The following is a 144,179-nucleotide window of genomic DNA, read 5'->3' on the forward strand; positions in this document are numbered from 1 at the left end:
TCTTACTGTTCTTCCCCAAATATTATGTTTTTTCAGCTATGAACGAATTTCACGATAACGGTAACAATCAGCTGTCACTTTAAACACAGGCTCACAACATTCTGGAAATGATAATAATATAGAGTGTGATTAGTGACTCAGTGTGTAAAACTTAGGGTCTCCTTGCTTTCCATACACACAAACGCATGTATGCGTGCACGCAAACTCATACATAGATAGACAGATGCTCCCAGCTGTCACTTTTGCTTCAGTCCTGGTACTGCACCTGCTTTACAGACATAATATGATGAATGGTACCTTTTCCCTTTCTGTTGAGTGATGGGCAATTTCATTCAGCATCACACACCTTACTACTTTCTGCAGTTTAACTTGGTGCATTGTGTCAATACTCTAAATAAAACATTTGGTTGAGTGACTGATTTTTCACCTTTTCTCCTCTCTTTCTCTCCTTGCAGGATAATAAAAGTTTCACACAGAAGACACATTAGCAGGCACATAGCCCAACTGATGAATTGATAAAATCAATTCTGGCTCGCCCTGTCATACCAGCCAAATTGTAATGCCTACTTCCAGCTTTTAAACAGGCTTAATGTTTTTTACTGGAATTGCTTATTGAGCTTTACATTTGGAAGAGTTGTAGCATGAAACAGCAACTGCACAAGCTATGCCTCTCTTACTTGGCTCTAGATGAAAAGTGCATTTGATTTCAGCGTATTGCTAACAGTCTGAACTGCTGCTCAATTGCCTTTTCTATAGGGATGTGTTTTATATGTAATTTTTGTTTTCCAGAATATATTACCCGCATCTCATGGTCCAATCCAACATTTCTCTTGGTGAATTCTTACCCTATACCAAATTTGATTCCATTTTGATTCCTCAGATTTGGGAAAAATAATCTGCTAATGGACACAGAGTTGAGTTCAAAATTTTGTTGGGTTAGCATCCCAGAAAAAGATAACTGAAATCCATCTCTAAATTACTGGCAAAAAAAATCCAACATGAATGTATCTATGAAGTATCAAGAGCTAAACTTAGCTTTGAAGGAGAGCTCACTGTTGATATTTCATGAATGTAAATGCTATAAAATTATAGTGCAGGAGCTATGTTGATTTTAATATGGAAATTGAAGGAAGAACATGCTCTTATAAGCCTAGGGCTGATGGTTTAGTTTCCACTTAAGAGATAATTCAATGTCTGAGGTTGTACCTTTTAAGGTTCTAGGTAGTGACTGACACACATTTCCTATGACTGAATTCTTCTTTTTTAAAATTGGGAAAAACTAGGCAATGTGGTCCTTAGAAAATGGGAACCTAGAGGAACAACTGTGGCACCAATCTTTATTCACCACTGCAGCAAATAACTACTCTTTAATTATCAAGTATTGATCTGCAGAACTGATTGTGTTCAGGACAATTGTGTTTACTGATATTATATAACAGCATTGCCCATTTCATAAACTGTGTGGGCTCATGGCAAGGTAGGTACATAACCATAGGGGCAAAATTGAACAAAGTGAAGAAATTGTAGAAGGTAATTTCTATTATATATACTGAAGGTCCATGTCCATCATTGACCATCAATCCAATAGAGACATTGCCATCAGTCCAAAATTGGAGATTTCAGCTATCAAAAATATGATGTTCCAGATTCTTGTGTCATTAATCTCAGATTTTGGGGAGAACAGGAACAGCTAAGGTTCTCTATTCTTAAGCATTAGCAAGAGGTCAAAATGGTACCAAGCCTGTCTCTGTTATGGGACAAGCCTGCTATCTTCTCAGTAAACTTTTGCATAGTGGTTTTAGTGTCACCGTCAAAGAGCAGATGGTCTGTAACAATATGCCAATTAATAAAGAATCCCAAACTATTCAAGCAAGCAACTCACCATACAATATTTGTCTATCACCTGTCCATCTTACACTTTTATTTAAGTAAATGTTAATGATATAATCACACAGGATGAGTAACAAAATGGGGAAGTGGGGGAAATTTTATCAGTTACTGTAATATTTTAAGGTTCATCTCTCTAATCACTTATACTGACAGATAACTATAGTTGAATAGATGTATAGAGAAGTACAGCTGAGATATGCAAATCTTTTGCATATCAAGAGCCAAGGTGGCGCAGTGGTTAAATGCAGCACTGCAGGCTACTGCTAGATCAGCAGGTCAGCGGTTCAAATCTCACCGGCTCAGGGTTGACTCAGCCTTCCATCCTTCCGAGGTGGGTAAAATGAGGACCCAGATTGTTGGGGGCAATATGCTGACTCTCTGTAAACCGCTTAGAGAGGCCTGAAAGGCCTATGAAGCGGTATATAAGTCTACTGCTATTGCTATTGCTATTGCTGCTATTTTGAAAAAGGTGCTTCACAAGTAGCCCTCAACTTACAACTGTAATTCAACCTGGAATTACAGTCATAAGTTGTTGTGGTTGTTGTGACATCTGGCCAGAACTGATTTTATGAGGGTTTTTTTTTAACCACACTTGGTCAGTGAATCCATTTTACCTAATGGGTGTGTTTGCCCGGAACTGGACATAAATGCTGGAAATTGGGGGGCGGGGAGTCAAAAATTGCAGGACATGGCAAACAGCCATAAGGTTAATCCAGTTGTAACCATTCAAAATGTAATCACATGATTATGGGACATGTACAACTACTGCGGAATTTGGTTCATAAGTAGCTTTTGGGACCATCATAACTTTGAATGGTCCCTTAATATGCAACCAGTTTTAAATTAAGGACTACCTGTATCAACATACTTTCATTAGAATCATTAAAGTAGCTGCATCACTTTTTTCCCCTGCAGTGAAGTTACTGTGCCTATGTACACAGCCTATATATAACTGGGAGCACTTGCAAGAATCTGACATGGTGAAAAACATAGCTGCTTTCATGATTTGCTCATATCTTGGGAAGTCTCCTTTATGAAGAATTTATACAGCTCTATTATATAATTTGTTTTAAAGAAAAGCTTAGGCCAGGGGTGTCAGACTTGCGGCCCACAGGCTGGATGCATCACACACTGGCCGCTCCCACAAATGAAGGGGAAAAAGTTGTGATATGTCACGTGAAAAGAAACTTTCAACTTTCACCAGCAAGAAACCACAATCCTATTGCTAATGTTGCTTCCTTACAGATAATATTTTCAGCGATAGCCATTTTGTGAAATATGTGTCTTTTTAGACCATGTGGTATAAGGCTAACTCTTCAAGGACTGTTAACCCAGTCAGAAGGGCTAGTTAGACATTACTAAAAAGAGGAAATGCATTATAGATGCACATTTAAACATAGAGGATAAAGCATCTCCCCAGAGGTAGAAAACGTATTACCAGATGATGTATGAGCCTGTCTGCTCAATCTTCCCATCCAGGGTGTATATTGTATTGTGTGGTAGTAAAGAGAAGGACCAAGAAAATATTTTCCTTTTATAGTTTAAACATTACTCGCCTCTTGTTAATTCATGCTGAAAAAACTTTCATAATTTCTAGAACCACAGGGTTTTTGTAGCAGATAAATGTATGTTCAAAGCCCTTAGACTATTGGAGCAAGATTTACAGCGCTTGCTCAAGATTATCTCAATAGATCTCCACTAGTGCTTGGCTGCCTATCTGTGGACATGTCTGCTGAGCTGTCTTTAATGTGTAGTCAGGAAATATGTGATTAAAAAAAAAAAGATATGGCATCTGTTTAAGAATATAGCAGGATGGCTGGCACACTCGGGAAAGCTCCAGGCTTAATTTTTTTACTTATTCATCCATAAACTGATAGTGAGCAGGATTGTGATTTAATTTTAAGTTTGTTTTTAAAATACAGTAATTGAAAATTCTCTCATTTTCTCTCCCTCAAATGATCTCCATCATGTAAATTTGCTTCAGAATGATTTGGGTTACCCACTGCTGTAGCATTGATCAAAAACAGAGATTACACTTGCAAATGCAGATTGATAGGCAGCAAGGGGAATTTTTCCCCAGGATGCAATCCCTGCCTAAATACAGATGCCTAAATTTGCTTTTCAGGAGTAGAAGATGCTTGCAAATGTGCATACATAGACATACATAAACCCAGGCATAGGATATAATCTTCTCAAGGATATAGGATATAATCTTGCAAGTATCTAAGATTACAGTTTAGATTCTAGTTTCCTCTGAATAGATAGATGGAGATGTGGCTTTAAGAGATCTCCAAGCTCCAGGCTAATAGGCCTAGTCTGCAACAGCACATCTCTTAAATCAGTCAATGGTTTAATGTTAGATTTCAGCATACTTAACTTGTTTTGGTACAATTAGTAGCAAGACTAAAATTACTTCACAGACTGTTTGGATTTAATAACTGTAAACAAGCTATTTACGTATAATTCCATGAGCCAAGTAAAAAAAAAAACTCTGGCCATACAGCAGGATTTGACCTTTGAGAAGGGTGCAAAATAAAATATATCTAAAAAACAAAAATTGTGTCATTGTGCATAATTATGATTTTTCTCTTATCCCGGAATACCTTCCATTGGCTTGTTTTCTAATGCAAAGCAATCTCACATAATAATGTAATTTCCTTGACATCCAATCTTCTCAAATAGATATGTTTGTTAATATCCGAAGGGTTTTAGTATCTAGATTCACTATTTATTTTTTTTAAATAATTTAACCTTTCAGGGTAAATTCTGTCATGGCAGCACATATATTTTCACACGTGAAAATCTTTTATTCCAATTAATCAAATCATTGAATCTCCATTTTAAAACCTTTCCTAGCCATGCTGCATGTTTACAAAATCTGTCTTAAGCTATTTAACTGAAAAAATATAATAATCATCCATAATATAAAATTGTGTGCAGAGCAATCTCATAAGTGTTTACTTGGATATAAGTTACTTTCCAAGTCCTCAAGAAAATAGCTTAGTCTAGCCCGATTCCCAGATTATGAGCAGATATTTGAACTGATAACTGATCTGAATTGATCATAATTGATGATCATATCATACTTTAAAGCTAAAGGTTCCCCTCACATATATGTGCTAATTGTTCCCGTCTCTAGGGTATGGTAATCATCTCCATTTCAAAGCCGAAGAGCCAGCGCTGTCTGAAGACATCTCCATGGTCATGTGGCTGGCATGACTAAACACTGAAGATGCACAGAATGCTGTTACCTTTCCATCAAAGGTGGTTCTTATTTTTCTATTTGCACTTTTACAGGCTTTCGAACTGCTAGGTTGGCAGAAGCTGGGACAAGTAATGGGAGTTCACTCTGTTACGCAGCACTAGAGATTCGAACCGCCAAACTGCTGACCTTTTTGATTGACAAGCTCAGCATCTTACCCAATGAGTCATCACATCCATCCATTTTAAATGTATGTAATTTACACTCTAGATCAAGACTAGTTTAAATAATTAAACTTTAAATGTGTGTAGTTTAGACTCTAGACCAAGACTAGTTCAAATAATTAAACTTTTAGCCTATTTTCTCAATTAAAAGCAAACAAAAATTCCTGACAGAAAACAGGAAGGGATGCCCAATGATGACGGATGGGAGAGTTTAGTTCAGTTTCAACAGGCGAGCTACACATTCTCCATTCCTAGTTGAAAAAGGGCCACCCCAAAGAAGAGATACCACAAAGATGGCTGGATTCTTATGCCTGATAATCTAAAAGATTGAAAACATGAGATGACAAGCTAGGAAAGGCAATCTTTCAGATATTATTTACATTCCAACCTCCTGCTATGAGTTCATCATGCGGGGTAATTAACAATTAACATGTATATGAAAGTTAAATGCTTTTAAAAGAATAACAAAGCCAGGCCATTAAGAAAACTCCATTAAGAGGAGACATACTCAACAGAGAATATGTTCAAGTAAAGTTTTCCCCAACTTCTTGAAAGAATGCTTTCCTAATTAAGTCTTAATTAGTCTGCAAAAGACCTCCAGAGAATGAGATTCACTGGCATCTTAAAAAGGATTCCCACTTAGTTTGAATGCAGAGCAGTTATACAATATCAGCTTTCCCCAAAACAATACAGTATCCTCTACAATACATTGCATTGAAACTCCTATTATTCTCAACCAGCATGATATTCAGATTGGTCTACAGGATCAGCAGTCCAACATAACTAAAGGCACCAGATAGGACAAACCAGAGGTGGTATTGTGCCCTGATTTGGGCAAACCGGTAGTGGTGGTGGTGGGAGGCTCCACCCACCCATCCAGACGTCATCACAGATGTTCTGTGCATGTGCAGAAGTGCCACATGCGAGTGCTCCCAGTTCTGAACTGGTAGTGAAAGCAAGAGAAAACCATTAGTGGGAAAAATCTGTTTAAACTGAGGGCTGTGAAGTTTTAACGTCATTGCTTTATTTCTGAGATGCCCCATGTCTGACCTTAATCTGTGATAGGAAGTTTGTCCAGAGCCTTTCATCTATTCACATTTATCATAAGACATAAAGTTTGCTTATATAAAGTTCTACCTGCATCACCTCCTTGTGAACCAGGATACTATATTATCAAGACTTGGTTCACATGGAAACAGCATGTCTTCCACAGTGGAGGGGTCAGTATGCTTGCTTCATGAGCTCTCTGGATTCATAACCTCTACATAAAATATTAGATCTTAAGATGTTTCAAGCTGGTTATGTGTTTTATGCTACAGAATCTAATCATCATCAGGGCAACTATACCAAGCCATTTAAAACTGAACAAGGTGCAAGGATATTGAAGGCTGGATTTTCGCAGCCCAGAGTTAATGGAGACATCTGTGTAACCAATCAAGGGGAAAATTCACAGTCTGAAATGGTCTGAAAGTTCACACTTCCACATGTAAGATGGTGTGAGTTTGGAGACAATAATGAGAAACACAGAAGCTCAGTTGCAAGTGCTGTAAATGGACCTTGCTCCATTTAAAGCACAGGGGAAAGAAAGGAAAATGTACCTACAAAATTTCATGGGGAGCACCTTGAAAAACCCTGAAACTATGATCTTTATTTTTTGTTTCGATAGTGTGGTGAGATTGTTAGGTAACTTCAGCAGCAAAATCTTGTCCTACTGGAGTATTGTCTTTCAAGTTGACATTATTTTCTCCTCCTTATCATAATTCATAGGAAAGAAAACCACATGGATTGTTGCATCATGTTTCAGTCCTAAAAATTGTACAACATCTTCTATTGCATTTGATATCTCGAACTATCATACATTCGGTTGCAAGCAAGCTGAATGACATACATGCACAGCTTTATTATTATACAATTGTATCACAGCGGCCAGTTGTTTCGCCAGATTTGGCATTGATTACTAGTCGGGCCCCACCCAGGGGCCTAGGACATTGTAACGTATTTTCGTAATATGCGTGCAGATCCAAGCAGTGCGGCTTTTTGCATTTGACTGATGGTGATTTTGTCAATTTTTAACTGTTTTAAATGTAATTCCAGTGCTTTCGGAATAGCACCCAGTGTGCCAATTACCACTGGAATTACCACTGCTGGTTTGTCTTTGAATTTCAATTTTTAAGTCCTGGTATTTTGCGATTTTTTCATGTTCCTTCTCGGCGACCCTGCTATCCCCTGGTATTGCGATGTCTATGATTGTGACCTTATTTTTCTCAACCAGTGTAAGGTCTGGTGTATTATGCGCCAGTATTTTGTCGGTTTGTATACGGAAATCCCACAAGATCTTGACCATCTGATTTTCAGTGACTTTTTCAGGCTGATGTTCCCACCAGTTTGTTGCTGTTTTAATATTATAATTTTTGCACAAATTCCAGTGGATCATTTGTGCTACTGAATTGTGCCGCAATTTATAATCAGTCTGCGTGATTTTTTTACAGCAGCTGAGTATGTGATCAACAGTTTCATCAGATTCTTTGCAAAGTCTGCATTTGGCATCATCAGAGGATTTTTCGATTTTGGCCTTAATGGCATTTGTGTGGATAGCTTGTTCTTGCGCAGCCAGGATTAGTGACTCTGTTTCTTTCTTTTTTTTCTTTTCTTTTTTTTTTTAAATATATTTTATTCATTTTTCACATTCCATTTGCAATCACTTATATACAGGGTATTTACTATAAGAAAAGAAGAAAAAGGGAATAAAACGAACAAATAAAAAGGAAACACAACTCATCATTCACAACCCCACCTGACCCTTCCATCCTCCATACACCCCATCTACCCCCTCCAACTTTCCTTTCTCCCTCTAACACTCCCCTCCTACTTCCCTTTCCCCTCAAACCTTCCTTCTCCCCTTACTCCCCGGACACCCTCCTTACATTCCCCTTACTCCTTCCTTACTCCTCCCTCTTCTTTCCCTCTACCTCCCTCCTTGGTGTATGCCTTTATTCGAGTGTTGTTTGATCTGATAAAAGTAAAATGAACCAAGGGGAAAAAAAAAAAGAAAAAAGAAAAAAAAGAACCACCGTATATAAATACATTCTTGTTCTTATTAAGACTATGTTAACACCCCCCCCACCCCACCCCCCACAAATCCCCATCCCTAATCCTCCCGACTTCCCAGGGCCCACACCTGGCACTACCTTCTGTCTAAAATATCTTGTATACATATGGATTAAAAAATAAAAGTAATATATCGAAAGAAAAAAAAAACAGAGAAAAAAAAAGAGAGAGAAAAGAAAAGAGAAAAGAAAAAAAGAAAAAAAAGAAAAAAAAGAAACCACTCTTTGTGTTGATCTCAGCCCCCCATCTTTATCTATGCTTAAATAGTATAAATCATTCTATCTATATTTTATTCTCGTCTCTTACTTCTTTGCTATTTACCCCAACCTTCTGTAGATTCTCCCGTTCCTCTTCCTAAACCTCATGATCCCTTCCGATAAAATTTAAGCAACGTGGTTCATGCCATATATTCAAATATAACTTTACAGACAAGTAATCAAACTTTCCCTTCTAGTAAAATTTAAACAGCGTAAATGATCTTTCTTAACCCCCTTTTCAAACAGTAATTCAAAATAATCTAGCCAAGCTTCCCCTTCTTAGTAAAATTAAGCAGCGTAGATCAAATATTACTTTACACAGGAATCAATTTCTATCTTAAGATAATTCCAACCGACTTCCTCTTCTAATAGGATTTAAATAACGTAGTTCATTCCACATGCATTTTACCCTCATCCCTTACTTGTCTGATATTTACCACTATCAAATTTATACTAGCATTTGTTTAAAATGTAACTCAGAGCGATTTCAACCAACTTTCCCTTCAAATAAAAGTTAAATAGCATGGATCATTCCACATATTCAAATAATACTTTCAGCAAGAGTCAGTTAACCTTCTATTTTAAAGTAGTCCCTTCTAACAAAGTTTAAACAACATAAATCATTCCGCATTCTTTTTACACTTATCTTAAGATAATCCCAACCGGCTTTCTGTTCTAATAAGCTTTAAACAACGTAAATTTTACCCTCATCCCTTGCTTGTCTGATGTTTACCACTATCAAATTTATGCTAACGTTAATTTAGAATCTAGCTCAAAGTAGTTTCACCCAGCTTTCCCTTCTGATAGAAATTAGTCCGCTTTTTCTACCGGAGAGAGGTCTCAAACCCCCATTCAGTCCTCAACTTTAGCAAGCATTTTGAAATGTCTAAATTCTCGATCTCTGTTTTTCTGCTTCTCCGAGGGAGGAGGGGCTACCCCCTCCATCTTGCAGCCACATGGCCGGCCGCTTGCCTTCTCCTTCCGCTTGTCTCTCCTCTCTTCCAAGCACATCAGGAAGTCCCGCTTTCAGAGTCCTACAATAGAAATCTTGAGCCTCCGAAACAGAGTTAAGACGAAATCTTTGATTCTCAAATGTAACCGTGATACCGGCAGGGGCCTCCCATCTGTATCGAATCTGTTGACTCCTAAGATCCTTAGTTAAAAAGGTGTAGTCCCTTCTTGCTTTCAGCATCTGAAAAGGAATATCTTTGAAAACAATCAGGTCCTGGCCGTCAACTCGGAGACTGTTATTATGAAACTTTTGCACAATCGCATTTCTAGATTCTTTTGTAGAGAAATGTATAATTATGTCCCTCGGGAGCTGTCGCTGTTCCGCTATCAATGAGTTCTGGCGATAGATTTTCCGAATCTGCCAATCAAAGTTAAGTCCCGGGCTTCCCAGCGCATGGCTGAAGGCTTCAACAAAGGTCTGTTTCAAATTCTCTTGCTCCTTTTCACGGAATCCTCTGACTCTTATTGCAAATGCCTTCCTATTAAAATTTATCATCATAAGCTGTTCTTCGTTGACTCTAATTTTTTGTTATAAAATTTGAATATTGGTAGTCAAATTAAAATTAGCCTTCTCCAGACTTTCCAATTTGTTCTCTATTTCAGCAGAGTAATCTGACAGGGCAGACACGGCTGCAAACGTATTCGCCTTCATCTGATTAACTTTAGACTTTAAATCATCATATAGTTCCAATACAAATTCCTTAATTTCTTGTTTAAAGGCATTAAACATTTTAAAGAGATATTCCTGTGTTAAAAATTCTCCAGTAGAGGGCATAGGAGACAAAGGCTGTGTTTCCAGTAAAAATTCTTTAAATTCTTTAGACACATTTGTAGCAAGACGCTTCTTTGACCTGGGTGCCATAATAAATAAACAAGTAAGCAGCGCTTCGCTCCCCTCTATTTCCAAAGAAGAAGAGTTTATTTTGTTAAGGAGCGGTCTGCAGGAAGATAAAACCGGCTAAGTACATCCAGTATCAATCATCCACGGAGAGAAATCGCCATTTTGAGGTCTATTTAGACAAAGACGTCTCTAAGACAAATGGTGCTGGTATTTAAGATAGTAATAAAAGCATAAATCTCACAGGGGTGGGACCCGCCCGTATCAATTCTAGCTTGAAAAAACTTTGTTTTGTCCTGGGGGGGGGGCTAGCCTGTCTGGGGCTGCCAAAAAAAAAAGGCAGCTGAGAAGAACTGGCTGGAGATAAAAGCTCCGCTCCGGCTGGATCTAATCTCTTTCCACAGCCAAAAAAAAGAAAAAGGCTGTGGCTTACGAATAGACCCTAGTCTACGGAGCTACTCCCTGCCCCTTTCTTAGCCAAAAAGGGGTGCTATCTATGATCTTATTTAGATATACAGACCAGATCTCTGAGGAGCTCGGTGGAGCCCTCCTCGGCAACAGGCCACGCCCCCAGGAAGTCCACTCTGTTTCTTTCTTTAATGTACCTGTTGTTAACCATAACCAAGTTTGTTCACTGTCCACTTTATCTTTTATTTTTTCCAGAAATTGGCCATGCAGTGCTTTGTTCTGCCAACTCTCCATTCTTGATTTTATCACATCTTTTCTGTATTCTTGTTTCGTCTGTTGGGCCTTCAGTAGATTTTTGTTCTTTACTTCTATTAATAGATGTTCTTGACTTTCTTTTAAATAATCAGCGAGTGCATGTTTTTCTTCTTCAACTGTTAGCTTCACTTGTAATAATCCTCTGCCACCTGATTTTCGGGGCAGGTATAATCTATCAGTATCACCACGTGGATGCAAACTGTAGTGCATTGTCATTAGTTTCCTGGTTTTTCGGTCCAAAATGTCCAAATCAGCTTGTGTCCAGTTAACTATACCAGCTGTGTATCTTATAACTGGTATTGCCCAGGTATTTATGGCCTTGATTGTATTTCCACAATTCAATTTAGATTTCAAAATTTTCCTAACTCTGTTGGTGTACTCTCGCCTGACAATAGTTTTTACTTCTCCATGCTTGATGTTATCCACTGCAGAATGCCTAAGTATTTGTAGGCTTCATTTTCATTGCATTTAATTAGTTGGCCATTGGGTATTTCAATTCCCTCACATGCAGTGATTTTGCCTCTTTTTATGGATACAGTGGCGCATTTTTCCATGCCAAACTGCATTGAAATATCGGTGCTGAATACTCAGACTGTGTTTGTCAATGATTGGATTTCTATTTCTGACTTTCCATAGTCTCAAATCATCCATATATAGTAAATGCGAAATTTTCTTCAGCTTCTTTGGCTGCTTGGTAGCCTAATTTCATTTTTTTAAAGATTACTGATAGTGGGATCATTGCAATGATGAAGAGAAGAGGTGAAAGTGAATCACCCTGGAAAATTCCTCGCTTGATATTAACCATTCCATAGATCTCATTCCCTACTGCCAACTCAGTTCTCCATTATTTCATCGCCTTTTCAGTAAAGGATGCAATATTTTTGCTAATGCCAGTTGTTTCTAAGCATTTTATGATCCAACTATGTGGCAGTGAGTCAAATGCCCTTTTGTAATCAATCCAGACCATATTCAAGTTCGTTTTTCTGTTCTTACAATTTTCTAATATCATTTTATCAATTAGGAGCTGATCTTTTGTGCCCCTGCTCCTTCTTTTGTTGCCTTTTTGCTCTACTGGCAAGATGTTGTTTGTTTCCAAATAATCTATCATGTTATCTGCAATAATGCCTGCGAGTAATTTGAAGGTTGTTGGCAAGCATGTTATTGGTCTGTAGTTTTCAGGTGTTGTTCCTTTAGTTGCATCTTTCTGAATCAAGTATGTTTTTCCAGTTGTCAACCATTCATCAATTTGGCCCTTTTGTAAAATTTCATTCAGTTGCCTGGCCAATATTGCATGTAAACTGGTCAGATATTTGAGCCAGAAACCATGTAATTGGTCCTTTCCAGGTGATGTCCAATTCTTTACCTTTTTAACTCGATTTTTGACCATCTCAGTTGTTATTTCTAATACTTGCATTTGTTTGTTGCCAATGCTTTTCTCAAAGTCATGTATCCACTTTGCTTCCTTGTTGTAGTCCTTTGCATTTTCCCACAATTCTTTCCAGAATTCAACTGTGGCCTGTTTTTTGGTTTTTCACTTTTGGTGTCACCATTCACATTAAGACTTTGATAAAAACGCCGTTGGTCTGATCGAAATTGCTGATTTTGTTTATATTGGATGATTCGTGCCTCATATCTTTCAATTTTTCTAGCTGTTGCTGTTATCTGCTGTTTTACAATCTCTAGAGCTTCATTGATGTTTCTTGTATCCAATCTATATCTTCTGATTAGCCGATCTATAATTTTGTTGTTTTTAAGCTCATGCATGTTCTTTAAGTTACTAGCATCTGCCCTTAATTTTTTGATTTTTTGTTCTAAACGGATTTTCCACTTTGGCTTTGATGCTTTTTCTGTTGTGTGACTAGGTACTTTGATTTTAATGCCTAGTTCATTTGTGACTATTACAGCTGCGCTGTACATTAACTGGTTTGTTTCCAAGATGGATCCCGGTTCAATTGTTGAAAACACTGCATTAACCATTTTCATGATAGGTGCCAAAATTTTCTTAGGCACAGTTTTTAGTGATGGTAAATGTTGCCTTTCTTCATTAAGCAGAAAATGCTCCATGATCTTATCCTTCAATTCTTTTTGTTTTTGAGTTAGTTCATCAGTTGGTTCAGTGATAACTAGTTCTAGTGGTGGTGATGTTATTTCCTCCCCGAGAGCTTCTTCTGGGAGTTCTACTATAATGTCTTTAGTTGTGTCTTGAATATCAGTTATTTCCGCTTGTGATATTGTTTTTTGGGTTTTGCAATTTGCCTGAATTTCCTCATGTTCAACTTCACTAAACACTTTATTCCATATAATAAATCGCCTTTGATCTGCTAGTCTTTGTTCACTAACATTTGAATCTGGATATTGTTGTTTCCATAATTCATACATTCGCTTTAAATAGCCTCTTTTTTCTAGCTCTGAGTTGTAGTAACAGGCCATTATGGCACGGTTTTCATCTGCACTATATTTTTGTCGTTTTGTTGGCTGGTCCACTTGTAGCCCACTTGTCGACGGATGTCCAGGGACCCCAACATCCGCCGCGGCCCTTGTTAACCCGTGCGACGACCGATGCAGTATGGAATTCTTATTTGTTTTTTTCACCATATTGTATGGGTTGGCGGGTTTTTTTTTTTTACAGGACCAGATGCCAACCTGACCCCAACCCTCCTCCTTTCTCATCCGGGCTTGGGACCGGCAACGGCGGCAACGGCGGAGTTGTTGTTGTTGTTGTTGGTGTTGTTATTATTATTATACTTTATTCATTAAACATGAAACTCAGCCAACTGAATATTCAAAAATGCATTACAAATACCATTGACTGGTACTAATGGTTGATACGGTTTGTTGCCAGTGTCCTAGTTATCAACTAAGTACCTAAGTAACTAAGTACCTTGTTAAAATATAAGATGTTCCGAGTAGCACAGTTTTTTGCAGTTCCGCTGGTGTTATTGCAGGAAGCTGCAATTTGTTTATATATCTTATAAAATTCTTGGACATGGTGCCAAGTGTCCCAATGACAATGGGTATCACTGTTACATGCTTCATCCATAGCCATGTAGTTTCGATGGCCAGGTCGCAATATTTCATTATTTTTTCTAGTTCTTTTTCATCGACTCTTGCATCTCCTGGAACAATATCAATAAACTGTACACTTCGACCCTCTACAACCATGATATCTGGCATGTTGTGCTCCAAATGATGATCTGTTTGTATTCGAAAGTCCCACAAGATCTTCACCTTCTCATTTTCAATAACTTTTTCCACTTTATGTTTCCATGACTTTCTGGATACAGGTAAACCATATTTTTTACATAGTGGATTAATTTAGCAACTCAGTCGTTTCTAGCTTTATAATCAGTTTGTGCAATTTTGCTGCATTCACATATTAAATTGAAACAGTTTCGACTTTGTTATTGCAAAGTCAGCAGTTTGGGTTGTCAGTGGATTTTTGTATCTTTGCTTTCATGGCATTAGTTTGTAGTGCTTGTTCTTGAGCAGCCAGTATTAAACCTTCCGTTTCTTTCTTGATAATCTCCATCTTCAGCCATGTCCATGTCAAGTTGTCATCACATTTTTCTTCAATGTTTTTCAAGTGCTGTCCATGCAAAGCTTTGGTTTTCCATCTATTTTATCTGTCATCCAGCTGTTTTTCATCATCATCATCATCATCGTCATCGTCATTGTCATCGTTATCGTTATTGTTATTATTGTTATTATTCCATTAGATGAGTTGCAGATTAGTGCATCTGTATGCTAGATAGATAAAGTTTCTCTGTAGTTAGATCTCCTGGTGATTGAGTAAGTGCACTTTTTTTCTTGGCAGCCTGGTAGTGATTTTTTAATGTTTTATGCTGAGATTTCTTTTTGTTTTATTTCCAGTCAGGCCAAAACACTCCCAGAGAGACCTCATCTTCATATCATGCTAACTGTGATACTTCATGTCCTACTAACCTTGGTAAAAAGCTCAACTGACATTTTTAAAGTATAAATTAGCTTCGTTACCTCCTCACACTATTCTGAAGGTACCTTAAATCCATCTTTAGCTGTTACAGTTAAAAAGAACACTCTTGCCTTTTCCTGAGGTAAAAACGATCTTATTGACAATTCTGAGAATGAAGATTTTCCATATTCCTCTCAGATATCTGAAGCTGCCACTCTAGCTTGGACTTGCTTCAGTGGGTTCAGACCAGTTGGGGCGAACCGGTAGTTGTTTGGTGGCCTGGGTCACTGGAACCGTCAGCGACCCAGGCCTGCCATGCCCCTGAACCAGTTCTCTTGTTTTTTGCTTCTGCGCATGTGCAGAACAATTTTCATTGCACTGTGCATGCCCAAGCTCCACACGCAGCGCACTAAGGGCGAACCAGCAGTAGTGCCTAACATAACCCATGCCTGACTTGCTTATCTGTCTTCTACAAATGGATCTGCTTATAATGCCTGACCTGTCCATTTTGAAGTGCTCATGAGGTCTTAAGCAGACTCATTACATACATTGGTACATTGCTTTTTGAAAGAGTCCTGTTTCTTGAAGACAGGGTTAGAAGTCTTCTGAATGGCCACTAGATGATGATTTTAAAAAGTGAACTAGTATTCCCTGAAGACAAAATGATCCCACTAGGTCAATTTCGTCAGGGAAAGAACTAAGCTCTGTTAGCTGTATGCTGCTGGTTCTTTTCAAAATATTAGAGTATTCCAGGATCCTTACTGATTCTACCAAGGAAGAGATCCATGTGGCCCTACTTTATTTTTATGTTTTGATTAATTTCTTAAGGAAGATGGCACAAATGTTCCCACAATTGTTCCCACAAACTACTCCTGGGTGTCCTTTCAAACTTGCATGATTCTGCTATTGTAACTTTTCAATAAAATAGAATTGGTTTATCAGTTTCCTACCTCATCTACCTTGTAAGGCCCGACAGATCTTTTCTTATATGTTTTCTTGCTATGTTCCTTTTTAGCACAAGTGATAAATCACTTAAATAATAGGGAAACCCAGGATGAAGCAAGGGAGAGTTGCCAATCCTTCTGTTCACTCTTCCACCAAGCCTGTGAGCTGCTTCTTGGGCTGTTTCTGAACATTGGGCCTAAGGCTGATTTAGAAGACCTTCAACTCTGCTATTTTGATATTATGTTAGAAGGTTATTGCATCTTTGTGCAAAATAAATGTGTTTTACATATCTAGGGAAGAAGGAAAGAGACTGCATGACTTGCTCAGAAAGTCATGCAACTGCACCTCCCAAGAGCCATGGTGACACAGTGGTTAGGCTGTAGTATTGCAGGCTAATTCTGTCAACTGCAAAAAGTTCGATCCTGACCGGCTCAATGTTGACTTGGCCTTTCATCATTCCGAGGTCAAGAAAATAAGAACCTAGATTGTTGGGGGCAATATGCTGACATTGTAAACCGCTTAAAGAGGGCTATAAAACACTATGGAACCGTATATAAATCTAAGTGCTATTGCTAATCTGCACTCCAGCAACTCACCAACTTATTTTGCTGCACAGTTTAGTGCTCTTTGAGAATCATGGTAGACGCAAATGTAGCCCAAGTGAAGATTATCAACCCAGAGATGTCCACTACAACTACCTGTACAAAGACACCTTTAAAGATAGGTAACACATCCCTCCCAAGCACTCACCTACATTAGTCCAAGCCTCTCCCATTACACATTAAGAAAATCAATTGGTAATTATTTTTCTTTTGGTAGGTGATGCTGATGGGAAGGAAAACTCACCAAGTATTGCTGTTCAATTGTTCAGCATTAAAATTCCAAGGACAGCACTAGTTGCCAGTCTAGGGACTGACGTAGAATGGGATTCATGGGGGCAGAACAACTTATTTTACCATACTTTTTGCCAGCTCAAGGACCAGAGAAATCAGAAGAACAGTCCTATCATATTACCTATGTCTGCTGTTGGAGAAGGTTTGGCTAGATCCCTGAAGATTGTTATAATATAATAATTTATTGGGGATATAGCAATGAAAGAAATCTGAAATTGAACCATCATGGTTGGCAATCAAATGACCATATCAGGAATGTTGAAAACAGTATTGTTGACAATATATTTTAAAATGCAATATTTTGACTAAAGGCAGAAGAAGTTGTGAATTCCTACATCAAAGTTCCTGCCTGCAACATAGGATCAACACTGGTTCAAATGTTTCTCTTTTCTACAAAGGAATAAAATCTTGCTTCTGTCATCACTTCAAGAAGGCAAATTTCCCCCACCCGCCAGAGCCAACATTTTTGAAAACTTGCAAGTAGGAGAGGAAAGATGGAGGGGGCTAAGAAGAAGTCAGGAATCTTTTCAGGAAAACCAAACAGCGCAGACACTTATTTTTCTGAGCAAGGCAGGACTTTTTTTCCCCAAAGCTAAAGAAAAAGAAAAGACATAAATTTCAAATTAATGTGACGTAATTAGCCCACAGAGGAAGAGCCAAGCAGGTTTAGTATGGCCTGCACGTACTTTAGATGATTTTCAGAAATCCCTGCATTGTCAGCAAAAATGAGAGTTTATTGCTGGATCTAAAGGTTTCGTTTTTCTTTCTTTTTATTAATGACAAATCACCGACTGGTAAGGCCAACAAAAACGTTCAAGTTAATAAAGTCTGTCAGTGCAATAATAAAAAAAAAGCTGAAATGCCCTGGGTTCTCAAAAGTTCAGACTGGCGCACAACTCTGCTGTTCTCACATTCATGCCTACTATCAAAAGTGTGAATGTGTGTCAAGAATGCTGTAAAGCTGAATGCCTAACAATAAGAGCACTTCCTAGCTTTCTAGGTAAAATTAAAGCTGCATCCATATGGCCACCTGGACACAGAATGTTACACAGTTTTGCATAGACTCCCAGTGGAAAAGTTTAGAATCTGTTTCTTAAATCCATTATGCATCTGGGGAACAAAACAAAACAGATATGAAACACAGAAGCCTTGCCTGTGCTGTGAAAATACAAGTTGTTTTCTTGGCAAGATATGTGGGAAAAGATCTTGACCCTTTCGTGCTTATAGAGTCTCGATAGCAAAAGTACAGACAATTAAAATGCATTTAAAATTTGAATTCAATTTCATTTAAGAATAATTTAAGATGCATGCTGGCCGGGGAATTTTGGCAGTTAAAGTTCACTCCTCTTAAAGTTGCCAAGCTTGAAAATCATTGAGCTAGAGGGCAAGTGCATTCTTAGCTGACTGTAGCTCCCAGTATCTGCAGGGGATAGGTAGGTCATATTGTAGAAGCCCAGAGGTGAGTTGCTCCCGGTTCAGGCGGGATCGGACGAGCCGGTAGTAGCAGTGACGGGAGGCTCCACCCACCCGCCCAGATGCTTCTGCGCATGTGCGGAAGCTTCTGTGCATGTGCAGAATTATCACACGCATGCACGGGGGAGCGAACCCGAACTAGTAGTAAAAAAATTGGCAACCCACCACTGTAGAAGCCTAACAGTGAATTAGACATTTTGGATAGTTTCAGATTTGTCTTCCAAACAGTGAAAGCAAACATGCTGATATCATCATGCATTTGTATTTGCAGCTGCTAAACAATGAAGCTAGTGTGACAATGGCACAAATTAGATGTTGTTTTCCTCACCCATTCCAATCCCATTGACTTTGCATGCTGTAATTACTTAGTTTTGCCTACAGGTGGCACTATCTTCTGCCCCACTGGTCACAGTCATCACCTCTTCCCCATTGGAGCACAAAAGTGGATAAGGAGCATGTGCATTTGTCTGCTGTATAAATTATTGAGGCTAAACAATGTGAAAATTGAATAATTGTAGACGTGCTAATTGTCCTGTGTGTTCTACACTGAGAATCATTATGTCTTCAAGAATCAAAGCAATACTTGAGAATAGAATTGCTAAGTGTTTGACACTTAGTGATTATAGTTCAAGCAACAGAATGTAAGTGTGGAATCCATACACAAACTGTTTATAGAATCGATATCTCCTCTTTTTCCCTGAATGAGCCATCCCAGTGGCCTAAGACGGAAATATATCCCAGTACACATTTTCTACCTTTGCAGATGCACAAACCAAAGTCCCAGGATGTTCACTGGATTTTTAAAAAATAATGAACATTAATGTTACTCTCTATCACTTTCTCAACATTATTTATTTATTTATTTAAAATGTCCACTCTTGTGAAATTCAACCATTTTATTCCAAATAGATAATTTTGCATTTCATCTTTCTCGGCATTGATATGACACTGATGTGCATCAATAAATTCATCAAAATGTGTGCACGCTTGCACACACAGAGACACTCTCTCTCTCTCTCTCTCTCTCTCTCTCTCTCTCTCTCTCTCTCTCTCTCACACACACACACACACACACACAATCGTGGTATAATGTCAATTATACCCAGAGAAACAAAGAAGAACCCATGGCTACATTCTAAACTATTGTTCAGAAATGTGGACCAAACTCATACTCAGCGCAAGTGTATACTCAGTCTCTTCGGGTTAATTATTTGTTATATCCTGTTAGTGAGGTGTAAACAAGTAAACAAGTTATGATTTAATGTACCAGCCAGGTTTAATAAATGTAAATTTCTTGCTACAGCAGTTATACAGATTTAATACAGATGCATACTAATTTGAAGTGGCATTGAAGGAAATAATAAGCTATATGCTCAAACAATAGCAACTTTACACAAAAGCATCAAAACTTTATAAACACAATATAAAGAATGCCTTTTATCTAAAAATAGACAAGGGAGAAAATGATACAATTCAGATGGTAAATCAGTGTTGAAATGAGCCAATCAATTAACTCAGTTCATTTAATTTTGATCATTGGATCAAGAACAGATCATAGTTTTATTTAAGACTTTAAACAGTCAACTGTTTAACTGCATGACTTGTATGATGCCTGGGGAAGATGTGACTTCTTTTAAGAGTGACTGCCAGATGTTTTGTTCTTGCCTCCAGATCTTGAAATCATAACCTTAGGATTGCACAGTCTTAATACATAGAACTAATAATCCAGTGTGCTTGCTGTGCAGAAACACATAAGCACAGTATATTATTACAATCTGGTAACCCCCAAAATAAAGTCTATTACAAACATCTTGAGTATTATTTTAGGATGGGCATGGTAGCTAAATTTAAGTGTGTTTGAGGGGTTTATTAGGACTGCAAGCAATGAGTTAACTAGAAGAAGAAGAAAAACCCTAGTTTTTTTTTTCCCAAGAAGAAGATGTCATCAAGTGGGCTGTCAAACTGATACTTGTTTGACTACTTACTGTCCTTGTTTAGACTCTTCCTTCAGTGGTCCTATGGTAACTCATTATTTCGGACAGCAATGCACTTAAAAATGATACTGTCACTGAATGGTAAACTCACTAATTAGCCATCACTGTCAACTGGATTCCGCTAAGTGTCATTTGGCCAAGGTTGCGTGTTACTGGAAGCTACAACAAATTACACTGGCCATTATGTTGGCAGGTTGGAAAAATACAGACTCATGACTTTGTGCCACTAGTCAGGTTCTGATTGCTTTATTTTGGGCCAACTCTTTTTTTTAAAATATTTTTTTTATTTTCAAACAAACACAAAGACACAAAACATACAACATAAAAACCTCTTCAACTGCATACAGTGTGTTGATTGGTTACGAGGTCTTTCTGCGTACTTTCCATAATCATCATTTAAGCTTTATCAAAAATCACACATTGTCAATCAAATATTTTTGTATACATTATTATTATATTTCATTTGTTTGATTATCACTATTATTTCTCTATTTTAAACACGGTATTCTAAATATGTATCCATTTATATTAATGATTCATTATATCATCTTCAACATATCCAATAATAAAGATATTTTATATCTTATTCTAAATCATTCTATTATTTTAGCATTGATAACATTGTCTAATAATTTTCAATTTCATGTTTTTACCATTATTAGTATCATCAATCTAATATACATTTATACAAATTGTTATAATGGTTAAACATCCATTAAGCATAGCTATCATTACATCCTTTTTATATGAGGCATATTAAATTTGAAGTAAATTTATATTATGTCATTTCATTACATCATCCTGAAATCATCCAATGATATTACATCTTTATAGTCTATTCTATATAGAATTATTTATCTTTTATAAAAAGGTTTTTCAACATCATCTCCATTATCCTCACTTACAGTTTGTATAAAATTTCATATTATAAATCTAGCATATATAAATGCTTTATTATCATTATTGATCATTTGTCTATAGCTATTATTACTTTGTCTTATACATAGTACTCAAAGTTTAACTACACTTAACTACATTTTATTGTGAAATTTCATTTCATCATCCTGTATCCTTCCAGAAATAGTGAAATCCAATATCTCTTGCCATTTGTAGAATCTGTATTCTAAGTGTTTTCTTGATAAGTCTTATTGTGGACTTCTCTTGACAATTTGTTGTTCATTGTATATCTTATAAGGATTCAAAACTGCCATCTGTTCCTTTCATCAGCTTGACTTTTGTTATCATTGGTGCTTTTGCCGAAATTACTCTAATTGTTTCTGCCAAATTTAGCCTCTAGATGGCAGTGTTACATCTTTTCCCTCTGTTTTTGCCTCTCTTTTCTAAGCTCCGAACTCTGGAAGTGAAAAAAAATTGTTTAAAGCTTACGATCCGGCTGAGCCTTGCGAGGAAAGAGGCTTTTAATCCACGAATACAAAAAATGGGAAAGTAAAAAGGAAGAAGGAAAAAAAAGACAAGTCCAGTTTAAAAGTAAGAGGCATTTGTAAAAAGTCCATCCATAGAAAACAAACAAAATTAAACTGGAAATGATAACACAATAGTTTTAAACCAGGTTTAATTCACCACTTGCTTCCTTCTGTCTTCAATTTTATTTTAACTCTGAGTCTTTTGGGTTTTTTCTTCTCTAATAATAAAGATTTTTCTCACCATTTCAACACACTGTCTCTCCTATTCTGCTTCCATTTCAGTGGCTTGTCCCAACCTTCTCTAGCCATTTTGGCTGCTTCTCTTGTAGCCGGCAAAAAGAGCTTTCCCTGGATCGATCAGAGGCTTTGCAATGTCCCTGAGATCAGCAGGACATGCCCTTCTCTATCACCGTTCCTTCAGAATGGTTTAGATCCAAAAAGGATCGTCCAGCAACAGAGATATCGACAGCAATCCTGGAGCCTCAAGATTGCATGTCGTGTCATAGCAACATCAAGTCCTGCCTTCCTTGGACCAACTCTTGATTGCTTCAGAGGAGGAAGTCGACTTACTAGAGCCCTATCAGTTTTGCTGATTCATTCTGGTAGACAAAATGTGATTTCTGAACTTTAATCAAGTATGAGGGATAAGATAAGTTTTACAGGACCTACAAAAAAGGTAGTATGGAGAAGCCAAGTCTTATCTACTTCTGCCTAACTGATCTAACTGATATTTAATGGATAGCATTGGGGATTTTTTTGCAGATGTTGTGGCCCACCAGCAGCCGGCAGAGCTGGCAGCAGAGTCGCACAATGAGGAGGTTGGGGAGGAACATGGGCCAGTTCTGGATGCTGGAGAAGGCTTGGACAAGGGCTCTGTGTTGGAGGCAGAGATGGGGCCAAGGCCGTCTGGCAGTTCTCAACTGCCTTCGGAGCTAGACAGAAGTGAGACAGAGCCTGTTCCCAGTGAGCACATGCACAGAGCTGCCAGAAGAAAAAACAGCTCAGAAATCAGGATCAACATGGGAGTAAGGCCACAGGTGGATGGTGAACAGCCCCTCCCATAGGAAATAAAAGAGGAGCGAAAGAGGAGTGGACTTTTGCAGGAAACAATTCATTTGTTCATTCGTTCATTTCAGGAGTGTGAAGATCTGTCCGTGAATCTCAGAGACTCTGGGCTAAGTCTTTCCTTGCACAGCATTGTGTTTGAAAAATATTAGCATGGCAGCTTTTCAAACTAGATAAGGTCTATGGTCATAAATTCACTTTGAAAGACTGTTTACCATGCCTTTGCTGAATGTGAATGAGAGGAATTCACATTCATCTAATAAAAGAGGTTTTGTTGGGACCAGAAATCTGCCTTGTGCTTTTTAGGGAAGCCTAGGTCAGAACAGCAGGTACCATATTGTCAAAATAATTCGGCTACTATTGGACCATGGTTACATTCCAATTTTCTTTAAAAAATGTATCCCTCAACATTCATAGACTAGCAAGCCAAATTACACAGGCACCATCAACATAACTAGCAATATTTGTAGATTATCCCTAAAAGAGAATATTTGTAGCTCAGATTTGAACCATGGGGTCCTTGGTGCTCTTAAGAGCGTGGTTGCTTTCTTGCAAACGTTTCATTACCCAACTAGCTAACATCATCAAGGCATTGATGAGATTACCTCTCATCAATACCTCTCTTGCACAGTTTTTGAGCGTGAATTAATAGGGACCTTGATATATATTTCGTTTTATTTTGCAGAGGTAAAGAACACATCTAGGATAGAGATAAAACAGGGACATCTATACGGTGCAGATCAAAAAACCAAATAATGATCACTCTTGCTTATCCCTATTGCTTGTTATGTGTGTGTCTGACTTAAAATGGACCTTATTCCATTCTCCCCTTTCCATCTGAAAAAAAAAATCAAAATTGCCCATTTTTCTGATATTATAAAAAAAACTGCATGCGGATGATAAGATTATAACTGCAGCTAACAGGGCAGTTATGTTTCCTTGTCTAGAATAAAAGAAAGCTTATTATACTTATTAGGAAGTCCTTGAATAGATTTGCTGTATGGAACGGACCTGAAAGCTATGGACAGGTGAGGTTCTATTGCATACAGCTTCAGTATTGCTAAAATTGCCATCACTTTCATCTACCAAAGGAAAAAAAAGAGGTATTTGGAGGCAGGATTTTATGCCTGAAAGAAAACAGATTGTTCTAACGTCAAGCTTCTATAAACATATTTTTACAGCATTTCTCTGCCTACCTTTTTGTTGGGAATGCCATATTCATTATCTGCTTTTTGCAGCCTGTATCTGCCAATATTGTTAATAATTGCCTTGCTCTGCTTCCTAGTAAGTAAAGAAAATGAAAATAGGGGCGGGGGGATTATTACTGTAGACATTTGAAAGATTTCATGTGTTTTTAAAGCATTCAAATCCCACACCTAATATTATGGGTTCTTTAAAGATAGTGATAAAAAGCAAAAGGCGATTACGGCATAATCTTGTCTGTCTTTATCAATGTTTCAAGCCTTATTCCCCCAATCTAAAATTTCAATACTTTGATATTCTCCACCTGTAGAATCAGGTAACTCCATTGACAGAGGATGGCTTTGAGAAATACAAGTAATAATGCCTTTTCCTCTTTTCTCTTTTATTTAAATGCTACCTCACACTTTTTATTTTCCCAATGTGTACATATTTTCTGTACACTTCATCTTGCTAGTAAGAATGCCTAGAGGGCTTTCTGTTTTTACTGCTGGTGGAACAAAGGACTGTCTCTGTTTTCCTCCCCTCTAATTTATTTGATGCTGGAATGCTGCGGCTTATTTTTTTTTTATAAAGAAAACTTGAAATAAAATTAAATGCGTTAAAGCAGATATAAATTTGTTGGATTTTTATTTTTACCTCCGTCTTTCTGTAACAAAGCAATTAACAGAGCCTGCCTATCCAGCATGATGGGTGACACTTTCAATACATAAAGAAATGCAGGCGCAGCAAACCTAAATTACCTTTGATAAGAAACAATGGGGAGCTATCTCTCGTGGCTTAATAAGCAACAGAGGTTTTTATAGAATTAACATGAAGATTCAAAAGGCTTTTTATTTATGACTTGCTAAAAGTTCTTCAAATTTTGGAGGCGTAATAAAACAACACTGGATGTTTTGGGAGCAATTTGTGCCAGGGGACATCATCTGAATTATTTATTTATTTATCTATTTCTCATACGTGCTGTCACTCCCTCCCTTGTTCTGACCTAGGCTTCCTTAAAAAGCATGAAGCAGAGTCTTGGTCCTGGAAAAAACTTTTATTTACATGACTGTGGATTCCTTTCATTCACAGTCAGCAAGGCTTGGCAAGCAGTCTTTCAGAGGAATATTTATCAACACAAACCTTATCTTGCTTGGCAAGCTGCCAGATAACTAGTTTCTAATTGCAGGGCAAGGCAACACTTGGCAGTCTCTTATAGTCACAAACAGAATTTCCCACTCTTGGAATTAACAAAGCAACTAATTGTTTCCTGCAAAAGCCCACTTCCCATTTGCTCCTCTTTTGTTTCCTATGGGAGGGGCTAATAACCTCCAAGTTGTGGCTTTAATCCCAAGCTGACTCTGCTTTCTTAGTTGTTCTTGTCTTGTGGCAGCTCTGTGCATGTGCACACTGAGAACAGGCTCCAGCTGTTCCTCTGCCTCACGGCTGTCTAGCTCCCTCTCTGTCTCCAATGCTCGTCTGAGCTTCCCTCAGTCCCCAGAACTGGCCCACATTCCTCCCCAACTTCCTTACTGTTCAACTCTGCTGCCAGCTCCACTAGTCGCCGGCGGGCCACAACATCCCTATCTCTCTCTCTCAGACACACATACACATGTTGAAGAGATAGGAGTCTTTATTGAAGATTCCAACTCTGAATTAATATTTCCTAGAAATTCCCTTTGCCAACAAACAGAACACCCTGAAGGAGTTCAAGACAAGGCAACTCCACTGTGTCAAGACAAGTCCACAAATCCAAGGCAAGTCCACAAGACAAAGAGTAAGTCCAAGAAGCAGGGCCAAATCCACAGTGTCAAAGTAAATCAACAGGGCAGAGACAAGTCCAGAATCCATGAAACATGATCCGAAGTCCAAGACAAGAATCATAAGAACAAGAGCACACATAGCCAGGAAACTGGCACATTGTTCAGAGCATAGTTTCCCTCCTTCCGCTGTGCTAAATAGCCAACTTCTGGTGCTGTCTTGCGAGTAGTCAGGTTGATCTCTGTTGCTCCTGCCTTTTCTCCATCCTATGTGATCTCGGATCAGGTGGAGAAGGTGGTTTCTTTTCTTCAATGATGACTGGTTGCAGCTACAAGCTCCACCCACCTAAGGTCTCAGGTCTATCATACTGCAGTTGTGCCTCACTGTCCCACTTTCAGCTGGCTGCTCATCTTGTTGGTCTTCCTGCGGCTGTTCCACCTTTCTTGCACTCACAGACCCTGCCTTGGAGCCATTGCACACTCCCTTCCTGAAGTGCCAGGGACCAGCTCATCCTCCTCCAAACTAACATCTGGAGAGACATCTGGGAAAGAGTCCAAGGGAGTCATTGCATCATATTTCTTAACCACTCATCTGCCTTTGACTGATGTGCAATATAAATAAAATTAATATTAAAATCAGAATTAATTTAAGATTATTTTTAAATATATATATATATATAAAAATAACATTGTAAAATTTCAAAAGATGAAAAATTCCAAGATTTGGGGGCGGGGGTAGAAGTTGTTAATAGAGAAAGGAGAATGGTTTACAAAGGGCCAGGCAGCTCCATCATTGTGTAGGTCTCTGTGTCTCCTATGCAACACCACACAACCAAGTTTTGAAGGCTGGGAGACTGGAGGCTTTTCGCACCTCTGAAGGTAGGATGTTGCATGATGCAGTGGAAACACTCTTCCTTGATCCCACCAGTAGAAATTCTTTGAAACAAATGGAAGTCTTTTCATACTATTTTTTTTAAAGTCCACTTGCATATCCCAATATTTATTTCATTATATTTGCATAGCTATTATTCCTTCAACCCGACTATGATTTTTGGCAGACAAAGATGCTTCCCCATCACATAAACGCTCCAACTGGGAGATGTGGAGTAACATATGAGTAACATATGACGTTCTACCTAGGATTTAGGATCCTTTCTGGTAAAATCTATTAGCTAGAGTGCAACATGAATCTATTAACTTAAGCAAAGGATTTCTGTGAGAGGTTTAACTGCACAAGTAGATACCAAGTCAGATTTTTGGAACTCTTAGAAACCACCAAGAAAGTGAATAAATGGATATGAAATTGTCAAGAAATTTTCAAGGACTTCCTCATTCATTTGTGTTAACTACAGGGGTGGGATTCAGCTGGTTTGGGTGAACCAGTAGTTCCAGTAAGCAGTTTGCCCCACCCACGCACCACTGCCCTTTCCTATCCTATATTTCCCTGGTTTTGTAACTCAGTTGATTCGAGCAGCACAGCGGATTGCCACGGATCAGCTGTTTTACTCACTGGCGCTGACATGGGAGGTTAGTTTTTAAGCTTAAAATGGGTGTTTTTAAAATGCTGCGCACGAACGCAAAGCATGCATTAGGTACACAAGCGTCCAAAGCGCACAAAGTATACGCTCACCAAACCGGTTGTTAAACTGGTTGCATCCCACCACTGGTTAGCTATCTCTGTCTTTTCCACCAAAATCAATGGTACTTTGTAAATGGATACTGGTAACATATGCACCCCCCTATAATTTTATGAAATCAAAGCCAAACATAGGGTTGCCTATCTAATATGCACACACAAACACACACAAAGAAAATAACTGATGGTTTGGGGAATGGAACACTTATTTCACTTTTGAAGCCAATTATAAAACAAGTTTACTCATGTTGATTGTAAAATACATCCAATTACAGTGAGTCTACTATATATCTATATAATCCAAGGACATATGCCAAAAGGGGGTATGGACTCAGATCACTTTTGTAATGGACATGTTGTAAAATATGTAGACATATTCTTTTTAATTAAGTTAAAAACAAATTATTTATGTATAATGAATTCGGACCAATGGGTGTACCTATATACTGGAGGCAATGCAACTGAGTGAGTAAAACAATTTAAATCCAGTTTCAAAACCTTTGTCAAAGTCTAATTTATTTTTAGCAAAGATTGCTACTTTATGCAGCAAAGATCAGGTTTGAGGATAACCAGAAGAAACTATGAATCTTTTTTTTGTAAGTGTACTGAAAGGAGATATAAAAATATTGAAATAAAATAATTTTACGGTGAACTGCAGCTAATTATGAAACATATATCACAAATGGATTTTATAAAGATACCTCCCAATATTGAAGGGAAAAGATAAACTATATATACGCTCCTTAATATTCAGCAATGAGTAGAACAATAAGAGATTATCTATATTAAAAATGCTGATATCGTAACTGTCTGTCCTTCTTTAATCAACATGAAATTAATTTCATCATTATGTGCCAAGTTTCAATAAAGTTATTTTGTAATAACTACTGTAAATTACAGTAGTTATTAAGTACAGATTAGAATTCTGAATATTTTGGGATAATTTTGCACCATGTTACACATATACATTTAATTAGATCTACAAACTTATGGAAAGTTTATACAAGATACATTTTAGTAGATCTATTTATTATAATCTTTGGTTAAATTGAGCTTTGAAACTGAATGAGAGTTTCTTAAATTCATACACAAATTGGACGTCTCTTAGTAAAAAAAATATTGATTATGCTGTGCAGACACTGTAATGTCTGATAACTGGTACATTTTCATCATCACCAATGGCCATTATTAAAGTAACACATTGTGTATGTCAATCAATCTTGTGATGCTGGCTATCATGACATTCGGTGCACTTGTCTTTACTAGAAATTCCTTGCCCCTCACACCCTTCGTACTGTTTTTATTTTGCAATAATAGATACAAAGCATGCTGGGAAGGAAAAGGATAGAATATGGGATAAAAATTGTTCAAAATCTATTGGACATGCATAATTCAGTCACTTTGTGATTGCCCAAGATGTTCCCTTTCAAAGCTATGGACAATATCTGTAAAATCCACAAGGTTTGATTGATGTAAATGCATTTGGCAAGTTTACTGATTAATTCTCTAGAGAAGCACCTACCATAGAGAACCCTGCCTTTACCAGTTAACAAAAACAAGATGTTTCCTCCTTTCCATACAGAGACAGAGACAGGCAACAGCTCTCTCTCTCCCTCCCTCTCTCTCCATCCCCCCCTCTGTGTCTGTGTGTGTGTGTGTGTGTGTGTGTGTGTGTGTGTGTGTGTGTGTGTTTTCCAGCATAACTCTGGAATGCCTCAAGCAATTTCAATCAAACTTAGTACATAGATGACTTACACTCTGGGAAAAAAATACTGACTGGTAAGACACCCCTAACACCATTCTGTAAAGCTACAGCCTGTTGTGAATTAAAATGGCTTCCACTGTACAGTACAGTGGAATTGCCATGGTAATGGCTTCACAGTACTCCACAAGGGGACTCCCTCTGGTAAGGGGAAAAATCCAACCTTAGAAATTACGTTTTGGTCCGGACATTTTCCCCTTATAAAAAAATACCCTGGCAATGCCAGATTATCACCTAGTAAAACACAAAAAACTGTGCCTAATTCTCAAAGCTGCTTCCCTTCGTTCTTTCAGGAGTAGAATTTAGTTGAACTTCTGTTGGATCAAAATATGAGAGGCAGAGAATGGGAGTATTTCCCATTTGCCCTGGGATGGGTGGATTATTGATTGATTAAATGAATGAATGATATGTATACTGCCTATTTTGCTTTTACAATAAAGTCAAGGTGGTAAGTGAGTACCTGTCTACCCTAGACGAGTTCAAATCACCAGGACTGGATGTATTATACCTCAGGGTTCTGAAGGAACTGGCAGACAAGATCTCTGAACCACTGAACTATATCTTTCAGAGATCCTGGAGCACCTGATCCAGAGGACTGGAAAAGAGTTGATGTGGTTCCCATCTTCAAAAAAAGAAAAAAAAAACAGATCCAGGAAACTACAGACCTATCAGCCTGACCTAAATACCAGAAAAGATGCTGGAAAAGATAATCAAGCAACGAATTAGCGAACACCTAGAAGCAAACAAAGTAATGGCCAAAAGCCAACATGGGTTTGTCAAAAACAGATCATGCCAGACTAATCTTATTGCATTCTTTGATAATGTGACACAATTAGTAGACCAGAGGAATGCCATCGACATAGTTTACTTGGACTTCAGTAAGGCATTTGATAAGGTAGACCATAACCTACTACTAGATAAAGTAGAAGAATGTGGGTTAGACAGCATCACCATCAGATGGATTTGTAACTGGCTGACCAACCGCACTCAACATGTAGTCCTCAATGGAATTGCATTTTCATGGAGGGAAGTATGCAGTGGAGTACCCCAAGGCTCTGTACTGGGCCCAGTACTCTTCAACATCTTCATCAATGATTTGGATGAGAGAATAAATGGGGAACTCATCACATTTGCAGATGACACCATGCTGGCAGGAATAGCCAACACTCCAGAAGATAGGCTAAAGATACAGAAGGATCTTGACAAACTTGAACATTGGGCACTATTTAATAAAATGAAATTCAATGGTGAAAAGAGTAAGGTTCTACATTTAGGCAACATAAACAAAATGCACAGGTACAATATAGGTGGTACCTTGCTCAACAGTAGTAACTGTGAAAGGGATCTTGGCAGGGACGTGCAGTCAGGGGAGGCACTGTCATCATGAAAAGAAAAAAAATGTGAAAGGAAAAAGGCTGAGCTAGTTGCTGCCAGAGTCATAGTGGATGAGTGCTTAATTGTTTTAAAAAGCCTCTAAAAATGCCCTCTACAGGAGGAGGCAGGAGAACCATGTGCCTCATCTGGTCTGACTTTATGATCACTCGAGCAGAGTTAAGCAAGGATTAAAAGCCAAAAAATTCCTGATGTAGATGAGGCACGTCATTCTCTTGCCTCCTCCTGTAGAGGCCATTTTTATAGGCTTTTCTAAGCACTAAGCAGAGTTTTGGAGCGGACACAGGCGGGTGAACGAAAATGGCAGCCCGCCAGCACAGGCCGGCAAAAGCTCAGGCGGGCAAAAGAAAGAAAGCGCTTTAGACAGTGGGGTGTTGCGGGAGAGGAGAGAATGCTCAGGCATTCCCTCCTCTCCCCTAACACCCCACTGTCTAAAGCGCTTTCTTTTGCCCACCTGTCAGAGCTCAGGCGGGCAAAAGAAAGTGCTTTAGAGAGTGGGGTGTTGGGGGAGAGGACTGCCTCACCAGCCATAAACCTCACTGCACATCACTGGATCTTGGAGTCCTAGTGGACAACCATTTAAATATGAGCCAGCAGTGTGCAGCAGCTGCCAAAAAAGCCAACACAGTTCTAGGCTGCATAAACAGAGGAATAGAATCAAGATCACGTGAAGTGTTAATACCACTTTATAATGCCTTGGTAAGTCCACATTTGGAATACTGCATTCAGTTTTGATCACCACTATATAGAAAAGATGTGGAGACTCTAGAAAGAGTGCAGAGAAGAGCAACAAAGATTATTAGAGACTAAAACATATGAAGAATGGTTGCAGGAACTGGGTATGTCTAGTTTAATAGAAAGAAGGACTAAGGGAGGCATGATAGCAGTGTTCCAATATCTCAGGGGTTGCCACAAAGAAGAGGGAGTCCAACTATTTCCCAAGGCACCTGAGGGTAGAACAAGAAGCAATGGGTGGAAACTAATCAAGGAGAGAAACAACTTAGAACTGAGGAGAAATTTCCTGACAGAACAATTAATCAGTGGAGCACCTTGCCTCCAGAAGTTGCGAATGCCCCCACACTGGAAGTCTTTAAGAAGATGTTGGATAGCCATTTGTCTGAAATGGTATAGGGTTTCCTGGCTAGGCAGCGGGTTGGACTAGAAGACCTCCAAGATCCCTTCCAACTCTGCTATTGTATTATATTGTATTGTAAACCAATCTAATACTCTTTCTCTTGTTTTCCTCACAACAAAAATCCTGTGAGGTGGGTTGGGCTGAGAGAGAGTGGACATTCAGTTGGTTTTCATGGCTAAGGTGGTATTTGAAGTCATGATCTCCCAATTTCTAGCTTGGTGCCTTAACCAAACTTGACCAAACTTGATGGGGAATTTTATGAATCCATATTTTAGTGATCTGGTCACAACCAAATACTGAACAATGACTAGCCATGGGGTTAGGTGGCTTACCTATGCTTATTGTACAGCAAATTCACTGGAATAAGCTTAGTTTTTGAATGCTGTTCTGTCTTCTGCATTACATCTTATATTGCTCTTTGGTATACTTTTTCAGATTTTTTTTTAAAAAAACCCTTACACTTACATCCACTGCAATTGCAATCCATTAATCACTGCTTAGTTAATTTAGTAGATGAATACTGATTTTTTTTCTATTTTCTATTTGCAAGTCCTCTTTTCTTTTATCTTTGCAAGTAATCCAAGAGTGAATAGCATATCAATGGATAGTCGTCTGTATTTAATAAATTAAATGAAGTCCAAATCTACTTTAGGTATGATCAAGCCTCTGTTCAACATTGTTCTTATTACAGTATTGGGAAGTATGATCTTATTCATTTTGTACATTTTTAAAGGCTGTAGAGAGATACCAATATTCCTTTGAGGCTCTGAGACATTAATCAATTGCCATTAATAGTATGGCTTTAGTTTCTCTTCAGAACATATAAATATTTTGCTTTTAATATGGCTGTGTTGATAATATAGGCATGCAATGAAGAAAAACTATTATTAAAAAGATTAAAAAATGGTATCAATTAAGAATTCTATGATTACATACTTTCTACAATAGGGCATGCACTTGGTTGATGACTTAGCTTATGAATCCTGAAGAACTAAAAACTTTATGTTCCTAGAATCCTATTCTTATGGTCCAAAACATGAGTTCTGAACAAGAATAAATTGGTCAGTGGTGTTGACCAATATTGGGCAAATGTGGACTACTGCTGACTTTATTTCTAAACAGGATTTTGAACATCTCTAACTTAACTATTTATCTCAAGGCTTATATGCATTCACTTTACTCTAATAGCTAAATATTACCCAAGAATGAAGAAAAAAATCATTCAGACTATCCTTATCATCTGTAGCAGTGATTTATAATAATATATCTACAATCGTGGATATATTCAAAAGAAAAGGCGGACAAAGAAATTCTTCTTGTGAATAATAGTTTAAAGTTATGAAAATTGCATCAGCACTAAACGGGCAGTAAACCAGAAACCTGCCCATGGGACAAACACAGAACAAGAAGCAATGGATGGAAAGTAATCAAGGAGAGGACCAATGCAGAAATAAGGAGAAATTTCCTGATAGAACAATTCATCAGTGAAACGGCTTGCTTTCACTGGAGGTTTTCAAGAAGAGATTGGACAACCATTTGTCTGAAATGGTATAAGGCTGGGATGGCAAAGAGGTGGCACGCAGCACCCTCTCTGATGGTACACAAGCCATTGCCCCAGTTCAGTTCTGCTGTGCATGCGTGAATACCTCCTGCTGGCCAGCTGGTCTTCAGGTCTCTGCCATGCATGCACTGGAGGGCAGGGCACCCGAGGGGGGCACACACATGCGCAGAAGGGGTGGGCGCATGCAGAGGGCATATGAGCATGCATGGAGGTAGGAGGCATGCAGGGAGTGTGTGTGCATCTGTGGGGGCAGGACACAGGTGGGGAGGTGCATGTGGGGGGGGACCATGGCACATATGTGGGGGCTACATATGCATTTTAGGGGCTTGTGCATGCACTTTGGGCACTTGGTCCAGAAAAGCTTACTGTCACAGGTATAGGATTTCCTGCTTGAGCAGGAGGTTGGACTTGAAGACCTCCAAGACTATTCTATTATTTGTAGTCCATTATGAGCAATAAATGACTATGTTTTCTCTAGATTTCAAAAGCCAGGCAAAATATTACAGAGTACATACTTACCTTTATCTATAAATATACAATTGTTTCAACAGCACTGTATGTGTTGTGGTTCAGTTCAAAAACTACAAATTCAATTCCCCAGCCATTCCAGAATTTCTTTGCAAATATTTGATCAACCTGGACTGAATTACTATTGGAATATTCACAAAACACTGTGTTTCCGATTGAATGCCAATAGTATTAAAATGACGCTCCATAATTTGTTTTAAGATTGCACCCAAGGCTCCTATTTCTATTAGTGCTATCTTTGCTTTCTTTTTCCACAGTCATACTTTTTTTTAGGTCTTTGTATTCTCTGATTTTCTCCAATTCTTTTTCTTCTATTCTGCTGTCTCCAGATGCTGCAATCTCTATTCCCCAGACTTTTTTGCCTTTCTTATGTTAAGTCTGAGGTATTGGGGGTAGATGCTTGACTGTTTGAATTTTAAAATCCAAAGCATTTTAGCATCTTGCAGTATTGCAAGCCACTTCTGCTGAATATTGGCTGCCTGTAATTTGGCAGTTCATATTCTAACAGGTTCAAGGTTGACTCAGTCTTCCATCCTTCCGAGGTGGGTAAAATGAGGACCCATATTATTGGAGTCAATATGCTCTGTAAAACCACTTAGAGAGGACTGTAAAGTAATATAAAGCAGTATATAAGTCTAAGTGCTATTGCTATCAGTTCTTTCTTGCAAAAAAGTGGCATTCCTTGCAGATATTCCAATGCACCATTGATGCTACTTTATCATGCCGCTGTTTATAGTCAGTTTATGCAATCTTCTTCCAACAGTTAACTAGCTGGATCCACTGTTTCTTCAACTTATTTGCAGTGATGCTATTTTCTGGCTGTTGCTCTCTTTTCAATTCTGGCTTTATATGCATTTATTCGTAAGGCTGCATACATTATTACTATCATTCTTATGGAACAAGTATTTGTACTGAAAGGAAAATTTAGACTGTTACAGATGGTGGATTTTCCTCTTTACAATATGACAAATGAGATTTAAAACTATCAGGGGTAAATTGGTTTTTTTTTTCCTGACACACATTTAGATTATTATTTTTCATTTGAAAACATATCAATCTCATCTCCAAACAGCTTGTTGTAATGGGTTTTTCTGCTAGATGTGCGTGTATGGATATGAGAGAGATTAAACACAAATTGGTTACAAATTGTATAACTGCTGACTGCGATAAGAAGAGCCAAAGGCTGGGACATCATCATCATCATCATCATCATCATCATCATCATCATCATCATCATCATCATTGCTTTCTCTCTCTCTTTCCCTCTCCCAATCCCACTCCCACTCCCTCTTCCCCCACTCTCTCCCTCCTTCAAACCCCCTCTTGTACTACTACAAACTACAGTTTTACAAACACTTGCACTTTCAGTTCTACTGCAATTGCACATCTGCACTTTTCATACCTCAGAATTTTACTGTTGTAAAGATACAAGTCTGGCATTGTGTACCTATTATGGGAGCAGCTGCATTACTGAATTACACAACGCTGAAAAAAGGGTGACCATGGTAAGAAGATAAAGTATTGCAAGCTGGAGAGTGATTATGCTAATGCTTCTGTTAAACATTTCAGCATGCCCAATATGAACTTGATTTTTTTGAGATGGCTAAGTTTCTGGCCTGTACGTTTAAGAAATGTGCTGTGATTTCTCTTTAGCCAATTTCCTCCCCGTCTCCATTCCCTTTGCTCATTTCTTTCTTAACTAGAAAGAAAATCTTTCTCACACTCTCCCCAAATTAGTTTAACAATGTCTTGGCCTTCAGTATCTCTACCTGCAAATGCTGCTTTGTGATACAGCAAGTAAGGGGGAGGGAGCATTGCAGAAGGTAGCTACATTAGAGTTATATGTGGATAAAAAGTCTGAATTAGCAAAAGAGGCTGGGTTTCTTATGGGATCTAAGCTCAGCACAAAAATAATGGAGGACCGTCATTTGTGGAATGACCCTGTGTGAGGGCAAGAAAAATGGATGGATGATATTTCCCATGTTTATTTTTTAAATTAGTTCTCATTTATATTCAGATATGACAAATTGAGAGCCAGTGTGATATAGTGGTTAAAGGCATCAGGTTAGAAACAGGGACACAATGATTTCCACTTCCATGTTTTGACCTAGGCTTCCTCAAAAAGCACAAAGCAGATTCCTGGTCCTGACAAAACCCCTTTTATTAAACAAATGTGAATTCCTCACATGTTCACAATCAGCAAAGACTGGTAAACAGTCTGTCAAAGGTGAGTTTATGACCACCGACCTTATCTAATTTGAAAAGCTGCTATGTAAATATTTTCCAAATGCAGTGAAGTTCAAAGAAAGACTTGGCAGAGAGTCTCTGAGATTCACGGACAGATCTTCACACTCCTGAAACGAATGAACAAATTGTTTACTGCAAAAGCCCACTCCTTTCCAATCCTCTTTTCTATGGGAGGGGCAATTCACCATCTGCCTGTGGCTTTACTCCCAAGTCAATTCTGATTTCTGAACTGTTCTTTTAGCCTGGCAGCTCGACACATGCGCACACTGGGAATAGGCTCCAGCTATTCCTCTGCCTCACTTCTGTCTAACTCCGAAGGCAGCTGAGAACTGCCAGACGGCTTTGGCCCCATCTCTGCCTCAAACACAGAGCCCTCGTACGACCCTTCCCCAGCCTCCAGGACTGGATTTACAGTTAAACATAAAGGGCTCATCAATCTTCTTTTAATAATCATAATATATGTGGTACAGAGGGAAAGATCTGGGATGGCCTACACACAAACGTGTTTGTTTTGTTTTGAAACTAACCAAGGCCTACAAAATCAAAACTAGAACTTATGCTTCAGAATCCCATTTGCAGTGGGAAATTTCTTTTGATTTCTAGAGGTGGATAATCTGAATAATAAAGGTTTTTGTCTCTTTTCTAATCTCAGGAGCTTAAAGTATAGCAATAGCTAACTTTTTATTCAGATATTTAACAGGATCAGGCCTGGTTAGGTCTTAGATGGAAATTCAAAAAGTTAGGTTAGACCAAGAAGGTAACATATCTTTGAATAAGATAATGGAAGACTACTTTTGAGTTATTACCCCAAGATTTATATGATTGTGTCTATGTAGTCATTAGTACAACTAAGTGGTGGAATTCAAATTTTTTTACCACCAGTTCTGTGGGCATAGCATGGAGGGCATGACATGGCTTGGTGGGCATGGCTTGGTGGGTGTGGCAGGAGAAGGATACTATAAAATCTCCATTCCTACCCTACTCCAGGGAAAGGGTAAAATCTCCATTTCCTCCCAATCAGCTGGGACTTGGGAGGCAGAGAATAGATGGGGGCGGGCCAGTCAGAGATGATATTTGCTGGTTCTCCAAACTACTCAAAATTTCCGCTACTGGTTCTCCAGAACTGTTAAGAACCTGCTGAATACCACCTCTGGTACAATTGTTCATTTTTCTTTTTAGTTTGTCCAAGTAGTCCTAAACGTACGACCCCAATTGAGGCCAAAATATTCATTGTTGGTTTTTTTGTGGAATTTTTTTTATTGTTTTAATTAAACAAACAAAAAAAAAAGAATCATCCTTCGTTACATCTTGTAGAAAGTGTATCAATTGGTTACAAATACATTCCGTGCGTTTCTTCCATAATCCTTACATATACTTCATTCAAATTGAGTTGTACATTTTAAATCAAAAAAGAAAATTTATGTATTTTACTGTCCCTGTACCACAATTCTCATTTAATTACAGTTATTTAAACATATTTTTATCTAGAATCATTTGTATTTAAAGACACATCCACCACCAGCATTCCTTTGCAGTTTCAATAAACCTCCAATAACATTACGTCTTTATGACATATTCTGAAACAAATTCAATTAAGTAAGATATCTAAGCATCCCGCCCCCGTAAACACCTGTATGTATCATTAAATATTATCCATTAACATTTCTTTGTTATTATTGTAGTTGACTAAGAATTATTTACTGTTTATCTCACCTCTCCTCTCCACAGGTCCACACAAGATTATACCTTTATAACCATCTTTAAAGAAAAATTTATTAATAAGATTTATAGGTTTTTTTCCTCAGTCCCACGGAATGTATTTATAACCAATTGATACACTTTCTACAAGATGTAACGAAGGATGATTCTTTTTTGTGTGTTTGTTTAATTAAAACAATAAAAAAAATTCCACAAAAAAACCAACAACGAATATTTTGGCCTCAATTGGGGTCGTACGTTTAGGACTACTTGGACAAACTAAAAAGAAAAATGAACAATTGAACCAGAGGTAGTATTCAGCAGGTTCTTAACAGTTCTGGAGAACCAGTAGTGGAAATTTTGAGTAGTTTGGAGAACCAGCAAATATCATCTCTGACTGGCCCGCCCCCATCTATTCTCTGCCTCTCAAGTCCCAGCTGATTGGGAGGAAATGGAGATTTTACCCTTTCTCTGGAGTAGGGTAGGAATGGAGATTTTAATGTATCCTTCCCCTGCCATGTCCACCAAGTCACACCCACCAAGTGATGTCATGCCTACCATAACCAATTTTGAATCTCACCACTGTTACATATGACTCCGCTCTCTTATATTGTCAGCACATTGCAAAACTTAAAATTAATTTTCCCAAAACAAATCTTTTTAAAAACCAAACTGTCAAGCTTCTAGTCCATAAGACTGAACAATGTGAAGGGAGTGCAACACAAAATGTCATAGCTTTTGAATTTTTTAAAGAAACCTGAAATTGAACAGTTCCTCCCACCAGTAAAATTAAGTAAAATATACATAAAATGAAAGAAAAAAAAATAGAGTGGGTTTTTTTTTGCATGCAAACATTTCCACTTGCAATTTGTTTGTTTTCCCAGAAAATTGTGATGTGGATCATAACTCATACTCATTTTGACAGCTAATTTGCAGCCTAATGAAATTCAGAACCAAAAAAGATAATAAGCCCTAAAAACAGGAATGGTAAATGGAAATGCTGTCAAGCCCTTATTTTTATTAGCAGAGCAATTGGGTGCACCAGTAAAATAATAAAGCTCATTCTCATTTGAAGATTTGTCCGTAGACTGGCTAATTTATCTTCTGTAAACATGATTCCTCTATAAAATCTAATGTCTCAATAGAACACCAAGCCATTTAAGGTTATATATGTTGGTATTGTTTTCAGTGGCATTTATGGTGGCAGGTTTAAATAAAACTGACCTAATTAAACAGAAACATGGAACACATTTTTTGCAATTTTATTTCTAAAAGTTCTTAGCCAAATTCAACTCTATTCTGTTTAGATATCCATAGATAATTTACTCTGTATTTGGGTCCTGGATAGACTATCGCTACAGTTGACTACTGAATAAATTATTGCAAGAATTGTTTGACATCACCACAAGAAGTATGAAGAGGAACAAAAAGAAAGAAAGAAAGAAAGAAAGAAAGAAAGAAAGAAAGAAAGAAAGAGGGCGGAAGGAAGGAAAATAGATAGGGAATGAGATAGAGAGAAAGAAAAGAAAGAAAAGAAAGAAAAGAAAGAAAAGAAAGAAAAGAAAGAAAAGAAAGAAAAGAAAGAAAAGAAAGAAAAGAAAGAAAAGAAAGAAAAGAAAGAAAAGAAAGAAAAGAAAACAAAACCATTTTGGCTTTAACCAGTACAAAAGACAGCTGTGTATATAGTTATGTGTACTCTTAGAATGGTACATGTTATATATCTCTGCTCTCTGACCTGTACTGGTTGCCAGTTTGTTTCTGGGTTCAAATAAAGCTGCTGGTTTTGATTTTTAAAGCTCTTTGTGCCATGGGATCTAGCTATAAGAGGAAACACTTTTTTTCAGCCTGTCTATTAGATCTGGCAGAGAACGCATTGGGTGGATACCATCAGTTAGGGATCTACATTTGGCAGTTCCCAGGGGATGTACCCTTTCTGTTATGAAACATTGTCCCTCCGCCCAAATTACTCCATCCCTTTTGACATTCAGGAAAGCCCTCAAGACCTGGCTACGTCATCTGGCCCAAAGATCCAAAGAACCACAAATATGTTTAGATGGCTCCATTGTTGAAGTGGCCATCTTCTTTTTGGCTACCAGTAGGAAATTGTATATTTGTTTTTTATCCTATTTATTTCTTAATGCAGATTTTAACTTTTTATATCTGTTGTTTTTATTTTTGTGGGTTTTATTATTGTTGTACACTGCGTCCCAAATAGGGATGCTGTGGCTCAGTGGTAAGATGCTGAGCTTGTCAATCAGAAAGGTGGGCAGTTCAGCGGTTTGAATCCTTAATGTGGTGTAACGTGGTTAGCTCCCAGCTTCTGCCAACCTAGCAGTTCAAAAGCATGTAAAAATGCAAGTAGAAAACTAGGGACCACCTTTGGTAAGAAGGTAACAGCGTTCCATGAGCCTTTGAGATTTAGTCATGCCAGCCACATGACCCCAGAGATATCATCGGACAGCGCTGGCTCTTCGGCTTTGAAACAGAGATGAGCACCGCCCCCCAGAGTTGGGAACAACTAGCACATATGTGTGAAGGGAATTGTTACCTTTACCTAGCCAGAGTTTCTTATTATTAATGAATGACTATACAGATTTGATTAATAGATAAATCCATAATTCATCAGTTCAGTCTTTTTGTTAGGCTAAGCCCAGGAATGATGGGGAACTGTTCATCTGGAGTTCAGTTCTTTATTTGCTTATACATAATTGACAGAATCTTGCCAGACAAAATCCTTATTACCTTCAGGCTAAGGGACATACCCTGGGGGAATTCTAGATGGGATGTCAAGTGATGTCCAACCTTGGCAACTTTAAGACTTTAACTCTCAGAATTCCATGCTGGCTGGAGAAATCTGGGAGTTGAAGTCTACAAGTCTTAAAAGTTGCCAAGGTTGGACACTCCGATCTAGGAAGTAGCTATATTTAGTTTCTTCCTCTGTTTCCTATACTGCTTTGATCTGTGCTGCCTCTTATTGTCCCTACTTCTTTTTTCAAATGTGTTGTCTCTTTCCTGAGAAACTGCTCCTTCATTGTTGATCTTCACACCAGCTCCCACTCCATGGGCATCACCTCTCACAATGGTGCCTTTTCAAGAGGCAACTATACTTTCTGTTTTTTCCTTCTCATTCAAGAAGCATCTTCAGCTTTGTGAGCTGAAGAAGCTTCTTGGATGAGAAGTAAAACATCATCAAAGAAAAAGCAGAAATCCCAGTTGCCTCCTGAAAAATCACCTTTGGGACAACCATGACCTGGATGACTGAGGATCTCCATAGACATCATATATCACACTTTTTGTATTGCTATTTGTAAGACTGCTGTCGAGTGGCCAGCCAATATGCGGCTACTTTTAGCTGGAATCAATCAGTGAAACTCGGTTCAGCCCAGTTCAGAAGTCTGAGGACTTAACACTCCTTGCCCCCAGATCGCGCAAGTGTAGTCAGACAGATAGGCAGGCTGACAGAAGATCCATCCTGACCTGCCCAGTTTGGGGGACGATACTGATAGAGGAGGTGGAGTATCCAGGTCTCCGGCAACAGACACAATGGGCAAGGATCGCCCATGGAAAACTCCACCCCGGAACAGGATGGCCCATTTCAGGTATGGGAGCTGGTGTGAGCAAGTCGGGCAGTAAAGGAAGCAAAGCTGAAGATGGTGAAAAGCATGGCCGGCAGGCGACGTCAGAGGCCAGGTCGGTGTTCCCTTGGGATTGGAAATCAAGAGAGTTTTCAGAACCCCGCCACCGTAATAGATTTACATGACACCGCCATTGCCAGCCACCGTCAAGGCATACCCTGTAAGAACATGGCCCAGTGACGGCAATTACCTGACTTGGCAGCCACTTAGGGTCTCCTGCAAAATTCTGAATAAAAACCCGATCCCCCACCTGAAAAATACAGGGGACAGGGGACAGCCATGGTAGCCTGATATCAAAATACTCAGGATGAATTCTGTCCAATGTAGTGCGAAGCCGGCGACCCATCAAAATCTCAGCTGGGCTCTTGCCCATGCTTTTGCATGGGGTGGTATTTTGTGCTAGCAAGAACGTGGCAAGGCGAGTGTGCCAGCTACCAGGGCCAAGGTGATGTAATGCGTGCTTAACTGAGTGCACCACTCGCTCTGCCAAACCATTCCCTGCCGGATGGTAAGGAGCCACAAAAACTTGTCTAATACTCAAAGAGGCTAAAAATGTCTGAAAGGTAGTGGACATAAACTGTGGGCCATTGTCGGATACAATAGTATCTGGCAGCCCATGCATCGCGAATAGCTTGTCCAGCACCCTGATGTTAGCATCTGAGGTGATAGATGTCACGGGACAAATGTCAATCCACTTAGACAATGCATCCACCACCACAAAGAGATATGTATGTCCCTCCAACAGCCCCGCAAAATCAAGATGGAGCCTAGACAGTGGGCTCCGTGGCGTTTCCCAATCATGAACCGGAACAGCGGGGGGAACCGGCCAGCTTTGTTGGCATGGATGGCATTGCTGAACCCAGGACGTAATGTCCATATTAGGCCACTAGGCATAGGCACGGCCAAGTGCCTTCATCCGCACTATGCCTGGATGGCCATCATGGAGGCAGGCAAGGACAATAGCCTGCAATTCCACTGGCACTGCAATCCTGGTCCCCCATAACAAACACCCTTGGAGCTCAGAGAACTCTGTACAGCGGCAGAGGAAAGGGAAAAAGGCTGGCGCCACTGGCCCCTTAGGCCACCCCTGCTGGATCCACTCTAACACCTTGGAAAATAGAGCATCCTTCCTAGAATAACAGGCAATGTCAATGGCGGAAAGGGGTAGATCGCTGTAGTCCACTAGAAAAAAGGTGGAAACAGGAGTGGGGTCTGAAACCAAGATGGGTAAAGGGCAACGGCTGAGGGCATCCACATGCCTGATGACCTTGCCCAGCCTGTAAAACAGGGAATAGTTGTAGGATGGCAAAAATTCTGTCTACCGCAACATGCGCGGGGACAAAACCGGCAGGGTAGGGCAATCCCCTGCCAGCAGACCCGATAAGGGCTTATGGTCAGTCACCAGATGAAATGGCTGACCATAAAGGTAGTAATGGAATCGTTTAATTCCCGCCATGGCCACCAAGACCTCCTTATTGAGTTGGCTATAATTCTGCTCTGCCCTCGATAAGGTGCAGAAATAAAATGCAATTGGAGCTTCAAGGCCAGTGGGCAAAACATAGCTTAACACCGCACCCACCCCAAAGGGCGAAGCATCACAGGCCAATACTAAGGGAAGCCGTTCGCTGTATTGCACCAACATGGCAAAAGTCAGTAAATTCTTAACAGCTGCATATGCCTGAGATTCGCGGTCCATCCAGACCCACAGGGCCGAGCTATCCAATAGCCGGTGCAAGTGTTCTGCTACAGTGGCATTATGGGGCAAAAATACAGAATAAAAATTAAGCAACCCCAAAAATGCCTGCAAATCAGCTTTAGAGGTTGGAACGGGAGCTGCCAAAATAGTATCGATCTTGGAGGGGGTCAGATGTATGCCCCAGCTATCAATCAAGAAACCAAGGAACTCAACTGATGGCACTTCAAGGCAACACTTCAATTTTTGAAGCTTTAGACAAGCCTGTCAGAATCGTAGAAAAGCCTGGCACAACTTGTGGGCAAGCTCAACACTGTCTGACACGGCAACAAGAATGTCGTCAAAATATGCGGCAACGCCATTGATTCCATGGAGTAACCACTCCATGAGACTGTGGAACAACTCCCAGGCCACGCAGACTCCGAACTGGAGGCGCTTACATTTAAATAGCAATAGCAATAGCAGTAGACTTATATACCGCTTCATAGGGCTTTCAGCCCTCTCTAAGCGGTTTACAGAGAGTCAGCATATTGCCCCTAACAATCCGGGTCCTCATTTTACACACCTCGGAAGGATGGAAGGCTGAGTCAACCCTGAGCCGGTGGGATTTGAACCGCTGAACTGCTGATCTAGCAGTAGCCTGCAGTGCTGCATTTAACCACTGCGCCACCTCGGCTCTTACAAATGCCCAATGATGAGTAACAATGGTCTGCGCAGCCGCGGTTGTTAGTGCCTCAGTCCGTCCCTGGAGGGAACGGCTTCTCCAGGGCGGCACCTGGGCACAACAATCAAGGGGAGTCACCCACGAAGCTAATCCTAGAAAGAACTTGAGGACAAGAGATCTCTCTGGGTGAAATGACCCTCTGGGTGAAATGACAACTTTATTATGTAGCAAAGCTGAATATATAAACTTTCATACGCAAATGAGGTTTTCAAACATTGCAAATGTCATTGGTTACAAATTATGCATCTGGACCAATAACAGAATTGATAACTGCGTGTTTCCTAAGTTTCACGTGTACCTTACTAGCGTTTTCAAGCAAGTACAAAACAAGCAAATTCTACAGGTGTCAAGAACAATTTGTGGTCGGCTACATCCGTCCTGTGTAAACCATTTCCTATAGAAGGAGGCATGCAAAGAAAGGCATTCAAAGAAAGGCATTCTCAGAGAAATAGGATAGCAACATCTCCTCCTTTTCTTTTTATTATCTTTTTGTCAAAAAGACTCTTCCTCTTCATCTACCAGGGCTAATCACAGCATTCTACAAATAAACCAATAAAAAATCACATCATGGCAAAGGGGGAATAGACAGTTACAGCACAGCGTAGGGGAGAGAAAGGGCATGTGTGGGAGTTGCTGGCTCATATAATTCATGTTACATGAGGCTGCATAATGAGTCCTGGCCATTTAGGCCGGAAGGATGCTTCTGGTGTGATGTTTTTGCATCCCTGTGTAGAAACTGCCCTGCACACACACACCCGGAATGAATTCCAACACTGTTTTTGTTAAAAGGCAGCGTCTCCCTCTTCATTGCTGGGCATGCGGAAAGGATCTTTCCCCATGAAGGGGTTGACTGATCATGTAACTCCATGTGGTTGACAATGTGAATATTCTTCTGTGGAGCCAAGCTAGAGAGTATATTCTTACACATAGTGAATAAAGAGGGTACACATTGAATACAGCAACACAACAGTATCAGCAAAGCAACAAGGGTTATAACGGTCTTGGAAACATTTCCCAACCAGTTAAAATTTGGTAACCAAGAGGTCATCCAATCCCACCAGGAGTCCAAGGCTTTGTATGTTCTGCGGCGAAAGATGGGGCAGCCGGTCGGGGGAGTGGAGGGTGCTCTGCTCTGTGTTCCAGGTCAGAGACAGAGACAGCCTCAAGCTGTGGTTCCTGTTGGTTGGTCATGGTCAGGCTGCTTCTGTGTTTGTGTAGGTGGTTGTATAGGTGGTTTTGGCAAATATGGTCTTACGTGCCGTCCTGTGATCCAAAGAACTTTGTCTTTTAATTGGATTGCAGCGTAGTTCCTTTCCCAGGTCAGCAGGTCAGCAGGTCCTCACCACGTCAAGTCAGGCAAGCAGCGATAGTAGACAGGTGGACGGGAGGTGTCTGCAGTAGGTGGAGCTGCAAAATGACGAGTCGCTGCCGAGGATGGTGGGCTGCCGGTGTGTTGCACTGCTGGGAGGCCAGGGGGCATTTTCCCTATTGCCAATATATCTGTCCAGGGCACGTTTTAATGTCTGGTTGGCGCGCTCAGCCAACGCCTGACCCTGGCTGTTATAAGGAATGCCAAATTTCTCTTTTGGGCGTCCCAGCGATGCAAAGGTCCAAATCGAATGATTAATAACATGTTTGGTGGCTTCACCCCTTTGGGGGGATGCCATAATGTAGCCTGAACATGTATAACATGCATTTGCCAAATTTGGCAACACTCTGTCCCTCAGGAATTAACTCCCATAGGGAGAGGGTTTGCCTGCTGGCTACAGGTGGGGCATAGTTGAATAATTGCTGATGCCTCATTTGCAGTAATGCCAAATGGTTTTATGAGCGCTTTTTTATTCTGGTGAAAGTAAGAGTGGCTATCCCAAGGTGTGATAGCAGAACAAACATTGACATGGGGTGGGGGGGCTGATGCCGCAGCGTCAGCAACATCATTGCCCTCCTGGAGAGGCCCAGGGAAGGGCTGACTTCAGATATGGGAGACATGGAAAAAATAACAGCGAGAGGAGACAAGACCTTGTAAAGTGAGAAACAGAGACAAAAGTTGTGAATCAACAGAAGAAGAGAGATAAGACTCACACAAAGAAGTTATAATCTGAGTCACATAAAGACTAGCAAGAATTAAGTTAAACGGTTGTTTGTCAAATAACTGAAAGGCCAAGATGGAAGTGGCCAATTCATCTCTTTGAGCAGATTTTTGTGGCTCTGTGAGCTGGGTGTGCCATGTACCATCCTCCTGCCAGGCACATGCTCCCATCGGCAAGGACAGTTATAGCATCTTTGATAGAAAAAAGCTGTTGAAGGAGGCTTCCACTGGAGTGGAAGGGCTTTGTAATTAGGGCTGCAAAAAGGGTGGGTATCTGAGAAATAGTGGACAAGTGTCTGAGATTTTTCAGCACTCTAAAAGGGAGGGCTTCATAGATGGGAGCAGCGCCCGTTATGTCAACGGGAAAAGCAGAAAGAAGTTCCAGATCATCTGGAGTAAGAGAAGGATCAGCTCGGGCAGAAGCCAAACCACGGGCCACAGCACTGCCAGCCATAGTAGGGAGAGCGAGAGAGGATGCAAAATAAACGCCGGCAGGATCAGAAGAAGGAGGGGGAGGTGATGTGAGCGAAATGTCAGAAACAGAAGGAGAGGGAGGGGGGGAAACAGAGGGAGAGGAGACAGACGGGACAAAATTTGAAGGGCGATCTAAATAAGGAGGTGGGGGAGTAAGATCAGGGGGTTCTATGGGAAAAACAGGAGAAGGATCAGAATGATGGAGTCTAAGAGCAGCAAGTATTACCTTCCAAGTCAGGAGCATCGGAGTAGGAGCACGAGGTTCCTGATGGAGATATGTGCCTATTTTCACCCATGGTCCAGGTTTAAGGGAGCCATGGTGAGGATAGGAGGGGCAGTTTTGCCAAATGTGTATTAACAGTTGGCGTAATTCAGATTTGGTAGGAAAGACAAATTTCTTTGTTAATTGACTTTTAGAAGCTCTGAGAATCTGGCCAAGTTCTGAGTTCCCTGCTCCTTGGACAGATCCGCCCCCATACTTACCAAAGATCAGTCGTTTCCACGAACGACGACGAGTGCGTGGGTAAGCGATGGGGTCTCAGGCACGCAGCGGCGAGGCTGCGTCGGTCCGGCGGAAAATATCACATCGGGGTCACCACTTGTTAGTGCCTCAGTCCGTCCCTGGAGGGAACGGCTTCTCCAGGGCGGCACCTGGGCACAACAATCAAGGGGGGTCACCCACGAAGCTAATCCTAGAAAGAACTTGAGGACAAGAGATCTCTCTGGGTGAAATGACCCTCTGGGTGAAATGACAACTTTATTATGTAGCAAAGCTGAATATATAAACTTTCATACGCAAATGAGGTTTTCAAACATTGCAAATGTCATTGGTTACAAATTATGCATCTGGACCAATAACAGAATTGATAACTGCGTGTTTCCTAAGTTTCACGTGTACCTTACTAGCGTTTTCAAGCAAGTACAAAACAAGCAAATTCTACAGGTGTCAAGAACAATTTGTGGTCGGCTACATCCGTCCTGTGTAAACCATTTCCTATAGAAGGAGGCATGCAAAGAAAGGCATTCAAAGAAAGGCATTCTCAGAGAAATAGGATAGCAACACGCGGTGACATCATCAACCAGCAGCTGTTGGTAAGCTTGCGCCAAGTCGAGCTTAGCAAAGACCTTTCCCTGTTCCAATGAGTGCAATACATGCTGCACCACAGGGACAGGGTAAGGATGGGCCTGTAAGGCTTTATTCAAAGTTGACTTAAAATCCCCACAAATATGGACTGAACCATCCTCTTAACTGGCATGATAATAGGGGTTTCCCAGGTGGCATGATCAACCGGCTACAACACGCCCTGGGATACTAATTTGTCCAGCTCCATATCCACCCTCCCCCAGAGCGCCAATGGAACACGCCTCGCCTTGAGGTGAATAGGCGCCACCTGGAGATTGAGGCTAAGGGAAATAGAAGTACCTGTATAAGAGCCCAGAGAGCTGTCAAAAACATCAGCGAACTCATCCACCAACAAGGAGAATAGATTCCCATGGCGCATAGTATGAATTCCTTCAATAGTAAACCCCAGGGCCCTAAACCAAACCGTCCCCAAGAGTGAAGCCAAAAGCTGAGCCACAACAATCAAGGGCAATTGACCCTTGAAAATCCCATATTGCACAGTAAATTGTCCACAGCCAAGGATGGAGATAGCATTTCCCTGATAGTCACGGAGGTGGCAAGGGCAGGAAGAGATTTGACAAATGGAGGGTAGAATCTTGTAGAGTCTGCCATAACACGATAGTCTTCATGGAGCCCGTGTCCAATTCCATCTCACATTCATATCCCTCAATCAAAACCATGAGGTAGATATTTGAACGGGCCCACTGTGCAATAGACACGGAGCTCACAGACCACTCATCAAACCCACACACGTTGTCAGAAAGACAGTCACTATCATCATGGGCCGAGCAAATGCTGCTGCGACAATAGCCCACAGTCTGGTTAATGGGCGCGGTAGGACAGGGCGAAGGAGCCCTACATACTGTGGCCAAATGCCTCTTTTTGCCGCAGCGGCAGCAAGTAGCAGCCTTAAACTTACACTGTGAGCGGAGATGTTTGCCGCCACAGCTAAGGCAACTCCCCCCCCCCAATTTGAGGTTGAGGATATTGGGCTGCTGTCTTTAGGCGGCTAACCCTGGAAGCAGCCTCAGAGCCAAGAGTTTTGTCATCTCCGGTCTGGTGGTGAACTGAGGGTGGCTGGACAGATGGCACATAACCCTGCTAAAACTTCTGCAGGACAGAAGTCGTGTATTCAGCCATCTCGGAGGCCCGCGCTTCATCCACGGCTAGGGAGAGAGTCAATTTTGCTTGAGAAAGCGAATGCCTTTGTAACCGCACATCCCTAACGCCGTAGATAAATTGCTCTAATAGAGCCTCCTCCAGGTTTACAAACTCACAATTCACCATCGCTGCCCAGAGGAGAGCAACATAATGGTTTATAGATTGGCCCTCCCGCTGCAGGCAATATCGAAAGGTGTGACATTGGGCATAACGAGAGGGAGCAGGGACGTAATGCCCTTTTAATTTGTCCAATAAAACATCCCAGGCAACAGTATACACTGGGATTGGTGCAACCAATGCGCAGGCAGTTGCGAACATTTCAGACCCACAGGAATTTAGAAAAATTTCCTGTTTCCTATCAGGGGAGAGTTCAGTTAAATCTTGCGCCTGCAGGAAACATTCAAACCACTCCAAAAAAGCGTCCTATGCCTCACGGTCAGGGCTGTACTCAGCAAACAAACGTGTGGTTGAGAATCCCACCATCCTCGTTGCCAGTGCTTTGTTCGCAAGCCGAGGTAACACCAGACACCAAGTTGCAGTTGAACCATTTATTAACAAGCTAGCATAGAACTACGGCAGACAAACAAGAGGCCGTTTGATGGCTATTTGTAAGACCGCTATCGAGTGGCCAGCCAATCCGTGGCTACGTTTAGCTGGAACCAATCAGTGAAACTCGGTTCAGCCCAGGTCGGAAATCCGAGGACTTAACAATATGCTTCTTTGGAAATCTGGAGGGGTGTTCATTTGAGGGCATCCCATTCAAAAATGAAGATTTAAAAGATCCTTTTTTTCATTCCATATACTTTCAAAGATTGTGATGCGGTTTTTAATTCAATCCATGCCACTAAAATATATATAAATAAGTCTAATGGATTATTTTGTAGAAACGTCCCTACCCTGAAAATGTTAGTAACAGCTGCTTTTGAGAATCAGCTGGGAAGGGGAATAAAATACTTGGATTACTGATTCGAGAATTTCTAACTGCTTGAATCATTTTAGGACAATTTTTAATTTTGGACCAGATAATTAGCTGCTAAGCATTTAAATGAAAGCAACCTGTCTTCTATCAAAGGACATATGATCATGGGAGCCTGCCTTAGTTTTCTCAGGATACATCTAAGAAAATTGGTGATAAGTATGCATTAGACTTGCCCTCCTTGTAAAGCACATTTAACGCACTGCTTATAGTTCAGCAAAGAAATAAATGTTGTACTTAACAAGCAAATCTTTTGAGCACTGATTGAATTATTCAAATACAGAGAATATGACTTAGAAGAGAGAGAGGAGGGAAAAAATAAAATGTTCTTAGTAAGGAAGCCTGGCATTCAGTTGTGATTTGAAAATAATATTTGCATTTCAGGAAAAAATAGAAAAGTAGTCATTTGTCTGGTTCCTACTTTATTGATTATATCAAATTTTCCAATGGTCCCTACTAGGTAGTTGGAGTTTATTGCTATAATAATTACATATAGATAAATGTAAATAAACACAAGTTTCTTTTTTTTTAAAGTTATTATTTTTTATTCTCTATATACAATTATAGGTATACATTCACATAGTTATTATTCTTTTTTACATTTGTCATTCTTATACATTTGTCATTCCATTTACAGGGTTATGACATACTGTTTGGGTTGCTTTGTTTACCGTTTCTTGCCTGTTTTGACACCACCTTTTTTCCCTTTCTTTACTCTCTCCCTCCCTCCCTTTTCTACTTTCTTCCTTCCTCTCCCCTTTACCTTCCTTCTTCCCTTACCTCTCCCCTACTCCTCTCTTCCTATTCCCCTTCCTACCGTCTTTCCTTCTCCCCACCTCTATCTTCCTTCCCTCCTCTTCCTCTCATCTCCTCTCTTCCTTTTTTTTATTGTTGTAGGTATCTCTTCCGGCTCTTAATTTTTATTTTCTTGGGGTGGAATTTCTGCAAATCCAAAAATAGTTGAATATCATTTCTTGTTCCCTTTCCTTCTCAAATCTATCCTAATTATGTTTTCTCCCATTGTATCTTACTTTTGAATATATACTTATGTATTATTATTTTCTTCCCTATTTTCACCCTTCTCCCCCCCTTTTTTTCTACTTAATGGTGTATCATCTGGGTTCCATATCTTCCCCTTACTTTCTTTTCTGTATGTCTTTCTCTAACCATTTATAAAATCTTCCCCATGTCTTGAAATACACCAATTCCTCTTTATCCTTTATTTTCAAAGTCAATCTGTTCATCTCTGCACAGTATAGAATTTTTTTTATTATCTCCTCCTCTGTTGGTACTTTATTTAATTTCCAATTTTGAGCAAATACAATTCTTGCTGTTGTCATTACATGTATAATCAAATAGGTATCTTCTTTCTTATATTTCTCTGTAAGGAAATAAACACAAGCTTTTAAGGACTTGATGGCCCATCTTGTTCGAAAACACAGGTATACAGGAGCCTTTTATAACTGTTCTCTAACAGCTGGTATTTAAGATATGATAACTGGTATTCAGGAAATAGCAGAATTATTAAATAGTTGCTCCTGAAAGTCCACTCCTCCATAAAATGTATATAACTTTTAGACATACACATGTATCTCTCATGTTAGAGTTATGCTATTCCCATTCTGAGTAAGCAACATTATGCAAAGGACAGGAAAAAAATAATGCAATGAAGTATAGGTAAACCTGGTTTACATTTACAGTTCACTAAACTTCTTAATTTTTTTCTATCCTTGCAAATTATCCTTGTTACCACTACATCTATCCATAGATAGTGTCATGCTTTGCCTGCTCTTTAAAATTCTCACCCACCTCCTTTTGAAGGTCTCATCAATTGCCATCCACCATGGCCTCCTCCTCCTCCTGCTTGTCCCCTTTCTTCTCCCTCCCCATGCTCCATCTACTCTTCCTCTCCATATTTATTTTGCAATTTCATCCCTATGTTTTTGGTTTTTTTGCACAACCAGAATAGCTAAACTATTGTATATTTTTTACTATGCCACATCATATAGCAGCATCACTATACTGCATCTCAGAGTTAGCAGGAAATAATGATATCTTTAGTGGTTTCCTCAGTTAAAATTCTATCCCTGCCCAACTTCATCCCCACACATGAAAAGCATTTTCCAATGCCTGAACAAGGATCTTGTTAACATTGTACACATTCAATTTCTTTTACTCTTTCCTGTTCTAACAATATTATAACTTTTATTATTTCTTGAAGCTAATGGTAGGCTGGTCAATTGTTGGCCAAAAATTGGGTAGCAAAGAATTTGAGCCTTGATATGTCTTGCCTTGCATCCACAACTCATTGGAATTGGCCCAGCCACTGAAACTTGAGTTCTCAAACTGGAGTTTGGGAAAGGAGGTTCACCATGAAGACCATGGTGGGAGTTGTAAAGCAAGGAGACAAGACTTCTAGGAAAAGGAAAGAATTAGCTGACATGTCATTTCAACTACATTCCAATTGCAGCAAAATGGTAGGGTAGTCGATTTCAGGGCTTTGCACTCTCTAGAACAAGGATGTTAAACTTGATTGCATCATGGGTTGGGATTGTGATGCATTGTGACTTTTTTTCCTTTGCGGAGCTAGGGTGGGCATGGCCTGCATATGATGTATCTGGCCTGCAGGCCCCAGTTTGACAGGCCTGTTCTAGATCTATAGTTAGACCTGGACTTACGGCCCAATTGAGCCCCAAATATCCATTGCTAAGCAAGACAGTTTGCTAAGTGACTTACCAATGGTTCTCCATTGATTTTGCTTGTCAGACGCTAGCTGGGAAGGTTACAAATGGTGATCGCATCATACCAGGACAGTTCAACTGTCATAAATGCATGCCAATTGACAAGTGTTTTAATTTTGATGACATGACCTTGGGGATGCTGCAATGATCATAAATGTAAACACTAGTCAGAAGTCACTTTTTTCAATGCTGTTGTAACTTGGAATGATTATTAAATGAATGGTTGAGAACTACCTATACTGATGTAACCCGATGAAAAAAATTAAAAATGAAAGACCAGAAGCTAGGATTTGGGACTCACTCAAAGTCAAAAGTAGCTTGAGGTAGCTTGAGCTCAAGTATTTGGATTTTGAAAGATATTTCTATAGAAAACAGGTGGAACTAATTGGAACGATTAGTGCCACAGAAGATGACATTTTAAGGAATCTCTCTTTCCAGTGGCATTTTACTTCTTTAGATGTTGGGTGTGTGCAACATCTAAAGAAGTAAAATGCCACTAAAGCTGTCCTAAGCCATTCTCAACTGGGATGGATACAAGCAGGGCATGTGGATGACTCTTCTGAAAAATATTAGTGGATTATCCATATATGGAGAGAAGGAACAATGCCTCTACTCATTTTTTTGTTCAGTCTGGGCCCATACCTTCCTGAACCTACTTTTTCCTGGTTTTACTATTTTCCTTACTTTACATCTGTTTTCTTTTTATGTATCCCAGGGGTGGGTTTCTTGCCCCGTTCCAACCGGTTCGGTTGGAACGGGGCCGGTGGCATCCTCGTGCACGCGCGTGGCACGTGCGTGCACGTGTGCGGCGCATGCATGCATACTAGCGTCTGTGCGATGCTCCAGCTGCTCCTGGAGGATCGCGCAGGCGCTATATGCGTCCTGCGCATGCGTGGAAGCGCAGAACTCATCAAAACCGGGTAAGGAGCGCGGGCGCGCAGGTGGGCCCTTCGCCATTCCCGGAAGTTACTTACTTCTGGGTTCGACGACCAACCGGTTCGCAGGGACCACCGCGAACCGGTTGAAACCCACCCCTGATGTATCCATTTCCACTGCATTCAGCTTATTTTTATCTTTTTCCTGACATACCAAAATCCCACTTCCATTTAAGAAAGCAACTAGAAGCACATTCTTATATAGATCCATTTTTATTTGTTTTAATATTTATTCATTCCTGGCAACAGTTGGCTGGTCTCATTTTTTTTCCTGTTATTATTGTTGTTTCTTTTATTCCATTAGCCTGTTTTTAGGTTCTAAAGGGATATTATATCATATTCCTTGTTTACATGTTTCTTCAAACTGTAAATCACTCAAATATGCTTGCAAATTGGGCAACCATATAAATCTAATAAGCAAACTACAAACTGCTCACTACCTTTTTTCCAACGTTTGTGTCATTAGAGTTCTCCATCAATTTTTCCATCTCTGGTAAACATTCTACTGTGATATTTAAATTCATCTATTTGCTTTAGTTTCTTATCACTTATTTATAACTTGCAATATTTCACTCAATTTCCTCTGTTAAACACAACTGCTTGGATTTCAGTGCTTAATTTTCAAATCTCTACTTTCTACATTGTGAATATAATTCAAATTCTTAATCAATTATTTAGCATCATTTGCATAGAAAAATATACACCGCAGTACTTAACCAGCACATCCTTTATGTTATCACAAATATTTCTTATACATAAGTCCAGTGATTCTCAATCTTGGCCACTTGAAGATATGTGGACTTCAATTCTCAGAATTCCTCAGCCAGGCCTGCTGACTGGGAAATTTTTAGAGTTGAAGTTCATATAGCTTCAAGAGACCAAGGTTGCATAGACTGCATTAGTCTATGAAAATATTAATCTGCTAAAGGAAACATCACATATCCTTGTCTCACTCCCAACTCACTGTTTAACCATTTACTAAGCATTTCATTTATTTTCACCTATCTTGTATTGCCATCATATATCACTTTTATTGCCTTCAGGAACCAACCTTTGACTTGATATTCATGCAAAATAGCCCATACTTCATTTTATCATCTGCTTTTTTTTAAACCAAGCTTAACATAAATTTCAATCACACATTTCTTAGTGACTTACCAAAAAACAAAAGGCTGGTCTTTCATGGAACATTTTACAGTAGGAAATGACATGGATAGAGAAGGTTACCAGTCTTAAGTATATCAAAGAGGCCACAACTAGAAGGATAATCTGATATAATTTTAAGATTCTCACTCTGGGGGAGATAATGGTCCAAAAATATGAAAAATAAATAAATAAAAATAATGGAATTACATTTTTTCATTTTTTTATTAACAAACATGTAAAACACACACACACAAAACTTAAATATACACCACATTTACACAATACAATACGAACAGGAGCTTCCTGTTCTTTCTAATAGCAATTATCAATCGATACCGCTCACCTTATATTATTTTCCCTTCTATTGTATTTCATTTGGATTTCAGCATTCTTAACCCTCTTATTTTATTCATAACTATTATTTTTGAGTTTTGTTACATTCCTTCATTGATTCTTGTTTCTTTCTTCCATCCACCTATACCATTTATCCCATATCTGGTAGAATTCTGATTCTTCTTTTCCCTGGATTTCTTTAGTTAGTTTGTCCATTTCAGTACAATCCATAACCTTTCTTATTTCATCTTCGCTTGGAGTTAATTTGTTTTTCCATTTCTGGGCAAAGGCAATCCTTGCTGCCGTAATTATATGTAGTATTTGAGAGACCGCCTCCTGCCAATTAGCTCCCTGCGTCCCATCAGATCGCACAGAGTAGGCCTCCTCCGAATTCCATCCGCCAGTCAGTGCCGACTGGCGACTACGCGGAGGAGAGCCTTCTCAGTTGCAGCTCCGACATTATGGAACACCCTCCCCGTGGAGATCCGTACCCTCACCACAGTCCAGGCCTTCCGCACAGCCCTGAAGACCTGGCTATCCCGTCAGGCCTGGGGATAGGATTACTCTCACCCCGCCCGAATGTTGAATGAATGTTGTGTTTTTATGGATAATTTTCTTTTATTCACGATTTTTTTTTCCTTTAAGTCTTGTCTTGCACCCCCTTCCCCTCATTATTGTAAGCCGCCCTGAGTCCCTCCAGGGAAAAGGGCGGCATATAAATTCTTAATAAAATAAAATAAAAAATAAAATAAATAGTATTAAATACTGGATTTCTTTTTTGTATTTCACAGACATTATTCCTAAAAAATAACTTCAGATTTCCATTCTATTTTAACCCCTGTTATTGCCTCCAGCCAATTTTTGATCCTTTTCCAAACATTTTTAGCCTTCTCACAGGTCCACCATAAATGGTAGTATGTTCCCTGTATATTGATTCGCATTTCCAACATTTTGGGGAGATATTTGTTAAGATTTTAGCTAACCTTGTTGGTGCCAGGTGCCATCTGTAAAACATTTTGTACTGGTTTTCCTTGTATGCGACTGATAGTGTCATTTTTAAGTTTGTTCCCCCAAATTTTTCCCATTTGTCTAATTCAATATTATAGCCAAAGTTCTGCGCCCATTTTATTATTTGTTCTTTCACAATTTCCTCTTCCACTTTATACTGCAGGAGGAATTTATATATTCTCCCTATCATCTTTCTATCTGCGCTTTGAATAATTTTATCCAATTCGTGTGGTTCTGTTTCAATGTCATATAATTTAGTATCATTATTGTATTTAGTTTTGATTTGGAGGTAAGTTAGCCAGTCAATTTTCATGTTCTGCCAATTATTCAATTGTTTTTAAATTTCTCTGTCTATCAATTAAATCTCTGTATCTTAGCATTTTGTTCAAATCTATAAAATTTGGATGGGTCATCTTTTCTGTCAGTGATAGCCAATTCGGGATTTTCACATAGTGGATTATTTTTTTTTGAGCCATTTTTGCAACAACGCTCTTCTGATTAAATGATTTTGAAAGTATTTGTGCATTTTATTTTTATCATCCCATAGGAATGTATGCCAGCCTGCTTGCAAATCATAGCCTTCTAAGGTCAAAATTCTTTTATTCTTTAGCTCTATCCAATTCTTCACCCATGTTATTGTTACTGCTGATGCGTATAAATCCCAATTTGATAATGCTAAACCTCCCCTCTCCTTGCTGTCTTGCATTGACTTTAGTTTAATCCTTGTTTTTCGTCCCTGCCAAATGAACCTAGCGGTTATTTTGTTTAATTCTTGAAAGAATTTTTTACCCAGATTAATAGGTGCAGCTTGCAACAGTAATAAGATTCTTGGTAAAATATTCATTTTAATTGTTGCTATACGTCCCATGAGTGAGAGCTGAATATTTTTCCAATTTTCTAAATCTCTCTTATTTGTATCACTAATTTATTATAATTATCATCTTTAATTGTGCAACATTTTGCCAACACCCAGATCCCCAAGTATTTCAGTTATTTGCATTCTGGGGTTGCTACTTCCAGTTCCTCTTCTTGCTTTTTTGTCATGTTCTTGGTTATTATTTTTGTTTTTCCTTATTGATCATTAGTCCTGCTACTTCGCCATATTCTTCTAATTTTTTAATTAATTTCAGGCTGGATTCTGATAGATCCTCTAGAACAAATACTAAGTCATCGGCATAGGCTTGGGCCTTATATTCTTCATTTTTAAGTCTTAAACCTTTTATTCCCTGGTTCTTCCGAATTTCATTTAATAAAATTTCCAAAGTTAATATAAACAACAAAGGAGAGAGGGCGCATCCCTGTCTGACTCCTTTTTTATTTCAATCTTCTCTGTTAGATCTCCATTCATCAGAACTTTGTCTGTCTGTCTGTTATAAAATCCTTCTATCATTTTTATAATTTTTTCTCCGAATTTCTTCTCATCCAATAGTGTTATTATAAATTTCCAGATTACGTTGTCAAATGCTTTTTGTGCATCAAGAAAAACCAGTACCATTTGTTTTTCTGGATGCGCCTCGTAATGCTCTATTATGTCTAGGATGACTCTCACATTATTTTTAATGTATCTGTGAGGTAATAATCAATTTTGGTCCGGGTGTATTCGTTCATTTAAAACCTGTTTAATTCTTCCTGCCATAATTGCTGCATACATTTTATAATCGGAGTTTAGTAATGAAATTGGCCTGTAATTTTGAATTTCTTGTAGGTTGGTTTCTTCTTTTGGTATTAGTGATATTATTGCTTCTGTCCATGATTCAGGTATCTTGGCTTTTCCTAAAACTTTGTTAAACATTTCCACTCCTAGCTCTTCCAATATTATTTTATTATATTTGTATAGCTCCACTGGTATTCCGTCTGGTCCTGGGGTTTTATTATTTTTCTGGTTTTTCAGGACTAATTCCACTTCGGCTAACATTATTGGCCTGTTTATCGCCTCCCTTTGTTCTCTTGAGATTGGTGTTATCTTTTCTGTGTTTAAATAATGTTTTATGTTGATTTCTTCCATACTATCTTGCGCATATAGTTTTGCGAAGTATTTATGAATAATATGCTTCTTTTCTTCCACTTTGTATTGATTTTTTTCCTCATCATCTTTTAATTGATATATTATCCTTTTTTCTCTTTTATTCTTCAATATGTATGCCAACCATCGTCCAGGTTTGTTGGCTTGTTCAAAGTAATTTTGTCTGGCCGCTTTAATTTTCTGTGCTAATTCCTTTTGAGTTATTAAGTTGATCTTATGTTTTATCATCTCTCTTTTTTCTTTTTTAGTTTTATTCTTTGAGTCATTCCGTAGTTCATCTTTGGCTTTCATAAGGTTTTTTTTTGCATACATTCTTGTTGCTCTTTTTGTTTTCTAGTTTTCCTCGCCTTGTAGGCAATCGTAAGGCCTCTTGTGTACGCTTTCATAGTGTCCTTGAGATTTTGAATTGAGGTGTCTTCTTTTTTTATTCTAAAAAATAGTTTTAATTCTTTCTTCAGCATTTGAGTGTATTCTATTTCATTTACAATATTTGAATTCATCATCCATCTTTTTCTTCTTCTTTGACCTTTCCATCTTAATTTTATTGGATCATGTCCACTCATTTGCTTCTATTTCAATTTTGTCTAATTGATTACATAGACCAGATGAAATCCAAGTCATGTCAATTCTTGATAGGGACTGGTGGGAGTTCGAATAAAAGGTATATTGCTTTCTTGTTTTGTGCCTTTCTCTCCAAATATCTTGTAATTTATATTCCATTGCCATCTCAAAAAAGGATTTGGGTAATATATTTTTTGTTTTGTTTTTCTTTTTGCTTTCATAGTCCATTTTTTTATCCACTATTGCCTTATAATCCCCAAATAAGCAAATATTTTCATATTCTAATTCGTTTATTTTGTTGTGTAATTTCCTATAGAATTCCTCTTGTTTCTGATTTGGTGCAAAAATGACTATTAATAATATCGGTTTTTCTGTTGTCTCTAATTCAATCATTAACATCCTGCCTTCTTCATCAGAATAGACTTTTTTGGAGTTTATTTTTTCCTTTATATAGATTGCTATCCCTCTTTTTTTAATCTGTCAGTGCTGTATATAATTTCACTAGTTTTTTGTTTTCCAGTAAGTTCCTGTATTCCCTTTTAATATGCACTTCCTGTATACAGGTCATATCTACCTTCAGCTTCTTAAGTTTGTTAAACATCTGTGCTCTTTTTTTTGGTGCATTCAGTCCATTCAAGTTTATCGAAATAATTGTTATTTCCTGGTCCATCTTTAGATGGGGTGTTTTTTGTTGCTTCTGGTTTGTATCTGACTTTTCCCTCTTGCGCCTTCCTTTTCTGCTCTCTCTCTTTCTTGCCTCTGTTCTTCTTTTCTGTTTCTTTCCTTGTCTTCTGATGTTTCTTCCTCTTGACTTCTACTTTCTAGGTTCTCTTTACTTCCTTGTTCTTCTTCCCCTGTGCAGTATTTTTCATAGAATTCCTGCGCTTCTTCTATATTCTCTATCTTATATCTTTTTCCTTGCCAAGATACCAGCACTCCTTCTGGTACCAACCATCTGTACATTATTCTGTTTTTATTTAACTGGTTTGTTAAAAATTGGTATTGTCTACATTGTTCACGAATTCTTCGTGGAATCTGTTTAAGTGTGATCAACTCTTTTCCCTGGAATGTAATCATCCCTTCTCTGGTATTTTGTACACTTCATCTCTAGTTGTTTTTTGGGCAAATCTTATATAGGCTCTCAGGAGTCTATGTCTTCTGGCATAATTAGTATGCACACGGTAGGCTTTATTGATGTCACCTCTCAACTCTTGTTCTTTTCTCTGTAGAATTTCGGTGAAGATTTCAGTCATTTTTCCTTTAAGGTCTTCCTCCTTCTCTTCCGGTATGATTTGGAATCTTAGACAGAATGCAGCTCTTTCATTTTCAAGTTGGATTATTGATAACTCTAATTCTTTATTAACTTGTCTATATTCCAGTTCCATTTTTTTCCATCTTCTGATTTGTTTGTTCTATTTTTGTTTCGATGTTCTGGATTTTCTGTTCGTTGATTGCTAAGGCTTTCCTTTCAATTTTGTCATCCACGTTTTTGATATTTCCTTTCAATTCTCCCATTTCATTTTTCATTTCTTCATGATTCCTCCTTGTCACTTCATGATTTGTAGATGTCATTTCTTGGCTTTTCGTCAATGTCTCTTGTATCATCTGGAGCATCAATTGTATACTCTGCATTGCTGGTGCCATCGTTCCGCCTTTCTCCAGCACCAATGTACTCTCAATTGATCTTTGATTCGAGGAGCGGGGTATTGCCGAAATCATATTGGATGTAGTTTTTTTCACTAACTTTACTGAAGTTGCCATTCTTATCCCCCTATTTATCCTTGCCCACAATTGCATATAAATTCTACTTTACTTCTACTTTATCAGCAATATCAGTGGTATCAATAATTATATATCTCAATATTTAACAATAATTAACCTTCCTTAATATCACATTTCAATACCTAAACATTCCTATGTATTATTCTATTCTGTTTTTGATACTTAATTATTATATATCATAGAGTTATATATCACACTGTTATCTTATACAAATAGAAATCTCTGAATTGTATCAGTTATACAGGTATTCAATTTTAGTAATTAGTTTCTCTCTATGTATATATATCAGCTTATGTCACTGTTGGTTTTCTTGCATCATACTTCACGGTTCAAATTTATAATCCATTAGGTGTCACCCTCTCCTCAGTATCACTGTTAGTGTCAATCAGTTAATACAACAAGTCCAGCGGCAAAGGAAAATAAAGGGGGGTGGGTAAAGAAGCCCTCTAATCATTCCAAAACAGTTATCTCTCTACTGTCTCTGGTACCATTCCAAGTTCCGAGGAGAATAAATACCAAATACTTGTAAGTTCAACTATTCTTTGGGAAAAACAAAACAGTAGAAGGAAGAGCAAGAAGAAAAAAGTCAACAACCAACCCGACTGCTAAACAATCTTTTCTGTGCTTTCCAAGTCTTCTCAGCAGTTAATATGCCTCACTCCTGTTATCCAGGCCGGGTTTTCGTTCTCACTGTGGCCACTTTTCTTCAAGTTATTCAGGCTCCAACTCGGTGTCTATGCTCTCACTACTTTTTGGCAAAAATCTGAACTGCAAAAATAGTCTCCTTCCCAGAGCGTCTTTCTTTTCAGTTTACCCTCTCTGCCAATTTCATGTTGTCCTCCTCTTCTTTGGGTTGTCAATAATAGTAACAGATGTTTCAATTTCAACTCCTTTCTCTCTCTGCCTCCTTCTTATGCGGTTGCCATCGCTCCGGTCCTGACCAAGTGGCAGGATAGATCCTCGACCATTTAGTGGGTTTCTCCTACCTGCTGAGGGATTTGCCTTATCACCCCAGTGTCTTCAGAGTTTTCCCCTTAATCTGCTGGTCCCTTCAGGATCCATGTGCTCAGAAATGAGCCCAAAAGAAGAAGTTAGAGTTAGAGGTTAGAACTACCGTTGCTCAGCTCCAAGCATGATGACATCACCACAGGAAGTCCTACATTTTTTTCTAAATAAACAATTGCTTCCAAAATTTAGTTTGCACCACTATTTCGAGAGATAAGCTTGCACACAAGGAATTGAAAGAGATCCTATTTCAAGCCTCAATAAAGCATTAGAACAAGATATATGAAGAATGGTTCTCAAAGATCTATACTAAAGGATATTATATCTTTTTGGGGGCCAAATTGTACTTTATGGAATAAAAGTGGGATTGCCATTGCAATTAAAACAACTCAATTGGTACAGCAATAGAATTGTTGCCTTTACAGTTAATATATCTAAATTCCACAATTGAGAAACTCTGTGAAACATCTGCTGAATCATTCTCCTGATAGGCATTCTTAAATACATGAATAAGAAAGTCTAGGTAGATAAGACATACTTTTACAAAAGCCACCATTATTTCTTTTTAGCAAGTTTAAATCTTTGTGACTTGACATTTTCTCTTCAGGGATGTTTACTGCTTATTCCATGGACATTCCATTGTCTTTTTTCTTCCTTTCATTTCCATGTACATCTTCACCGTTTACTTGATCCAGAAAATTCTCCAATCTTTTGATTTAGATTTGGAGCAGATATAAGAGACATCCATTTTTTTTTCTGGAGCAGTCTTTCTCAATCCTGAGAACATTAAGACATGTGGACTTCAACTCTCATGCTGGCTGGGAAATTCTGGGAGTTAAAGTCCAAACATCTTAAAGTTCTCAAGGCAGAGAAACATTGTCCTGGAAGTTCCTTACAGAATGATATCCCTGAGAGATTTCAGTATGAGATTGCAAGTATAGAAATGACCTTAAGACATTTAAATGACATAGAAATTAGAAAGACGAGTTATTTTAGTAAGCGAGGGAGAAATAATCCTGAAAAATATAAGAAATAAACATTAGTTACATCATCATCTATGAGTTTTACACAGAAATTGCAGGAAATAAATTATGACCTTTGAACTTGCCTAATTATCATATTGCAGGGGTACTTTAAGGAGAGATATTACTATGGGATGCAGTTAACTGAGGTATAATTTGGGGAGGGGTACCAGTTCAGGTTTGTTTGGATCTAAGAGAATGTTGAATGATGAATTATTCCATTTGGTTGGAAATGGCAAAATGGAAATGAAGGCCAGACACTGATAGATAGAATAAATATTGTCATTTTCAGAGAAAAATGAGCTCATCATTACAGACCAAAATAACATTGCAGTGCTTGAAGAGATGGAGTTGCAGTCCTATTGCAATAATTAAATAAATAAATTTTGGGAGGAAAAAATAGACAGGTATAATGGCAAAGATATTTAAATGAAGACACTAAATCATACCATCCTAGGAAATGAATGGTCTCCTTCAGAAATTATACATATAATATTGTGTAAGTGATTTAACAGAACTAGCAAATCATCATCTAGTGCTGGAAAAAGAAATGAAATGGAGGAAGAGAATGCTTTTGATAGAAATGATGTCCTTGTAGTAGAGAACATGACAAGTTTTGAAATAAATGGGGTACAAATGTAAAGTCAAACAATTTGAAAGAATGTAGAATGTGGAAAGGAATATCTATAGGCAGATATTCAGAGGTAGTATTCAGCCAGTTTGGACTGGTTCTGGCATACCAGTAGCAGAAATTTTGAGTAATTTGGAGCAGTGGTGGGTTTCAAAATTTTTTGGAACCTACTCTGTTGGTGTGGCCTCCTATGTGGGAGTGGCTTGCCGGCCATGTGACCGGGTGGGAGTGGCATGCCGGCCATGTGACCGAGTGGGGGGTGGGTTGCTGGCCATGTGACCGGGTGGGAGTGGCTTGCCAGTCATGTGACCAGATGGGAGTGGCCAAGACGATGTCACTGAATTCTTTGCCCCAATGGATGATCTACAAAAAGAAGATATAAAAAAGGAAATTTATTATTTTGTGCACTTACTACTTAAATAAGATTAAATAAGTACACAAAACAATAAAAGAGCTACTTACAGAAGGTAAGTAGCTTATTACTTACTACTTGTATTTCAAAGGGAATAAATATATATTTAATTTTACACATGTTAACAGCTGTTGGTATTGTGTTTGCACAACAGTGGAAAAAACAAAGATATGAAAATGAATAAATATTAGAGTGTGCAGGAATGAATAAATTGACAATTAAAATCAAGAAGGCTTCGAATACTTTTTCACGTGGAATTTGTTTTATCAATTGCTAACTAACAGAAACAGCAATTAGAAATGTAAAAGTTTGAAAGAAAACACCAATTAAGTAAGGAAAGGTCACTAAAATGTATAAGGAAATATTATTAGTACTTGATCATTATTAATGTGTAGATAACTATGGGACATTACACACCCACACACACAAACTATGACAGTGCCAGGAAAACACCAAAACATAACAATTCCCCCTTAAAAGACTGCAAATGAAACTAGTTTTTTTCCCTAACCCTAAGAACAGGAAAGACAAAGCCACTGGAATAAAAACCATCAAGGCATTGTGGGAAATTATAAAGGACAGTGCCAGGAAGCTCACAGAACCAGAAACCAACTCACAATTACCTAAACAACCAGGTATCACACAGAAACACACAAAATCTGGCAAAGCTGCCTTGCACCAACCTGGCCTGTCCATAGAAAAGCAGCCACCTTGAGACACATAAACCATGCACCAACCTGTACACTTAAAAGCAACATATGCATCACAAATAAAACATTTGCAAAAAGGAACATTTCTTGTAACAAACAAAATACCACCAAGTTTAGAGAACACCAAAGGACCCCACAGTCCTGTCCCTCCTTATCTTTTCCCTTTTTTCCTATCTTTCTCCTCCTTCTCCCCCAACCCCACTACCTTCTAGCACTGATGATGTTACCTAGTTTGGTAAAAACCACCAAGCTCAGAAATCAGCAAGGATCCCACTATCCCTCACTTCCTTTCACCTCCTTCCCCCCAACCGCCCATTCAAAGTAGTCTAAGAAACCTTCTTTTCCCCCGCAGCAAACTTGTGGCAGGCGCCCGAGCTCCCTCCCCACGGCTTCTCGCCTTCCCTCAGGTGGAACTTGCTCACACTCACCCTCTCTCAAGGCTCTCTGCTCCTCCAGGGATGCCTCATTGCGGCAGCATGACAAGCTCCGACTTCCTCCTGCTGCTGTTGCCGCTGCTGTCTGGCTCCAGCAGAACGCGGCATGGGAGGGCTTGGGGACATAGCGCAGCTGGTGCAAAATACCGTCCGTACTGCACCTAGGAGATCGTAGGAGACCGGTCGTGCTGCATAAGCTCCAATCCCCGCCCTTGTGCCCGCACCCGTGCTTTTTGGTGGCCTGGCACCTTGGCCAAGTTCTGGGACCTTGCAAAGGCCTTGCAAGGTCCCTGAACTTGTCAAAGATGCCAGCTGTGCTGCGTAAGCTCATGCCACCATGCTTTCTGGCAGCCATGCGGCCCTGCGCTATAAACGAGTCCGGGATCCTTGCAAGGCCGCAAAAGATCACTAGTCTCGCTTATAGCACAGGGCCGCATGGCTGCCAGAAAGCAGAAGGCCGCTCCAGATGGCCTGCTGCTGCCCCCATGCCCCGCACTTAGTTGTAGCTTCCTTCCTTCCTCGGAGTCGGCAGGCAGCAATAGAGAGCCAAGCAGGAAAAAAGGTAAGTGGGTTTAGATATGGTTCTTAGAGGTAGATGGGGCGATTGGTGAGTCAGCCAATCAGTGAGCGGTGGGTGGGGCTATGATAGTGCAGACAGGCAGGGGGAGCGATCAATGGAGCAGCTTCCAGACAGGTGGGGGCGAGCGAGCGAGCAAGTGACAGGGCCGGGGCAGGCATTCCGGAACTTACTTCTGGGTCCAGTGAACAAACCGGTTCGTGAGAACCGGTGCGGACCGGCAGCAACCCACCACTGGTTCAGAGAAGCGGCAAATACCACATCTGGCTGGCTCTGCCTTCCTGCCTCCACTATTCCCTGTCTTATATTTACTCATTTTTTAGCTGAGCTGATTCGCACGGAGGAGCAGATTGCCACGCCTCAACTGAGCTAAAAAAACAGTTCACCTCACCAGCGCTGAGACTGAGACTGGTCTTTGACTGCTGCGCATGCACGCAAAGCATGTTAGGCTTGCACAAATGCAAAGTGCATGGGTGTGCGCAAAATGCACTCTCATAGAACAAGTAGGAAAAGATTTGGAATCCTACTGCTGCATAGATTCCTTCCAAAACAGACCCCTAAAGTTCTAGGGGACAAATATGTTTTGTTGTTGGTGTCAGATGTCTGTTAGTTTTGGGTTTCTTATTCTTTGTTTTATATTTTTTCTGTGCAGCTAAAGAATAAATACTAATAAAAAGAAATAATCCAGTGGGTCTTTCTAAAGCTATTAATCCACTACTTTTCCAATCGCTTTATCCAAATTATTCCATGAGAGCTGCATATTGTGATGTATATATCGAACAGGTTGATCAGTGTGTTTTTAAAGATGTGAGAACTTGATGTTAAAAGGGGAGTGAGTACTTATGGCTCTGTTTCTATAACAATGGAGCAGTCCTTTCTCCCACTGAATCAAGTCATCTAAATATAGTAGCAATGGAGCACTTCAGATAACTCAATAATTGACTGGATATCTTGAGTCTTCCCAGTTACTGTAAAAAAGAAAGAAAGCAGGAAGCTGAAATTTTCATTTTCTATATTTTTTTTTCCTTCTCCTGAATGAGATGGTGGGGGAATCTATTGCTTCAATCTGGGCTGATGCCATTAAAAAAAGTTCAGCAGTTTTCACCTACAATTCTAATTTCTTTTTCATCTCTCCTCTTTCAAACAGGTATTTGAAAAACCAAAGTTGTTAATCTTCTAATCAGCTATAGGCTGGAAACAAAGATGATTGAAAGAAAGTATTGTCCACGTTTCCCTCCCTCTTTCCCTCCCTCCCTTCCGTTCCATTGTTCCTTCCGTTCCATTGTGAGGAAGCTGAGGATGTACTAGGAATAACTCTAGATTATAAATTAGTCATTACTACTAATTAGCTTAATCCAGTATTTCTCACCTTTGGCAAATTTTAGATGTGTGGACTTTAACTCCAAGGCCTTAATGAGGAATTCTGCAAATTGAAGTCCATACATCTGAATGTTACCAAGGTTGAAAAACACTGAATTTATCTAATAAATGACAACATAGCAATAGCAATAGCAGTTAGACTTATATACCGCTTCATAGGGCTTTCAGCCCTTTCTAAACGGTTTACAGAGTCAGCATATCACCCCCACAGTCTGGATCCTCATTTCACCCACCTCGGAAGGATGGAAGGCTGAGTCAACCTTGAGCCAGTGAGATTAGAACCTCTGAACTGCAGATAACAGTCAGCTGAAGTGGCCTGCAGGACTGCACCCTAATCACTGTGCCACCTCGGCTCTAGGCTGCAAATAAATACATAACTAATAGGCTGCAAATAAATACATAATTAAAACAAGTGAGGCCAGGAAGAAAAGGTTCATTTAAGGAGTTCCCACATAATTTATCCCTATACTGAATCTCCTTATTGAAAGCAGTTTGACTGTTAATTCTTTGACTGTGCCGTACAGTATGAAACTTGACAGTTCATTGCTTCCTCTTTTTGTTATGCTGACAGTATTCTTTTGTGTTTTTCATCTATTATACAGTTTTGCACATTCTAGAAGTTTTGACTGTGTTGCTTAGTTGTTGGGGGGGGGGAGTTTTTGTTTTAATTACAAATCATTGACAGCCCTAGATGAAAACTGTAAAATGGAGCTATTCTGGAAAAGAAGGAAATTGGTCTTTGAGTTTTCTCATTAGATACCTGAATAGAAAACAATGGGGAGAAGGTAAGAGTGGGAACAAGATTTTGCCTGAGGTTTAAGACAAAAAGTTCTATGTAGTCAAAGATCAAGCTATCCAGCCACTTAAATCAAAAGTTGGTTTCAAGGCCTAGAGTAGTTTCAATCAGGCTGTCATATAAATAGTACTCATATACCAGAGGTGGGTTTTTACCTATTCAGTCTGGTTCGGCTGAATAGGTAGTAGCTCCGGTGAACATGTGACCATACTGGTTCTATCCTCGGCAGCACCATCTTGATTTTCTGTTCTGCACATGCGCAAAAATTTTTGGGTGCCAAACCAGTAGTAATGGTAGTAATCAGGGGTGGGTTTCTCGCCCCGTTCCAACCAGTTCAGTTGGAATGGGGCTGGCGGCATCCTCGTGCACGCGCGCGGTGCACGCATGCGTACTAGCGTCTGTGCGATGCTCCAGCTGCTCCTGGAGGATCGCGCAGGCGCTGTATGCGTCCTGCGCATGCGTGGAAGCGCAGAACTCGTCAAAACTGGGTAAGGAACGCGGGCGGGCAGCTGGGCCCTTCGCCGTTCCCGGAAGTTACTTACTTCCGGGTTCGCCGACCAACCGGTTCGCGGGGACCGCTGCGAACCGGTTGAAACCCACCTCTGGTAGTAATCCACCCATGTCATACACACACATTGTACTCGTAAACCAAATAGGTTTACATCATGACAGTATAGAAATTTGGTAATAAAATAAATAAATAAATGAATGTGTTTGAATGAGTTCATGGAATGACTTTTATCCTAGAAGATATAGAAGATATAAGTATTTTTAGTGCTGTTTAGCATAATTGCAATAGTTGGGCTAATATCCAACTACTTCCAGACAATTCACTATTCCTAACATGAAGGGCTGTCACTTCATTGTTGTATGCTTGTCTCAGAATTTGAAGCCCAGATTGCAAGATTGGTGGGATGGTGGGGGAGGCCATTCTGCTAAGACTTCAGAGCTAAACCCTGGCTCTACAGGACTAGCCTTGCTACTCTTTATCCTCAACCAGTTCCTCATTTGTTACCAAAACAGGATTCATCTGAGTGGACTATGAACAGTGCTTTCAAAGTTGGATCTGTCTGCCATCCATCCAGGATATCATTTAATAGGAGTTCTATCTGGTTGAGAAATAGTCATCATTACTTATCAATATGGAGAATCAACATTAAACCATCTCTTTAGGACAATTCAGAATGCTCAAGTACAAAAGTTGAAGAATATCCATTACTTGACTCAACTGCCATCCATAGAACTTCCTCTTCTAACCTGTAGCTTCCTTTTGGAACTACATATTAAACAGCCATGAAACTTTAGTGTTGGTATAAGTTAATGGAAGGCATATTTGTTCTAGGGTGGTCTCTTTGGAGAAAGGGAGGTTATCTTTAGGGTATTGTAATTAGTTCCCACTCCACAAGAGCTTTGCATACTAATTAGACTTTAGAGGACTTTATATAGGCGTTAGTAAAACCTCCATTGCTTCTGATTAAGACTCGGTAGCATTGGATTCTCTCCCCAACTATGTCCCTATACAGTAATCAGGTTTCTCAAAATCTACAGTTGGGCCCAAGGGAGGCCTTTAAAAGCTGAATTGATACCCGGACTATGGTTAATAGGACAGAACTTACTACTGAAGAGGCAACAGCACTTCCCCTATTCTTATCTCCTAAGCATACAATTGGGAGAGGAATTCTCTCAGTTTGTATTTTAGTGAACATTTACAACTTACAACTTGCACTTCACAAACCTATTTGCAAATTTTAAGGACCTCTGGCCCCCAAATTGACAAGTTTTTGAAATTTTGTGATGCGGTTCTTAACTCAAAATGGATGCATAAAAATGTGTACAATAGGATACATGAACGCAACAATAATTATATTAAGGAAACAGTTGCTTGTAAAAATGATTTTATTGGCAAAAATAAAGAAATCGGGAGGGAGAATACTTAAGTATTAGAATACTTAGAATACTTAAAGACCCTCCAGCTCAGGGCGGGGGAAACATAGATGGATGCAGAAAATGAATTTAAGAATGGTGAAATTGGACAAAAAAAAAAACTGCTATAAAAACCTGCAACTCAAATTCTCCAATGTTACCCAGAAAAAAAGGAGGAAGGGAGAAATGGAGGAAAGAGAAAAAGAATGAAAATGACAGTTGGATGAAAGGGCTCAGTGATGTGCAGTCAGGGGAGGCAGGGAAGGCAGAGCCTCACCACTGTCATCATGAAAAGAAAAAAAATGTAAAAGGAAAAAGGCTGAAGTAGTTGCTGCCAGAGTCACTGTGACTCTGTACTTAACTGTTCAAAAAAGCCTCTAAAAAGTGCCTTCTACAAGAGGAGGCGGGAGAACCACGTGCCTCATTTAGTCTGACTTTATGATCAGAGCAGAGTTAAGCAAGGGTTAAAAGGTGAAAAATTCCTTATGTAGATGAGGCATGTGGTTCTCTTGCCTCCTCCTGTAGAGGGTGGTATTTAGAGGCTTTTTTAAACAGTTAAGCAGAGTCATCCATTGGGGACTCTGGCAACAGCTAGCCCAGCCTGACCTCAGCAGCTCTTGCCTTTTTCCTTTTACATTTTTACATTTTCATGATGTCAGGCAAGAGCAGAGTTGAAATCCTCTGGGATTATGAAACAGCTGGAAAAGGTATGTGGGTCGGAGGGAGGGGGAGGAATTCAAAATTAATGTAATTTGTAAGTAATTGTAAGTAGTGTGTGTGTGTGTGTGTGTGTGTGTGTGTGTTTCTTCAAATTGGGAGAGAGTTTGTTTGAGAGTGAAGAGAGGGAAGGGGATAGGAGAGGCAGAGAGGGCAGCCCGCCAGCTTTCTTTCTCTGTGTCCGGGGCAGCCCGCCAGCAGAGGTGGGTCTTTTATCCGCCTCTGCTGGTGGGCTGGTGCTTTCTTTCTTTTGCCCAGAGGCGGGCAGCTCAGGCAGGCTGCAGCCTCTGGGCAAAAGAAAGAAAGCGCCAGCCCGCCGCTGGCTTTCTTTTGCCCGCCGCTATGTCTGACATATACATACATACATACATACATACATACATACATACATACATACACACACACACACACACACACACACACACACACACACTCTTCTCACAAACCATGATCCATCTTTGTACTCATAAGATCACTTCTGCCTTTATGGGACTCATCTGTATGCAGGAAATTTGGTAGTTTCCACATAGCTGTAAACACACTTCCCTGTCACCAGAAAATCTGTCTATACTGTTGAGCCTATCAATGACAGAGCTCCTCTATTTGAGATTATGTACATGCTAAGAGTCCAGATAACATCTGGATGCCAGGATGCTATGCTTGTAATAAATACATCCATTCTGTTGCCTTTTCACTGCTGATGTTTAGTATCAGAATAAATAGTAATAATGAGCATATGATGGTGTGTATGTGATTCATCTAGTTTCTATGGAGATTACTCATTCTACTATAGAGGTTATTTTATGGAGATAAGTCCCCTCCATTTCAATTCTTAGGAAATGATGTTCTAAAGTAGTCTAAAGTAATTTCTTATGTCAAAGAACTTTCTTGAGCAAAGTTTGCAAACTGTGAACAATAGCTTCTCTATTATAAAGTATGATATTCTCTCTGATTACAATTGTATTACAGTTATATTGGGAAATGTTTGGTCAAAGGCTTATACATTGCACCTTATGGTTATATGATGCTTTGAAGGGTTGCTTGAATATAATTGCTTTCCTAGTGTGTAGATATCAGTGCTAACACAATAAGAGAGGCACTTCACTTCCAGGTCTGACAGAAATTGCTATCATTTCAGTGACATGGAATGAGATCTGAAATAAGTTAAGCATCCCCCCCACACACACATTTAGTGACAGTTTCCCTGTTTGAAATTCCATTTCTTCATTCCTTAAGTGAAGTTAGGAATAGTCACACTTTAACAGCTGGAACTTTGTTTGGCCTTCTTGAAAGGCCATAGCTAACCTAGATTTAGTTCTCCACGAAAATGTCCTTGCGCTCAAGAGCTATTCAATAGCAGTCATATGGCTAAAGGGGATTGGGGATTTAAGCATACATAAGCATTTCATCCACTCATATTTTTTGTTTGGTCATTTCCAACTTTTGGTTGTCTTAGAACAACAATTCCTAAGATTTCCAATTAGCATCAGGATAACATGCTGGAGAAAGCTGCTTTAGTCATTTTAAAAAAACGACTAAAACACCCACACACACTTTACCAAAAAAAGTACAAATTGAAAGGTTAGATCTTGAAATACATGTCCTAGAAGTACATACACAGTGGCTTCTTCTGTTCAAACAAACTTTCTCTGGATAAGGAAAGTAGTTGTAAAGAACTTACATTTGAAAAACTGAGAAATTCAATATAACAGAACCTAGAAAATCAACCACTATTTAGTTGATTTCCATTTTTCACCACCCTTTCCTTCATGCAATAGATAACTCACTGCTGCAGACACTCTGGAATTGGGCTTCCTATATGATTAAACTATCTATAGTATTAATTATGTGAGATTTTCCTCGACTTTTATCTCCTCTATTTTTTTAAAAAAAGAAGCCCAGTTTTGGATTAGAGGGGTGGCTTAGTCATCTCCTCCTCAATGTCTTTCTCTTTTGTAAATACAATGAGAAGCAATTTTGAAAAGGAAGAGTTCTTTTCATTAAAGTATCTAAAATCAAAGTTGGTGAGAAGCTAGTAATTACCAAAATTCTCATAAAGCAATCCGGAGAGCAGCACTCTTGCAATTGGTTCTTAACTACATTCTGTGCACTAAAAACATCAGAATCAAGGCTTGTGTAGAAATTCAGCCAGTTCCTTGTAGCTTTTAGTCATCTAACCAACTGCTCACTTTTTACCTTTCAGCAATAACAGCAATAACGGAAGGAGAAACAAAGGATGGATGCACAAAGCTTTAGGATCTTTTTGCAGAAAACATCTGCAGTCTCTTTTAACCAGTGGACTTAATTTGCTGAGTCTAACTAAGATGCCTTCCACCTCACATGGTTTACTTCAAACTGAAGGTCTTCAGCAGGGCCAGGCAGAATCTTGGACAAGCCAAAGAGAGTTGTTAGTATGCTGATGCCGTAACCCAAACCACTTACTTCCCTCAGCAATCTGATATCCAACTTCCTTTCCAGGACTTCCCACTCCTTCTTATTAAATGCTTAATAAAACACTAATTTTCACCTTTCTTTTGATCCTCTTTAGCCTTATTAGCAGCTGTTACCAAATTGGCTGGCTGAGTTTATTAAAACCCATATTCAACGTGCTAAAGAGATTCAGAAATTCACATGAGTAAACTGATGCTTGACCTCATCACAAAGGGAGCTCCTTGTTATACAATCAATGCAAAGTATAATTTGATCTTGACTTTTACTGTCTGATCTTCAACAACCAATCTCTTAAAGATCATGGCTAGGCTGTTTTAAATAAAATCTTTTTATGATATTAAAGAAATTAACACACGAAGCCATTCCACACTTATTTGTTGAGAAATATGTGGGGCTTAAATCTACTGATGTCCTACTTCTACTGAAAAGCCTTTCCACTTTGCCTTAAAAACTGCTGCCAATCTTATAGATGTTGCTGAATTTCTTCATTCCCAGTGTAGGAAATTAGCACCCATCCCTCTTCTAGGAAAATGAGATATTTTGGGAAACATGAAAAGGGCAGAATATTAAAAGGGCAGAATATTTCCCCATTGACCTTTGCCAATGGCCCATTAAGGTGTGGGTCAATCTATTCTACATAACAAAGATCTACCTCCTTCAGGCTGAGCCATAGTAAGAATTGCCCCAAACCCTTTCATTACATCATCACCCAGCAAGAGTCAACCAACCTTGGGACTCAAAACACAACCTATGAAATTACCCCTGCATGACCCCAGTGGGAGTCTGACAACCAATCAGAATACAAACTCCCAGAGAGGGCATAAAACCCAGGCACTCTCAGCATCTGTTCCCTTTTGCTTTGCCCAAGATCTTGAAGGCATGCAATCCTGTTCTTCAGTAAGCCTTCTTTCCAAGCAACTTCCATGAATCCAGTGTCTTTTTCCCCACTTGGAACTGAACCCAGAAGGACATTTTTGCCAACATCAGAACAAACCAAGATCTATCAGAGTTTGCTTCATGAAAGAATAGTAACAAGACTGGTAACAAGACTGGTAATCAGAATGGTGCTGAAGAACATTGCAGGCCAAAACAACTAGACATAGGGACAGGGTTCTTTTTACCGTGCACCATTACTCTGCTGAACACCTAATTTTGAAAATGCTATCGAATGTCTATGTGTATTTTCCCATGTAGTATGGCTATAGTATTATGCATTATCTTTCTTATTTCCTCCTCTTATTGATATTATGATTATTATTTTGTTGCTTTCCATGTACACTGAGAACTTCTGCACCAGAGACAAATTCTTTGTGTGTTACCACATTTGCCCAAATAAAGTATTTAAATTTAAATTTATGTGGGCACTGATCTCATATAACCTTGTCTCTTCTTTCCTCAAAAAAAGGGGCAGGGCCTAGAAACCAGAAATAATGAGTTCTAGTCCTGCTTTAGGCCTGAAAGTCTGATGGGTGACTTTGAGCCAGATACTCTCTCTCAACCCAGCTCATCTTATAGGGTTGCTCTGGGGAAACAGGAGGAGGAAAAAATATTACGTGTTTGCTGTTTGGATTACTTGAAAAGTAGTAAAAGATGATTAAAAAAATCTAATAAATAAACTTTCCCATCATGGGAAAGGATAGGAAATTACTATTCCTAATGTATGCTCTTTTATTGGTGTATTTTGTACTATATTTATGGTCACTTGAATATGAGAACTTAGAGAATTCCAGTAGATCCAAATCAGAAGTGGATTTCCATGACCCAGGTAAGGGTGTATCGGTTGGTGAAATTTAGCGTGCCTTCCTGTATCCGTTCCTCCGGAGGCCCGGTACCAGAATCCTCACCTCCTGTTCCTTCTTTGGCTGTTGGACAAGCCCACGTGGCATGTGCTGCCCTCTTCTCTTTGAAAGCCACCTCATTTCCAATGAAGGTGATGGGGTATCCATGCAGAGGGAGGAAATTGCATGGATTCCTCACCACCTTCATTGGAAATGAGGCAGCTGTCAGAGAAGAGAGCAGTGCATGCCCGTGGGCTTATCCAATGAATCCATGCCTCCTGTTCCTTCTTCGGCTCTTGGAACAAGCCCACCTCTTCTCTTCTTTTACAGCCGCCTTGTTTCCAATGAAGGTGATGGGAAGCCATGCAATTTCCTCACTTTGCATGGATTCCCACCACCTTCATTGGAAACAAGGTGGCTGTCTCTCTCTCTCTCTCTCTCTCACACACACACACTCACATACATGTGTAAAGGGGACTGGATCAGCTGGGAGGCTTGCAAAAAAGAAGCTTCTGTTTCTCCTGGCCAGCCACCACCAGCCAGTGGGCTTCAGGGGTGAGCAGTAAATGAAGAGAGCGCTGGCACACCCCTGCCTTCTTTTTTTGCAAGCCACGGCAGCAGAAAAACAGAACCTTCTTTTTTGCCAGTCTCTCAGCTGATCCAGTCCTCCTTACACATGGACCTTGCATTGTGGCAAGCACGGTGTTTCTGTGTGTGTGTGTGTGACGTGCGTGCCTTCTGTAGTGCGCCCAACATCTTTGGACACCCACCAGGTCACCTGCTGAGCAGCAGAGAAATTGGGCTTCAGCAAAAGGAAAAAAAGCTGTTTGAAATTAGCCCTCTCTGCAACTTTGCTAAAAAGGCGGGAACCAAGGCCAAGAGATAACAGAACAACTAACCATATTCGGTTAACCCCCAGTGCAGTAAGAGCTCTGTGAATTGGCTTGTAGGACACAGAATGCCGTGATCATAGGATTTATTGGGGACTGGCTTTAGTTCATAGAATATATCTATAAATATAATTGGAAGGGATATATGTGTGTAGGAGAGAGGGGAGAGAGAGAGAGAAAGAGAGAAAGTAAGAGAGAAAGGAAGGAAGGAAAGAGGGAAGGAAGGAAGGAATAAAGTGGAAGAATACACACAAGAAAGGAAGGAAGGAATGTAAGAAGTGTGAGAGAAAAAAAAAGAGAGAGAAAGATAGAAAGAGAAAGAGAGAGAAAGAAAGAGAAAGAGAAAGAAAGAAAGAAAGAAAAAAGAAGAAAAAAGAAAGAAAAAAGAAAGAAAAAAGAAAGAAAAAAGAAAGAAAAAAGAAAGAAAAAAGAAAGAAAAAAAGAAAGAAAAAAGAAAGAAAGAAAAAAAGAAAGAAAGAAATAGAAAGTAGGAGAGAATGAAAGAAAGAAAGAGGGAGAGAGAGAGAGACAAAAGGAAGGAAGGAAGGAAGGAAGGAAGGAAGGAAGGAAGGAAGGAAGGAAGGAAGGAAAGAAAAAGAAAGAGAACCTATGACCACAATTGAGCCCAAGATTTTGGTTGCTAAGCAAGAGTTGTTAAGTGAGTTTCACCACATTTTCAAAGTTGGCCAGGTCACATGACTGCCAAGCCACTCCCACAAAACAGGCCACACCTACAGAATAGGTTCTAAAAAAATTTGAAACCCACCACTGATCCAAATGATCCAGTTGCAGAATTATTTAACATACATCGCCTTTAAATGTTTTTTTCTGAAATAATGTTAAACTTAATAAGGCAAATACAATTCTAGATAAAATACAAATGTTATTCTTTCTTTTCTTTTTGAAATCACAAAGAATACTTTTGAAACTGTTTTCTTAACAGTGATGACAGCTGTTCCTTAAAAAACAGCTATCATTATATACAGTAGCCTTTGTCTGCTGCAGTTAGTAATTTAAGCAATGTAAGTTAAAATTTGCCTTGTTAACTTTTTTATTAATCTCATCTTTAAAAGAAAGTTTGTCCATCCACACCTATATGTTCTCTTCTTAAAGTGCTGTGAGAGATGTTCTAACAAGAATATTCAGACAGGAAAATACTTTATTAAATAATGCATTATCTTTACTATTTTAACACATTTTGTTTCAAAGTATTACTTATTAATTTTGAGTCCCAAAATTCTGACCCACATATGCCAGATCAATGATCTCCTGATGACATACCAATAGATGAACCTTTGCTTTGGCATATATTAAATTGTCAATAAAGCTTGGCTTATTAACCAATTATTCCTTTTTTTTAAAAAAAATGACTTCATCTCAACGTCTTCTCTAATGGCACAGATGGCTCTTTCTTTGAGGAAGAGCTGTAGCTCAGTGTTGCAACAGATGCTTTACATGAAAAAGGTCTCAGTTCAGTTCCCAGCTTTTCTAAGTAGGCTAGAAATATTCCTGTGGAACCTTGAAAAGCTGCTAACAGATAGAGAAGACATGATAGGGCAGTTAGACAGACCAACTGTCTGACTCATTAGATGGAAGGAAAGAGTTTCTCTTCAAATCAATTAGTGGCAGAAACACTTTGTTTAGCTACCTGAATTAGTGGTGGGATTCAAATTTTTTTACTGTGGACATGGCTTGATGAGTGTAGCATGGCTTGGTGTGTGTGGCAGGGGAAGGATACTGTAACATCTCTATTCCCACCCCACTCCAAGGGAAAGATACTGTAAAATCTTCATTCCCTTTCCACTCCAGGGGGAGGTTACAGGAGGCTACAAAATCCCCATTTCCTCCTGATAAACTGGGATTTAGGAGGCAAAGAATAAATGGGGGCAGGGCCAGTCAGAGGTGGTTTTTACCAGTTCTCCAAACTACTCAAAGTTTCCGCTACCAGTTTTCCAGAACTCATCAGAACCTGCTGAATACCACCTCTGACCTGAATAGCTTGGATGCCTGAGCCTCAGATTTATCAAATGGTTTTAAATTATGAGTTTTGGCCTACCAAGTTGCATTGGAATGTGAGCCTATAGATTTTTTTTCAATGAGACTGATTCATGTGAACAAAGATTTAAGCAAGGATGTCCTTTCCTGCTTCGAACAGATAAGCAAAGCAACCACATTGTTTCATTTCTTCTGGCCTGTTTACCAGCTCTTCAATGTCCTCTGGCTTGTACCCAGGACTGAACCTGTTCAGAAGCCTCTTGATGTTGTTGCAAGTACTAGAGGAAGCTGTGCTGGAGAAGTTATTTATTATTTAGCATGAAGCCTTTACAGTTATGCAACACCAAGCACAATATATACATACAAGCATAAATATAAGTTTAAATAAAGCATCAACAAATACATGTATATAAAGTGTGTAGACAATCAGTGGTAAAATTCTTTTATTTTACTACCGGTTCTGTGGGCATGGCAGAGGAAGGATACTGAAAAATCCACATCCCTCCCCACTCCTGGGGGAAAGATATTGCAAAATCTCCATTCCTTCCCCACTCTGGGGTCAGCAAGAGGTGGTATTTGCCAGTTCTCTGAACTACTCAAAATTTCTGCTACCAGTTATCCAGAACCTGTCAGAACCTGCTGAATTTCACCCCTATGGACAATACAATAGATGAGATAAATTATTGAATTAGGATAAAACCATGATACAATCGTCATCGTATGCCACTGTAGAATTGCAATCGGATAGATGCTACAGTTTCATATCTAAGAAGCATCTAACTGCTTCTAATTCCTTGTGGGAGAAGTCAAAAACAGCAAGCAGATTTCAAGGTTACTTGAAGTGTCTTGATGTGGCAAATTATATCATCTCCTTGTCTCAGTGAAGAATATTGTGTGGGTTATATCTTGCAAAGCCCACCACTGGCATGTATTCAAGCCAACTCCAGCAGGTCTACAAACTATAATGTTATTCAAGCTTTACCAGAGAATAGTGACTGCTAAAACTACACTGTTTTCTTTGCAGGATCCAATTTGGTCAGTCACTGGGACGAGAGATTTTGTCTTCTGAGCTTTCAGACTTGTGCTGGATCCCATCTTCAGGGAACCTCTCTATCCCTCTGCCCTCTAGATAGAGAGACATTCCCTGAAGCTCAGAAGACAAAACCTCTGGTTCCAGTGACCAACCCAGATTAGATCCTGCAACATTATCTTGGAACAAGTATATTCACCTGCATTCACTATTTTCTTTAAAGGGAATTGCATAATATAGACTTACCAAAAGATCGCTAAAAATCTTCATTTCTTTGGGTGGAAAGGATACTACAGAAAGTTTTGAGGTGTTTGTTTAATGCATTACTGAATCTAGGTTTCTAAGTATTTAATCATCTTTATGTTCTCATGGAAGAGGATCAGAAAATCACTTTATTCCTGACCAGTTTAATCTAGTGGTTAAGGAACCAGTTTAGAAATCAGGACAATGTTCAAGTAGCTATTGTTTATTTGTTTGTTTGTTTTATACACATATTATACACACACTTTGTGTGTGTGTGTATGCAGTATAACTCTGGAACGCCTTGAGCAATTTGAACCAAACTTGGTGCATAGATGACTTATTTTCTAGAAAAAAATATGGTGGGGTTAAGATACCCCTAATAGCCCTTGGGATGTGTGTCCTGTTAAGATACAGCCTGTTGTGCCTTAAAATGCTTCTACTATACTGCTGTAAAATGGCTTCTACTATATAGTGCAGTGGGGTTGCCATGGTAACGGCTTCACAGTACTCCACAAGGGGCCTCTTTTAAAGATTGGGTGGATGGAGCCATGGAAGTGCAAAGAACAAGATATTTATTTAGAAGAAAGATGACAGCGATTCAAAAAGGAGCCGATCGCGCCAAGGAATTTATAGTAAATGTAACACTTGTAGTAACCAATCAGGGGCCGAGTACTGCACAGCAACTGCTGATGCAGTACCTGGGCCAATCAGGACACACTGGCTGGTTAGCAACAGTCTATGCTGCGTCCCAGCCAATCAGGGCGCAGCATAAACTGTTGCTTGCCCTTTAGGAAATAATAGAATCAGTCTGGATATACAACACCCCTTCCCCCCAGTTCTGTGCATGCGCAGACGACCTCGGAGCAGGCCTCTTCGTTGTAGAAAGAGTTGGCGAGCTGGTGAGTCTACTTGGTGGGGAACACATAGGATAATAACAAGGAGCATTTTACACTTCTGCTGTAGTTCAAGAACATTGTAAGAACTTCTCCTCCCCCCCCCCAGTTAAATTCATTCACATTTACATAAAGACTCCATTTACATAACACATTTGCATTCACAGTATCCCTTGTAAGTTTGTGTATGAGAGATTAGCGACTTTGTGGATTGGCTTGCTCGGCATGCCGGCAGGGTTAAAGAGATTAGCAGCTTTTCTAGAAGGTTTGGAAACGGAGGCAGCACCCTGGAGGCGGATGAGATGGGGAGGCATGTGTATTGGCGATCAGAGACAGCACGGCAATTTGAAGCGATTGAGAACGGAGCTAGTGAGTTGAGATCGGAGAGGTTTGAGTGAGGAGCCAGGCGCTGGGCTTGTTCTTGGTGGCGGCTTTGGGCTGTCCTGTGGCTCCTCGGGCTTCTCGTTGGGAGGACATGGCAGGCAGCGGAGGCAAAGGCAAGCAGCGGAGGCAGGCATTGAGCTCTCGCGGCAGGCTTCGCAGGAAGGGATTTGTGAGCCCTGGAGGCGGCGTTGGAGTTCCTGGCTTTGGAAAAGGCAGGCAGCGGCGGCAAGGGCTTCGGAGGAAAAGCAGCAGGCGGCAAGGGCTTCTCGGGCTGCTCGAGGCTTCGGAAGCAGCAAGACTTCGGAGGAAGCGGCAGGTAGAGGCAGCTCTTCGGGAGGCAGCGAGGTTTTGCAGGCAGGCTGGCAGGCAGACTCCACAGCAGAGAGGCAGGCAGACTTCGCAGGCAGGCTGATAGGCCAGATAGAGAAGCAGTTTGTGCTATAGGAACAGCTGGCTGGATCCGTGAGGTGCACGGAAGGCCCATCGGCTGCAGGCCCAGGCAGTTCCAGCTGAGGTTGGCTTCCGCAATCTGTGGCTCGTCCTCAGAGTAGGCGTAGACCGGGGGTCTGTTGCTCGTCCTCCGAGTTGGCGTAGATTGAAGCTTCTCGGTGGCTGGATACTGCTGCAGCTGAGCGCATGCTGGCCTTGGGTTCCGGCAGGTCCTTCACGAGCTCTTCTACCTGTGGGTAGTTCTGGTAGCCTCTGGGGTTGTGCAAGGTAGACCGGGTAGCCTCCCGGAGTTCAGCCAAAGCAAAGCGTTCGCGTGGCTGCGACTGGCTGTTTTTTCTTGTTCCCGGCCCTGCGGGAATCGCGGATCCCATCCTCGTCGCCAGTTTTAAAGATTGGGTGGATGGAAACGCAGGAGCCATGGAAGTGCAAGGAACAAGATATTTATTTAGAAGAAAGATGACAGCGATTCAAAAGGGAGCCGATCGCGCCAAGGAATTTATAGTAAATGTAACACTTGCAGTAACCAATCAGGGGCTGAGTACTGCACAGCAACTGCTGATGCAGTACCTGGGCCAATCAGGACACACTGGCTGGTTAGCAACAGTCTATGCCGCGTCCCAGCCAATCAGGGTGCAGCATAGACTGTTGCTGGCCCTTTAGGAAAGAATAGAATCAGTCTGGATATACAACAGCCTCCCTCTGGTAAGGGGAAAAATCCAACATTAGAAATTACGTTTGGTCTGGACATTTCACCACCATTAAATAAATACCTAGATAACATGGGTTATCAGCTAATTTATTATATTTCTATCCCACCTTTATTACTTTATAAAGAACTCAAGGCAGCAAACATAAATAATATTCTTTATTTTCCCCATAGCAAGAACCTTGTGAGGTGCCCAGTCTTTCAAAACAAACTTCCATTTTTTTTTTCCTCTACTCAGCCTGGTCCCATTTCTGTAAATTCAGTTAAGTTTATAATCCAACCTTCCACTGTAAGTATTTCATTTGTTTTCCACGCTTTTGCATACAATAATCTTGCCACAGTTACCATAAACAATACTAATTCCCGTATTTCTTTTCTAATTCCTTGTCCATAAAACCCAGTAGGATCATTCTGTTTTGATCATAATATTATTTCAGTATGTTTTGCATCATTGTATCGATCCCACATGACTGTTAACATTCCTGCTGTAATATTGCTTCAGTGCAAGAATAAATATATAAAATGTCCTAAACATCAAGATAATAGAGTTTTAAAATCAGTTTGGTTGAGAGGCAGGATTAAATATATAAAAAGTACCAACATCTTGGTTTCATCATAATCAAGTCAACGACAAAGATTAAGATTTGTTCAATAGCAAGTACACCAGTGGGAATGTATGCACTGTTACATAAAGAGATCCAGATAGTCCTCAACTTACAAAAGTGTTTGTTTAACAACCATTCAATGTTACAATGGCATTGGGAAAAAATTACAACTGGTTCTGGCACTTAGAGTCATTACCAGTGGTGGAATTCAATTTTTTTTACTACCAGTTCTGTGGGCGTGGCTTGGTGGATATGGCTTGGTAGACGTGTCAGGAGAAGGATATTGTATAATTTCCATTCCAACCCCACTCCAGGGGAAGTTTACTGCAAAATCCCCATTTCCTCCCAATTATCTGGGACTCAGGAGACAGAGAATAGATGGGGGTGGGGCCAATCAAAGGTAGTATTTACCGGTTCTCCAGACTACTCATAATTTCCACTACTGGTTTTCCAGAACTTGTCAGAAATTGCTGAATACCACCTCTTGTATCTCTGTGTTCATGTAATCAAACTTTAGGGGTTGACAACTGGCACATATTTATGACAATTACTGCACTCCGGGGTCATATGATTGTCATTTCTGATCTCCCAAGATGGCTTCCAACAAGCAAATGTGGAAACCTAGATTTGCTTAACAATTTGCATGATTCATTGAACAAACACAGTGATTCACTTAATAGCCACAGCAAAAAAGTTTGTAAAGTTGGATGCAACTTCTTTAATAACAGCATTGCTTAGCAAGAGATGTTTTGGTCACAAATTCTTGCCATAAGTCAAGGATTGGCAGTATGCACCTCTGGCATACCATTCTTCAAAGGTGTGAGGATTCTTTCTCTCTCTCTTTTTCTCTGTACTCATATTTCACTATTGTATATTATCATGTACTTTGGTAAAAAGAACACACTCCTTGTGCATACTGGATTTGTATTGGCCCGGGTCACCCTTTCTATACTTACACACATGCTCTCACTCTCTCTGTCTCTCAGCACACACATACACAGCATGCAGTGGAAAGAAAGAGTGCCTGAGGCAGCCTTTCTCCAACCAATTCAATGAATCATGTTTTTCCATCTCCCGTTGTGACTCTGCTGTCTTCCTGAAGAAGGACGGCAGTCTAATCATTTTGCTTTTTGTTCATCACTATCATGGAACTGCTTTGCCACAGGGTTGTTTTTTTCAAAATCCACTATAAAATTGTTTTCAAGCTATTGTTTTCACTGAATCTTCATCCTGCAGCAAAGTTCATTTCAAAATTCTACTTTGTGGTTAAATTACTTAACTGTTCAGTACTGAAATTAGTTTAAACATCCACTATAAATTGTTTGCTTAGAGTAAGCCAACTTTGATTACTGGACAGGTAGTCCTCGATTTACGACGGTTCCCTTAGTGACCATTTGAAGTTAACAACAGCACTGAAAACAGCGACAGGACCATTTTTTCACACTTAAGACTATTTCAGCAACCCCATGGTCACGTAATCAAAATTCAGATGCTTGTCATATTTGTGAATGTTGCTGTGTCCCAGGGAGTCACCTGATTCCCTTTTGCAACCTTCTGACAAGCAAAGTCATTTGAGCATCTGAGAAGCCAGATTCACCTAACAACTGTGTTACTAACTTAACAACTGCAGTGGTACACTTAACAAATGTGACAAGAAAAGTCATAAAATGGGGCAAAACTCACTTAACAGATTTCTCACTTAGCAACATAAATTTTGAGCTCAGAATTCCCCAGCCAACACTGTCCTAGAGGAACTATGACTTTTTAAATTCAGAGCCTCTTCTCATCCTTCCACGTTTTTTTGTTTTTCTTCTTGTCAGAATTTCCAGTGTTGGAACAATAGCCTCATACAATGGGTTTCAATCTTATTGTTACAAAGCTCTTACACGGCATTATAAAGTAATACAAAAGATATTAGATTGAAATTAATGCATCCACAGAATCAAATATAGCCACAAGGCCCTTACACCAAGAATAGTTGAAAATCATGATCCCACTCCATACGATGACATCAAAATACCATTTCCTCTTCATGCTGAAGGGATTAATGTCAACTACTGCCCACCTCCAACCCACTTCATATTGTTGACTAAAGCAAAACAATTCCACTATATAGATAGTCCTCATTTAGTGTCTGCAGCTGGGACTAGCAGCTTGGTTGTTAAGCAAACCAGTTGATAAGTGAGAAATTATATAATTGCAACTGCGCATAGATTTTGCCTCAGCTTTCCTTTTCCTTACAGCAGGGATGTCAAACTTGCAGCCCATTGGCCAGATGCATCACATGCTGGCCATGCCCACCCCAGTTTAGCAAAGAGGAGAAAGTGGTGATATGTCACATGACAACGTGATGCCACAAGTTTGACACCCCTGCCTTACAGCATTAGAAAGATATGAGCCCAAACAACAGGAAAGATTTCCAAATCTTTCTTGACCCACAAGGAATCCAAGTAAAAGGGCAACTCTTACAGCTCTTTTTTCCCTGCTCCCCAGGCAGTGGTCATAGCTGTGCTGGGTTAATTAATAAGTAGAGAATAATATTTACATTCATTGGAGAAGAAGGGATTATAAGAGAGTAAGCAGGCACAAAATAGGGAATAGACATTGAAAGGAATGACCTAGCACTGGCTGTTTCTCTAGTGCACTTGATGCAAGCCACTCAGAAGGCAAACAAAATCCTCTAATGTGAAACTGATTAGTGTCTTCTTAGTGTTGACAGCAGCTGTGAGCCAGCAGGTTGTAATCAAGTAATTAAGGTCCATCTCTCTCTCTCTCTCTCTCCATCTCTCTCTCTCTCCCTCCTTCTCTCCCTCTCTCCCTCTCCCTCTCCCTGTAGTGTGTGAGAGAGAGACAGAGACAGACAGACAGACAGAGAAAAAGAGAGACAGAGAGACAGAGTGACAGAGACAGAAAGAGGGAGGGAGGGAGAGGGAGGAGACCGTGAAGGGTATAAATAAAGGCATTGTTCACTAAATTACTTTTTTATCAGCTTTGTACCTGGAAATGATTACTGTCTGAGGCAGTCACTAAATGAGGATTTTTCTGCGGTTCTCATGCAGAGAACTAGAAAACTTTAACTATTCCCCTTAAAGTGAAGGCAAAATGAAGCAATATTTTTTAAAAATGGGGAAAAAGCTCACTTATTAATTCTACACATCCACAACAAGTCTTTTTTTAAAAAACCAAACCAAACTCCTAGCTTTGCAATACTTTAGAATACTTCAAAGTTTTATAGTGTGTTTTAGGTGCACTGACACAACTATTTCTGAATCAGAAATAAATGATTGTCAATGCTGTACATGGATGAACCACTGAATCATGGAGGCTGAGAACCAAAGGTGGAAAGCCAACATACAAAGGTGCCTTAGAAGCACTGGGAATTCTACACTATGGAAATATAACATTTTCCCCAATGGACATGTTCATTCATTTCTTCAGTTGTGACGTTTGCATTTCTTTACCTCTGTTTTATTTGTGGAGTATGTTACTTGTTACTTTGAAAGTTGGAACCTAAAAGAAGAATCAATATTCTCATACAAAACTCTTCATTTTCTTCTTGCTCGTTCTAATTTCTCCCAACATTTACACAAACTAACATGGAAATAAAGAATATTATCTTCAGATCACTAATTATACAAACTTTTGTAGTTCGCACTTAGTTCTTCTGTAGTTCTTCTATCCTAGCTTGATAGAACTAACGATAAAGTAAGAACATTGTATTGGGGATGCTGATGCTGTTTCTTTTAGTGCAACTTTAACTATGTAACTGAATAATATGATATATCTCATCTTCTTTTAATGACCCCATAATCCCTTGCAGGATGGAGTCTGGGTAACTGAATGGAACTGAGTGTTTACTGGCCGGATGCCCTTCCTATCACCAATGTAGATTCATATATGTCATATGAAAAATAAAAATGCAAGATAACTGTTTTTATGCAATAGCACAGGCTGATCAAGGGTTGAAATAAAAGATCTGGTTCACACCTAAATCCAAAATATTTTCCTAAACAGACACCCATCTATTATCACCCTTTCTATATTGGTTAGCTTTCCCCATTACAAGAAACCAATAAATGAATTGTGCCTATAGGACTGGATATATGCATTCTGCTGAAACTAGTTGATCATTCCATATTTTTTTTAAAGTAAACATGATGTGCCCTCTCTTGGTTCTTTTTATTCCCCTGTCCTTGAATATCTATCCCTTTCCCTATTTTTTTATTGTACCCTTCCGACAAATTCATTTCTTGTGGGTCATAGCTGTGATCTTGTATTGACAGAAGAGCGGCCATTTGAGGGAATATAAGACCAAGGGCAGAAATAGTAAACAAAATTGCTCCAATTTTATAGCGTTGCCATGAGGTAGCTTTGTCATTTGATTTCATATTGAGGAGACTGAGCATAAATCACAGGCACAGGATAAAAACCTAAACTAAATCTGGAACCTCTAGATTGGGTTAGCCTCCTTTTCCTTCCTCAGATCACAGCTGTTCAGTACAAGCTGGAAAAATAATAATAGTCATAATCTTATTTTTTACTTCCCAATAACTCCTTTGTAAGAGTCTAAGCTTATATAATCATTCTGTTTTGATGCTAATGTTGAATATATAACCTAAATAAATATTAAAGATTTCAAGAAAGATGAACCAATTCAAATCATGTTTTGCAAAGAAAACTGCCACAGGTCCCTCTGTGTGTGTGTGTGTGTGTGTGTGTGTGTGTGTTAATCTTAGCTTCAAGACAAAATGTTCGACATTTATGGAAGGTTCAAGTTGACATTTAGATAGAAGGATCCTATGATGCGTCAGAAGAAAAATCTCTTTCTCACTATCTATCTCTCCCTCTTCCTCACACACAATTTTGATTGCCTACTAGATATAATTTTCAATGACAGATTTCTCACCAGCATGAGAGGAGTTACATTCCTCAGTGTCCAACACTAAATATCTGAAGAAAACCAAATGCAGTAGCTCTTCGGAAATGTGTTCCATTATGATAAATGTTATTATATTGCTGTGTGAGCACTGCTATCAAGAATATGAATTATTATTGGTTGGTCACACAGTCATCCAGAAGTTTAGACTGGATTTGGTATTTTTATGTACCCACTAAGTCCTTCCCAAGGACTTGGGATAGGCAGATGTATCATTACCATTATTTAAAAAAAAATTCCAAAGATTTATGAACTAATAGAAAAACATTGAAGAGACCAGGTCTGATTGGTAGAAAAGGCCATACACTGTAAGTCTCAGGTCTTAAAAGTTATATAGTGGCAACTATGTGGAAAAGAGCCAGTTTGGTGTAGGGAATTTGGGAAGCCATGAGTTCTAGTCCTGCCTTAGACATTTGTATTTATTAGTTTGTCAAACATATACAAGATAGCAGGTATAAATATAAACATGGATATAAATAAAAGAAATGAATACAAATAAATGAGGACAGTAGGACAAGGATGTTAGGCACAATGGTGCGCTTATGCACATTCCCTTTACGGATCTCTTAGGAATGGGGTAAGGTCTACGGTAGACAGTTTAAGGTTGAAGCTGTGGAGGTTAAAGGATGTACAACGGAGTCGGGTAGAGCATTCCAGGCGTTGACCACTCATATTTTCTGCAATTGAGTTTGGAGCAGTTTACTTTGAGTTTGTATCGATTGTTTGCCTGTGTATTATTGAAGTTGAAGCTGAAGAAGACATAGACAGGTAAGACACTGTAGCAAACAATTTTGTGTACTGTGCTTAGATTATACCTCAGGTGGCGCAGTTCCAGATTGTCCAAGCCCAAAATTTCAAATCTGGTGGCATAATGGATTTCTATTGTGGGTAGGAGAGTGAAGTACGTTTCTTGTGATGTATCTCTGGACCCACTCAATCATATTAACAGTGCCAGAAGGATGACCTTGGGCCAGACAGTCTCTGTCAGCCCTAAAAAGCAGGCAACAGCTAACCATTTATTAAAAATCTTGCCAAAAAACCCCTGCAGGGACTTATCCAGGCACTTGCCAGGAGTTAAAACCTGAAGGCACCAAAGGTGTGTGTATGTATATGTATATGTATATGTATATGTGTGTGTGTATATATATATATATGTTTTATTTGTGCTGATAAATAAATAAAGGGAGACGAGTATAGATCCCTTACTGGGATTTGAAACCTGGGCTATATTACATACTAGGCAGACATCTTAGCCATTAGGCCACAGGCTCTTATCTGTTATCAGCGAAGCCACGGTGAAAGGTATCTATTAGATTTTTACAACCCCCGGTATGCCCAAATATGGGAGGAAGATCACTACTTCCATTCTCTGTCCTTCGGCTCGTCACAAGAGACCATCCAGGCAGAAACCCAATACTTTTACTGTTGCCTTTTTGTTACATCTTCCTCCCATATTTGGGCATACTGGGGGTTGTAAAAATCTAATAGATACCTTTCACCCTGGCTATATATATATATATATATATATATATATATATATATATATATATATATATATATATATATGTGTGTGTGTGTGTGTGTGTGTGTGTGTGTGTGTGTGTGTGTGTGTGTGTGTGTGTGTGTGTTTATTTGTGCTGATAAATAAATAAAGGGAGACTAGTATAGATCTATTTCAAGCTATTTAGCTCTCATCAGCTAGCCATACCCTTACTGGGATTTGAACCTGGGCTATATTGCACACTAGGCATACTAGGCAGAGATCTTAGCCATTAGGCCACAGGCTCTTATCCGTTTATCAGCGAAGCCAGGGTGAAAGGTATCTATTAGATTTTTTATTGGGTTTCTGTCGTGATGGACTCTTGTGACGAGCTGAAGGACAGATGATGGAAGCAGTTAGCTTCCTCCCATAATTGGGGCTTACCAGGGGTTGTAAAAAATCTAATAGATACCTTTCACCCTGGCTTCGCTGATAAACGGATAAGAGCCTGTGGCCTAATGGCTAAGATCTCTGCCTAGTATGCCTAGTGTGCAATATAGCCCAGGTTCAAATCCCAGTAAGGGTATGGCTAGCTGATGAGAGCTAAATAGCTTGAAATAGATCTATACTAGTCTCCCTTTATTTATTTATCAGCACAAATAAAAAAACACAAATATAACAAAGGCAACAGTAAAAATATTGGGTTTCTGTCGTGATGGACTCTTGTGACGAGCCGAAGGACAGATGATGGAAGCAGTTAGCTTCCTCCCATAATTGGGGCTTACCAGGGGTTGTAAAAAATCTAATACACACACACACACACACACACACACACACACACACACATATACATACACACACATACATACACACACACACAACATTGTTTTTTATAAGAATTTTTTTTATTTTTAGACAAATAAACACAAACAAAACACAACCATCTTCCATTTAAATACAGTGTGTCGATTGGTTACAAAGCTTTTGTGCATCCTCTCCATAGTCCTCACCTACAATTTATATAAAATGTCATATTATCAATCTAGTATATATGTATACATTATTATCATTATTAATCATTTATTTGACTATAACTACTACTTCATTTTATGCGAGATATTCTAAATTTGGAATTCATTTATATTATGGCATTTCGTTACATCATCCTGAATCCATCCAATAGTAGTACATCTCTATATTATATTCTGTATCATTCCATTATTCTTTCACTATAAAATTATCTAGCATATTTCATTTCCATATTTTTTTTGTCTAACCATTGATAAAATAAATCCCATATCTTATAAAATTGTTTATCTTCTTGTTCTCTAATTTCAAATGTCAATTTGCTCATTTCGGCACATTCCATTATTTTCTGAATAACCTCCTACTGCGTTGGTATTTTCTCATTTTTTCCAATTTTTTGCAAATACAATTCTAGCCGCTGTTAACACATTTACAATGAAATATTTCAATTCTCTACTATATATTTCCAGTAAAATCTCCAAGAAGAATATATCTGGTTTAAAGTCTATATGTTTTTCTATCATTTTTTCCAATCATTTGTGAATTTTAGTCCAGTATCTTTTAGCTTCTGCACAGTTCCACATATGGTAATATGAGCCCGGTATCTGATGACATTTCCACAATTTTTCGGATTTATTCTCAAACATTCTTGCTATTCTCGACAGGGGTAAGTGCCACCTGTAAAATATATTATACAAATTTTCTTTATATGCTGTTGACATTGTCATTTTATAATTTTGAGACCACAATTTTTGCCATTTCTCTAAACCAATAACATGTCCCAAATTTCCCCCACAAACAATAATTGTTTATTTGACTTGTTCTTCCTCTAGCTTAATCTCTAGTAAGTATCCATATAGTTTTTAAATCACCTTTTCATCAGTACCTGTCAGGATTTTATCTAAATCAGTCAATTTGTCATAAAAGCCTTCTATTTTAAAATCTTTATCCTATCTAGAATGTATTTGCACATATGAAAACCAATTCATCCTTATATCTTGTTCTTGGAACAAGTATAAAATCCTGAGTAATATATTCATGTTGATTGTTGATATTCTCCCTATTAGTGATAACTGTAAATTTTCCCATTTTGCCAGGTCTGTCACAATCTGTTGTTTAAGTTTATGTTAATTATTCTCTTTAAGTATACTGCATCTTACTGTCAAATATATCCCCAAATACTTAACCTTTTTGGTGACCTGTATCTTCAAAGCTTCCGCCAATTCTGTCTTTTGTCTTATTAACATATTCTTTGTCAGATTCTTCATTTTATCTTTATTTATTTTCAGGCCTGCTACTTTTCCATATTCCTCTATCTTTTCTATCAATTTAAGTGCTGTTTCTAATGGGTCCTCTAAAATGAAAATCAGGTCATCTGTGAATGCTTGCAGTTTGTATTCTTCCTTTTTAATTTTCATTCTTTGTATATCTTTTTCTTCTCTAATATTTCTATTTAAGAGTTCTAATGTTAACACAAACAACAGAGGTGACAATGGGCAGCCTTGCCTTGTCCCTTTCCTTATATCAATAGAATCTGTCAATTCACCATTTACCGTTACCTTTGCTGTTTGTTTATGATATATAGCTTCTATGGCTTGGATAAATTTCTTGCCAAAGCCCATCTGCTCCAACTGTAATATCATAAATCGCCAATTCACATTGTCAAAGGCTTTCTGTGCATCTAAAAATATCAATAGCAATAGCAATAGCAGTTAGACTTATATACCGCTTCATAGGGCTTTCAGCCCTCTCTAAGCTGTTTACAGAGTCAGCATATCGCCCCCACAGTCTGGGTCCTCATTTCACCCACCTCGGAAGGATGAGCCGGTGAGATTAGAACCCCTGCGTGACCCGACAAAACCGTGCCCGACTAAACCGCGTCGCTGATGTTATCAACGCGGCAACAACAGCATTTTTATTTTAATGTCCTTTTTTGTGGAGATTTCTGTAGCTCTTTTTCAAGTCTCTTGTGATTATCCTCTAATGTTTTAAGAGCTTGTATTTTCTTGATGTTTCTTTTCCTTGTGTAATCTATTATCAAGCCTCTAGCGTAAGCCTTCATTATATCCCAAAGATTTTGCATTGATGTGTCCTCTTTTCTATTTTCTTTAAAAAAGAAAGCCAATTCTTTCTCTATTTTTGGTACAAAATCCTTTTCCTTTAATATAATATTGTTTAAAGTCTATCTAGATCTTCTCCTTTCTCCTTTCCATTTAATTGTCATTGGATTGTGGTCTGTCCAAGTATTCGTTTCTATATCAATTTCCTGTATGTTAAAGATCAATTCTATTGACATCCAAATCATATCTATTCTAGACCATGAGTGTCTATTTGAATAGAAAGTATACTATCTATTTTTTTTGTTTCTTTCTCTCCATGCATCTTTTAAGTCTATTTCATCTATCACTCAAAAAAAAAATTTTGGAAGAGTCTTTCTACTTTGCTTTATTGTTTTTTGTGTTTTATAGTCCAATTTTTCATCTACTATTCCATTAAAATCTCCCATCATATAAATATTAACATAGTCCAATTCAATTATTTTCATGCATAATTTTCTATAAAATTCTTCTTGATTGTCATCAGGAGCGTAAATTGCTATTAAAAGTATTTTCATATTATTGTCGATAATTTCCACCATCAAGATTCTTCCATCATCATCTGTATAAATTTGTTCTGCTGGAATTGTATCTTTAATATATAAAACCTCTCCTCTTTTCTTACAATGTGTCAATGCCGTAAATATTTTCCCTAGTTTTGGCTGTATCAATATTTGTTCATGTTGCTTTTTAATATGTACTTCTTGTAGGCAGATTATATCAAATTTTAGTTTCTCTAATTTATGAAATGATTTCCTTCTTTTAATAGCTGAATTAAGTCCATTTATATTAACTGAAATCAATTTTTCTCTTCCATATTTATACTTTATAAGAAGGTTTTACTGATCTAGTAGATCTCAGTTATCATTGTTCTCTAGGCTCCACAATGCCACCTACTGCACCTTCTTCTTTTTCAGTCACTACTAGGCATTCCTCTTGAAATTCAATTAATGATTCATCTTTTCTTGTCTCTTCCTCTTTCCCTCTCAGATATTCTGCATAGAATAGTTCTGCTTTTTCAAATGAATCTATTCTTGTATTTGTCCTTGTCATACAAACATGAGACCTTCTGGTATCAGCCATCTGTAATTAATATCTTTTTAAGAATTTTAGTCAAAAATTGATATACTCTTCTCATCTCTCTCATCTTCTTGGTACTTGTTTCAGAACCACAATCTCCTTATCTTTACATTTCAATCTTTTATCACTTGCCATCTGTAATATTTGTGTTCCGATTGCTTTCTTGGGAAATCTTATATGGACTTTTCTTGGCAGCTTGTTTTTCACTGCATATCTTGTAAAATCGTGAAATGTCTCATCTATTCTTTCCTTCACCTTCTCTTTGGTTATCACCAATGCTTCTGCCAGGATTTTCTTCAATTTTTTGAAATCTGTCCTCATATTTCATTAACATTTGGTGGATATTCTCAATTTTTTCATCTGTTTTTCCTGTTCTTTGTTCAATATTCTTTGTTCTTTGTTCAACATTCTCTGTTCTTTTTTCAATATTCTCTGTTCTTACTTGTATTTTTTGAATTCCTTGCATAATCATCTGCAATGTCACTTCCTTTTCTTTTTCCTGCTGCAACATCATCTGTATTGATCTTTGTCCTTCAGATGGTGAAGAAGAAGTTGGTGTTGAAGAGCCAATGGCCATTATCTTTTTACTAAATTCCAAACAATCAGTATACTATATGATAGCTGAGAAATACAAGGTCTTCAGGTTCTTCTATACTTTAATCCACTTATATGAAGAGTAAATATAATCCCAAATAACCATAAAAAGAGAAAAAGGAAAGGGGAAAAAAGAAAAAAAAGAACTTTCAGGATCTTGTATGCCTTAATCCAATTAATTCCAGTTGTTTAAAAAGGAGAAAAAGAAAAAGAAAAAAAATTTACAGGTCAATTGCATTAAAAATATTTTTTTAAAAAAAATGAAAATAAACATCTTCAGGTTCTTCTTTACCTTAATCCAATTAAGTGGAATGAAATGACAATGACAACTTCTAGCAAAAGAGAAAGGAGAAATATAAAAGAGAAAGAGAAGAGAAAAAAAACAGGCTTCTTCTCCAAAAGGCCTCAATCCAATTAAAAATAACTAAGTGGGGGGCAAAGTAGAGAAGTAAAACTAAAGAGAAAAAAAAAGAGTAAAAGGAAAATAAAAATAAAACAGGCTTCCGGTCAAAGAGAAAAAAAGAGTAAAACACTGCCACTATATAGAATCCAAGGCTCTTTTGTTAATTTCCAAACAAAGTTAACAATTCTCTTTCAAGGTCACTGCAATCTTCTTTCTTTCAACTACAAGCTTTCTTTCAACTCCAGACTCCAACCACTGACAGTATCTCAGAGGAGCACCTGTGTAAACAATCTTCCATGCTCATCCCACTCTCATTTTCAATAAACAAGCCCGGAGTCCTTGTAGTGTCACACCAGCTCTTACTTTGCTCAAAATTATCACACACTCAAACAAAGAAAAGAAAAACAATGTTTCCCAGCCTCTAGGTGGCAATGTTACTTATTTTCCTCTACTTTCACTTCCCTCCTTATATTCCAAACTAAAGGAGAAAAGAATTAAAAAAAACAAAATAAGAAAAAGAAAGTAAGTCTTAAACAATAAAAAATATTCTGTAAGTATTAGAAAAAGAGAAAATAAAGGGAAATAAAAAAAAATCCAGTTTAAAAATTAAAAAGTGTTTGTAAAAGTTCCAGCAATGGAAGAATTAAAGAAAAACAACATACTAAATTGGACTCAGGCTTAATCTCGCTGCTTGACCTCTCCTGTCTTCAGTTTGAACTTTACTTTTACTTTACTTTTAGGGTGTTCTCTCGACTAATAACACAGGGCTGCGACTAAAAAGCTGTTTGATTATTTTCATCTAATTTTGAAGTATTTTGGTGTGCTGAAAACAAATAAAAATAAAATATTGAAAAAACTCCTGGACGTCATGATTTGCCACAACATGCAAAATTGTCTTCAAATTTATCATTTTTTTTTATTCTTTGGTATTTTTTAATTTGGACTTTAAACCAAATTTAAAGTCCAAATTACTATTAATTAATTTACATAAGTGCATTTAAGATATAAAATGCCAAAAAAACCTTAAAGGGTTTGTCCGAGTTATGTAAAAAAAAATATAGCACTGTAAAGCTGATGGTCAGCAATATATACATAAGCTAAGCAAGTTTTAAGTCTGTGCTTCTAATGGTAGAAGGGGTTAATCTTTCCTGAAGAATCCAGTGGGAGGGAGACACAGGGCAGATAGCAGCATCTCCGGTCAGTGCAGGGAGCGTGGCCAGCACTGTGACGTCTCGTGTACAGACGCAGTGTTGTTTTCTCCTGCATGCCACATTTGTGCATGAATCATTATCAGGTTCTTGATTCTAGGCTGTTCACACTTTTTCATCGCAATTCATGTTAGCTCGTCATTCTTCAACCATTATGTTATGGCTCTGAGAAAGTGTATTAATTCGCCAGACAGTTTCTGTTTCATCTGTGGTGAATATACAGTGTTGAAGCAACAGCAGAATATTACAGACTTTGTGAAAAAAGTATACTTTGCATACTTTGGACTAAACATTGGAGATCAAGATAAAGTTTGGGCACCTCATAAAGTGTGCAAACGGTGTGTTGAGGACCTCCGAAACTGGTTCAAGGGTAAGAAAAAATCTTTCCATTATGGGATTCCTATGGAATGGCGAGAGCAAAAGAACCATAATGATGACTGTTACTTTTGTTCATGCGATGTGAAAGGTTTAATTCCAAATGGAAGCATTCCATTTCATAACCCAATCTTCACTCAGCAATTCGTTCCATCCCCCATGGTACAGATATACCAGTACCCAAGCCCCTTGCTACCTTGGAAGAGATACCTAGCTCCGATGAAGGTGAAATCATACCTGAACCAGATGACAAATCAAGTTCTGACTTTGAAGATGATACAAGACCAAAATGGTTTTCTCAGGAGGAAATGAATGATTTGGTAAGAGACTTGAATCTTCCCAAAGATGCTGCTGAGTTACTCGGATCAAGGCTGAAAAGCAGGAATTTATTGTTGCCAGGAGTGTCATCTTCATGGTTCAGACATCGTAAAAAGGAGTTCATTCCTTACTTCGCCCAGGAAGACAAGTTGGTTTATTGCATTGATGTCGAAGGTCTGATGGGTCAATTTAAAATCCAATATGATTCAGAGCAATGGCGTCTTTTTATAGATTCTACAAAAAGAAGTCTCAAAGCAGTTCTACTCCACAACGGTTTTTATGCTTCCATACCTGTAGGTCACTCAGTACACTTGAAGGAAACCTACGAGAACTTGGAATTGGTTCTTCGTAAACTTAAATATGAAGACCATGGTTGGCAAGTGTGTGGGGACTTGAAGGTCTTGTGCATGCTGCTCGGGCAACAAGCTGGGTATACCAAATACCCTTGTTTTCTGTGTCTATGGGACAGTCGAGACAGACAAAATCACTGGACCAAGAAGAGTTGGCAGTCAAGGGTAATAACAGTCAGTGAAAAAAAATGTCCTCTGAGAAACTTTGGTACCTTCCCATAAAGTTCTTCTATCACCTCTCCACATAAAATTGGGATTGATGAAGCAATTCGTAAAATCATTTCCAAGAGATGGAGAATGCTTCAAATACTTGATCACCAAGTTTCCATGCCTGTTGGAGGCAAAATTGAAGGAAGGTGTGTTCGTCGGACCAGACATTAGAAGGCTTATAATTGATCAAGAGTTTGTCAATACCATGAAGGATCCTCAAAAAGAAGGGTGGATTGCATTTAAAGAAGTTGTACAAAAATTTTTAGGCAATAACAAAGATCCTCACTACAAAAAGATTGTCAGAAGAATGCTGAAAGCATTTCAAGTTTTAGGTTGCCTGATGAATTTGAAAGTGCATTTCCTCCAGTCCCACCTTGACTACTTTCCTGAAAATTTGGGAGCTGTGAGTGAGGAACAAGGTGAACGATTCCACCAAGACATTAAAGAGAGGGAAAGGAGATACCAGGGAAAATGGAGCATTACAATGATGGCAGACTACTGTTGGATGCTTCAGAGAGACATTCCAGATGCTACTCACAAGCGTAAATGCACCAAGAGGAGCCTCACAAGGAAGAAGAATTGAGTATAGTGTGTGTAGGTGAACTCATTTCAGTTCAAAAAAGGATTTTCATGAAAATATTGTAATAAAACTTTAATTTTATAAGTCTATTTCCATTTATTTTGAGATTTTGCCTTATTTAACATAGTTACCTAAATTTTCAGGAAACGTGATGTCCTATGACAAAATGGAGATCATTTTCGGATTCAGCACAACAGAAAACATAAAGATTACATGGAATAACCAAAACAGCTCTCATTTTTTTTTTATTTGTATTTTTGAATACAAATTATCTCACCCAATCGACACACTTTCTCTCCAGCTTTTCTTCCATTCCAGAGCTGTCCCATCTTCAGCAGCTTTAATGGCTGCCTCTCTGCTGCTGGAAAAAAGGGCTTCTCCTGGATCTACCAGAGTATGAGGAATAAACAGGGTGAATTAGAAATTCAAGTAAATGAGGGAAAATACAGTATTGTTGCCATTACAGAAACTTGGTGGGATGAAACCCACAAATGGAACATACAGCTAGAAGGATTTAAATTATTTAAAAGAAATAGACCAAATAAAAGGGGAGGTGGAGTTTCACTATATATAAGAAATAACTACATCTCTACAGAAATAGAGCACAACAATGATGAAAACTATCTTGAATGCATTTGGGTCAATAGTAAAAGTTTGGGGGGAAATGACATTGCCATAGGTCTATACTACAGGCCACCCAACCAAGCAGAGGAAGTAAATGAACTTTTTGCTAGTCAGCTAACTAAGGTATGTAGGAAGCACACCACAATAGTAATGGGGGATTTTAACTACCCTGACATCAACTGGAAAACAAACTCTGCACCAAGTGGAAGATCCAACAGGTTCATAATGAACCTAACAGACAACTTAGTTTCCCAAAAAGTAGAGAAGGGAACAAGGGAATCAGCCATATTGGACTTAATTCTCACTAACAAAGAGGAAATGATAGAAGGTGTTGAAGCCACAGGAACCCTGGGGGCAAGTGACCATGCAATATTGGAATTCAACATTATGCAAACACAAATAGTAGAACTAAGTCAAACTAGAGTCTTGGACTTTAAGAGAGCTAATTTCAATAAACTTAAAGAGAGCTTGGGAAGAATTCCATGGATGAGAATCCTCAAGGGGGAACTTGGGAAATTTTGAAAAATGAGATTACAAAAGCCCAGTCTAGCATACCAATGAAGAAGAAAAATAACAGCTTCCAAAGGAAACCAGCATGGCTGCATAAAGACAAAAAAAGATAAGTATAAAAAGTGGAAAGAGGGGGACATAACTAAGGCAGAATATCAACAAATAGCCCAAGCCTGTAAAAATGAAGTGAGGCTCACAATGAAGAAAGGCTTGTCACAAAAGTAAAAAATAACAAAAAAGCTTCTTCCAACATGTTAAAAACAAGAAAAAAGTTAAGGAAACAATTGGTCCATTTCTGGGAGAAAGTGGCAAGAAGGTGACAAGTAACAGGGAGAAAGCAGAACTATTTAACTCATGTTTTGCATCTGTCTTTACACAAAGGGATAAAACAGTCCAACCTATCAAAAACAGCACCACAAAAATCACATTAGGAACACAAGTTGAAATAGGGAAGAAAATGGTAAATAAGCACCTCTTCAAATCACCAGGACCGGATGGATTACACCCCAGGGTTCTGAAGGAACTGGCAGACGAGATCTCAGAACCACTGAACTATATCTTTCAGAGATCCTGGAGCACCAGGGAACTGCCAGTGAACTGGAAAAGAGCTGATGTAGTTCCCATCTTCAAAAAAGGAAAAAAAATAGATCCAGGAAACTACAGACATATCAGCCTGACCTCAATACCAGGAAAGATTCTGGAAAAGATAATCAAGCAACAAATTAGCGAACACCTTGAAGCAAACAAAGTAATAGCCAAAAGCCAACATGGGTTTGTCAAAAACAGATCATGCCAGACTAATCTTATTGCATTCTTTGACAAAGTGACAAAATTAGTGGACCAGAGGAATGCCGTCGATATAATTTACTTAGACTTCAGTAAGGCATTTGATAAGGTAGACCATAACATACTACTAGATAAAGTAGAAGAATGTGGGTTAGACAGCATCACCACCAGATAGATTCGTAAGTGGCTGACCAACCACACTCAATGTGTAGTTCTCAATGGAACTGCATCTACATGGAGAGAAGTATACAGTGGAGTACCCCAAGGCTCTGTTTTAGGCCCAATACTCTTCAACATGTTCATCAATGATTTGGATGAGGGAATAAATGAGGAACTCATCAAATTTGCAGATGACACCAAGCTGGCAGGAATAGCCAACATTCCAGAAGACAGGCTTAAGATATAGAAGGATCTTGACAAACTTGAACATTGGGCACTATCTAATAAAATGAAATTCAATGGTGAAAAGAGTAAGGTTCTACATTTAGGCAACAAAAACAAAATGCACAGGTACAGTATAGGTGGTACCTTGCTCAATAGTAGTAACTGTGAAAGGGATCTTGGAGTCCTAATGGACAACCATTTAAATATGAGCCAGCAATGTGCAGCAGCTGCCAAAAAAGCCAACACAGTTCTAGGTTACATAAACAGAGGGATAGAATCAAGATCACATGAAGTAATACTTCTTTATAATGCCTTGGTAAGGCCACACTTGGAATACTGCATTCAGTTTTGGTCACCACGATGTAGAAAAGATGTGGAGACTCTAGAAAGAGTGCAAAGAAGAGCAACAAAAATGATTAGGGGACTGGAGTCTAAAACATATGAAGAACAGTTGCAGGAACTGGGTATATCTAGTTTAATGAAAAGAAGGACTAGGAGAGACATTATATAAGTGTTCCAATATCTTAGGTGTTACCACAAAGAAGAAGGAGTCAAACTATTCTCCAAGGACCTGAGTGTAGACCAAGAAGCAATGGGTGGAAACTAATCAAGGAGAGAAGCAATTTAGGAGAAGTTTCCTGACAGTTAGAACAATTAATCAGTGGAACGGCTTTTCTCCAGAAGTTGCGAAGAGATATCGACGGCGATTTTGGAGCTTCAAGATCGCACATCGTACCGTTACGATGCCAGCCCTGTCCCCCAAGTCAACATTGTTGAATACTGTCTTCTAACTTTTAGTCTGCTTTTCAAATGCACTCATGGTGAAAAATAAAATACAAGCATTACTGATCCTTGGTTTTGCATTTTCCTTCAATGATTCTTATTAATCCATACTCTTGTTAAGGAGATAATTGGGGGGGGGGGTGTATTAAGTAGAAAAATACTGTAATAAAATTAGCAAAAGTTTATGTGTGGTCAAATCCTTAATTGGTTCAAATATCCAGAACTATTGTCATGTGTTATGATTTGTAACAAACACAAAATGTTCATTACATTTTATGTAACTTGTTTTACTGCTAATCTTATTTAATAGCTACACTATATCTGGATGAAGAATATTGTCATAATTTGTGTTTCATCTTCTCAACTGTTCTCCAAGCAGATGTCTTTTACCTCTTTATGCAATGGAATCTCTGATCCAAAAGTTTTAAAAAGTGCAAAAATCAGCAAAGTTATTCAATTTTCAGGTCTGCTTGTCCTTTAAAAATAAGGAAATGTTTTGAGAATATGTTGAAATATCTCTTTTGTTATTCCTTTTGATTTTGCTGATTACACACCACACATTTTTTTTCACTCTGCAGTTTCCAACCACCTGGCACTGTGAAAGAAGGAACAAGTTCCCCTTGTTTCACAAGTGATTTGTTAATTTGTGTATCATAAGAGGAATGATTTCAAAGAATGTAATATGGGTTCATGACCATACCAATTAATAAAAACGAGCAATTTGCTGTGAAGAACTCTTCACTCAGTAAAATAGATAGAAACTCAATTAAAGGATGTTATGTCCAGTTTCAGTAGTATAATTGCCTAAACTATCCACAGTCTTTCTCTATACATACACATGGTAGAGGTAGGAGAGAATATTTATGTGGGTATGAATGGATTTGTTCTAGTTACAGCTATTTCAGAAATCTTTACTTCAAATATAATTCTTCATTTGGTTTATTTGACTATGTATAAAGGAAATATTTATACATAAGATATCACATTGTGTCTTACTGAGTTGTGACTATTCCTCAATGAAAAATGAAATTAATGAAGTGATATCTCCAGATTTGACCATGTGTACAGTAGACCAAGTAAAAATATGACTTAATCATGACTAACTCAAGTCCCAATGATTTCAACAAAGTATTCAAAGATACTTCTTATCTTTAAGTCCTTGCATGACTTGAACCTAGATTTACTACAACATAAATAAAAAGTTTATAACAACTGACAAAATATCTTGGTCTCTCTACACCATAGAGATTTGTTTTGATGAAGCCATTCTGGACAGGGAAGTGATCAGATTTTGATGAAACAATATTGGTCGACTCAAGTCACTTTGGGCTAGTTCTGTGGGAGTCACACATTCACTGCTGTTCCAACCAGTGCCTTCTCAGCAATTGTTAGGTTTTCAAGATTATTATTAGTACTATTTTAGTCATGTCTCACTGTTATTTGGGTGGTGAACTTGTCTCCAACATACCATCCTCCTATTTTCCCAAAAACAGTTGAGGTCAGTTGGGCTGACCAAAGTCACTCAATTAACTTTCATGGCTGAGACAGGACTTGAACTCATGGTCTCCTGCTTTCTAGCCTAGTGCCTTAACCACTAGACCAAAGTGGCTCTAAATTGTCCATAACTTTGGTGAAATCTCCCAATATCATTTCATACAGAACCAATAACTTTTTCACCATTACTTACATAAATATATTTAATAGGAAAAAGGAACATTGGATTCAGCAGTCTGTCTTTATAAAGAGTGGAAATTTGTGATAAATCAACCATTGCTAACCCTTATTGTAACCTTGGGAGCATGGTGAGATCAAGGGGGTGTAAGATACTCTGAGCATCAGTTCAATAGTACAGATGCCAGTTGGGCAGCGTGGTTAATTGTCAAAGTCATTAGCAAAAGATTGCTGTGATCTTTGGCAATGCTGCCAATGGTCTGGCCCAGACTTATGTATTATTTTTGAAAAACCTGGTAAAATGCCAAAAAAACTGAAGAAGGGGTAATAATAACCCCTTTGCTCAAAGGAAAAAAAGGGAGTAGAGAGGAAGATCCAGAAAACTATAAATCAGACAGGTTGACAACAATAGCACAGATCAAAATGTCAGTGGAGACATTTCATTCATAAATAAATAGATATAAAACACAAACATAAACATCCTGAAAATAATGCAGCAATATTTATCAAGAACAAATCTTGGAAGTCTAACCTTACCATTTTTTAGTATCCAGGTAATTTCCTTAGTAGATTGTATGAATGCTACACATATAATATAGTCTGATTTCAACAAAGTATTTACCAAAAGTACCTGACAATATTCTGATTAGCAAACTAGTTATGCATGGGCTAGATAGCATGATAATTATGAGATATAATTGATTCAAAAAGTGTTAGTGGTTCTACATTATATTAGGGAGAGTGAGATGCCACAATATTTAGTTCTGATACTATTCTATTTCATTTCATTTCATTTCATTTTTTTATTTTTAGTTTTACTGTATTTTTTGGAGTATAAGATGCACCCTTTTCCCTCAAAAAAGAGGCTGAAAATCTGGGTGCATCTTATACACTGAATACAGCATTTTTTGCCTCCATTTTCCCACCCCCTTCACCAAAATGGCCATGCATAGCCTCTAGGAAGCTTTTAGAGAGCTCCTGGGTGCTAGGGAGGACAGAAATGAGCATAAAATGGCCCGGCTTTTGCTTAATTTTACTCCCCCCACCCAAGCCCCCAGGAACACTCTATAAGCTTCCTCAATGCTAACAATGCTCCCCCCTTTTATTTTTTACAAAAAATGGGCCCATTTTTTGCGAAACATAGGCCAGTTTTTGCTCATTTTGGGCCTCCATCCCCACAGGAGCACTTTGCAAGCTTCCTAAAGATTAGTCATGCATTTTTTTGGGGAAAAGATGGGCCCGTTTCTGTGAAAAACAGGCCGGTTTTGGGAAGTTTGCAGAGTGTGAAAACTTTTTTTAAATTTTCCTCTTCAAAACTTTGCTGCCTCTTACATTCCAAAAAATACGGTAGTTTTATTTTAATCTAATTTTTTAGTTTTATTAATTTAATTTAATTTCAATTGATTTTTATTTTATTTTTATTTATTTTAATTAATTTTATATTTGTATCCCACATTTATTATTTTTACAAATAACTCAAGATGATGAACATTTCCCACACACCTTCCTCTTCCTATTTCCCTCCTACAACAACCTTGTGAAGTGGGTTGGGGTAAGAATGAATAAACAGCCCAAGGCCACCCAGATAGCTTTCCTGTCTAGGATGGGACTAGAACTCACAGTTTCCCAATTTCTAGCTTGGTGCCTTAACCACTAGACCAAATTAGGTCTTGATTATGTAGTCAATAAGAATCCCCAAAACAGCAGAAACCAATATAGCTTTGATGTGCTTCTGAAAGCTCCAAAGAGAGTTGGTGTCACCCAACTTTATTGATTTATTACTTCAAAGCAGGTCTCCACTTCAATTTACAAATCTGCTTCAATCAAAGCTTTGTAAAAGTGTATCTCTTATTAGAAGCAGGTTTTTACAGCCCCAGTGCTTATGAATTCTGCCAGATCTATATTTCAAAGCAAACAAAGGTTGCCATCTGATTATGATTTTTTTGAATACTGAATGCATTTGATGGCATGGCTCAGTTTATTTAAGAAAAAATCACAATTAACATACCAAAATGTATATTTGATCATAACATTTTTATTAACATGAATATTTTAAAATAAAACACATGTCAAATGTATGTTCTGATATAAAATGCAAATAAATGGAATCATTTTTGTGCAGATTAAAAACCAGATTGAGGAAGAAACAGGACAAAATAGAATATGCAGATCTTTTGTTTCAGATCAGCACAAGAACACAATCAAAACTAAATAGTTTTCATATGAATTACACAAAAATAAATATTTTTCAAATGAAAAGTTGTAAAAGAATGAACCTATTAATCTCACACATCAGTTCTCATATGCCTGAAAAACTCTACAATGTGTTCTTGGGTTTTTATTACTTCAAAACTCCTTTTGGGCCTATTCCATACATGCTTTCTGTGAATCTATTGCAAGCAGAGTTGATAAGATGCAATGCAGCGCAGTACGGTTATAGCTTGTCTTTCATGGATGCTTTACTGCTCTGAGAAATGACTCCCATATTTATGCACAAGTCAGCCATGTCTACACAACTAATCTAGTCCCAGCAGGGGGTTCATTATCCATCTACCACCTATATGCACCTTAATTGACAATCTGAACTTTTCAAAGTGATAGCTCTGGAATTTAGCTCAGCGAGAAACCAATCACACCATGGCACCGGCTTACTGGCCACAAACAAATGCTGTGCAATCTTGCCCTAACTTACATTCCTAGCAATTACCTGCATGGATGATGTGCTACAAACTGAGATTCTAGTGAATCGCTGATACAATACAGATATAATTGGATTCCCATTAGGTCATGGCTGTAGAGAAGATCTGTGCAGCTCATGACCCCTCTTGAAACTGAACAAAATTCATCCCCTCCCCCATGCTTAAAAACCATTGTGATTTTAGACAGGAAGAGATTTCTGATTAGGAAAGAAAGCTACATAGATAGATCTATTTATTTAGATGATTTCTGGATTGGCTGCGCCTATCTGTGCTGTGCATTTGAGATGTATAAAATTGCATCAAATTTTGAATGGATCTCTGGTTTACAATTGTTCATTTAGTATGAATTCACAATGCTTTCAGTTTGTTGTTATTGAATTTGATGCTCTGGATCCAGCTCCATTCAGATATGGAAAATAAAGGACAGACATGGATTTTCACGGAAAAGTGAACTTCTCCATCAGTTAGCTTGCAATTTAATTACCACTGGGTTATCTTACATGAGTTCTATTTTAACATGATTACCTATTATGGATAATAATCTTAATTACAATTTGAAGGCTCAAAAATATTTTTCAAGTTGAAAATGATAGCATGAATAGGACATGATGAGAATTGCCTCTTCTTATATTATTATCACAAGGGGCGTGAAGTAGATGAGAAAGGTCAGCAGTTCACTGGTTCGAATGCCTAGCGCCACATAACAGAGTGAGCTCCCATTACTTGTCCCAGCTTCTGCCAACCTAGCAGTTCGAAAGCATATAAAAATGCATTTAGTCATGCCGGCCACATGACCACGGAGACATCTTTGGATAATGTTTTGGCTTTGAAACAGAGATGAGCACCACCCCCTAGAGTCAGGAAAGACTAGCACATATGTGTGAGGAGAACCTTTACCTTATATTGTTATCACAGAAAGTATCCATAGCAACAATTTCCTCCTAAGGTACATTTTGAGGCACTTTATGGTGCTGCATTGGTAGTGTTGGAAAGTTCGGGATTTTGGTACCTGATTTATGCTTTACTTTCTAGTGAGCAAGCCTATTTTCATTTGTTTGCCTTTACTGTGACTTCATCTTCTGAATGCACAATATATCCACTCAATCTCTTGTGACTTTCTAGAAGGCCAAATTGTTGTAGCTCTATGACCCTTATTTGTATTTGGCTCCTATTTACATTTAATACCAATTATTTCTATTTAAATGCCTCAGTGCTTCTTTTCCTTTGTGGCCATTAGTTCCTTGTTTCTCTGCCTGCGGGTCTTTTGCTCTCTGATTTTTTTTTTTTTTTTGGTGCCTCCTGATCTTTGGTTCTTTGAGATCTTGTGCATATATGTTTATGTTCTCATTATATTCTTCTTGGGGGAACAGTTTGATGTAAGAATCTTTAAAAGATTTATCTTTTGCCCTCTGTGGTTTGTACATCATAGTCCTGTTGCTTAAAATAAACACTCAACAGAGTTAATGCCTACAGGTTTATCTGGAGAAGGCTACTTCTTCAGCAAGTGGTGTTTTCATGCTGGGTCCTTAAATTGTTTTTGTCCTATGCTCAGACTTGCTTGATTCTAAGACAACCTAAAATATTACCTGGACTGAGATATTTTGGCAAAAACATGTGAAGTAATCTGGACTGCAGGTTATCATTAGATAAAATAATCTGGATCATGGCCTACCATTAGACAATTCTGCAGTTTCCACAACCTAGACATATATACTCTCTCTCTCTCTCTCTCTCTCTCTCTCTCTCTCTCTCTCTCTCTCTCTCTCTCTCTCTGTGTGTGTGTGTGTGTATGTGTGTTTGTAGACAGACCAGTAGATGGAATAGAGATAGATAGATAGATAGATAGATAGATAGATAGATAGATAGATAGATAGATAGATAGATAGATAGATAGATAGAGATGAAGAAGATAGAAATAGATAGATAAATGACAGATAAATAGATGATAGATGATAGATGATAGATGATAGACACATACAGACAGAATATTTTTTTATTTTTATTTTATTTATTTTGTCAAGTGTGTATTCAATAATGTATATAAGTATAAAGATGATTTAAATACATGAAATGGATATGAATAAAAAGGAACATTAGGACAGGGACAGTAGGCACATTGGTGTGCTTATGCATGCCCCTTACAGACCTCTTAGGAATGGGGTTAGGTCACCAGTAGATAGTCTAAGGTTAAAGTTTTGGGGTTTGGGGGAAGAAACCACAGAGTCAAATAGTGCATTCCAGGCATTGGCCACTCTCTGAAGTCGTATTTTCTGCAATCGAATTTGGAGTGGTTTACCTTAAGTTTGTATCTATTGTATGCTCATGTATTGTTGTAGTTGAAGCTGAAGTAGTCATTGACAGATAGGACAATGTAGCAGATAATTTTATGTACTAATCTTAGGTAAGACTAAAGGCAGCGTAGTTATAAGTTTTGTAAACCCAAGTCTGGTGGCATAAGGTATAATGTTGCGAACAGAGGAGTGGAGGACTCTTCTCGTGAAATATCTCTGGACTCGCTCAATTGTATTAATGTCTGATATGCAGTGTGGGTTCCAGACAGATGATCTGTATTCGAGAATTGGTCTAGCAAACATTTTGTATGCTTTGGTTAGCAGTACAATATTACCAGAGAAGAAGCTATGCAATATTAGGTTAACAACTCTTAATGTCTTTTTGTCAATGTTATTACAGTGGGCTCTGACACTTAGATAATTAGGTGTTCTGACCCCCACTTTGTCTGTTCAGAAATGAAAGCCAAACAGAATGTTCAAAGGAATGTTTTTTATCAGTCCCAGCTCTTGCTGGCTGTGAGCCCAAAATAAACACAGCTAATTCCTCTGGCAAAAGTCCTATAACTCATAAACTACTACAAAACAGGATTATATAAATCAAGTCACTTATCCAAGTGGGCTTTTCTCAATGGTTGCATGCGAACGGGGAACGTTGACTAGAACAGAAACAGAACGTTGACTGCAACCAGGGCATGGCACCAGCAGTCTCTTTATACTCAGATGAGGATCCCAATGAGCAACAGCTGCTCGCAATCATCTCCTTTGTCCTTTACGCGGAGTAGACCTAAACCTGCTTGCCTCCTGATACAACTCCCAAATACTTTCAGGAACATTCCCTTTGATCCAATGCTCTGCTGCCACCTGGTGGCCAATGAGTCTTTCCTCGCCCTGCTCAGAGTCGACACCCTGTCCAGGGTCCTCCACCACCTCCAAGGCCAACTCATAAGACCCCTCGCTGTCAGAGTCTGTCAGCAGCTCTAACGGCTCCTGCTGGGCCACAACAATTAGGTATGAGTACTCCAAGGTCTTTGACAGAGTGGGGGTCGTCTATGAGGTCATGTTCATCCAGCTTGTATTTTGTGTTCTGATTTTTTTTGCCAATGTGTAAGACAGAGCATTTGTTGGTTGAGATTTGAATTTGCCAAAATTTTGGCCATTCTGATACATAGTCAAGGTCTTTTTGAAAGGTAACAGCTTTTTCAATGGTGTTAAATAGTTTTACATCATCAGCAAAGAGAACACAGTTTCTTATAATATGATCGCAAAGATAATTTATGTAAAGTATAAAGAGTGTTGGTCCTAAAAGGCTGCCTTGGGGGACACCGCTGTTAACAGTTGCAGAATTTGATGGTGTTACATAGTCCTCGCACTTACGAATGACAGCTCGGCAGCAGCCAGGCGCGTCTTAGCCAATCAGACGCGCCTGTCAGTTGCCAGGCTGTCAAGCGCGAGTCAGCCGAGTATAAAAGGCAGCACAATTCCAACAGCTCCCCGATCTACTACAGCTGCGAAAGCTACCCGGTTTACTGTTCTGTCTCTCCGATCTACCGCGCACAGATACAAGCCTGTCCGGTCTACTTCAAGTGTTTCTGTTACAACGTTATTGTTAAATTAAACTGGTTACTGTTACCTTCGAGCCTCTGTCATTCCTTGTGAAGATATAATAGATGGGACACTCCTTATTTTGACCACTTGTTACCTGTTTGACAAGAACACAGTTATCCAATTATGCAGGGGTCCAGAGATACCATAAGATTTTAGTTTTAAGAAATAGTTTGTTGTGTACCACGGAATCAAAAGCTTTACAGAAGTCTATGTAAATTGAGTCTATTGCTTTGCCCTGATCGAGTTGTGTAGTCCATATGTTTTTGCAGTGTAGGAGTTGCAGATTACAGGATTTTTTTTTCCTGAAACCAAATTGTTTGTTAGAGAGTAGGTTGTTTATTTCTAAGTGGAGGTCAATGGATTGTTTATGATTGATTCCATGACTTTGCAGGTGACGCAATATAAAGAGATTGGTCTGTAATTTTCAACTAGGCTATTTCTCCCTTTTTGAAGTTAGGGATGGCCGTGGCAAATGAGCATAGATTGGGCAAGGAGCTTGTCCTGGAAGATTTTTCACAGATTATGTTTAGAGGTTTTGCTATGGCAGTGGAATTTTTTTTAAGAAGTAAGCACATAGTCCATTAGGTCCAATACATAGAGATGATTTTAGGCTGCATAGTGTCTTTTCAATGTTATCTTCTGTAAAATCGATTTGAGTTAGATTGTTGTAATTATTTGTGGTATGACTAGAAAATATTGGGTATGAGCCATTGCTGTTTACAAAGACTGAGCCTAAGAATGTGTTAAAGTGGTTGGCTTTAACAGCTTCATCATTACAGTCATTGCCATTAGGTCCTTTTAGGGGTAGGATGGATCTCGAGTCTTTAAGTTGGTTGTTTACAAAATTGTAGAAAGCACAGTTGGATTTCATGTTTATGTGATAATTGGTGCATTTAGTCTTTATCTGGTGGCATAAATTTTTGTAGTGGCTTTTAAAGATAGCTACGTAGTCAGTTTTGTTTTTTTCGCCAGAGGGATTTTTTTTTTTTGATTGGAGCTTTCTTATTGTTGTGGGTAATTTGTTTTTTCTAGTTTTGGTGACTGTTAGTGGTACATATAGTTTAATGACTCTTTTGACTTCGAGCAAAAAAATGTTATAATGGTCTTCAGTATTACAGCAAGTGAATAGAATGTGCCAATCAAAAGATGAAAGGTCAGCATCTATGAGATCATAGACGGCTTTTTAATGTTATAATTGGGTATCCCATCATTATGATGACTTTGTAAGGATGTATATTGAGACAAAAGTCAATTGTGCTGTGGTCATTTTTGAAAAATGGGTTCTTTTATTTGTAGTCCATAAATTGAGTTTAAACTGTTGCAGAAGATGAGATCAAGGCAGTTGTTGAGTCTAGTGTTGTTAGTGACTAGTTGATCTAGTCCCAGATTAGTAACAGCATTATATAGGGATCTATATCTATATCTATATCTATATCTATATCTATATCTATATCTATATCTATATCTATATCTATATCTATATCTATATCTATATCTATATCTATATCTATATCTATATCTATATCTATATCTATATCTATATCTATATCTATATCTATATCTATATCTATATCTATATCTATATCTATATCTATATCTATCTATATCTATATCTATATCTATATCTATATCTATATCTATATATATATATATCTATATCATCTATATCTGTCTGTCTATCTGTCTATCTGTCTATATAGCTATCTCTGAAATGTCAAAATGTACAAATATGCAGAGTATAGCATGACATAAATTCTTTTTAAATAACTATCTTTTTAATCTAAGCTATCTAGTTTTCCACTGGGCTTTTTTCTTAATGTATTGATTGGTGCATCGTGATGAAACATTCTATATGCAAGGCAAGTGTTATAATTACAATGCTATTAGACTTCTGATGTATAGGGAGCCCTAGAAGATATTAGAAAATATGGCAACCATTAAATCAGCTGAGGGAGTTTTATGCCTCTTTGAACTAAGCAATCAAAGTTCTGGAGATGACCTAGAAGAAAATAATGTGCTGCAGGCAAAACTGATGGCAACACTTGATGTGATCAAAATAGGAAAACAGTACTTTGAAAGCAGAGCAGGAAGCTGTGCCTGGAAATCATTTCCAGTGGTGGAAATGGTAGGTGAAGGATGAATACAAAATTATGTCCAATCCCACCATCCAAAAATGGTTGCTGACCCATACTAGTGACAGGGTAATTTGTGTTTGAGTGCCAATTTTGGATTGTGCTTGGGTGCCAACTTTGCCACTTCATTTCTTCCAGACTCTAATCTCCACTTTCCCATTAGAGTTGACCTTTTAATTCTGCATGAGTTTTAACAAAAGTTGGCAAGCTTGGATGTAATGTATTTTATACAGTGAAATATACTTTCAAACTTGTATTGATTATCTATTTTCATTCTTTCTTAGTTATTTCCAAGAAACTGTACCATTAGAATATACTTGTGATTTTGAAAATTATTCAGGTATAAAAGTATATCCTTCCATTAACTTCATATTCAACTGGTTCTCTTCTTTGTAAAAAGGAATAACTTTTAAATGTTTGATGCTAATTATTTTTTAAAAGGTCATACACAACATGTTTATGTGAGATAGGGAAGAGATTGCCATAATATGTTCATTTATAAGAACATGTGTTACGGTCAGGTACTGTTGGCAGGATATATTTTTGATGTATAAGCAAACTAGTTTGTCTCCTTTAAATACCATGTGTATATCTTTTATCTGCAATAATTTGTAGCAAGTCTGCATATATCATTTATTTTTATTATGGCATACATTTAATTGATCAGATATCAAATTAATCAGATAAGGTAATCAATCAAACCAGGTAATCATTCATTTTCCTTATATACCCATAAAATGTTTGGATATATATTATCAATATGTCCTATATAAAAATGAAATTATATACAAAGATTAGATAGATAGATAGATAGATAGATAGATAGATAGATAATGATAAATATAATTTATCTAACTAAATAAAAAATAATTAATGGAAACATGGATGTCAGTAATATTAAAATGCAAAGCATATAAGTAAATTGGGAGAATACAAAGCTTTATCAAATTGCATTGATGCACAAATTTTGGAAATAAAAAATGAATAAAATAGATTTGCATTGGACACAAATGGTTAAAATGAACTCCAAATAGAGGAACAATTCATATGAAGAGAGCGGTTGATTAATCACTACATAATTCCTCATTTTAAAAAGTCTTATTTGGGTCCTCATATATACAATAGTTGTATTTAATTTGTTGTTTTGGAAGCCCGTCATGAATAAAGAATGTAAACGTTAAATAACGAAGTCACAAAATCTTTTGACTGCATACACCCATTATACTAATACTTTCCAACTGAAAGAAATATGATGCTATTCAATATTAAACTTAGATACTTTTCTCCCTTGATCTTTTGAACAGAAGAGTTTTCTTGTTTTTTGTCCTTTTAGTAAGATTGTTATTTGTGTATCTAATCAGAGTTTGCCAATATTACAAGAAACCAGTGGTGGGTTCCTACCGGTTCGGCTGAACCGGTAGTGGTATGGTAGCCTGGATCACTGGAATCAGGACTGACCCAGACCTTCCATGCCCCCGAACTGGTTTCTGGGTCTTTTCTGTCATCACTGCATGTTTCTGCGCATACGCAGAACAGTTTCCAGCCAACTGCACATGTGCAGCAATGCATGATGCACACGAGCAAACCAAGCAGCAGGTGTGCAAAACGCCCTCTCAGTGAACTGGTAATAAACCATTTAGGAACCCACCACTGAAAGAAACTATACATATTACTTCATTATCATCCCACTGCCACTTACTTGGATGTTGAAGAAAGTACATTAGTGATTCTTACTCCTAGAATATATTACTGCTTTTAAAAAAAATGTACTGTATTTTATTGACTATGAAATTGTTGAACTGTATAAATGTATAAATATTTGTATGAAGTAACTATTTAATATGATATTTTAATGGGTAAGTAGGATTACCTAATGTATTTTTAACAATACACATAATTGTTGAGAAATTTATTTTTAACATGTGGAAAAGTAAACAGTTTTGAGTAATGTTCCGAGAAACATAGGACATATCAATTCCCACAGTGTGTTTCTGGGGTCTAGGAAGATTTTTTTTCATCATAGTTTGTACAACTTGCATATTTCATAATACAGTTATTTAAAAAGATATATTCAATTGTGAAAAATGACAGCATTTCAATGCTAAAAGGTTTAAAATGTATTAAAATAATAATTACAAAGAAAAAAAAAGAAAATGCAGTGCAGTATCTTAAAACTGAATACAGAACGTGTAAATTTGAGTTTCATTTTGACAGGTACACTGATCCACTAAGACTTTTTTATGTTCCTAAACTGAAAATAATTATTTCATCATTTCCTAGTCACAGTTTAAGTGTTGAATGGTACTAAGTTGCTTCTTTTATGAGAGTTGCACTTTTCTACAAAGTGTCTCATAAAATTTTGGGTCTAAAATAGATGTCTTAAAATTTTAGAGTTTGATGTTAAAGTTTAACTTTAAAGTGTTCAGTTGGCCTTCCTACTTACATATCACATAGTTAGAAAGATATTTGTACTTCATTCATTTAAAATAATGCTTGTATTTATTGTTGAAATCAATGTACCTATATTTCTGGGTACACATACCCAGATATAAAGTACATACAGGTATAGGTACACATATACACATACACATACTTTCATAGATAATATTCCCCAGTTTGCTTAACAATTGCTAGGCAAAGGTTTTCGCTTCTTACCTGCAATATGATTGGGCCTCATTATTTTCACAGTGACTTCACTAGAAAAATAGTGTGAACCAATCAATGATAGGATTCAAAATTTTGTACTACTGATTCTGTGGGCGTGGCTTGGTGGGCATGGCAAGTGAAGGATACTGTAAAATCTCCATTCCCTCCCCACTCCGGGAAGGTTAGTGCAAAATCCCAATTTCCTCCCAATCAGCTGGGATTCGTGAGGCAGAGAATAGATGGAGACAGAGCCATTAAGAGGTGGTATTTGCCAGTTTTCTGAACTACTCAAAATTTCAGCTACCAGTTCTCCAGAACTGGTCAGAATCTGCTGAATATAACCTCTGTAACTTAGGTGTTCCTATTCTAAAACTTAAAAACAGACACCCAGCAAATAGAAAGTACAGATTTTTTTTTCACAATCATGTGCAACTTTTCCTATGGGGAAGCATAACAATAGGATAAAAGGGAGTTTATGCTATTGATCGTATTTTTAAAAATGTTATTGGCTTACATAAATGCATTGGCAAAAGTGTGTGATTGGTGAGTTGACTTTTGCTTTCATGTTTAAAAGGTGCAAACAGAGGCTGAAAAATCTAAAAGCATTCAGCGGTGACGTGGTGCTGCTAATAAGTTTAATTGTGTTTCAGACAGAAAAATAGTCTGAAAAGTATTTTTGAGGAGACGCTTTTACTACTAAAATGTTTACTATAACATTTTGTCTTTCTTCCTTTCCTTTTTTTCCTGTAACTTTTCTTTTCTTTTCCTGTATTAAAATAGCAGCAGACAAGAAAAAAAGTAACTTTTCTCTTGGCTGGATTACTATTGAAATGATAGCATATTTTAAACTTACAATCAGTTTAAAGCATTACGTTTAGACTTGTTTAATGAGATAAGAAACAAAACTATTTTCTTTCATGATAAATACTTATTTTATTTGGCCCCAAATCAATAAATCAGTTTCCAGGTTTACAAGTCTGTAGAAAAAACTGCTATTTCTTTTACATCTTTTAATCAAGAGGTATCTCAAGGCATCAATCAGCGAGCATCCTCTCCTGCTCTCGTTTACATTTTATGGAAATAATTTCAGCAAGACAGTCTCACATAACTGTGCAGCTATTAGGGAAATTCAGCTAGGAAATTTACAGTAGAGAGCAAAGCTTAAAAGCTAGTTAATGGGAAACATCTCTTTTTCCCACCCTCTATGATTTATTCATAATTCAACATAGACATCTTTGGGATTTTTATGGCTTTCATTAATTATTTGTGCTTCATGCTAGGTACATAAGAGTATTAAAACGTTGCAATGAAAAACACAGGAGAAAATCCTGCACAGCCATTAGTTCCTCTAACTACAATCCTCTAAGATCTGTAGTGGTGCAGTGGTAAGGATGCAATATTGCAGGCTAACTCCGCTCACTGCCAGCAGTTTGATCCTCACAGGTTCAAGGTTGACTCAGCCTTCCATCTTTCCAAGGTCAGTAAAATGAGGAACCAGATTGTTGGGGGCATTATGTTGACTCTGTACATCATTTAGAGAATGCTATAAAGTACTATGAAGCACTATATAAGTCTAAGTGCTACTGCTATTGTTAACTGCAGTTGACATCCATTTGTAGTACTGAGCTATGTCAATACTATCTCCATATTTATAAACCAGAGTATCTGACTTCAGCTTCAACATCTGTCTTACCAAACAATATCAGGGTTGTTTTCCTTTAGGAAGCCGTATGTTATAATGAACCAATTGAAAGGCACCAAATTGGTCATTGGACCCTTAAATAATGACAGACGACCCTTATTTAAGCATGACAGAGCTGAATCAATCTTTTATCATTTGGCAATACTTCTGAACTTTTTTAATTAGTTATTAGAACAACTGTATACAATATTACCATGTATATGGTTGCTGTAAGAACTTTAAAAGTTCAGAAGTATTGCCAAATGATAAAAGATTGATTCAGCTCTCTGCCATGTTATATAAGGGTCCAATGATCAATTTGGAAACTTTCAGTTGGTTTACTGTAACTTATATCTTCTTATGGAACCCTGAATGTTCTTTGGTAGGACAGATGCTAAAACTGGAGCTCAAATACTTTGGCCACCAAATAAGAAGAGAGCACTCAATGGAAAAGCCCCTGATGTTGGAAAAGATTGAAGGCAAAAGAAGAAAGGGACAGCAGAGAATGAGACGGATAGATAATGTCATCGATGCAGTGAATGAGAATTTGGGCAATCTCTGGGAAATGTGGAGGATGGGGGCCTGGCCAGTGGTGGGATTCAAATTTTTTTACTACTGGTTCTGTGGGCGTGGCTGGGTGGGCATGGCAGGGGAAGGTTACTGCAAAAAACCCATTCCATCCCAATTAGCTGGGACTTGGGAGGCAGAGAATAGATGGGGTGAAGCCAGTTAGAGGTGGTTCTACAAACTACTCAAAATGTCCACTATTGATTCTCCAGAACTGGTCAGAACCTGCTGAATACCACCTCTGGGCCTGGCATATTGTAGTCCATGGGGTCGAAAGAGTCAAACATGACTTAGTTTCACTTAAACAACAATAGCAAAGACATACAGCTAAGATAAAATATATTGGATTTAGGAAAAAAAAATCTTTGTAAAACTCTTGGCCCGTCTGGTTCTCTATGTTGTTAGTGGCTTTCCAGGGATGCCCGATAAAATGTTTCTCATTTTTCAACTGGAAAAACCAGGGACTGAATATAATTTATCTGCACATGGGCTACGCTTTACCATAATCTTGTCATTTGCATCCAATAGAGAAACTCTTAATTCAGTTTGATTGGATGATACCTTCAAAACAACTTTGTTCTCCTTTGTTCTCCTGTCCATTTACTTCCAACTTCTCCATGACATTTAAGAGATTATGCATTTCAAAATACAATACAGGAGAAATGCAGGAGAAAAAAAAATAAGTCAGGAATTGCCTGCATGTGAGATACTTCTCCTAACATGAATTCATGTCTTCTCATTACTTCAACTTGTATCCTACATGGAGAGATAAAATAGATTACATCAGTAGGAATGCTTGCCAAGGGAGGAAAATAGAAAGCACTTTGGCTCCTAGCCTGTGGCAGCTGTTTTGGTTTCTTTTACATTCATGGCTGGGGGATCCATACCCACCTGTTGAGCTTAATAAAAGAAGCCTGAGATACAATAAGACACACACAGCTGTGAGTATGAAAGATCAGAATGCAGCTAAATGTGTCAAAATAAAGAATTCTCCAAGCTGATGTCAACACTCATTTACATCCTTACTTCTGACTCCATTTTTTCTAGGTTGTAGGTTTTGTTCAACAAAGTGGTTTCTCTTTGTCTCCATGTCTGTGTATAAATACACATGCACAGAGGTCAATTTAGAAGAGAGCCAGAAAATTAAGCTTTTTTCTCAAAGAATCAGACATTAATGGTTATACTTCCATTCACTTTGCAGACTGGTTCTGACAATTTTTCTAGTTAAGTCACTGTGAATATAATGAGGCCCAAACATATTGTAGGCAGATGTGGTATTCAGCAGGTTCTGACCAGTTCTGGAGAACCAGTAGCAGAAATTTTGAGTAGTTCTGAGAACCAGTAAATACCAGTAAGTGGCCTCTCCCTCATCTATTCTCTGCCTCCTCAGTCCCAGCTGATTGGGAGGCAATGGAGATTTTGCAGTAACCTTCCCCTGGAGTGGGGAGGGAAGGGAGATTTTACAATATCCTTCCCCTGCCGCGCCCACCAAGCCAAGTCACACCCACCATGCCACACCCATAGAACCGATAGTAAACAAAATTTGAACACCACCACTTCTATGTTAGTTATTTCATAGTAACTGTGTCTTCTATGAGAAGTCACACTAATTTTTTTTTAAAAAACCCTAAAATCTGACATACAAGCAAAACCCTAAATGTCCCTGGGAACTTCCATATTACACAATATATCAGTTTTATAATCTGCAACAGCCAAGATATTGATTCTGAGGAGAAATGTACTGCTTGTAATTGTGATCTTATTTGAATGTAATTAACAAATCACATGTTTTGTTGAAAACCTTTACTTTCAAAAAGCATTAGATACCTTCTATGTGACCTGATGTACACATAACTCATTCGAAGTTAGCTGATTTTTTTTTTTAAAAAAATAGTGGGCCAGTGACTAGGGGCACAAATAAATCAAATTATTTTTATACAAAAATCTCATCATCACCAGAAGAGGAATCCGAAACCTTTTTGTGATAGAAAATATCCAGTGATGCCACTGAGTAATCAGCTGAGAGTTTAATTCCCCAAAATTAAAACTACATTTGGGGATGCTTTTGGATACAAAGATCATTCATTGTGACCTCTTGCTAGTGGTAGGTGATACTCTGATACTTATTCCGTATTTCCAGGCTCAGAACACAGTTTTCTGTTCATGACCTACTTTAATATGTCATTTGTTATTTGGTCCCAAAGGGAACAATTGAACCCACAGATAAAAGATAAAAGCATCCATTGATTAAAGCATTGTTTCCTATGAAATAGGTCACCAGGCTAGGCTAGCATATAGAACAACAGGGAATTTAGAGCACTGGAAGAAAGCAACTATCAAATGTGCCCAACTACATAAACATACATGCAAAAGTATGTTTATTTCAAGCCATTTTGGTTCAAAATCCATAATAATAACATTTTATTTGGTCTCTTCTGCCTCATTCAGGGAACTCAGCATGGATCATATATGGGTAGAGCACTGATTTCTGTACGGTATCTAGTATTCAAGCTTGTTTATGGAGGTTTCTGAATTAATGATTAAAAACTAGATTAGCCTGTCTCAGTACTATCTTTATGTCTATGATGAATCTGAAAGTCAAATTTCTTCCCTTTCCCTAGTAATTGATTTAAAATTACTAGCTTCTTCTGTTGTTGTGGACTACCTAAAACTAGTAACTAAAGTATAAACAAACTATAAAATATAATATTTTATATTTCAATATAGTATATTAACTAATATTATATACACTGCTCAAAAAATAAAGGAAACACAAAAATAAGATATCCTCGATCTGAATGAATGAAATATTCTTATTTGTTCATTACAAAGTACATGGTTGAATGTGCTGACGACAATATCACACAAAACATATCAATAGAAATCAAATTTAGAAACCCACGGAGGTCTGGATTTGGAGTTACACTCAAAATTAAAGTGGAAAAAACCACTACAGGCTGATCCAACTTTGATGTAATGTTCTTAAAACAAGTCAAAATGAGGCTCAGTAGTATGTGTGGCCTCCACGTTACTGTATGACCTCCTTACAATGCCTAGGCATACTCTTAATGAGGTGGAGGATGGTCTCCTGAAAGATCTCCTCCCACACCTGGACTAAAGCATCCCACAACTTCTGGACAGTCTGTGGTGCAACGTGGCATTGGTGGATGGAGAGAGACATGATGTCCCAGATGTGCTCAATTGGATTCAGGTCTGGGGAATGGGCAGGCCAGTCCATAGCATCAATGCCTTCGTCTTGCAGGAACTGCTGACACACTCCAGCCATGAGGTCTAGCATTGTCTTGCATTAGGAGGAACCAAGGGCCAACCGCACCAGCATATGGTCTCACAAGGGGTCTGAGGATCTCATCTTGGTACCTAATGGCAATCAGGCCACCTCTGGCGAGCACATGGAGGGCTGTGCGGCCCCCTAAAGAAATGCCACCCCACATCATTACTGACCCACTGCCAAACCGGTCATGCTGGAGGATGTTACAGGCAGCAGAACATTCTCCACTGGGTCTCCAGATCCTGCCACATCTGTCACATGTGCTCAGTGTGAATCTGCTTTCATCTGTGAAGAGCACAGGGCACCAGTGGCAAATTTGCCAATTTTGGTGTTCTCTGGGAAATGCCAAATGTCCTGCACAGTGTTGGGCTGTAAGCACAACCCCCATCTGTGGACATCGGGCCCTCATACCACCTTCATGGAGTTTGTTTCTGTCCATTTGAGCAGCCACATGCACATTTGTGGCCCGCTGGAGGTCATTTTGCAGGGCTCTGGCAGTGCTCCTCCTGTCCCTCCTTGCACAAAGGCGCAAGTAGCTGTCCTGATGCTGGGTTGTTGCCCTCCTACGGCCTCCTCCACGTCTCCTGATGTACTGACCTGTCTCCTGGTAGCGCCTCCATGCTCTGGACACTATGCTGACAGACACAGCAAACCTTCTTGCCACAGCTCGCATTGATGTGCCATCCTGGATGTGCTGCACTACCTGAGCCACTTGTGTGGGTTGTAGACTTCGTCTCATGCTACCACTAGAGTGAAAGCACTGCCGGCATTCAAAAGTGACCAAACCATCAGCCAGAAAGCATAGGAACTGAGAAGTGATTTGTGGTCACCATCTGTAGAACCACTCCTTTATTGGGGATGTCTTGCTAACTGACTATGCTTTCCACCTGTTGTCTATTCCATGTGCACAACAGCATGCGAAATTGTCAATCAGTGTTGCTACCAAAGTGGACAGTTTGATTTCACAGAAGTGTGATTGACTTGGAGTTCCATTGTGTTGTTTAAGTGTTCCCTTTATTTTTTGCCTTCGGCTCGTCACAAGAGACCATCCAGACAGAAACTCAATATTTTTACTGTTGCCTTTTTGTTACATTTGTTGTATTTGTGCTGATAAATAAATAAAGGGAGACTAGTATAGATCTATTTCAAGCTATTTAGCTCTCATCAGCTAGCCATACCCTAGCACAAGTTCGATTCCCAGTAAGGGTATGGCTAGCTGATGAGAGCTAAATAGCTTGAAATAGATCTATACTAGTCTCCCTTTATTTATTTATCAGCACAAATACAACAGTCATTATATATATATATATATATATATATATATATATATATATATATATATATATATATATATATATATATATATATATATATATAATTTATTCTTAATGATACTAATTGTTAATAATAATTAATAATAATAATTATAATTTAAACAAAATATAAGATGTAGTAAAATATAAGATGTAGTAAAATATTTAATCAATCAAACAAAAACCAGCACATTAATCATGCCTTAGAATGCCTGATAGTCAGTTCTAGTTACCCCTATTCTATTCTATTCTATTCTGTCCTGCCTTGGTAAAAAGCCAGATCTTGATGGCCTTCCAAAAATGCTAAAAGAGAAGGGACCTGCTTAATCACCAGAAGAGAATGTTACATAAGATAAGACCAGCTATGGAAAAGGCATTCTGCTAAAAAAAAAAAGGTCCTACTCAATGGTAAGATATCAGTTCTGTTGCTTGCCATTCATTTGTTAAGAGGTCATCATTCCAGTCCAACATTGCTAGGGAGATGTCCCTTCTAGCCACTTGGTCTATTGCACCAGATCAGCTACCTGCTGCTGCTGTTCTTCCTGTTTTTCCAGGTAACTGATATTAATATTGCTGGCCCAACACCATACCAACCAGTACCATCAAACACCTCCACACACTATTCACATCACCCTCAAAATTTCCAGCATAGTTAGCTTACCAAATAGGTAAGCTTACCTTGGCATCATCATGGGCAGAGATGGGTTCCTGCCAGTTCGGCCCAGTTCGGCCGAACCGGTGGTGGTATGAAGGCCTGGGTCACTGGAACTGGCAGCAACCCAGGCTTGCCATGCTCCCGAACCAGTTCCCTGGTCACTGTCACCGCCATCTTGTTTTGGAGTTCTGTGCATGGGCAGAACAATTTTAATTGAACTGTGCAGGCATGCACAAGGGAACCAGTAGTAAAGCCAGCCAGAATCCTCCCCTGATCGTGTTCTCCAGAATGCAAAGAATAGGCATGGAAATGTCAGTTTGGACATGATTCTTTATTACTTAGGACTAATAGGTTTGATCATTTAGATAACTAGATTCTGGATCATAATTTCTTTTCCAAAGGTTTGAAAATGAAAACGTAGTGTAATGTATTCATGAAAAGTTGCAGTGGCTCTTAGAGCTAGCCTCTAAGTAGCAAAACCCATATAAACAAAACATAATTGATGCTTGTGGGAACATAATTTTTAACTCCCATTTTTATTTAATAACTAATAGGGCTCAGGAGAATGAGCTGGATTCTTTATGGTAGTGCTGTTGGGGTTCAGTGTTTCCTTATTTGATGGATAATTGCCAGTCATCTCTCATTGTTTCATTATCCCTCTCTCTCTCTCCCTCCCTCCCTCCTGTCCTTCCACAATGTTGCTATCTAGATTTGACTGACTGACTCATTATTTAACAAATTCCTTGCATCTTTCAAATACAGCAGCTACAAGAAGTGATATCTGAGTACTGAAAAACAGGAGCACTCAGAATAAATAGAAATATAAGAAAACGGGGGCGGGGGGGGAGACTATTTCAGCTGAAATTGGTACAAACATATCAAAGAACACCCTGCATGGTCAATTATCTTCACATATTCCCTACAGCATAGAGGTTTTGCAAAGTTCTGGCAACATAAAGCCTTTCAATGCCAGGTCAAACGGAAAATTCTTAGCTGAAGAGGTGGGCTGTACATAAATGAGTTCCAGTTTTGCAAATCTACATCATTCATTTGCTTTCTGCCTTCTGGCAAATTTAAGCACAAGTCCTGCTGAGCTTAACACTTTCCTTTATTTGCTTGGTAGGCCAGCTTAACTTTACCCATAATAGCCATTATGGAAATGTTAACATTTCAAGGTTGAGGCAGGAGACCAATGGCTTGCTTGTATATCAACAGGATAGTATAATGTTGGGAAATCTTTCAGGATGTGGACACACAGAAAGAAAGTTCCTGTCAGCCTCTGTTTCGCTGCTTGCTTTTCGGCTGCCATTGAAACGGGGAGGGAGGGCATGGTATTTGGGTGTGGGAAATAATCTGTTAATTGGGAGTTGTTCTCACCTTCTACTGCACATGTGGCAAGGAGAGGCGTTTCCCGCCAAGGCCAACTGTCCGGCATACCAACCTGATGATGATTTTTAAAAATGTCTCCCACCTGACAGCTGTGGAGATATGGGATTGGACTATGGACCAGAGTTACCAAGGGGAGGGGAATGGGTCATGTATTGATATCTAATGCTTGCGCGCGCTTTTGCTCAGATCCAGCTTAACTTCTATTTACTTATAATCAGTAAAAGTACTCTTAATTCTGCAAAATGGAGTTGAGTGGTTTCTTTCTTGGTTATTAAGTGAAGCAGCCCTGACAGTTCCTTTGGATTACCGAGAACTGAGATCAGAAGTGGGTTGCTACCGGTTTGCACCGGTTTGAATGAACTAGTAGTGGAAATTGGGACTGGTCGCCGAACTGGTAGGGATGGCAGGCTGGTCACATCCCTGAAGTGGTTCCTTGGTCACTGCTGCCATTGCCGTCTTCTTTTTTTACCAATTTTTTCATGTTCTGTGCATGCTCAGAACAATTTGCAGTCAACTGCACATGCGCAAAGTGCACATGAAGCAAACTGGCAGCAACGCTGGCAGAAACCCACTGCTGGCTGAGATGCTATGAGAAAGGCCCTTCACTTTAGCCTGTTGCCCCAGTATCAACTTTGTTGGCAATATACTATATTTATGTACACTCATAAACACAAGTCATCACCATAATCTCTCAGTGAAATTCGAAGTGGTTAAGTGTAATTATTGTATCAAGAAAAGTAGGACCTTAGGTGGTGGCTCAGGGACTGAGATGTTGAGCTTGTTGGTTGAAAGTTCATCGGTTCGAATCCCTAGCACTGCATAACAGAGTGAGCTCCCATTACTTGTCCCAGCTTCTGCCAACCTAGCAGTTCAAAAGCATGTAAAAATGCAAGTAGAAAAATAGGGACCACATTTGGTGGGAAGGTCACAGAGTTCCGTGCATCTTCAGCATTTAGTCATGCCGGACACATGACCAAAGAGACGTCTTTGGACAACGCTGGCTCTTCGGCTTTGAAATAGAGATGAGCACCGCCTCCTAGAGTAGGGAATAATTAGCACATATGTGCAAGGGGTACCTTTTCCTTTACCTTTTGTCTTAAAATAATTAAAATAAAATAAAGTAACAGAGCTCAATGAAGTTATTTTAAGAAATTAACATCCCCATATATCTCAATTTCTACGCCTATAGAAGTAGACTAGCAATAAGATTAGAGTGGTAGTATGGAGGAATTTAAACCTATGAAAAATCCTATTTGCAAGATGACTGTTGTCTCTGTGTATCTGTTCTGTAGTATAGTTTGTTGTTTTTATAGGAGCCCAGTGAAATCCAGGAACCTTAATTAAATGATTTATTAAAAACCTTTAGATTCCAAGGAGTTTGCTCTAAGCATGGCTAAAGCTGGTTCTATTACATTCATGCAATTAACATTACATTTCATTTAACCCTCTGTTAGCTATTTCTTATCTCTACAATAGCAGTATAGCAGTACAGTTCTGTTGGCTTGAAGAGAAAGTTATCTGATCATTGACTAGTCTGGTGCTATCTAACCTTGCTATCACCCTCCTGATCCATATCCATTGTCTGGGGGATTCGTCAACTTTAAATTGGCCTCAACAGGAATAGAAAAACAATGATACGCATTTGATTTTTTTTTTTTACCTAGTTAGACAGAGACAGAGTCAAAGTAGAGATTGCTTTGAAGAGAAAATTCATAATTATTATTTTTTATTCATTCTCTCAAAAGTAACTGTGATCCAAGCTAGATTCTGGAACAAAGAACAGAAAGGCTAATCTTCCCTGTTCCTCACACACATTATTTGCATATCCGTGTCAGCAATATAAACATCTATACACCTCCAATAATACATACCAATTTTCCATGCTTTTTTAAATAAAAAAAGATTTTTAAAAGTTGTAATGTTAGCTACAGTAGTCAAAGTAACAAGCATATGTGTACCTTCTATTTATCTATTTGTGATTTGCTCACCACCACAACTTCAAGGGCTAACTCAAAACAGAGTGTTCTTGCATGCATTACCTTTACTTGGCTTTTGGTGTTAGATTTTTATGACTGTTCAGTACAGGGCTGTTAAACTCCTAGCCTCTGGGCTGGATGTGTCACATGCTGGCTATATCTACACCTGTTTCAGCAAAAGGGGGAAAAGTCCCGATATGTCACAAGACACTGCCGTGACAACATGACTTTGGTATAACATAAATATTCTAAGTACAGTGCAACCAAATAAATTCCTTATAAAACATATACTAAATCAACTTATCAATCTATTATTTTATGATAGTGATAATCAAAGGATTTAAAATTATGCAAGATGATAATAATTTGTTAAGTATAATCTTTATTGTCATTGTACTTAAATACAATGAAATTGGTTACTCCTGTGTTTTCTCCAAAACCTGAAAGCTGCCTTTATTTTCCCCACAACAATAACCCAATGCAGTTAGTCTTCAACTTATTACCACAACTGAGCCAAAAATTTAGTGAGACATTAGTTAAGTGAAGTTTTCTTCATTTTATGACCTTTCTTGCAACAATTGTTAAGTGAATCACAGCAGTTGACAAGTTAATAACCTGGTTGTTAAATGGATCTGGCTTCCCCATTGACTTTGCTTGTCAGGAGGTTGTAAAAGGGGATGATGTGACCCTGGGATACAGAAACAGTCATAAATTGTTGCCAAGCATCTGAATGTTGATCACATGGTCATAGGGATGCTGGAAAGGGAATAACTGAGAAAAATGGTTATAAGTCACTTTTTTCAGTGCCATTGTAACTTTGAAAGGCCATTAAATGAACTGCTGTACGTTGAAGATTATCTGTAGGTTTTTGACGCCTTTACTTATGGGTGGTTTAAAGATTTAGTTAATTAATTAAATAATTAAATGACCAAAGTTGAGTTGACTGAGGGAGAATGATTAATGCCTTCAAATTCTATGGCTTACGGTAGATGTCAAACAGATTCTCTGCAATTCTAATCCAACGTTTTTCACACTATACCTCTTGGGCGATAAAATTTCTTGTGGATTAGAACTTTCTAAAAAGTAGGCAGTTTGGTGAGGTGGTTATTTTACTGAGCGTGTTGCAAGAAGAGTTTTCTTCCATTTATTATATTTCTGTTAGTTAGAGAACAGTGTCAGTGTGCTCAGCCTGGCTAAGGCCATCCAGGAGGCTTCAGGGTCAGATCACGTTCTCCCTATTACAATCTGGTAAAGTAGTTTGCATCCTAAACTGAGGAAAAAGCAGTAGAAGTAAGAGCAGCATCTAGCACATGAGATGTTGGATGGAGGCTTGAGAGGGAGAAAAAGGTGGGGAAATAGGTTAAGTGTTATTGAGTCAGTTCTTTTTCTTTTCTTTTCTTTTTCCATTACATTTTATTTTTAAGCTAAATAGATTTATTATTTAAAAATCATCACTGTTCTCCTTTCTTTAACTACATGCCTTTTGGTTTTTTAGAGTCTTCATACCTTTTGTTCACTAACTAGTTATTAGCCAATAAGTAGCTTTGTTTCTGGTACTCACCCATCTCCAGTTTTGTTGGGACTATGAGATATGGAGAAGGGTGCCTCCCTGCCACCTTGTGTCTTCTGTCAGTACCACTGTTGGGAAACTTGAATTGGAAGAGGCATCTATATGTTAGCAAGTCCAGCAATAAGTTGTCAGACATTGCTGCTTCCCATCCTATGTTATCCCATTGCACTTGCTTTCTGGAGAGAAAAGGGGAAGCGGGAATTATCTATGATGTGTGTGAACAAACAAGAACATAGAGTTGATTCAACTGGTAATATTATGTTTAAGCTTTCAAAAAAGCTTTTGATAGTCCCTCACTAAAACATCTTGGTTATGTTTACTAAAGGTGATGAAGTAGACAAGTCTTCTCATAGATAAGTAATTCAATAAAGGATATAGGAAAGACTGTGTAGGAGTAAATGGACAATGAGATTTCATATTAATTCCAAAGTAGGATAGTACTTAAGCAGTGATAAGTACAAAGTAATACTTATCACTATTTGCTTTTCTTTTGTTGTAGAGAAAATGAAGGAAGGGGTTGCAATCATTTTGTATAAGGACACAGAGCAACGAAATAACTTTATAAAATTAAAACTTTTTTTCTAAGAGAAATGTTAATATTTTAAAAAGAAAAATATTTCAATTATATATGCAACCTATTTTTTATAGTTCAGTGGTTCTTAATAGGGAGATTACCTCAAGGGGGTAATTTGGGCATATACTGGGTCTAATTTTGCTCCCAGTTTGGCCTGGATCAGGAGAACCAGTAGTAGCAGTGGTGGAAGGCTCCGCCCACCAACCAAACGCTTCTATGCATGTGCAAAAGCATCATGTGGAAGTGCACCTAAACAGGTAGTAAAAAATTGGCCACCACTGGTCTAATGGAGCACATGCAATTTTTTGTTTGTGAGTTGAGGATCAGTTTAGAAGCGCTGCTGCTGCAAAGCTTGTGCAAAACAATAAAGTTGTGGTTTTGTTTTCTTCGGCTTCATGTGGGGTTAATGACATTATTTGGGATCAGGAAAGGGAGTAACTAAGTCAAACAGAATTACTGTTCTAGATATATTTTTTAATTTTTAGTTCAGGTTTTAGGGCTCTTTCATATGTTATTTTATAAATAATTTTAACAGCTAATTTCACAGCAGTCCATCTCAAGTCAACCACCAGGTTGGTGTAATGATTAAGGCACTGGGCCAGAAATTGGAAGACTCTGAATTTTAGTTTTGCTTTAGAGAGAATGCTAGTTAGGTGACCTGGGCCAATCTCAACCCTAGGAAATAATCTTAATTCACTCTATCTTTCGACTCTAGGAGGAAAGCAACGGCAAACCACTTCTGAAATTTTACCAAACACTTCAGGCACTAACCCAGGCAGTTATTAGGAATCAGTAATGACTTTGAAGGCATACATCTGAAGTTCTCATCTAGGTTTGGAGGAGTTTCCAACCTTGTATTTTATTGGTGTACACATTTTAAAACTGGTTCTGCTTTATTTGTATGTCATATGGTTGAAAGCCAGATAATATTTTGCAAAGTAACAGCTGAGGCTGGACTGAATTGCTAATGAAATTATTGCATCTTTAAAAATATACATATACAGATCAGCACTTCACAAGCTGTTGATTATAGGATGCAAAGTTATAACCTAAAGGAATAATTTTTGGTAGTGCTGGAATTTACATTCATTACTATTGCAGGGTTAGTCAAGAATGCCCCATTTAAAAATACTTCAGCTGCCTTTTTCATTAACTACAGTTTTGTTGCATAGAAATAATAAAATTATTACCACTTTCTAATCCTAAAATACCAACCTTACAAACAACAAAGAAAAGAGAGAATATGTTTTTACATATTATGATCAGAGAGTCATCTTTAATAGCTCTTGTTCCAAAAGATCAGACTTTTAGTAATATATATCTTTTCAAGGTATCTTATTATAATTCTATGGGTGCTACTTGCCATCAGCATTTTAATTTTGGCATGTATCAAGAACACAACACATTGCCCTATGCTAATAAGGTGCTCTGTCCCAAACTAAAAACCGTTGTAGTGGTTTAAATCAAGGAATACTTAAGCTAGCATCTCAGCTATATTCATCCACCTTTATTTTATTTTTTTGTGTGTGTTTCAAAATATATTGCCATAGTTCAAAAGAAAAATTTCCCCAAAGATGCCTTACAAACATTTAAAAAAACCATATATAAATACGATAACTAAAGAACTGCTGAATAATAGCATGTCTAGTAGAGGTCTTCAAAATTCTCAAGATGCTTAGGAAATTCTGAAAAATGAGATTATAAAAGTCCAGTTAACACAATACCACTGAAAAAGAAAAGCAAGAGTCCTCAGACAAAACCAGCATTGTTGTATAAATAACTCTCTGCTAAACTAAGAGACAAAAAGGACCAGTATAAAAAATGGAAAGAGGGACACATAACTAAAGCAAAATACCAGCAAATATCCGGAAGGATGAAGTCAGGAAAGCTAAGGCTCAGAACAAACAAATGCCAAAAATAAAAACAGGGTTTCTTTCAATATGTGAAATATAAGGGGAAAAAAGTCAAGGAAACAATTGGTGCACTAATGGGAGAAGATGACAATGAGTTGACAGGTGGCAGGGAGAAAATGGAACTGATTAATTCATTTTTTGCATCTGTGTTTATGCAAAAGGAAAAAATAGCCCAACCTATCAAAAGCGGTACCATAGAAGGCAGAATAGGAATACAAGTCAAAATAGGCAAGAAAGTAGCAAGATAATCTCTATCTATCCACTCTAGATGAGTTCAAATCATGAGGGCCAGATAGATTTCATCCAGAGTACTGAAAGAGCTGCCACTGAAGTATTTCCTCATTGTTCTGAGAGCATTGAAAAGATTTTGTTCAGTGGTTCCAAGATCACATCTGATCACTGAACAAAATCCTTCAATGCCCCCAGAGTAGTGAGGAAATACCCGAGCACTGAAAAAAAGCTGATGTAGTTCCAACCTTCAAGAAGAGGAATAAAATAAAAATAAAATATAGACCAATCAGTCTGAGAACCCCTGGGAAAATCTTGGAAAAGATAATCAAGCAGCAGATTTGCAAGCACCTAGAAATGAGCAAAGCAATTATTAGAAGCTAGTAAAACTATAGATTACATAGTTACTTAAAACCAGCAAAACAGGTGCTTGAACAAAGTAAGATGATTAAAGCTTTACAATCTAAATCAACATACATAAATATAAATAAATCTTGTGCACCTTTGGCATTCAGTCATGCCGGCCACATGACCATGGAAATGTGTTCGGACAGCACTGATTCTTTGGCTTTCAAACGGAGATGAGCACTGCCCCCTAGAGTCAGGAATGACTAGCACATATGTGTGAGGGGAACCTTTACCTTTACCTTATATAAATCTCAATAAATCCATTAATCTAAATCTAAAAAGAGATGGTTGGTGACTCAATTGTAAGAAGTGTTAATTTAGGAAAGGACGTGGAGATTTTGAAAGAGGTGAGGTATCTGCCTGATGCTATTGCCAAGAGATTCATTGCTAAGTAGTAAAGAATGTTAGCCAGGACTGTAATGTTGATGTTTTATTGCATCTTGGCACTAATGACCTAATCAAAAAAGATATACTTTATGTGCAGAAATATTTCCAGAGTTTGGGGTATGAATTTAGGAGCATAGGGTATAGTCCAGTGGTGGGTTGCAGGCGGTACACCCCGGTACGGGTATACCGGAGCCTGCCTGGAGCACTGGATACCGTTACTTATAAAGTAATGAAGGTGGGATACATTATTAATACATTTAAAAAAGCTCCACCTCTATGCTGATGTGTCTTTCCTGCCCTCTCCAGTTAATCAATGGTGCCCTGCCTAACTACATACTGGATAGAATATAGGGTATTTTAACTTATTATGAACAAATGATTATAAAATATTAACAGAATGGAGCCAATCATCTAGAGTTTGAACAGTTTGTTCAAACTAAACAATCACAGAAATAATAACAAAATCTAGAAGTCCAGAAAACACATTTATTAAATATGTTCGCATCTAATATGTTAGACTCTCGTTAATTCAATGAGTTGCCCTTATTTATATAATATGAAATAAAGCTAAGTAGCCCAGGTCAGTGCCTATTAAATGAGACAATTAGATATAATCATTAAAGGCACAAATGTTCAAAATACCCTCTGATTTCTCACATGTAGAAATAAAAGGATGCCAGTGTTTTCACTTGATGCAGATCAGCGTAAATCTGATTTATTTTAGTTCTGCTTTGCAAGGTAGAGTTCTTCTATCACAGTTATGTTTGGATTTTTAAAGTTAACCATTCAGTCATAAATTATCTGTTCAAAGGAATAAGGTGGTTATTTACTTTGAAATGTATGATTTGGTTTAGGCTCTTGAGCGTTTTTTCCTTCTTTTTTCGTCCTTCTTCTTTGTTCAGCCTAAAATGCCTTTTACAGCAGTATAAAGCTTGCAGCAAAAGCTGATTTAATCTTGTAGTATTTCCGGGAATGACTATATGAGAAATCGGTTGGTGTCCTGACCAACTGATATATTTTCATATTAGATGTTTCTGTGGACACTAGATGGACTTCATTCATCCCACTGAGGATCTCCTAAGGGATATAAAATAAATCTTCCAGCAGGATGCATAGCAACCCTCCTTTTCACCTCCGCATCATTGTCCACAGAAACAAATAACTAACCCATTTTTATTCAGATGGATAAAAAAATTACATAATCACATCTTAGTTTTCCTTCCTATCTTTATAGGCCTTGAAAATGAACATTTAAATGGTTCAGAAAAACCGTCTCACAAAAGAAATAATTTCAATTATTCTAATTATTATTTGGTGCTGATTGTATGTTCTTTTCATCAGTCTGATCACCCACTTGGGGATTTTTCTCTTATGTCCCTTTCCTCACTATCTTCTTGGACTGATGACATTGATAATGTTTTCTAGAAAAGTCCTTGCAGCAACAACAGCAGTTCAAAGAAGTGATCGGGCTTCCTCCTCTGCCAAACTATAAAAGCCACAAGACGGAAAGCAGTCAAGGATGTGTCTTTACCTTCCTTGGCTGAGAGTTGTTGTTGTTCTTTTTTTAAAGCAGGAGCCATTTATTTCTGCCTTCTCAGCAGGAGAGGAAAGTGACTTTTGAAAGCTGGTTTTTTGTGTGACTTTTGAAAGCTGGTTTCCATTCTGCAAGAAATGGACTCCGTCTTGAAGATAAGAGAGTAAAACAATCACCACTCCTTCTCTGTGGCTCTGCCAGGTGGGTGGTCTCATTTGTGAGAGTCTATCCTGCCCTTTCCACTGATAGAGTAGGGAATACTTTGAATATTAAGGCTGAAAAATGTGATTGTTTGTTAAATAAAGGTCAGCTTTAACTTGATTCCTTAGCCAGAACGAATAGATCTTAAACAACTGGGATCTTTTTTCCCTTGGGATATTTTTGGGATCTCCAGTAATTTATCAATGTCTTTTTTTCCCTTTTAAACCTGATTCTCATATGGAAATTTATTTGCAACTATGTTTGGCACCTTTATAGGCACCTGCAGCTATAAAATATCCTTAAGACTTAACTATGATTTGCAAAATACTCCTTCATAAATAAATACCCATGAGTCAAGCAATTATTAAAGGTATTGCCATCTAAGCTTCCTATATCCCCTTACCCTACCTCTTTTTTTGGTAACATTTTAGAGAGGGCAATGAGAGGACTACATTTATCCTCATGATCAATGTGTCTCAGGACAGACTGTGCCAGCCTCAGAAAACTGACATGATCTAAAACCATATCAGGAGCTCGGAGTGATTTGCTTAGAATTACTATGATTATATCTTCAGAGCTGCTTATGAGCCTCTGAGAGCACTGAGGGATTCGAGCAGCCTAATCTTGCATAAGCTCCATTCCCCGAATATTACACTGTCTTTTTTTAATTCTCTGCTGAAAAATGAATGTGGACGACAAAGGGAAGTCATGCTTGGATGACAAAGGGATGTGAATATTTGGGAAGATGTTGCAGAAATGCTGTCTTATGATTGACACAGGGAGAGGGAAGACAAAGGTTTGTTGAATCTTTGTAAAATGTCTGATGTTTTACCCAATTCTGAACAGAAGTGAGGCTGTTCAGAATCAGTATCAGTTTTATGAACTGAATGCAGGCGCATTCATCCCTCAAACTCAGCCTCTGAATGAATTGTATTCATCTGCTGAGATGGTAAAGGTTCATATTGAATATACAAAGTCCAGACATTATGATGATTTAATACATTTTGGTGGAAGGATGTCATTAGGCAGCAGAAGCATTGAAGATAGTTAAGCACGTGAGTGGTCCAGAGGTATTTCATGAGAAGAATACTTCACTCCTCTGCTCCAAATAGAATCCCTTATGCCACCAGGCTTGAAATTTTGGGCTTGGACAACTTGGAACTACGCCACCTATGATCTGACCTAAGCATAGTACACAAAATTGTCTGCTACAATGTCCTATCCAGGGACGTGCAGTCACTAGAGACAAGGGAGGCGGAGCCTCACCAGTCTCCTCAGGAAAAAGAAAGAAATTTAAATATATTTTTTAAATAATTAAAGCCAAGATAGTTGCTACCAGATTCCAGCTCACAGTGGCTTGGTGTCTGCTTAGTGTTAACCAAAGCAGGAGGCGAGAGAACTCGGGGCCTCTTTTCCATAAGGAATTTTTCACCTTCTAAAAGTTAATAAAGAGTTAAAAGGCAAAGAAGTTCAGATGGAAAAGAGGCACTAATTCTCCCGCCTCCTGATTTGGAAGCAGCCAATCGTGTCTTCTTGAGCACGCTTACGTTGGGCGGGTTATTTCGGAGGGCGTGCTTCAGAGGAGAGAGGAGTGGGCGAGAAGGAGGAGGCTGCCTCTTTGCTGCAGACCTGGGTGCTTGGCGGCTCCCGCGATGCAAAGTGCCCCACCATCCCTGATGCTGCCGCCCGCTGCCCCGGCCTGCTTCTCCAGGCTCCACCGCTGGAAGTCCCGGATCACCTCTGGGGGAAGGCTGGGTGAGAAGCGGAGTGAAGCTTCTCTGCGGCCTCTCGGCACTGCCCAGAGGCTCTTGCAGGAGCACGTGTCAGCGGCCGGCGGCCTAGAGCGGCCCCCGCTGTGAGACAAGGGAGCACTTAAAGCAGCCGCTGCCGCCGCCGCCACCACCCCTCCTTCACCCGGCGGGGCGGTGGTGGCGGCAGCGGCAGCGGCTACTTTAAGTGCTCCCTTGTCTCACAGCTGGGGCTGCTCCAGGCCGCCGGCCGCTGACACGTGCTCCTGCAAGAGCCTCTGGGCAGCGCTGGGAAGCCGCAGAGAAGCTTCGCTCCATTTTTCACTCAGCCTTCCCCCAGAGGCGATCTGGGACTTCCAGCGGCGGAGCTTGGAGAAGCAGCGGACGCAGGCCGGGACAGCGAGGGGGCAGTGGGGCACTTTGCATCGCGGGAGCCACCAAGCGCCTTTGCTGCAGACCTGGGTGCTTGGTTGCTCCCGCGATGCAAATTCCCCCCCCCCGAGGCCGACCGCTGCTCTGCTGAGCCTCACCAGGGATCAACCTCACCGCACGTCACTGGTCCTATCTTTCAATGACTACTTCAGCTTCAACCTCAATAATACACAGCCAAACAATAGATACAAACTCAAGGTAAACTGCTCCAAACTCGACTGCAGAAAATACAACTTCAGCAACAGAGTAGTCAATGGCTGGAATGCTCTACCTGATTGTTACATCCTCAAACCCACACAGCTTCAACCTCAAACTGTCTACCATGGACCTCACCCCATTTCTAAGAGGTCCATAAATGGGGTGTGCATAAGCGCACCAGTGTGTCTACCATCCCTGTCCCACTGTCCCATTTATTTGTACTTATTTCCTTTGTTCATGTCCATGTTTATACTTATACCTGTTATCTTGTATATGTTTAACAAACCAAATAAAATAAAAATATCAAAAAATAAAGAACAAGATTTCTCCCTCCTTTCCAGATACAGAGGCAGACCATGCCACGGCAGCTGGATTTTACCAACTGTCACATTGGCAAGCAATATGCTAACCTTGAGAGGGAAGGGAAAGGCCACATGGTTACACAATCCTGATGTCTGTCATACTATCACATTCCTTCTTTCTCAGGATCTGCCAAAGAAACAGCTTTTTCACTCAGCTTAATTGGAGCTTCAAGCCTGGTTGCGTATCTTGTTGTTTTGAAACAGATTGTACCGGTGGCAAAGAAGAACTCCCTAGCAAAATTGGACATATTATATTCCAGCGGTTGAGATGCCACTACCTGTTTGTGCTTTAGGTGTTATTTCCTTTGCCGAGAGGTTAGAAATGAATTGATTCAAGATCATCATTTATTAGACTTGTTGATATAGCACAGCCTCTCCAACAAGGCCAGTCAACCCACAGTTAATGATTCCAATAAAGAACTAATCAAAATTAGATAAGTATAAAATGAAATCATGTAAAAACAATGGAAAACCAACATTAATACCATGGTACAGTGATATAAAAAAAAAACCATTGGATTCTGTGAAGATGTTTGCTCCTTTAGACCCTTATTTCATTGTTCAGGAGGGAGAGATAGAAGGCAGAGGAACAGTGATCAGTTACAGTATATCAGACAATGCTATGAACTCATGTGCTCTCTAGTGCTGAGAATATTGCCTTTTGTAATTGCAAGAAGAGTTGCCTAAGGAAAGAAGGACTGTCTGTTAAAGCCAGATGTCTATCAAATGGCAAATGGAAATGAATCATTGAACAGTAGAGTTTTGTACTTCCTGGTATTCCAGTGGCAATCATGAAAAGAGATGGACAAAGATAGCAGGTAGCGACCTTTGATGATGCCACTGCTATCGGAAAAATAGTCTGCTTTGCTAAGCAATAGCAGCCATGTAGTGCCAGCCCTGCACTCCCAATTGTGCTGCTACTTACTACTCAACTTTAACCATTTTGTTCAGGTAACATATGTTATTGTCTGACACTCAGATCAAACTCAGATCCAGCTGACTTTGTCCATTAAATCAAGCCTCTGCCACTGAGTTCTTCTAAAATAGGAATTTACTATGTTTATTCTTAGAGACATAAGATTTTTCTCCAATTTCACATGCCTCTCTAGGGCTGCAACTAAAACTTTAGAGTATTGATTAGATCTGCTTGAAGGTAAAGTATGGCTCTAATATAGCTCCCTCTTCACTGATGAGTGAACTATTCAAGACACATTTTAAAAGTTGATCATGAAGGTTGACAGGCGCTCTCACACATTACTTGAGAATTTGTGCATTACTAACCAAGTTCAGGAATGCAATCTAGGGTTTAGGCTTTCCTCTTCCCAGAAGATGAAAAGAGTGTGACTGTGACTTCGTAAGTGTGCATTTGGCTTGGGAGAGAGAGAAGTGTTTATTAATGCAAAAAGTAGTCTTTGGTAATCATGATCCCTTGGTTAATCTTAACTTGGTTAGACTTCAGTCAAACAAGTAAACTTTGGTTCTTTGTAGAGTATTACATCCCTGATCAAGACTGGACTTCTACATCCTTATTTTTAAGGCTATTTTTCTCCCAGCGCAGATAAAAACCACACATTTCACATTTAATCAAATCAATATGGATAGCCAAGAAATGCCAAACTGGTTCCAAATAAATCTGCAGGACATATTGAGTGCCTTCGAATCAAAATTAGTTGGCTGAAGGGTTGTGTTCAACTTAGTGAGTCACCTTCCTTACACCCATACTTCATTTTCTTTCAGTATTTTTTAAAAGGATTATTTTTTTAAAAAAAAAATCCTACTCCCTGAATATCATGGCATTATTTTTTTTAAAAAAATGGTGCAGAAAAGAATTACATAACACACTTGATTGATGTGTCCTCAAGCCAAGCTCATTTTTCTCCCAAAACATGAGGAGATAAAACCTACAAGTAAGCAGTACTAACACAGTGCAGATGGGAAGCTCTAAATTATGAACAAATGATGACAAGTAAAAGATTTCACCAGATTTTTAACTCCATAGAGAGAAGTAAACCTGGCCTGTTAAGCTTTTGCAGTGTAGTCCTCGTTACTCAGAATTAGATGCCTGCTGACATTGAAATGTACTCAAAGATATAACAGCAGAAGGAAATTCCCATGATCTTGAACATTTTAAGGGAGGGAGGAAGGGGGGGGAGAGAGAGAGACAGAGAGACAGAGAGACAGAGAGACAGAGAGACAGAGAGACAGAGATGTCCATGATATTGTTATAAATCTGAGAGTTTTTTCTGATAATATTATCACACTCAAAGAAGAAATTATTATGCCAGCAAACTTAACATCTCCAAACACAATGCACAATAAAACTGTTCAAATGCCTCAGCAGGTTTGATCACCTTGTTAAAGAATGCAGATTGTCAACTGGAAGCAGGATACTGAAAAGCAGGGATATTGATGGATTGCTTCCATCCAATCATATACCCTCAGTCAAAAGATGATGAATGGCTCTTTGTCTTGGAATCAAGTAAAGGGAGCAGTGTAAGGTTTTCATTTTCTCATGAGTATCTGATTATGGAGATGGTCAGGTAGACTGACATTGCTGACAATTAAGGGCTGCATTTTACTTCTTTATTTCATTGTAATGTCAGTGGTAGCATCATAAGATGGGATCTATAAATCTTTGATGGGGGTCATCTAACTTATTTCTACATTTTTTTTCACCAGTCCCATCAACCAATAAAAACCCATCACTTTAAAAGGATGCAGTAATGTACATCAAATACATCTTGAGAGGCTGCATAGAAAGGCAGGAACCCATATATAATATTCTGGAATACTAAGGTAACTTTTACTTGTACATAAAGTCACACCCAATTGGCAGATCTAATTCTTTAGAGATGACAACAAATATACAGTAGTATCTCCAAATTACTGATTCATCAGTACCCCTAAAATTCCTACTATTTTAGAAGCATCCAAATTACAAGCTCTACCGTCCATTTGTATCAGGGGTGGATTGCTGCCGGTTTTACTGCAGGTTTGCAACGCACATGCAGCAGGTGTGCGCTGTGCCCACATGCACTATTCAATGTAAATTGTTCTTCGCGCATGTGCAGAACAATTTACAGTGAACTGCGCACACGCAGTCACTAAAATTCCAAAATGGTGGCAGGCCTAGGTCGCTGCCGGTTCTGTGACCTAGACCTGAATTCCACTACTGGTTCGGCCAAACCGGGGCGAACTGGGAGCAACCCACCTCTGATTTGTATATATTATGTCACATTTTGTATGTATGCCAATGTAAGTTTTTCATTTTTTAATTTGTATAAGAAATGAAAGAAAGACACCCTTGCTTCCTCTATTGTGATAGTTTAGGATTAGACTGTTAAACTCATGGCCCACGGGCCAGATGCGTCATGTGCTAGCCACATCCATGGCCGGTTTAGTAAAGGGGGGGAAAGTCACGATACATCATGTAAAGCTGCTGTGCTGATGTGAGTTTGACATCCCTGGTTTAGACGATAAAATACCCATTAGTAAAGTAAAGACAGTTTTGAACTATAATTACACAATCCCTTGTAACTGGCTATGCTATCTGGAGCTCATAGAAATTGAGGTTCTAAGCACCTGAAACCAGCTGTGACTATATCAAGAACATTCATATTAAAAGCTGGCAAAGCTAGTTGATATAGCATAATTCCCAAGGAAAAAAAATAAATCAAAATCAAAATTGGGGTTGGGGAAACACATTTTAATTAGTCTTTGCTAGCAAAAACTGGGCTGCTAACAGCAGGCTAGAGCTGATCTGATCTCTACTGTAATTGGTAATTACCAGCAGAAACTAAACCAGCTTATGGCCAGTTTTTTGTTGGCAAGCAAGGAACAGAATGACTCTCAGAGCATCTCCACATGTGCAGTGATGTCATTATATGAATCTGGCTTTACAGCAGCTTTATGATGCAGGCAGATAAAAAAGGGAAGTCTCTGAGGATGAGGCTTATCACAACTTGCATTGCTTTGCACTTTAGCCCCATGGATAACATACAGTATTCATTTTTATTAGGCTAAGAACATATGTAAAAGTCTGATCTGAAACTGTGGATGCTCCAACACTGGAAGAAACACAAACATGCTTGATGACCTTTCTTTCTTTTTCACCCTTAATTCAACAGACAAAATAATTTTTACTATCTCAACATTCTTTACAATCATCTTCATCTGGGGCAGTTAAATCTATTTTGTCAAGAAAAATCATCCCTATCTCTTGGATAGAAATATAAATGTCAAATAGATAGATAATAGGCATGATTATTCATGTAGCAGAGTGAGAGGAAGGGAGGAGAGAGAGAGAGAGGGAGAGGGGGGAGGGAGAAAGGAAGAGAGAGTGGGGGGGAGATCTTCTGTTTTATCACAAAGCAGAAGTGTACTTCTCTTGGACATACAAAGCCATTCATATCTTTTCCACATTGAGAAGTGTTGCACCTGTTGAACTGCTCTGATGCAGGTGGATGAAAAAATTCCTCTGTTTTTCAACTCACATATTCAAATATCAAGATCCAAAGTTTTTTACCATCGAGAAGCTAAAGCACATTTCTAGATACAATTCTGATCTTTTGTCTGGTTTTAGAATTTCTATAGTCCAGGAAAGCCAAAACTAAATAATTCAAAGGAAATGAAGGCATGGTTAAGCATGCTTTTGTTACACATATCCAGGTAAATTGGGTGGGTAATTACAATCGGTTGCATTTGTGTTCATAATATATCACAACACCATACAAGGTCTAATTTTTAAGTGTCATAAACATTTAGTAATATTTTGAAGTATTGAGCGGCTTAGAAAGAAACTTAAAACTCACCTTTATATTCTCAATGTATTTCTAATCATAAAACAAGAAGAAAATAAATATGATTCAATTTGAGTGCTATTCGGTGAAAATTACTACAAAGTACTCCCACAGGACAAAATGGACAAAAATAGCTCTTGCCATTTATTTATTTGTTGAATATGCTTAAGATTAAGTTGATGTCCCAGACAAATTAAGCAAAAGTGTCCATATACGGTACCATGATCAACTCTTAAATCTAAAATAAGTGACTTCTGTTATTGACAAATAATACCATATGAAAATCCTTTTCACTAGGTAAGGAAAATATTTCTCTGCTGAAGCAATGGATCATATTTTTTCTTTGAATGTGTACACATTTGTGTAGTAAGATAAACCATCCAGCAATCTGTGTCTAAAGGAAAAGTGCAGGAGATAACATTTTTCAATAAAAATTGCTTCTCAAATCTCTCTTGTTGGATTAGCTCATGTTCAGGGTCTATATGCAATATCCTAATATTAATTAACTACCCAGCTACCAAATCTTCTACTCTTTTAATATGCTGTGCTATTGAATAGACCTGTGTGAATCAGCCTTAATTTGATTAAAATTTGATTCAGATCCAAAGCCGACATGGTTTAATTTGAGCTTACACTTTTTGAGTTTTGAGATTCAGTACAGAAAGGGGGAGGGACACACTAATCACTATAAAACAAGAACTATGAAAACAAATTCAGGTGTTTCACTCTGGGCTAGAATGTCATGAAAACCACAGAGATGGCAGACTTTTTAGAGGACATTAGCTCTGTCAAGCTTCAATCACATACCTTGAAAGATTTTAAAGCATTCCCCCTAGACTTCTTTTAAGTAGAGATGGCAAAAATGCAGAACAACAACATGCCAAAACACCAACTTGTGCCACTGAATCAAAGCAAAAAAATGAACAACACAGCAATATTTTTTTTTGTTAAAACAAAAATCTCAAAAACTACAAAAAGTATGTTTTTATTTTGGGGGATAACATAACTTCCAATATCACCTACTGTGGTATAGTTTTCTGTCTTAACAATGGATTTTCTCATGTGATATCATTTCACTGTTAATGACTTGTCTCTGGTCACTGAAGAAAGAAGAGGTTGAGTAGCAATTCTGGCCCATTCAGGGGAATCCAATCTCATTTCATTGTCTAAATATTCTCAACAATCAGAAAGGCCGCAACACTGCTCAGCTACTCAGCATCCATTCATGTTCTCCATATATGGAAATGAAATTCCAACATTGAGTATTGTCTGTAGCGATCATAGATGCAGTTGAAAAGCCATCCAACCTGTGCAGTGCCTCCACTTGTCACGTTGCATGTACCTGATTCACTACATCAGAGCAATGAAGTGGAGAGCACTGTTTTGATGGAATAATTCAACGGAAGCTTCATGGAACTGAAACACCCTTCAAAGCTTGGCACTGCTGTAATAATGAACTCTTAGTAAACTTAAGTTGCCCACAGAGAGGTTTAGAATTCTGGAGTCAGAACCTAGCAGTAACTCTTAGTTAAACAATCCTTGTTGTTGGTTGTTATGTGCCATCAGGTTGTAGCTAACACTTGATGATTTTATGGATAAAAGCTTTCAAAGCTGTCCTGTCTCTCATCATATTACATGTTCTTGCGGATATATTTCTTTAGTTCCATCTGTTTATTCATGTGCTATTGACTTCTTCAACTTCCATTCATTATGTCAAGTGTGATATTTCCCATAGATTCATCAGTCTTTGTGATAGGCCCAAAATATAATTATTTTGATTTTTTTTTTCTAGTATTGAATGATGTGTCCTTTTGGCTGCCCCAAAAATGCAAAAACAACTTCCACAGCATAGTTCAAAAGAATCAATTGCTTTCTTTTCACTCTTATGCAGAGTCCATCCCTTGCATGCATACATCACAACAGGGAAATGCACTGAGTGGACCATTGTAATTTTTGTCTTAATTAAAATGTCACAATCTTTTATGATTACTGTATATATAGGCCCCCAAAATATATGCAGTGTGCAGTGGCAGCCAAAAAAGCCAATGCAATCCTAAATTGCATTAACAGAGGGATACAATCAAGATCAAGTGAGGTATTAATACCACTCTATAAAGCCCTAGTAAGACCACACCTAGGGTACTGCATCCAGTTTTGGTCACCACACAATAAAAAAGATGTTGAGACTCTAGAAAAAGTGCAGAGAAGAGCAACCTGGATGATTAGGAAACTGGAAACCAAAACATATGAAGAACAGTTACAGGAACTGGCCATGGCCAGGAGAGACATGATAGCAGTATTCCAATATTTGAGGGGCTGCCACAGAGAGGAAGGGGTCAAACTATTTTCCAAAGCACCTGCACACCAGGCAAGGAATAATGGATGGAAACTGATCAAGGAGAGATTCAACCTAGAAACAAGGAGGAACTTTCTGACAGTGAGAACAATCAACCAGCGGAACAGCTTGCCTTCAGAAGTTGTGGGAGCTTCATCACTTGAGACTTTCAAGAAGAGATTGGACTGCCATTTGTCAGAAATAGTGTAGGGTATCCTGCTTGAGCAGGGGTTGGACTAAATGACCTACAAGGTCCCTTCCAACTCTGTTAATCTGTTAACCTGTTGCCCCATATTATTCTTCTCTGAATCTTTTGTGCACACCAATATATTTATCAATTTTGGAGCCTAGAAAATTGAAACTGTCAACTGTTTCTTCCATTTCATTGTTTAAAACTAAACTAAATTCCTTTAGTTTTTAAGTAGACACAAAAGAAAACTCAACCTTCTCATTGTCCTGCTTTACATTTAGAATGATTGTTCATAGGTGTTCTCGAGTTCCTGCAACCAAGGTAGTATAAGCTACATATCTCAGATTATTGACATTCCATCTGCTGATTTTGACACCAACAGTCACTTGTTCCAGATCTATAATATATTCGAAGTATAGATTGAAAGATACTGTGACAGAATGCAGCCCTGCCTGACTACTTTTCTGATTAAAAACAATTTGGTGTTACTAAATTCAGTTTTCACTGGTCTCCCTGATTATTGTAGAGTTTGTTTGTCAGAAAAATCAGATGCTTATGAATACCTTTGCTTTGAGAGACTTCCAGAATCTTGAATGATCAATTTAATTGAAATGCTTTGGAGTAGTAGCCTATAAAGCAGAAGTAGAACTCTTTGATTTTCTCTTGCTATATTCCTCCATTTTGGATCTTAGATTGTAATAAAAATCCAAAACATCCTGAGGCAATCTTCAAGAAAGACAAAAAAAAATCTCTCCTGATTATAGAATAATTATCTTTGTTAGAGAGAGACCATGCACTTTGGTCAAAGCTGTTTCCAATCTATCCTCACTAAGCTTCCAGAAACAGACCATATAAAGAATTCTAATAATAAAACAATTAAAAATAGCAATATAAAAACTGGGAGGACAAGAAATCTTTCTATTTCTAAGAAGCTAACAATTTGCTTGTTGTTAGTTTAGTTTAGCACACAGGGCTCCACTGTCAGAACACGTACAGCCAGCTTGAGAGTATTTGTTGACATGATTCCTTGATATCTAGACTCTACATTATAATTCATTTTAAAAAAGCTAATAATTTCCTTTTCCTATTCCATGGGATTTTGCTGGTAGATTGTTTCAGTAAAATTATCCTATATATTACTATTTCAGATGAAAGGTGTCAGTTCAAATGGTCTTGAAAACTAAGTAGGGATAGACCTGGTGAAGATTTGTATCATCAGAGAAGCTCAGGGATGGGAAGTCAATCTGTATTTTAATATGCTTTGTTACATTTGATTCTGGAGAGGTATCAAACTGATCAAATTGCAAAGAAGAATGCTGTTTGGGAATTTTTCAGATATTATTTAGATGGTACATATAGTGAAGTTTCTCGATAGGCTGCTGGCTGAAATAAACAACTAGCAAGGTGCTAACTTATTAGTTGACTTTTCAGAAAACTCCCAATCATTCATTTTGAATAGCAATCTGCATAATGCACACAGGTTGTCTCCTACACCAAGAACGACTTTTGTTTTGCATATTTAAAGAGTTAATTATTTAACTGTTGAAAAAACTATTCCCCCACCCCAAAAACAAAACCAGATTTCTTCTGACAATTATATCAAGGGAAGCTAGATGGTGCCAAGTTTTAGTTTTCATACACTAATTCTCAATTGTGTTTTGCAGGCACTGGTTTGCTGACAACCATCTGTTTCAGCTAAAGTTTCTTCCCTACAAAATCAGCCCAGAGGAAATTAAAATACTGAGATCAGATATTTGCAGAAAAAAGGAGTGAAAGGGGAGGCTGTTCAAGGTATAAATGGATTTTTGTATTAAAGCTTCTTTAAAGTTAGTTTATAACTAATTCAGTTTCTTGTTCCTGTGGTTTCATCAGTCAGTGAAATTATGCCTTTCCCTATAGGATTCAGAAAAACAAGTTGTGTCTCCAGTAAAGCCTGTATCAATAATAAGTATATTCAGCAACAAAATACTACAGAATACTGTTATAAATCTTATATTGAAATCAAGAAGATATATAGCCTATGACTGAAGAATGCAAAGAAGAGCAACAAAGATGATTAGGGGACTGGAGGCTAAAACATATGAAGAATGGTTGCAGGAACTGGGTATTTCTAGTTTAATGAAAAGAAGGACTGGGGAGACTTGATAGCAACATTCCAATATCTCAGGGGCTGCCACAAAGGAGAGGGAGTCAAGCTATTCTCCAAAGCACCTGAAGGCAGGACAAGAAGCAATGGGTGGAAATTAATCAAGGAGAGAAGCAGCTTAGAACTAAGGAGAAATTTCCTGACAGTTAGAACAATTAATCAATGGAACAACTTGCCTCCGGAAGTTGTGAATGCTCCAACACTGGAAGTTTTTAAGATGTTGAATATCCATTTGTCTGAAGTGGTGTAGTTTTCTGCCTAAGCTGGAGGTTGGACTAGAAGACATCCAAGGTTCCTTCCAACCTTGTTATTCTGATGTTAGAAGAACCAAGTCTCACTTGGTGAGATAAAAAGGTTCTTTAGAAATAGCTCTCTGTATTATCTGTATCTAAAAACCTTCTGTAAAGTTTCTATAAACATTTGAGTTTAGATTATTTGAATTTGTGGAATTAATAACCAGATAACCAAGGATTATATATTGTTCAACCTCTTGATGTGTAGGGTCTTCACTGTAAATTCTACCTGTTTGTATTCCATCTTTTATTCCAGGATTTATTAAAATGGCCAAAATTAGGTGGCCAACTGCTTGCTTTTTTGGGCTGTGACAGTACATTTGTTTCATTTGCATTTGAACCATATTGAATTAGGTCAATGGGGGAATATAAACTTGAAAACATAATGCTGTATTTTTGAGCAAAGAAATTGTGTGTGAAGTTCACAGAGTAGCATTATGTTCAAATGAAAGCTGTATCTGGTTGGCTGCCCTAAGTGAATCAAAGACCCTTCTATCTCCAGAAGATTTAACATGTTCTTTACAAAATCATGACTCTGTAATAAATGGTTGCAAAAAAATATACCAAATTAGATAAATAGAATATCTGGTAATAAACTCCTTTGGTTATTTGAGTGATTTATTGTTATTTTTGTGTACATTGGAGGTCTAGTAATCTTTAAGAAAAAATAGTAAACTTAGCTTATTGTTGAGAAAGTTGTGCTCCAAATGCAACTTATTCTTGATAGAGTTCTACAGTGGCCTGAAGAACTATTTTACCCTGTTTCATAATAAATAGGCATTCTACTGCCATGGTACCTGTCTGAAGGACTAAAGTGGGTCTGATTTAATGACCTCTTCTTCTACAACTGTTCAAAGTTATAATGATGCTGAACAAGAAAACTGACTGATCCTTCCAGGTACAGTCATCACAAAGTCCCTTGGTCATGCAATTGCCATTTGCAAATGTTACTACTGACGTTTCACAAGGAATGTCAATGGGAAAGCTAGCAGAAGGTCACAAATGGCAACCACATGAAGGTGCTGTTAACAATGGTGCAGGATTCATTTATCAATGGCAACTAGAACTGTTGCAACTGTTGTAAATTGACATAGTCATATGACATTGCACTTTATGTCTGTATCACTTAATGACAGAGTCCCAGAGAACTACCGGTACCTATATTCAAAATGTGGACTGCATATACTAGAAATGTGTGCTTTTTATTTATTTTTTCTCCTAGTGTGAAATCCAGAGATTTAAATGTTAATAATTTAAACATATATCAAGACTAAATGTAGTTTAGTTTTTTTATTACTTAATAAAGGCATGGTTTGTGAAACTGTTTTTATTTTACTCTCTTTATTTCTCATTTTACATATAATAAAAATAGTTTACATTTAAATGTAAATATACCTACCTAGTCTTTCAATGTTGAATGAAAATAGGTGGGAAACATCTACTTAAAAAAAAAAAGTTATGAAGCATCTAGATGGATGGATGAATGGATGGATGGATGGATGGATGGATGGATGGATGGATGGATGGTTGGATGGATGGATGGATGGATGGATGGATGGATGGATAGATAGATAGATAGATAGATAGATAGATAGATAGATAGATAGATAGATAGATGACTAGATGATGGATGGTTATCTTTCATTCTTTTTATAGTTTCCTGGTTTTCAATTTGGTGCCTTAACCACTAGACCAAACTGACTTTCTAGATTCATATTTTTCCTAGCTGCAATGATAAATCTGTGCCAATCACAACTTGTAAAATGTGTTTGTTCATAGAGTGCCAATCACAACCCAAACATACATGAAAAGGGAAAATTATGTACCTCTCAAAGTTGTGGAGTGCTTGTTATGTATCAGAGTAATGCCTCCTAATTAGTTTCGATGTG

Source organism: Thamnophis elegans, chromosome 5 (assembly GCF_009769535.1).
Source record: "Thamnophis elegans isolate rThaEle1 chromosome 5, rThaEle1.pri, whole genome shotgun sequence".
Classification (NCBI taxonomy): domain Eukaryota; kingdom Metazoa; phylum Chordata; class Lepidosauria; order Squamata; family Colubridae; genus Thamnophis; species Thamnophis elegans.